General features: G+C 44.4%; 1 protein-coding gene across 2 annotated transcripts; it reads left to right on the forward strand.

Annotated features, from left to right (window-relative positions):
• The first annotated feature begins 7,070 nt into the window (after nucleotides 1-7,070).
• Nucleotides 7,071-82,038, forward strand: ADCK1 (aarF domain containing kinase 1). Of its 2 annotated transcripts, XM_088167416.1 has the most exons (12): nucleotides 7,293-7,368; nucleotides 8,992-9,111; nucleotides 10,220-10,357; nucleotides 14,677-14,760; nucleotides 36,533-36,736; nucleotides 58,736-58,894; nucleotides 62,622-62,780; nucleotides 65,912-66,028; nucleotides 75,319-75,468; nucleotides 75,697-75,894; nucleotides 79,494-79,687; nucleotides 81,068-82,038. In XM_088167416.1, exons 3-12 carry the CDS (start codon nucleotides 10,232-10,234, stop codon nucleotides 81,237-81,239), a joined length of 1,563 nt encoding a protein of 520 aa, XP_088023542.1. In that variant the 5' UTR covers nucleotides 7,293-7,368; nucleotides 8,992-9,111; nucleotides 10,220-10,231; the 3' UTR covers nucleotides 81,240-82,038. The 2 variants fall into 2 exon arrangements, with proteins under 2 accessions (XP_014725301.1, XP_088023542.1); XM_014869815.2 differs by lacking the exon at nucleotides 8,992-9,111 and having other exon boundaries at nucleotides 7,071-7,368.
• The last annotated feature ends 44,353 nt before the right edge of the window (nucleotides 82,039-126,391 follow it).

Here is a 126,391-nt window from a genome sequence, read left to right on the forward strand (position 1 = left end):
GTTCAGGGATACTGGGAAGAAAGTCATACAGTGTGAGCTAGATGACTTGGTAAGTAGAATCCATTTAAATGAGCTGTGTTTCAACATGCCATTGTGCAAACTTATAAATCTGCAAGTAAGAAATGTGGGGTTAAGTACAGGCTGTGCTGGGAACCAGTGACTCTGGAAAGGCCCCATGAGGGTTATGAGAGACAAGCAGCTTAGAACAAATTTCTTGTGCTATGAAGTAACAAAAAGTCTCATCCAGGCCATGGATGTAGAAGTAGAGGTATAGTGAACTCTAGAGGGACTTTTGTCCTGGTCTTCGATTGTCTAAAACAATGCTGGAAGGTAGAAGAGGATTAAAAGACTATAAAGGTATTAAAAGACTATAAAGATATTAAAAGGCTGTACTTGGAGATGTAGGGGAAATATAATAAGTAAATTTGTTTTGCAGTGAAGTTTAAGAGGCAAACATTACTATTGCCAGGTTAGAATGAGGTTAACTCCATTTATATGTCCTCTGACCATTATATTACAAGGAAAAATTACCTGAGTGAGCAAATGAAAACATTTAGTATATTTAGATAATCACAAAAAATTGAGAGATTTGACCATCTTGTATAGGTACCTGTACAAATTAGAAATGAAAGATACTAAGCCACGCCTTAATCTTAGAGAGAAAGGCAAAATAATAACCAGTGACTGGAAGTGGAAATTAGGGAAATTCAAATGAGAAATTAGGTTGGAATACATAACGAGAGTGATCGACCTTTGAAAAACTGTGGGAAATGCTCACTTTTCGATCCCTTGTTTTCTTCTAATCAAAGCTGAAATCTTCTGGAAAGAGACAGTTTCATGATTACCAGATCTGCTCTGGGCAAGCCTGAACAACCAGGACCCATACAGGAACAGTCAGATGAAACTTAATTTCCCACAATCACAGAGGGAGAAGAAAAGTTAATATTCCCTTCTGAATTGATGATCTCTGTGCATCTTCATGTATTTCCTAGGTCTGGACTTTTTCTGAACCAGACCTGGTAATTGTTCAAGTGGCAGAGCTATACTCTGTTCTGCTCTACACTGGTGCAGCCTCACCTCGAGTGTGTTTGGTTTTGGGCACCACAATGTAAGAAGGAATAAAGCTATTAAAAAATGTCCAAAGGAGGACTAAGAAGATGGTGAAGAGTCTTGAAGTGAAGCCTTCTGAGGAGTGGCTGAGGTCCCTTGGTCTGTTCAGCCTGGAGAAGAGAAGACTGAGGGGAGACCTCACTACAGTTACAGCTTCCTTGTGAGGGGAAGAGGAGGGGCAGGCACTGATCTCTGCTCTGTGCTGACCAGTGACAGGACCTGAGGGAATGGCCTGAGGTTGTGTTGGGGGAGGTTTAGGTTGGATATCAGAAAGAGGTTTTTCACCCAGAGGGTGGTTGGGCACTGGAATAGGCTCCCCAGGACAGTGGTCACAGCACCAAGGCTGACAGAGTTCAAGAAGCATCAGGACAATGCTCTCAGGCACATGGTGTGATTCTCGGGGTGTCCTGTGCAGGGCCAAGTGTTTGACTCAATGATCCTTGTGTGTCCCTTCCAATTTAGCTTATTCTGTGCCTCTCTCAAAAGAAACACAAGGCAAGGAATGGTTCTGAGAATCTGAAATGTATTTTCCCCAAATATAAATCTCTCTCTAAGACAAAAAGTATTAATTCCTTTCTGTTTTTATATGTTTTAGGATATTTTTCAGACAATATCTTTCTGGATAATAATGATATCAGATTTCCATATGAATCTCTATTCACAAAATGATCATGCCAAAATGATCCTTGGTACGGTGAGTAAGGCGTTCAGGCTCTGTGGAGGTCTTGGCATGGTTGGGAGCAGGGACATTTTTAGTTTAATGAGAATATCACAGCTGGTTTTAAGAACATATTTCTGATGCATTCTGAGGAGTCTTTTGGGGTAGATTTTGGCTGTTAAATCCTCTGTACCTTTTTTATCTACTTCAGCACTTTTCACATTTGCAAATCCAGAATTAAATGGTTCATGAAATATCTTGTAACAAATGAAGATGATGATACAAAGTAATGTAATAAGCTATTGTTAATATCAGATATCTGTATGCCTACCAGTTGCTGCACATAGTTGGATAAAAATGATCAAAGTAAACGACTCTTCTTAACTCAAGGGATAAATTATGGACAGGTAGGATGCTAAACAGTGAAAGAGAAGAAATTTAACTAGATAGAAAGATTCAACCACATCAACAACCCCTGTACTTCACATTCCTTTAGGTGCTATAGGCAGCATTTAGAAGGAATAATTATAGCTGAGGGAAAAAGATCATAAGGTTTATTAGTGCTTTTGTAAAAAAATCTTAAAATTCTTCAAGTCATGTCTGTGTTCTCTGGAATTACTGAAATGAAGGGTGGTTTAATTTCTGTTATTTGTTGCATACTGTAGAAAAGTAAACTTTCTCAGGCAAAAATGTTCTCATATACTTCTGTAAAAAACACAGATTCTGGGGGTGTTTTGCAAAGGTCTTGGAAACATTCCACTTCCAGGTGATAAGATCATTTCACACAGGACATGTTCGCCTACTGACCCTTCCCAATAACCTGCAAGAAGAAGTGGAGTGCCCCTTAGGCACCAAAAGCTTTAGCAAATAAAGTAAGGGGAATTTTTTTTGCCAACAGAAATTATGAGAGAGAGGTATGGAGGTGGCATGCAATTGTCTAAACTGATACCACACAACAAGGGTGAGCAAAGGCCTTAAAGGAACAAAATACAGGTAGAAGTGGAATTTGCTGCTCATGTAAAGCGCTGCTCTCCAAGGAGCACATCACTTTTTATTGTCACATTCAGACTTTGGTGACTACTGAGAGGGACTGAATGACTTTGGGGCAATGGGCATGTTTTTGTCAAGAGATGTTTTATCCAAATATTGTCTCTGTACAGTATGGTTGGTAAGAAGATGCTATTTTAAAATGTTATGGCTTCCAGAATCAGCTCTGAACTTTCTATTGCTGATATAAAGGCAAGACCTGCCAATATCCATTTAAGTTAGACCAAGAATGAGGTGAGTTTGACCTATCAGAAGACCTGTGTGAATATGTTATATTCTGGAATTACCTCCAGGTAGGAGGTTGCTGCATTTCCTATCTTCCATGTTGCTTTGCACATCTGTCAACCATTATACATAGATATTTGTAATATTTCATCTGGTGACTTGACCAAATCAGAAAAGAACCAGAAAATATGTGAGAAGTACAGATCTCTAGCAGTAGTGATCCCACTAGCCACATCTTTAACTTGTACTAATTGGCATTGCTACAGTGATTTTTAGAGTTGAACTTGTTTATAGCTGCAGAAGATGTATTTGCTTCAATATTTGTATTGCTGACCATCCACAGGATGGAGATCAGAAGAGTCAAGGGTCAAGGGGTTCTGATAGCAATTTCTCACCATACCTTTTCATATCTCCTCTAAGATTCTCCTCTGGGTCCACAAAATCATAGGATCATCTGCTTTCTGGGACTGTTTTGTCTTCTTTTCCCATGCCTCCTCTCCATGTACGAATATCTAGTATAAGTGAACCTTTGCAGATATCTTGTCATGTTCTTCATCAAAGTGAATCTAAAAAAGACATCGATTCTCAATAGGGAGGGCTGATGCTGACCTTTTGTCCTCTTCAGTCAGTCTGGCTGCTCTTGTTGCTCTCATTCTTGGGACAGAGCTGAGTCTTTGGGTTTGCATCTGCATTTAATGAGATTCACACCTGGGATGCAAATGTCTTCAACAGGAATGAAAAGGAAACTCTTTTCACAGTTTGTCTTTCACAGCAATTTGGGGTAAGCTGAGATTTAATTTATTCACCAGTTGAAAAGGGAAGGGAAATCAAGCCAGCATCTTTCTTTCAAGCCAAGGTTTTTCTTGCAGAGCCCCGTGCAGGCGCACACAAAAGAGCTCTGATCACTCTAACTAGGTGCTTGTTCTAATTATAGAAAGATTTAGCGTTGGTTACATAATTGCCCACTGCACATCAGCACACGGCATTGTTATGCTACAAAAGCCTCTTTTTTTATTCCCCTCTCTGCAGCGAACCCAATGTCAGCCTGTTTAACAGAAAGCTGCAAGGAACAAAATAATTCTGAAGAAACCTTCCATAGCTTTCCCAGGAGAGGCCAGCAAAAATCAGATGCTGACCTGCTCCCTGTGCTGGGAGCATTGCCAGCATGTGGGATCTAGCTGTTAAAGCAGGGCATTGATAGCCAGGGCAGCAGTCTTTGAAGCATCCTGGGTAGAAGCAGTGGCCTGTGGTCAGGAATCAGTGGTTGTGCCGAGATTAGAGGCGCTATTTTTGATTTTTATATGCAATAGCACAGTAGCCTTAAATGGACACCCAGTATAATGTCCACTATCAGCCTGAGCCATGAAGGTTGTGAATTTGCAAACACAGAATCTATTACAAAACTTACATATGCTTTATTAGACACAAGAACAGCAGACCTTTTCCCTGTATTTTCAAGCTTTTTAAATTATGCGATTCAGAGTTGTTACTTCACGTTCAATCTATATTTATTTCTCTCATTTCCTCAGCGGTACATCAGGTGCACATCTCCCTGACTTTTTATTTTCTTCCTCTTTTCCCTCCAAACTGTGAAGCTTCCTTCCAACAAATAGTCTTTCCTACATAATTTGTAATGGTCCAAGACTAAGCTGCGATGCTTCACTGCCCCCCATCAGTTCAAAAGCTCCCATCTGTCCTAGAAGGGAAAGAAACTTATGGGATTGCAGCCAGTTTAGCCATCATATGGCTGATGCAGCAACTGGCCATGTGGGCCCTGTATCCTCAGTGTGCTAGCAGGGTACTCACCCTTATCTCTGCCCTTCATAATTTGTATCTGCTTTGTTTCTTAGAGATAATATTTAGCAGGAAGCCCTCGCTGGGCAGGCATTGACATTAAGGGCTGCCACAGAGTACAAGTGAGGAAAACACAAATGAAGTGAAGCCAGATGGAAAGAAAAGGGGTACTGTGGCAGCTTGACTCTGTCTGGATGGCATGTGCCAACCAATGCTGCTCTGTCACTCCCCTCCTCAGCTGGACAGGGAGAGACAATAACAAAAGCCTCATGGGTTGAAATAAAGACAGGGAGCAAGCACTCACTAATTACTGTCAGGGGCAAAACATGAGGACTGGGGAAAATGAACCGAAATTATTTTAAATTTATTACCAATCAGAATGGAGTAGGATAGTGAGAAATAAACCCAAATTTTAAAAACACCCTTCCTCGACTCTCTCTTCTTCCTGGGCTCAACTTCACTCCCAATTTTCTCCATTTTCCCTCTACCAGAAAAGCGGGGTGAGAGGGAATAGAGATTGAAGTCAGTTCATCACATGTGAATGTATGTTGCTGCCCCTTCTATCACAGGGGTAGAACTCTTCACACTCTTCCCCGCTCTGTTGTGGGGTACCTCCCCTAGAGAGTTCTCCAGAAACTTCTCCAGTGTGAGCCCTTCCCATGACCTCCGGTTCCTCATGAATTTCTCTAGCATGGCCCCTCCACAGGGTCACAAGTCCTGCTAGCAAATGTACTCCAATGTGGGCTCCTCTTTTCACAGGTCCTGCCAGGTCCTGCTCTAGGGGGTCCAGAGTCGTAGCCTCCTTTGGGCATCCACTTGCTGCTGTGTGGGGTCCTGCACATGCTGCAGGTGGATACCTGATACACCATGTCCCTCCTTGGGCTGCAGGGGCACAGCTGCCTCATCGTGCTCTGTACCACAGGCTGCAGGGGAATCTCAGCTCTGGCACATGGAGTATTACGACCCTGAGTTTAGCTCAGCTGGTTAGAGAATGGTGCTAATAACACTGAGGTTGTGGGATTGATCCCAGTGTGGGCCATTCTCTGAAGAGTTGGACTTGATGTTCCTTCTGGGTGCCTCAGGATATCCTGTGATCTGAAAACAGCCATCTCCTGCCTCTCCTTCTCCACTGACCTCGGTGTCTGCAAGAGCCGTTTCTCCATGTATTTCCTCTCCTTTCTTCTCTGACTGCAATTACTTCTGCACAATAACTTTTTTTCTCTTCTGAACTGTGCTATTGCAGAGGTGCTGCCACTGTCACTGACAGGCTTAGCCTTGGCCAGCAGCAGGTCTGTCTTGGAGCCATCTGGTGTTGGCCCTGTCAGACATAGGGGACACTTTTCACAAAAGCCACCCTGTAGCCCCTCCCCAACAAAACCTCACCACACAAATCCAATACAGATATCCATCAAATGCTCCCAATATTATGTTGATCTTTTAGGAAAATATTTAACACACCATTGTCCTACAGCCAGGGAGAAGGTACTTAAATTACCTTTATAGCAGTTTTTCATAGGGGTTTGGATGAAAAACCACAGATGAAAATTCACCCAGAAAGAGAGACACTCAATTGATCAGACTCAGCCAGCATGGATTTTGGAGGGGCAGGCCTTGCCTGACCAACCTTATTTCCTTATAGGACCAAGGGACCTACTTGGTATATGAGGGGAAGGCTGTGGATGTTATCTGCCTGGACTAGTGAAGGCTTTGGAGCACAAGTCCTATGAGGAGTGGCTGAGGGAGATGGGGTTGTTTAGTCTGGGGAGGAGGAGGCTCAGGAGAAGCCTTATCACTCTCTACAACTACCTGAAAGGAGGGTGTAGCCAGGCGAGGGTTGGCACCTTCTCTCAGGCAACCAGCAATAGCACAAGACGACACAAGCTGTGGAAGGGGAGATTTAGGCTGGACATTGGGAAGAAGTTATTCACTGAAAGGGTGACTTAAACATTGGAACGGGCTGCCTGGGGAGGTGGTGGAGTCACTATCCCTGCAGGTGTTTAAGAAAAGACTATATGCGGCACACAGTGCCATGGCCTAATTGACAAGGTAGTGTTAGGTCATAGATTCGACTCAATGATCTTAAAGGTATTTTCCAACCCAGTTGATTCTGTGAAATAGAATATGAAATTTGATCTAAGTGTGAAATTATTTTAAGAGCGCAGAAGATGAGTTTTCTGGGAGCACCACTGACAAAGTGGGATTGCGTTACCCTGCAGTTACCAAACGGCAGGAGGTATCAATCCTACAATCCGGGGTGCGAGCTGCGCACTTCCTCGCACCAAGGGCGGAGACGTCAGCGCATCCCGAGAGCCGTCGAAGTGCAGCGCGCCCCCGCTACGCTCCCCTCGTTCGTCCCCCGTGGGCTCGTCCAAGGACCGCCCCTTGCAGTCCCACGGCGCCCCCACCCCTCCGAGCGGCCGTGCCCGCAGACTACATTTCCCGTCGTGCCGCCTGGGCCAGGGCCGTACCGTGTGCGAGGTGGAGGGGGGAGCGGCGTAGGGCGCGCGCGAGTTGAAGTGCCGGCGAGGCAGTCGGTAAGTGCCGCTCCGAGAGCCGGCCCAACACCCCGGCGCTCCCGCTCTCACGGCCTCCTCGGCCCGCGCCGGGGACTCCGGGCCGCGGTGGCGAATACTGCCCGCAGCCGCGGCCCCGGCGGCGGGCACCCGGTTGTCGCAGGGCTCGGCGAGGCCGGTGCTGTTCTTGGAGGCGGGAGCGGCGCGGGGCGCGGACGCTGCTCCGGAAAACCCGTCCCGGCCTGAAGGAGAACCAAGAGCAGGCGGCGCCGGCCCCTTGCGTCCTTCACGGGCTGATCTCGGGCGCGGCGGCGGACGCGGGCTTGGGGGCCAGAGCGGCCTGGCCGGGGCTTTGAGCGGCCCTGGGTCCCTGCTGTCCTCGGGGCGGTCAGCAGTCGCCGCCGCTCCCCGGGCCTGGGCAGGTGGCCGGGGGGTCACCTTCGGGGCTCCGACAGGGAACCGGCCCCGTCGCGGCTGCCCCTGGTGGGAAAAGGAGAAGCCTAGCTGTAACGCGAGGGACGCTTAGGTGCGCCAAGTTGCGTGAAAGTCAAAGAAGCCACCTCACCTAGGTGAAAAAACAGCTGGACGTGATCTGTCAACGCAGGGCTTAATAACGAGAGTCAGTGACATCCCAGGGCTTGTTTCACAGCTGACAGGGCCCTTAAGGTATCCCTAGGGGTGTCGTAATGGCTCATTTACATGAAAAGACTCCTCTATACCTTATGCAAAACTTTGAAATACAATTTACTTCAGAGAATTCTATTTCTGTACCTTATATTGGAGGGGTTTTAATTATTCCCTTTTTATTACTACAACACGTTAAGCATGAAAGCAGAAACTTTCTTGCTGAAGAATTCAGCTTCACTTCATGTTTATTTGCTGCCTAAAGTTAGCATCTTCTGTTCGTGACGTACAGCTGGCGGGTATGGCAGTAGATGTGATGTAACAAACTGCAGATTATAGCTTCAGGTAGGAATAAGATACAAGAACAGATGGACCTGCATCCTGCTTTCAATAAAAATGTTCTTTTAGTAATTGAGAAAGTGAAGGAAAAAAATAATGAAAAAGAGAAGTATCTTTTCTGTTAAGAAAATGTCACTGCACTTTTCACTTTTCTATAAGTGAATTTTACAGAAATGTACATGGAGCACAAATGGTTTAATTAAAACGCTTTGCAAAAAATGACTTTTGAAGGTGACAGGGGATACAAGAGATCTCTGTACAAAAAACATTGGTCCTGCTGAAAGAAACCCCGAAATTTCTAGAATTCCAGTGAGGCGGGGGATGGAGGGCAACTTTTGTATTTGTGAAGTGCATGTACATTTGACTGCAGTCAAGAGCCCAAGTTTATTTTTCTGTTGAGTTTGATCATAGGTTCAAAGGAGTCCTGGTCAGCCAGCTACCCATTCTGACAGGAGAAAGAGTTGGGTTGCTGCAGGCAGCTCTGACAGGCACTGACAAAATATGTCTCAGCTTTTCTGCCTCACAATTACCTAGGGTTTGTAAGGAAATAATAAAGTTTAGCTAAGGTTCACATACAAAGGTCTCTTGTGTTATATTAGCTTATTTTGTTGATTGTGTTCTTGTGAACTGTTTTTGAAAGACTTGACCTGTGTGTCACTGAATGTGTTTTTTGGTTACAAGGCTTCCGAGAGAAAAGGCACAAGCCAGACTGACCCTGCTAAAGCTTCACAATGAGAGAAGTAGGCAAGTTTCTCAGTCAAGCCTAGGAGTGGGAGGATTAGTAGACTCCATCTTGATGGGGTAAGAGCCTGCATTGTGTCAAGGGTGCTCTCGAGAGCTTGCAGAGAAGTGACAATACCTTTTGATTTGTAATAGAAGCAGAAGGAATGGTCATACTTTCTGCCCAATACCCCAGCCATAGGGAAAGCAAAGAAAAATGTACCTAATTTTTTTTTTTTTTGCATCTGAGTCCTCTATGGTTACATAAATAAATGGAAAATACATATATTAGCATGTAATGAGTTAAAGTATAAAGTAGCATATGTTTATGCTACTTTATATTCTACCAACAATGAATGTAGTGATCCAAAGTGCTTCGTGTGGGAAATGTGTTCATTCCCAACCCTTGTTTCACAGGAAAATGTTTGAGAAGTGTCTCACTCCAGGCCTATATTGGTCCTGTGACAGAGCTAGGAATAGGCTGTAGATTCCTGCAGATGACTGTTCTGCCAGTATAGTCCCTGTCTGGCACTTGAATGAGGTGCTGATAATGAGAAAACAAATCTCACTTGGTCACTCTGATCAGGTCCCCCATTCCCTGCATTTTCTGTGGTTGTCTGGCACCGACTGCTGGAGTGGCATACAACCTTCTGGGATGCCTTGCCTCTTCCTAGACCACTCATCATCAATGTGGAACTTTCAGAACTAGCCTGGCAGAGTTTCTAACAAGATTTGGGTGTTCTTGATCTTGCAAGAGCTCTTTTTAAACGTATTTTTTATATCTTCTGTTGTCCCCTTAAAATCTGCCTACAATTTGTGTTGAAGAAGTGCCTGTTGATAGGATCAGAATTGACTTTTGGTGGTCTCATGCTTCCTTCTCTCTGCGCCGGTTGTGTGTCCTTGAAAAACCTTTGGGATCCTGTACTAATGTTTTGTTGCAGATATGTAAGGTCTAGCAGTGAGTTACTTCTGGATTTGTGGCCCATCGACACTGTTGAGTTAGGAGTAGCAATCAGCAACACCCTCAGTTGCTGGGTGATTGCTTGAGCTCTTGGCTGGGGGCAGTGCTAGCTATGTGTCATTAGGAAAGGAACAATTAAAACTTGTATTGTCTGGTCCTCTGGGGCCGTAGGCATCAGATCACGATGTCCTTATCACATGTTACAGTTGCTGTTTTGTGTCTCGGCAGGGTTCATCAGTCATGGCACTAAGGGCCTTGAAATTTGCCTCATTGACAGCAGCTGCTTCTGGCATCTATCTGTATGGAAACAAGTTCCTGGATCCTAATGATTTTGGAGTTGTTCGTGTGGGCCGAGCCATTGCCACAGTAAGTTCTACTGTACAAATGTGCAGAAAGATTCCTAGATGGGTAAGGAAATTGAAATTCACAAGAACTTGGGATTTTCTGCATTCCCTGTCTGCATTGTCAGTTGGCAGCTAGTTTAGGAAATCAGATTGTCTGTAGGGAGCTCTTCAAGTTCTTCACACAGTGGAGAGAAAGGAGGTGAAAGCATGTAAGGAATACAGCTGTTGTTTGCACATTTTGAAAAGAGAAAAATGGAGATACTGAGCTGCAGAGAGCTGTCTCTGCTTCCCTGGATAGGGTGGAATCTTCAGAGCAAGGACTTACTTTGGGCCCACATTTTCATCAAACACCTTTCAAGGTCAGTCGCCCAGGTGTGGTGTCCTGCTGCCTTTTAAGAATGACTTAGTTCAAACCCTCTTCTCTGCATGTGCCATTTTTAACATTTTGTTATAAGTATCCTGGTTGTATTGATAAACTAGAGTAACTATTGCCCTATGACCCTTGGTATGAAACTTGGAGAGAGAAGGACTGGTGTTTTGAGGATTATTCTCAAAGCAAGAGTAAAGTGAGGATAGGTGATTACATAACATCTGAGATTGGAGTGGTTTCCAGATGTGTAAAATGAATGCTATATCTGCCTAGCATCACTGATATTTCTCAGAAAAGTGGGAATGGAGACTGCTGCCTTCTCCTTGAGGATGTTCATTGATGAATCCATGAGCAGCCAGGAACATGGAGAGCAGATACTCTGGAGGGGGTATCAGTCTCCCTGTACCTCACTTGCGCTGTACATCTGTCACTTCAGGCCACAATCTCCATCATTTACAGACCCCCAGTGGTAAGCAGCTGTCTGTCTGCATTTTCTGTGACTTTTAAGCACTTCGTTAATGAGTTTTACAAGGAGTCAGCTCCTGAGGGCAGATGCAATAAGAAAAAATCTCTGTGGGTTGGCTCAGGTGCCATGTGCGTGCACCATCATAAACTGCTGTGAAAAATGAATGTTTATTTTGAAAGTGTGAAGGAAGAAATGCAAACTGTAATCTTTCCTTCTTAGTTAACAAGTACTAAGCTTCATGCTCTGTCCCTGACAATAAGGTAATGCTGCCTGGTAGTAGGGAGCTCTTTCCCTTTTAAATCACAGGAAATTTTGGCATGGAGAGGGAATGCAGCTTCTTGTTGCTGGAGGAGAATCCGTTATTCAGGGTGTTTGAGTACTTCAATGTGTCCTTGAGTTCTGCCTGCTTTACTAGTGTTTCTCAGTCTTTCTTAAGCCACTGTTTTTGTGGTAATCTACTGTTTAAGACAAAAATAAGTGAGAAGTTCCAGGGATGAAGCTGTGCACTTGGTCTGTGTTTTGAGTGATGGTGAGAGATTGCTTTTCTGAAGAAGAGGAAGTAGGGGAAAGGAAATAGTTTTTGGTTTAGATGGTGGCAAATCACAGACATGCCTGACTTTCATGTTCTCTGCCTTCAGGGAGGTCACAAGTCATTGGCTGTAAAGCGCTTCACTGGTCCTGCTCTTAAATGCATTAGAGGGTTCTGCACCCATAGCTGCAAGCAGTGACCCCAAAACCAAGTTACCAGTGCTCAGTCTTCTGTAGGTGATTGCAGTATTTGTTTAAATCTGTGTGTACTTTTAAAAAAGAATGTTCTGTCTCCTTATGAATTCTCTGTTTCCTCTGGTATGTATGACTGCATGTGTTTGACTTGCTTCTGAGAGGTTCTTTAGTCTTGCTGCACCAGTGACCTCTGCCTTCCCTGCTCATTGTTGAACAGTTGGAAGTCAGCTCTCATCTGAGCACAGGCAGCCTGAATTGCTGTCATTCCTTAGCCATGGACCAAGTGAAGCCAATAGAGCAGAGATGTTTACTTCTAAGAAGCTCAGCTTTGGGATTATTTGTTTTGCAAATGAAAGATAAATCTCTGTAGCAAACAAGTGATTTTGGATATCGGATATTGGTGATATCTACATGGACCTAAAGTATCTGTCCTTCAATCCAGCCTTGCCCTGGTTTCTTACCTGGATGCTTGATTCTTTCATTGAACCATAACCAGGCTAAAGCAGACAGTAATGAAGAGACTGCAATTTTTAAGAGCTAGTAAGTTCAGCACCAGCAGACACAAAACTTTAAGACAAGTTAGAGTGGGGCAAACAAAACAAAAGAGAAGCCTGGAGAAAAGAACACGTGAGGATCAAGGAACCTGATGTACAGCTATGAGACTGGACAGATTTTGTCTGAGTTTGATTGGAGAAATTTGAGTCTAGTTGTATTTTAACATGTTGGTTCAGTAGTTCTTTGCAGACTCCATAAGAAACTTGATGAAGCTCACTAGCAGAACATTTCTTTTTAAGCCTGTGTTTAGGGAACTGGCTCTTACATAGGGGTAGACAGCTATTCAGGGGGAACATTGTGCTATGACTTGGTAAGATCTGAGGATAGATTTAGGAGCAGTGGAAGAGTGTACAGTGTTGAGAATTCATTGATACCAAGTGGGACGTTTAACACTGGGCAGGATGCAAGCTCAGTGAAAGTCATCTGGCATTTAGAAAGGGAGGGATTGGTTGATTTTGTATATCTTTTTATAACTTTGAGCTTCAGTCTCACACTGTAACATGAATGACAGCACTAGTCTTGGATGAGAATGAAGTCAGTGGTGTGGGCAGCATCACGCTGCAGAGCATTTCTGTATTCTGGTAAAATTAGAAACCTGGCAGAGCTGTTGTGCATTTGCCCTATCCGTTGAGAGTATACCAGTTGTTTTGGTTATATGGAAGGAACATTCTGTGCGGTAGCTAGACACTGGGAGGGATTTGGCAATGTCAGAGTTGCCTATCAGGATCATCATAATATTAATTTAGTGTTTAAGATTACAGTGTAATTAGCAACCGCTTAATTAATTCCCTCTTCCTCTGTAATACAGGCCAATCTGTTAGCTGCTTCTTTTTGAGTTGGAGGTGATAATTACCCTTATGGACCAGAGATAAAATAAGAACCAACTCAAGCCTTCATGCAAGACTGATTCGAACCTCCCTCCACTTCAAAGTTGTTCTTTGAGGTTGTGAAGATGCTTTGAAAAATTTTTCTTCTGAGTGGTCTCAGCTGTAGCTGTGCAGCTCCTGAGTTCACCAGGGGCAAGAGAGCCTGAAAAGCTAGAAAAAAATGTTTGCTGTGTTCAGTTTACAATTTGGAAAACAGGAAACGCTGAGAAACCTAACCTCCACAAGGAGGGACTGTGTCTGTTTGTTGCTGATTCCCGGCTTGGTCCACTCTTGGGTACATTTCTGAGCTTTTGACTCTTTCCCTCTTGTCAGTTCCGCTGGCTTTGTCTCAAACAAGGTTTGCTTCCCTTGCCTCCCTGGATTTCATGATACGTTGACTGTACTTTGTGCCCTTCCTGGGCATGTTTATGGTGAAAGAGGGGGCTAGTATCCTGTGCTAGAATGGAATGCTACCCCTTCAGTAGGGAAATTTGAGGAAAACTGACTTTCAATGGGAGTTATGCAAATGACAAGGATCTTGAAGTTCAAATGGCACATTAGTGGACAGGCTTCTCTAGGTGTACATTCCCTTCTGTCCCTCCAAACATGACCTGTATGTTTCTCTCCCATTCACTGATGTTCTGACTGTGGAAAGAGAGGAGCTTTAGAGATAGGAATTATGAAATACCCTAGATCTGTTTTCAGAAATCATTAAGGCACATCTGAATATAGTTCCGTTGTCTGTGGCAATGTCTAACTAACAGGCTTGAGCTGGATCCCGTATTGGTTTTGTAATTGGATATTTGACCCTTTGGCCCCATAGTCCTTCGTGCAGCTGAACATCTCCAAAAGTACTGCTGCTTGTGCTAATCTGAGGTTTTTTTCAGTCACTCTGTTTCCTGCTGAGCCTCTACCCAGAACAAGTTGGTTAGGCAGTTTGGAGCTGTGAAGTGTGGGATAACCGATGGGGCACAAACAGAATCTGGATGGCTTCTTTTACTAGCAGCAGACCTTACTGTGGAAGCCCCAGATGATTGGCTGAAGATGTGAGTCTGCTGTGCAAGGTGCTGTACAGAGATTAGGAAAACGCTTTGAGTATCTCAAATAGAAGGAAGTAGAGGAGTATCAAGTGTTGCTTACATATAGCTACATATCATTGATGCCCCTGCACTTCTTTTTATAAGTTAAAAGTTAAATTTATAAATTAAAGTATTTTCATTTAATTTATTAATAGGTCTGTTGCTATAGGCTTCACTGTGGAGCCTGAACTTTGAAGTCTAAGGTACATGCATTCTCTTAACAGAAGTCTTATTGTTTTGGTAAGTGTAGAGCTTGCTCAGCATTTCTGGTTTTGTTTGCAGACAGCGGTTATCACCTATGACTACCTCACCTCTCTTCGGAGTGTCCCATACGGATCAGAGGAGTATGAATTCCTCAAATCACAGGTAGGTAACAGCACTGAACTGCATTCCTTGGAAACTGCAAGGCACAGGTGTGTTGCTGTCAGCTTAATAATTCAATATGCTTCCTACCAGATTGTTAACAGCAGTATTAGATAACAGGCCCATATTAGAACAGCATCTTGCAGGACTTGCCTTGCCCAATGAAGAAGGTCCTTTGTCAAAAGTAGCCATATGCATCCCGTGCTCACTTAAGTCCAGTAGAGACTCAAGTACTTGGTGTATGTATTTGGGCTCTGCTGCCAGATCTCTGCTGCCCAGACTGGTTGTGTGATGGTCAGCTGCTGAGAGTGGCCTGCCAGTGCTTTCTTATTCTGCATATTGTTTGGTAATTGCCATAACATGAGGGCTGACTGATTTAAGTAAAAGAAGTGTGTTGAAAAGTAAATAATAGAGATGAATCAGACTTGCAGATCTCTGAGGAAATGAGAATTGTGCAAAGAAGTGTACACCTCATTGCAAAACACACTGTTGTGTTTTGATACCAGTAATTAACAATAATAGCAAAAGCATTTCTAGTGAGAAGGAAGACAAGCACCCCCACTGCTCCTTTCAAGTCTTGTGCTGCACCTTTCATTTCAGCCTATAGCCCTATAGTTTATTGAGCTGTGAATGACATCTGGTTTTAGTTGAGTGCTTGTGATATATGTTAGTCAGGGTTTCTCTGCAATTACAGTTCAAGGCCTCTTTGGAGTGGGAAGTAGAGCTTGTGCCAAATTAGGCCAGTCTGCATAGTGTGTTTGAAGTAAGGTCTTTAGCATCATTTTTCTTCTTGGTGCATGTAGGATTTAGGCCACTGATGTGGTTGGTTATAATTCATGGAGTGGTGCTCTCCAGGAATTCTCAGGCTGGAGGGCCTATAAAGCTGGAAATAGCCTTGAGTAAGGTAGAAATCAGTGACATTGGACTCACATAATCAATATGGTCTTAGTGTATCTGGGATGGTTTGCAGAATGGCTTCTTTGGGCTTGTTCTCATTCTCTGCTGTCTAAAGATGCTAAGCTGTTCTAATGTAGCTCCCCATCCCAAGTGGGTAGCACTGATTCCCTGGCATAAACTGGAGATAGGTGTGTTGGAGTCTGGAGCTTCACTGTCCATCTGCCAGGTCTCTGCCCTGAGCCTTTGAAACCTGGTTTGCAGAAGGGCTGCATGTAGCTTCCTTGAGCAACACCCAAGTTGTGGAGTTACCAGTACTGTGGACAGTTATCATTTGGCAGAATTTGCAGCAGCTGTTGCCAATTCCTCACCTTTTGCCATGTATCTCCGTGGTTTCATTAACCTCTGTTACACGGGTTTTGATGATTTGTCAATCCATGGCTCAAACAGCCAGAAGGGGCCTTGTTTGCTAGCATTGCACAGAGCTGTGGCCTCCCTGCTTGGCAGCCAGGACTAATCGGCCCCTGCATGTGGTAGAGCCACTGGCAAGCACAGCCAGCATGCTAGTGCATGGCCAGCACTAGCCTTCAGCTGCATAAAAGGGCATGAGCTAGGAGATAGGAAGTTTGCAGAGGCATAGCATGAGTTGGTGAAACTCGTTAACCAGTGGAAGCCAGTCCTGCTGTTGTCACGTGTTAGGGAGTGCCACCGCTGAGCCTGGCAGGAACAGCAGTTGTGAGTTCTTCAGCAACATGCCTGTAGAACTTGTGCTAGTGAAGCATCAGTTTGGCTTGGGATATGCTTTGGACCTGGGCAATTGCACACCAAACTGTTTATCTCAGTGCAGTTTTAAGTGGATGGCAACCAAGTCTTTGCCACCTTGCAGCTGATATTGTGGTCTTGTACTAGCTCAGAATGACTTGTAAGAAGTTACCCCATTGGAGTCGGTACTTAAGATTAGTCACTGGATAAGGCCAAGAGGGTGTGAATGCCCCACCCAAAAAAGTGTGTTTTGACTATACTTACCCAGATGTTGCTTCTACTAGCTTCTGTCCTGGATAAATCTCTAGTAATCTTAGCCCTTCATTGTAATCTCTTTGTTTCTGTCCTTCTAGTGAGGCCAGCTTAACCTGCTCTATATATACCGAGAGTTTGTGATTTTCTTTTAAGCATGTGTATGAATTAGCTGCTGATTTCCAGATGCAGTTTTGGTGCTGTGCCTAGAAGAGAGACCCTGTGAGGCAGGGTGTTTCTGTATGTGTGTGAGATTTGGTGACCATGGGACTGCCAAAAGGTCTGAATCCAGTTTTTGTGCCTCTGTCTCCAGTGTTGGGGTAGAGGTGCATATATGTGTGCTTGCATCTGGGAGTGGAAAACCACTTTTTTCTGTGGATCTCCTCCTGGTACTCAGCATACTGGTGATGCTACTCCAGTGCAAATAATGCTTTACTTATTCTCCATGGATTCCCAGTGAGACATTAAACTGGGGACTCTAAATTACTATGGCCTTGCATGAGAGTTGGGAAGGTTCAGTGGCAGCACCAGTCCCTGAGCCTACTGGGGCCAAACAGGGACATAGTCATTAAGAACAATTAAATGCAAAGCAGATTAAGAAGGAAATGGGTTCCCCAGGGACTTTTAGCCAGGTTTCTGCTTAGCTCCAAGGAATTATCTTCAATTTTACTATATATTTCTGTCCCTTGTGGACCACTTTTGATGCTAATACTCTAAGCCCCTCAGTTCCCAGCACTTTTTTATGGCCAACAGATGGGGAATGTTTTACTGCTTTCCATGAGGGGCAAGCAGTATATGGGAATTCACTGTGTGTCCTGAGGTTAGTTTGCCTCTCCCTGGATCTCCTGTCAACTAGGAGATACGAGAACCCACTTGCCAGATGGCACGTTTCTGTCCCTCAGCAGCAGCCATTTTTAATTCCTGCCCCTGCCTAAGGCAGAGATGAACCTGCTTATGTGCTTGGGCTTTATATCCTTCCTAATTGGTTGCTTCATTTCACAACTGATGGCTTAACCCCATTGGAAACTCAATCTTTCTCCTAAGTCAGTGGTCCTTTCCTGGCGTGTGGGCCCTTTTCCTGCATATGATGGTACTGCTAGTATACTGATGTCAAGGGCAGTGGTAGCCATGGTTGACTCCAAGACACCGTATGTCTGTAGGTCTAGTGTCAGGAGCGTTAGGGGAGGTATGACCTTTCTTCATTTCATGTCTGTTTCATTAAATGGTCTGAACATCTTTGCACATGTAAGCTTGGGCATTTATTTTCATTTCTACTCCTGTTTGCACTGGGCCAGATGAAGAAGGAGGGCAGCCTGCTCAGTGCCATTTCCTTACCTGTTGTTTTCTCAACAAAACATTTTATTCTATAGAAGGCTACATTCTCTGACATTCCTCTGCCTCAGTGATTGTTGGCCTTTCACTGTGTTTGTCTTCTCAGTACCAAGTCAGCCTACCATGTGACATTTCCAGTGGTGATCTTCTCAGTGTAGCATCTGGATGTCTTGGCTGACACTTCTTCATTGCTGGCATTAATTTCTGTAGATCTTGCTGTCAGTCAGGAGGTGTGTCACAACATGCAGTTTGTTTAAAGGCTGGTATCAATGGAATTCTGAGTTGTCAGTGTAGTAAGAGGGTTGCAATGGGTCAGTTGTCTTGCAGATTTTGGTGCAAGTGGTCACAGTTGAAAATCTTGAGCAGGACATTTTTTGCTGCTTTCCTCTGTAAGACAAAAGGTTACTGCTGTGTTTTGGTTTTTTGTAATGAAGAGGAGACAGCAACGAGAAAAAGGATCTGTGGTCAAGCTATCTCAGAAGACAGTGGAAATCCATTCTTGAATTAACTTCGTTGGCTACAAAATTGCTTTGTCAGGAACAAGCCATTTGGAAGGTTAATTAAATGTCCTCCTTTTGAGAGCAGAGTGAGGCTGTTCTCCTTATTCAGACTTAGGGTTATTGGTCTGTCAGTACCTAGGCAAATATTTGGAAAGCGTAACCTTGTGCTATCATTATAGAGAATACGATTTCTTGCTCCTTGGAGGGTCTTCCTGGCTTTGCTGTGTTTACTTCTCGCAGTGGAGTGAGTATTTTCAAAATTATTTTTCTCATAGTGAAGTTGCACAATTGAAAGATCTTGGAAAGAAGAGGAATGAATGTACATGTGTGTGTTTTCAAAAATAATCTACAATTTCTGAATAGTTCAGAGCAATGAAATAGCCTGTGTCTTTGTACTTCCCTTGTGATTCAGTAACACTACGTGATTTAAATATTAAATGATGTCCTAAAAGAGTTTCTTCCTGATGGAAGTGGACTGCATCTGCAGAGAGAAGTCGTCAGGAACTCTCCATGGCATTCCTTCAAAAAGGCAACTGTGAATGGGGACTATGGACTGTTCTCCACCACAGCCAGTGTGTGCAGTGGTGGATCTATTTGTGCTTCAGCCTCTGATGAACTGAGGTGAGAAACAAATGAACTTTCTTATGAGATACGAAATAGCCATTAGGTGGCAGTGACTTTCTGTCACCAAACTAAATGGGAACCAGTAATAGAGAAGTGAAGAGCTTCAGAGCCCATCCACAGTCCCTGAGCTGATCATGTTTGGTTGCCCTATTATGTGCTCCCCAGGATATCTCTTCATCTAAAAGGCATGGTCAACACTAATGCAGTCTAAAAAAGCTACGATCAGGGCCAGCTGGTGGCTTGATGACTCTACATTTGAGCACTGCTGTCTAGCAAGCTTCCTGCCAACATATAAAGCATGAAAGCTTTACACTGAAAACATAACAAGCTGTAAAATAAATCTTGTAATTATAAGACACTTCCTTTTCCTCCTTGTGCTTTGAGTGGTGTCAGCTGAATGCTCTGTCCATAGCATCTCTAAGTTTTAATTTTGTAGCATTAAAAAGGTCCATTTTTTGTGGGATCTGTGCCTATGAAACTAGATGTTCTAGATGCAGTGATTTATTTGGAGAGATGGCCCATCTACTGTGACATTTTTGAAGGAGGAATAAGGAGAGAAGTGAGGATAAGGAAGCAGTGCCTCATCGATTGCATTTTTTTTCCTGGCTGTGCACACTTGTCCCTCAGGTGCTTTGTTCCTGGAGCATAAGTGTGAATTGTCATGCACTCGGCTTGCCTGAGCCGTCTCTCAGCTTCCCAGCAGGAGTGACACAGTATGCCTGGGGAGCATTTAGCTGTCTCTCCTCCAGGTGGGGCTATCCTTTTTCATTTGAATCCCTGAGGGCGTCATCACATTGGTTCCTTAGAGCTGCTGAAGAGGTACATAGTAGCCAGAGTAGTATCTGAAGAACATTCATCTGATAGAGTGGGAAAACCATTAGGAAGGCCTGGGAGGATGCAGGCTGCGAGGGGCTTCCATCATAAGAAACATTATAAAAGGAATAAATGAGAAGTGGAGAAATAATCACGTTTTATTTAGTGCCTTGGGTCCAAGTGTGAAATGAACACTCAGCAGTGCAAAGTCAAGAGGTATGGCAAGAGATGGTATCTTCTCTGAAGAGCTCATGGTCATGGTTGATTTGCCTAGATTTTCACCCTAGATGTGAATGGTGCAAATACATGCGAACATGGGATTTCTCAGAGGCTGAAGGCCTGTGTAAAGAAGGGAAGGAGACAAAAAGCAGAAATTGCTTAGGGTGCCACTGTAAGTGACTTAACACTGATCCCATTGATATTGGATCAGGCTCTGATTAGGGATGTTTTCTTAATGAAGGGCTGTGTAGCCTTAAACTACTGACCAGTTTATATGGTTCACAGAACATAAGAACAGAATATTCTGAGTTGAAAGGGACCCACAAGGATAATTGAGTCCAACTTTTAGGGAGTGGCCCATATAGTTCTTGGAGGTCACGTGTAAAATCAGTAAAGCTGACAGGTAGCCAGTACTAAATCTATTCTAAGAACAGGAAGACAGCTGGCTTGCGAGCAAAAATAATCTTACCTGAGGCTAGAAAAAATAGATACCTTAAAGTTTAGTTTGGGGATAGAGACATATACTTGCAATGTCCAAGTGGACTTCTGAAGTGTTGTTTTGTTTGCCCTTTGAGTCCTTAGTATGACCCATATTGTGGATTCTATTCCCTTTTCTAAGGTTCTTGTAGTTTGCTTGCAGTGAAACACTATCTTGAAAGACTCCAAATTAGGAGTACAAATTAGTTGTAAAACCAGGGGTGAAGAGAATAGGTGGCATACAGAAGATATTTCATGTATCAGTCCAGGTTGGAGTTTCAGAGCAGGACTAAATATTGTAGATTTGCTCTGCTAAAGCAGTGACCTTATCACATTCTCCCCAAAGTGGATCTGATAAAAGAATATGCTGAAGGGCAGCTCACAATTACCTTACCTGTCGAGCAAGTGTCTTCATTTAGCCAGTTAAGTCTGTGGTGAGGGAATTGCTGTGGTGGGTGGTGTCTTGCAAACACTCCTCTGGATTTATTTGCAATGTGGGAGGCATCTTAGTGAGTTCCAGGCAAATCCTTTTAGCATATGTGGGGGCTACGTTGTTTGCATACTTGAGGGAAAGGTGTCTCTGAAAGGAACTTCTGTGTTCTTCCATCTCATGTTCCAGGGCCAGACAGGACTCTGTCAGGCCTGAGGAAACCCTGTGGACTAGGAAAAAAGGAAGCTATGTTTCTCTTGAACTGGAGTAGTTGATGATTTAGTTCTAGGAATGAACAAAAAAGTATTGTTCCATGTCAGGTTTTAAAGCTACCCATTGCTTTATTTACTAGTGTTCAGGTGCCCTGCCTAGAAATGTGCATTTTTGTACATCTGGACAGGCTTGTCTGTTTGCCTGTAGACACTTGCCAGTTTGTTCAGGTGGGAGTCCTTACAGTAAAGTAGCCATTTTTTGAACAGAGTCAAAAGTTCAAAGGGGCTGTGGAAGAGTTAATCCAAGATGGAAATCACCATTCACTGCTACACTAGTTAAGCCTACTTTTGGTCTTGTAGAACTGGCTTGGGGTGTCTTTAATTTTGTTGGGTTTTTTGTTTACTTGTTTCTTTTCTGGCTTAAGAGTTCTGTCTCAGTGGCTGTAAGTTCTGCTGATGGTGCACCATTCAGAGCAGCTTGCTGCTCCTTCCTCTGCAGTAGCATCATTTTGGCAGGTCTGACACCAGTAACAACTTGTTTTTGTCAGTGTATTGAGCTGACGTGACATGGAAGAGGGCCACAGCCAGCAGGTAAACAAGGGGCGTCTTTATAAGGCCTCCACTCTGTTCCGAGCTCCACTTTAACAAATAATTTGCATGTAAGCTTGCACATATATGAACCTCTCTGGTATTTTATGAAATGCCTTCTGCCAAGCCTGAATCCAATTATTATGTTGCTAGTTTTGCTGAATTTAGAGGTAAATTCACTGAAAAGGTCGCTAGCAGAATTGCTTTTCAAAAAACCCCATCTCTTAAAATGTCTTTACTGCCTGTGCAGTCTTTGTTTGAAAATGTACTCATTTTGAGTTGCCTGTGAACTCTGTAACTGTGCAGCCTGTTTGTTATTGTAGGGCTTTTCTGAACACAAGTTGTTTTTTACAGAACTGCTGAAGGGCAGCAGGCTTTGTTTATCATAGGACTGTTGTGTGAAGAGAAGTAGGGAAGATAAGCTTTTCTCCCTCGGGCCCTTTCCTTTGCATTCACAGTGAGGCAGCACAGCCGGGCATTTCCAGAGCTCAGCAGGAGCTGTTTCATCTCTGCAATGCCCTGCTATCACCTATTTTGTCTCTCTTCTTCCTCTCCAGGACAACATCCCTGCTTCTATTTCTTGCAGTAAGTTGAGGTTTTGCTGTGTCAGTCTGAATTGGGAGTTATTCCATGCCAATATACAGAATGGTGATCCTTGACTGGGGAATGTTAAATTGGGATGATGGCTCCTGAGCGATGGAGATTGAGAAACAGCAAGGCTGTTAGCTGGAGCTGCACTTTGTTCACTCTGAGCTCGTGCCAGTTCAGGACTGTGTGCTTGAAGACAAGAGGTGACTTCAATGTGATGCATGTGAGGGACTCCCAAGACAATACCAGTTCCTGCTGCCCTGACGGGCAGGGTTGTATCCTCTGTAATGTTCCTTGACTTCCACTCTTCTCAAAGCGGACTGAATCTGTACCAGAAGTGAGGGTGATGTTCGATTCTTTTAAACCTTTGTTTTGATTTTAGGGTAGCAAGTGTTTGGTAATGTGGTTAAGTACTGAGTAAAATGCATGCAGAAGCAGCTTCATGCATGCATCACTCCTGGAGTATCTCTACCTGAATGCATGCAGCTTCCCACACTGGCCCTACACAGCTGAGCTCTCTGTTCACTTATACTGCCATCCTGTACCAGACCTGAATCAGCTTCCTGCCTGCTCCAGCTCTGCCCTTACCTCTGCCCACTGATGCGTCAACCCTGGCTGCCACCTCCCTGGCCTCTGCCCTGCTGGCAGATTAGATATAGGTTTACCCCACCTGGCCTTTCATTCCTTGGTAACTCACATGGGAAAGATGTACCACAATCCTAATTTTCCGAAAACTGAGACCCAGGTTCTGGGAGGGAGGATACACAGCTCTCCCAGGCTGTGGCTTTGCACACTTGTGTCAATGGCAGCCAGACCAGCAGGTTTCCCCTTCCCAGTCCCTCTCTGGAGTAGGATTTCCAGCTTTGGCACAACCTGGTCCTCATCTGAGAAGATGAGCTCCACAGTGTGTGTGCCTTAGTTTCATTCCTGTAAATCTCACTCCAGGGACAGTCAGATGTCAGGTTCCACAATATGCTGAAATCCAATGAGCTCACTGCCTGAGGAACTCTTCCATTTACAAATAGCCTAGAAACCCACTATATTTCCTATTAGTATGGATGAAGTGACTAATGCAGACGTGAATTTTATTTGAAGGATACTAAATTTAAATAAAGTAACAATAAAGAGGTCAAGCTCTGTTCTTTTGCATAATCTTTGAAATGGTGGCATATATGTGTAGCTAATAAAGGAAAGTTCCTTTAAATAGTGTTCACTCCTTATAATTGTTGGACATACACGTAGTAAATTAAAGAAGCTATGTATTGGTAAGACTGTTTACCCACAGGACCCTCATCCCAGTGACAGACGCCCCTCCTTCCACCTGCATTGCTCAACAAATTTCTTCTCAAGAGGGGAAATGAATTCTCAATAGCAACATGCCTAGTAATTACCCACACTGTAATTCTGATGTGCAATGCTGTCACCCACCATCAGGTGGGAGTGGAAAAGGCACTGCATTTTGTTGATGGTTGAACATTTGTTTTCCTCATCATTTTGACACCAGAGATAATTGCCATTCCTGAAATATTCTCTTGCTACCATTACAAAGCAACAGTTAGGGACAAACTAATTATGAAGAATCTCGTTATGACAGATTAATTGTTCAACAGAGGGGATTTCTTTCTTTTTTTTTTCAGGCAACTGAGTAGTAAAGTCTAACAGCTCCCATATAACTGCTAGAAACACATGCTTCTCTGTTAGCTAACAGATTTTTTCTTAGTGATGGGAGATTTTAAAAACTAGGACTAGAGTATAGAATGGGTTTCCAAGCTTGCTTTTATTGAGCTTTCAGTTTCCCAACATTATGTGCCAAAATGGCTGGGGTGGAGGCATTGCCATATGGAGGGGAGGTCTTCGTGGTTGGTATTGGACCAACGTCTTCTATCTGGGTCGTGGTTGAGCAGCATCACGAAGGCTGGAAGTGAAGAATTCTGGATTTGTGAATTTTATGGATTTTAGAACAAGACACTAAGTCATTATCTGGACTGCTTTATTGCCGGTAAGGGTTTTCTGTGTCAGGGAGGCCAAACTAATGTGCTGGTTGAGTGCCAAGTGGCCAGTATGCCTGTGTCCCCCTGGAAGTTGCAGACTACCTGCTCCAAATTATTCTTATGGTATGCTCTCTGAGAGCTGTTGTGATGTGGCCCAAACATGTCTGCTTTCCTGTAGCAGAGGGGAATGAGGCACCTTGCCTCCCTGTGACTGAACCATTCTGTCAATGCTCAGAGGAGGAGGACTTTGAAGTACCTGTATTTCTCACTGCTGTGTTTAAAAGCTCACGCTTTTAATATGTGTATGAATAGTTTGGACAGCAATCCACGTAGATTTGGTAATTGTGCTTTCAAAGAGGCAGTTAGGTATGTATCTTGTGGCTGACTGTCTGCTATGGGGCGCTAGTGAATGCCAGGTGCTGATGAGCAAACCATTAAGAGGGAGCCAATTACAGACTTCAAAATAGAAATCATGTAGATTTAAAGAGGCTCCTGGATGAGGTCTGTTCATGTTCTCAGCTTTGCCTCGATGTCTCCCTCAAGTTGTCAGGCAACTACAGATAAAAGGATCAATCTCTGTAGTTGGAACTCTTACCATCTCCAGCCAAGTGTTTGTCCCTGCAGCACTCTGTCCAGAAAAGGAGCAAATTTTCAGAGGTAATCAATGCACAGCCCCCATTCATGCCATAATCTCCTTAATGAGAGAACAGGGAAGCTCCATTCTTTTCCAGAGACTGAATCAAGACTGTGTTTATGTCATTTTCTATCTTCTGCCTGCTGACATCAACTCCCAGTTTCATTGTAACTTCATTCTTCGTGGGATCTCTGTGTGGAGTATGTAAATATTTTAATATTAAATATTTGAGGCTAGAAGTCATAGATAGTATTAGTTTTGGATTACTAGCATGTGCTTTAATTGCTTCATGTCCATTTTGTGTTGTGCAAATGCTTTAATGTCCTTTTTTTGCCATGCAAATCTTGTCTTTGGGAACATACACAGTAATTCTACTTGGCCAGCAAGATCTGATTCTTTGGAGGATCTTTGTCAGTGTTATTGTTCTGTCAGGTTTTGCACCAATACCTTTTGTCTTGAGTTTACTATTTGCCTTCTAGCTAAGGTTAGACATTGGCTATCTTTGACTAGCCTGTTGATGGAGAAATGTTAAATATGTAGTTTATATAAAGATGATCTCAGTTTTATTCCCTGCACAAACTTGGTGAGCCACAGCCAAGTACAGGGGAGGCATGTACAATATTGTTCATTGTGATACCAGCTGCAGTAAAGCCAACTGCTTCTGGTACTGCTGGAGGTAATTCCTTCTGCTTTATGTGGGAGCAAAAATAATTACTCTGGATAACATGGCCTCACCTGTGCTCTCCTTTTGTTCATCTCAGTTTGGTGCCATGTCAGATATTTGTGTTTTGCTTAATTAAATTGCTATCTCATGCTATTTTAAAGTGGCACTATCATAGTCAAGATAGTCTCTTTTCCTTGTGTTCCTAGCAGCAATAAGGATTCAGTAGACCAAATACTACCTTCATTGGCACCCACATAAGCCAGTTTTATCCAAATACTCCTGCTGACACCTGCAGAAACCTATTGTTTTCAATGAGAAAGCACAGGAGTGGCTGCAAGAAAGGATTGGACCTTCTAATTGCAATTTAACAAGTCTATTGTGTATGAATCAGAAGAGACACCAGCTCAGTCTTCCATACTGGTGACATTGATGGGATGCTAATAAACACCAGCTGCCTTTCTTGGTGTGGAGCTGTGTTGTGTCAACTAGATGAAAAAGCTGGAGTTATTTATGTATTTTTTTTCACTGAAGTCAGCAACTCTGACGGATACTCAGCAGGGAACAGACCTGCTGAGTAACAAAGGGACATTCCTCGTGGTTTTTTTTAATTTTTTACATAGGCACTTTCTTGAATGTAGAACCGCACTTTGCCATTGGTGATGACTTATTGACACTGCAGCCACTGTCTCTGTTGGATGTGGTACTGTGACAGTCACTGCAATTTTTTGGAATTGACAGTGTAATCCCATTGTTGTTATCTTTCCTGACTTCCTCGTCAATCCAATTTAATCACTTGTAGGTATTTCTTGTGTTACTGTCTCTTTCCTCTTCAGGCATCTTGTTCCTGTGGGAAGAGGTCTGTATTTTAAGGGTCAGAGCTTCTCAGATTAAAGAAGAGGGAAGGAATCTGTCTCTGTCAGGTTGGTAAGGGGCTGTATTCTCTTTAGAGACTGCAATAAAAACCCTTCTTTCTGGAGTCTGTCACCAAGGTGAATGCTGGTGTGTGTCTGCATGGCTGTAAGAGAGGGAGCTGGCTTGCTCTGCTCCCCTGGTTGTTGGAGTGACCTGCCAGGAGAGAAGTTACATATGTACAAGGGGGAGAAGCTGCTGTTGCACGATTTAATCGCCTGATGTTGACTCAGATAGGTCCTGACTGGAGGTCAGCTGTGACGTGCAGCTGGTAGGGTGGGATTTGACTGTTGGGAAGAGAAAAATGCCAGCCCAGATTCTTCAGCGTTGACAAAGTGGAAGTGACGATTTCTCCCCTCCAGCTGCAGCAGCTGCCTCTGTGCCTCCTACTTTTCTGCACACCCACAGTAGGAGAGCAGACTGTGAAGCTACCCTGTCTGGACTCTAGCTGAGCTTTCTCAAGAGTGCTTGGGCCATCCATCCTCGTAAAACTTAACCTTTCAGTGTGCCTTTCAGTCTGTCTTCTGCATGTTGTGGCTTCCTGTGGAAGTCATGGCTTTTCCAGCTATATTTTATTGCAGGATGGAGTGTGGGAACTCAGGGGAGAGGCTGTCAGATCTCCATTCCTGCAGATCTAGGATTCTTCACTTAGCTTTGAAAGTGTAGCCAAATCTGTATGAGCTTCTGTGACAGCTAATTGCTACTGTGGCCTTGTTTAAGCTCTTCCCCCATCCTCCCCATGGCCCAAGAACAGCCCTCACTTCCCACGCTACTGCCTTTCCACAGTTTTCTTACGTGGAAATAGCTGTGTGGGGGGTGTTCTTCCTTCAGGTAATTTTTACTGCAAAACATCATCTCTTTGCTGTTCTGTCAATAGCATGCAGTTTCTGCATAGTGTGTCAGCAGCTCCTGTTTAGGGAACACTTCTGAGTATAATACATCTTGGTTGATACTGTTGCTTACAGTAACTGAAAACAGCAAATGAAACGGGACTTCCTAGGACTGATGGGAAGGTGTGAGAGCCCCGCCCCACAGCTAAACACAATGTTTAGTAACTAAGATGATGTCTTTACAGTACTCAGCTTGTTTTCACTGGCGTCCCACGTGGTTTGATCCAAACTGAAGTGAATTAATTTTGTTAGCCAGATTTTGAGAGGTGCTGTATCAAATTTATTATCATTTCACCTGCCTCCGTGGAGCTGCAGGCTCTGTGATCAGTGGATCAAGACATGTGCCTCATTTCATTGTGGGTTCTGTGAATGTCTCTGTGCCTTCTGTAGACATGCTCCTTGGGTTCTCTGCAATGAAGCACAGGACAGATCTATTTGTATATCAGCTATCAGGACAGCAAGGCACTGAATGCACTTTTATGAACCTGCTGTCTTTGCAAGTACTCTATGTTTGTGTAAACATGGTTCTGATCCTTCTGTCTTGGACAAATTTGATCTTATCTTCATGTGTAAGTAACCATTCACGATAATGTACATTCCTCACTAAAGAGCCTATGTGAAGGACCTCTTGAATAGTCACAGGGTAAAACAGCCTCAACAGCAGAATCTTGTTCACCAGAGGTAAAGTCTGCAGGTGTAGGGAACTCATCTTGATACTCTCAGATTCCTGCTATAGGCACAGAAATTCTACAGCCCAGTTATTCTAGCATGTTATTTTCCCTTTGTCTCTGACCAGCCCTTCCCTGTGCTCCTTGTTTTCCTGGCTCAGGAGACTTACACACACCAGTGCATTGTATCACAGAGGTGTCTAGAGGGGAAACAGCTGCTGTCTTCTGATTTTTATCCTGAACTGCCCCACAGATAACTAATTGCAGCTCAGTTGCTTCTATTAGCTATTTACCTAAAATTGAGCTGGCTAATGAAAATGTTTCTAATTAATACGAGGCAGATTAAAACTCATTACAGCAAGGTCGTCAGTAATGAGAGATAATCAGAGCACAAATGACCGAGCTTGGAGTAAAATGAAGATGGAACACAAGCAGGCGATCAGTGCTGGTTATGCGTGCACCAGCCAGCAAGGGCAGGGTTCAGCAAGGTGACTGCTGATGCTTTGCCCTGCAGTTCAGAAACGCTGCTTCCTGCTCTCCAGAGCAGCTTGGGGAGTGACTGGCCAAAGAGGTGGGCCTCAGCCTAGTGTAAAAATGTTTTCTGAACCAAGTGGCATCTCATACTAGTGGTTTGTTGCTAGGCCAGCCTTCAGTCACCTGTACAAACCAAGTTGTGAATAGGGGTTTTAGCAGGAAGACTTGGGAGTATGTGTGGCACAGGTGGGATGTCAGCATTTGTGTGCGCTTGTATGTGGAAATTCAGAGCCCTGATGGCTCTCAGGGTGTGAGCTGGCATATGTGTTCAGCGTAAAATGTGTTAGCCTAGGTTTGGAAGAGTCCATTATGATCGCCAGGGAAGTTTTACATGATTTATGAAATATGTTTGCTTTAATTTCAGCTACCTGTAGCACTACTGATACAAGGCCACAGCACCAACACTAGATTTCAGCTGTCTGTAGGCCTACTGTCTATATTCCATTAGTACTGAGTTTACTGACCGTCCTGCTAGTTGTGTGACTCCTTGTTTCTGTGTTTGTGAAACTGAGAAGTTGTCACTTTAGTCAGGAGGATCATCTCCATCCTTAATTCTTTCCAAACTATAAAGCTCTATTTCTTCCTTTCTGTCCCACTGGCAACCAACTTATGCCAGAATTTCTGAAGGATCTTATTAAGTTACACATAACTCACACAAATAACAAATTACTAGGTAGTGAGGTACATTGCACCAGGACTTATTCCAGTTCCAAAGGTGTAGTCTATTGTAGCTGCTGGCTTAAGGATTTAACCCTTTAGAAGCGGCAGAAATAAGAACACAACTGCACGGTCATCTTTCACGGCAGGAAAGAGACATTTATTGAGAGCACGATTCGTGCTTTTTATAGTATGTTCCACAGAGCTGAGACAAGACAGTAGCTCATTGGATAATTGAGAAAAACGCCCACGGGACAGTACTTCAGAACGAGTCCCACGGCCTGCACCAGGTGTTAATATTTATTATGAATTCCATTCTGTTTTGACCAGATTATCATCCTGGGAGAAAGTCTCCCTAACTGAAGCTGAACAAGCTATCAGCCTGGGAAAGAAACTGAGAGAGCAGGGGAATCTCTGGCCTGAGAATGATTTTCCAGGCTGTAATTTTCCTTGCTTTCTAACAGTGTGTCCACAGTCTATCCATCATTGGCAATATGATCAGTTAGTATTGGTATAAGAAAGCATTGAATGGCAAATATCTATTGTGCCTAGGAATGAGCTTTTGTAAAAGGTAAGTAGGAACGATAATACAAAAAACAGGCAATAACAATTCCGTTTAGAGTTGTGTGTCTTCCTGCAGCATCCTTGCTGCCAGTCAGTTTGATTACCAGGCTCCTAGCGGCAGTGAAGGCTGTAGTAGTTTATATTTACTGTATGCTTATTCAGATTAGTTGAAAGAGGAGATAACAGCCCCTTAGACAGAACTACACTGTCACTGAAATGAGTTCTATGTTTTGTATTGCTGTTTTTAAAGCACCCAAGTACCCTATTCACATCACCAGTAGCTGTATCCTTTCTAAGTATCTTTACAGATCTTTTGGCATGGCCACTGATTTCAGTTTGTCACTGCGTTAAATTGAAGTGAACATCTTATCATTTTACTCTGATTTGTGCTGTCTTTGTGGTCATCTAAAGCTGTTTCAACAGTTTTACTAGTCCTGTGTATATGGCCCTGGCATTACTGGGGGTGGAAGAGAAAAGGACTATGATCGGATTTCTTTCCTATATTCTCTGACATGTCTGTTCTCCCTACCCAACTGTGTTTTGGGGATACCCACCACAGAGGTGATGACATCCTCTTTTCCCTCTGTAGGGAGTCCAAACGACAGCCTGGCTCTTCCAGTCCAGTCTCCTACTGCAGGCATTTCTGGAAGAGTGTTCTTGTCCAGGATGGCTGACAGCATATATGCTTGGGATGCTTCCACCTGCTGTGTGCCACAGGTTTCTTCCCAGCATCCCAAAGGCTTAATATGAAAGACCATAAGCAGCAGTTCTTTTGTTCTGTGGAAAGAAAACAAGAGTTCATCACCAATGTCACAAGTCCTTCGAATGGCAGGTAATTTAGTGAATATGTAAGACTCTTGGAAACAGGTTGACCTCAGCAGAAGATTTAACCAGAATTTAGGACCTGGGTACACCAAATAGGTTCTCTAGAGGTTTTAATAATGTTTGCATCCTCTCATTGTGGCCAGACAGTAGGGTAATTTTTGTCCTGATGCTTTGAGCAATAGTGTTTAAAGCCCTTTAGACATTTTATTACCTGTAATGTTCTTATGAGTCTGTAAAATGGAGAACAGCGAACTTGAGTTTTGTAAAGAGCTTTGTAAAAGCACTTTTAGAGATGAAAAGCTCAATATGAAATCAGGTATGGTTGTTTTTTCATAAATATCTAAAACCTTTCTGAATTCCATTAAGCTCTTGGCTTCTTTTTCCACTGACAGTGAGTGCTGCTGGTTAATTCTATATTGTGCAAAATGGGATGTAAAAAAAAAACAACTTAAAAACTATATTTGTTTTGTGGAATTCCCTATTATTTGTGGGTTTTGATAGTTGGAAATGGGAATGGGAGCTTTTTTATTTTCATTATTGCATACAACTTTTCTCTCTTATGCACCAACTCTCTATAATCTAAACAGTCTCTTAACATTTCAAGTCTCTTTTTTAATAGACTTTTCTGTATGACATGGTTATATTTTCCCTGTCTTTCTCTGTCCTTTTTTATTTATCTACCTCTATTTTTGTGATAGGATGTCTAGAATCCAGGGTGGGGTTGTGCATTCAATTTATACAATAGTGTTTTGATATTTTTAATATTTTCATCTTTTGTATCACAGTCAAACAGGTTTTTTTTTAAATTTTCCTGACTCACTATGTGCATTGAGAAGGCTGAGCCGTCCCCAAAAATGTGATCCAAGTGTTGGATGGTTCCAGTTAATTGAGAGCCCAGCAGTGTGTGTGGGGAGGACAGACTGCATCTCCAAATATGTGTAACCTTGCAGCCATCTATGCTGAGGCTGAGATCTCCCACTGTATTGATTTTTCACCTCTTCTTGGTAGGGACTTGGTAGGGCTTATTTTTCCACAGTAGTGAATAATATCTCTTGTATCTCATGGAATTTTGTCACTGCACTATTCTCTCCTTTGCCAGATTACTAGCAGGAAAATTAAACTTTGGTGTAAGAACAGATATAATGGGACACTTTGCTGGTTGTTTTTGACAGTAATGAAAGTCAGTCCTTTTATAGCAGAGAGCTCCTTCTGCCTTCTGTGTATTACCTGGACCTCTTCCCCTTTTCGTCATGTTTTCAGTACTAGTTCATCCTCCCTGGCAGTAACAATGAACGCAGGTCCTAAGATAGACAAAGCAGGATCATCTGGTCTAAAAATGGTCAGAGCAGGTTGAAATGAAACTCTGGTGAAAACAGCACTAAATGTTGCAGCCTTTTCCTAATTGGAGTGTCTTCCATTGCTGCTATCTGTAGTGCTGGGTTTCTGAGCTGGGAATGGGATAAAATGAGCAAGTGGTGTTCTTGTATCTCCAATAATTACTGAGTTTTCCTTTCATTCTTTGTGAGGATATTTATTGAAAGTCACTCGAAAGTCTCAGTAAATACCTCTTTTTCTAATAGCTCTTTTCTATTGGCTATTGTATTAACAAGCTTACAGTATTTTGGTGGACTGGTGAAGAATGATTTTTTTTTTTTTCCCCTCAGAATCTCTGCTGGCTTTTTATCAGTCATATCACATTTAGCTAGATGATTTTTAGTATTCTCTGTAATTATTGTCTCAATTAATTTAGTTGATACAGAATTAAAGTTTGCAGGACTACAGTTTTCCAGATTAGCCTAGATTTTTCTTAAAAATAGGGCAACATTTATTCCCTTCCAGTCCTTTGCAAGTTAACAATTTTAATATGAGATTTCTTTTTATTATGGGTATTAGCATCTCAGCTACTTTTTGAATTAATCTCTAATTTTTATATGATCAAAGTTTTCCAGGTGTTTTCTGGAGACACCTTTCTTGAAATACTGTCTTGGAGAGTGTATCTCCATTGTAAGCAGTGATGGGCAGGCTGTTCTCTGTATTCCTAATCCTCATTTCACATTTTGCCAGCTGAGAGTGTACCCTGCAGAATTGGGATATATTTTCTGAGGGTTTTCATATGAGAAGTTCCTTCCACCACTTAATTACTGTCTTCAGTGGCCTTTCTGAGCACTTTTGCCACCAGATCTGTCACCAGATATGAAATACTGCTGGTAGATTTTAGTTTGAATGTTTATTTTATTCTAAATTAATTCCTTTATTTTTAAGACCAGATTAGCACCTGCCAGTTTATGACATCTGCACATCTGATGTTCTGACGAGCAATTCTTTGCCAGTCAAAAGCAATCAAATTACTTGAGAAGCTAGGTCTGCTTGTACATCAAACATAAATTAAAATATATCCCTTTGCAGCTCTGTTTGCTGAGTATGCGCTTCATCCCAGAGATGCCTCCTCTCCACACGTAAGAATTGTTGCTTTCACAGTTTTAATCATCAGTGTTAATCCCAGTCTTACCGGGGTTTAGGTAAAGCAGAGGAGCCTGATTGCCCTGTGGGCCAATGTAGAATTTGTCCTGCTAAAATTTGGAGAAGAAATTTGAGACAGAAAGAGATGCCTCTGTGGACTGAGGAAACAGCTGTCTACACAGCATTTGTGAACTGAAGGGCTTTCTGATGGAATCTTATTCTTGATATTCCTTGGTACATGAAATGCATCCTTTCTTTGTAGTGTGCTCCTACGGGTGATGCATACCTATGTAAAACTAGGTGTTGTTTCCAGCTCTTTCCTCTGATAAAAACAGTCTTCAAAGTATTTCTTGGACAACAAAGAGAATATTGAAGAAAAGTTCTGAGCCATTCTAGGGATTTCCATTAACCTTGCATTTTCTTCGAATTGGAATAGAAAAGTGGGCCACCACTACTGGACATTGTAGTAGGAATGTGACACTCTTACTTTGTCTGTTTTTAGGGGAATGTAGGCTGTCAGAGAAACAAGTTTTCTGCTAAGAAACCTGATCTGGTTGATATGAAGAGTCTTTGGAAGCTGTATTCACAGTCCTGCTTCATGCTCACAGTACTTCTGCCTCTAATACAGACTGGAGTTTTGTAAGATACAGGGATACAGATTTACTTTGAGACAAGTTGCATGGTCATCTTGTCTCTCTAGAAGTGCAGGAGCTGGAATTCCCTGGTCCAGCCAGCCAGGGCATCTGTCTCTTAGGAATTTAAGCCAAGCCACTTGTGAGAGCATTGTGGAAGATACACAGGGCTCCAGGAACAAAACAGAACAAAACTCCCTGCAAGGTAAGGATCCTCTTTTCCAGGACTGCTGCATCCATGAGGCCAACCAGCTTCTCAACAGTGTGGATAAATTTGTGAGAGCAAAACTTTCCTCTCACCTTGTGCTAGAGGAAAGAGGGGCCATTGCCACCTCCTTCTCAGCAGTAAGCCAGATGTGAAGATGCACCCTGTATGCAAATGTGTCTACAACCAATTGCATTTTTAGCTACATGAGTTTTCTAGCCTGTTTTTTTTCCAGCTCCCTTGAGAATTCATGTGGTATGGATAATGCACTGGAGCCAGCACCTCTACCCTGAGCTGGCTGCTTGGTCTGACACCCAGCATTGTACTACAGCCCTGGGTTGCTGCTGCTCTGCCCTGCTCATGCTGCAGCCTGGAGTCATTTGATGGGCTCCCGCTGTGCGTGGAAGATCGCAGGGCCCTGTGCTGGCCTGAGCTCAGTGCTGGGAGCTCAGTGGGTTTCTTGGAACATATCTGTAAAGAGCCTTGCCCCTCTTTCTTGCCAGTGCCTTTGGCACACCTTGAGGTGTGTGGCTGGCCGCCATTCTCCTTCACTGCTGGCAGGGGTTTTCCTCCGCAGCTGGAGGCAGTGGGTAGAGGGTGACTATTGAAGCTGCAAAAAAGCTGTTTTGCTGTGATGGGCTGCACTCCTGGTGCTGTGACAAACAACCCAGCTGCACTGGCTCCCTCTCTCCCCTTCTCTTTTATCCCATTACTCCCACCCTGGTTTTCTTGCTCTCTCATCTTTTGTTACAGCTTCCTTTCCTTGTTCCCTTTTGGTCTGCTTTTGTCCTTGCTGCACACAGGGAAGGAGAGCAGGGAAAGAGCCAGAGCAGAGGCTTGTTACAGCAGGACCTTCAAAGCTGTTGTGTAAAATGCAGGAGAATGATGTGGGAGACCTGAGGCATACTCATGGATGTTATTTGCAGCCTATATATATGCGAGTGTTTTTGAGCTGGCAATATGATGGAGGAAGCTCATTCACCTAGCATGAGTAACACTTGTCCGTATGTGCCCACCTAGGAAAATGCATGTGTATGTGCATGTGAGCACGTGTGCATCAAACTATCAAGCCTCACACTGAGGGCAAGATTTGCACATTTGGCTTTCTCCTCACACTCCCCTAGACCAGTGTTTCATGCACTTGCAGCTCAGCACTCAGTCTGCCCCAAACACATTCGCAAATGTGAGACACTCAGCCCTTCCCATGATGTGACACAGCACTGCTTTGCACAGAGAGCAAAGATAGCTACTGAATGGTGTGGGTGTATGTGGTGTTCATGAATGTTTGTGGAATTGCTCCGTTTTGTCATGTACTTCAAGGCGTTTGGTGGAGTCCATCACCACAGGATCTTGTGCAGATGAGGGCTGCAGACATAGGATTTGACCTTCAATGACTTATGACACAGAAGCCAGAGGAATGAGGAGACTTCATGCAGATTGGTGTCAGGCGTTAACAGGAGATGGGTGCACAGTTATTTTTTGTTATTGATCTGCTTAGGTTTTATTAATGTATCAGGGTAAACTTATATGAAGTTCATTAAATATTATTCAATATAGCTATGTCCTTGGCAGGAGGCTTTTCTAGTGACAGTAATAAAGTGAGAATAAATCATTGTCACTGAAGGATACGGTGGCTGGTGTATTCTTGAGGAGCAAAATGAACTGTTAAGAGCTGAAATACAGACCAAGCAAGTGGTTGGCAATAGATTTTGTCACTTGGTAGTTGCATTTTGGCCACTGTGAGCACAGCTGGAAAGTCTTCTAACACTTAGTTGCTCAAACGACTGTCACTGCAGACTGTTGGCAATGCAAGCAGTTAGACTCTCAAGACCTGACTGGACTGGAGGGATGTAATTTCCCCTTGTGCATGTCAAAGTGAGGTGAGAAAGATGAAGGACTGCCCACATACTGTCCTCTTCACTGCCAAGGAGAGATCTATAATTTTGATTTTTAACAGACTCTTCAGAGTTCCTGTAAGTTTCTGGGGTGGTATCTGTGGTTTTCTTCTCATTTTAATTCACTGCACTCATGCTAAGAATCTAACATAGTGGTTGTGGTCGTGGTTTTTGTCTTTTGACAAGGAGTTTCCAAACTGTGCATCATAGTGCAGAATCACAGTGACAAACAAATGCTGCCTTATGGCCAGACATTTTATTCTGTGCAAGGATGGACCAAAAACTAATGTACTGTTACTACTGTTACTGATCATGGTGCCTATACAAACAAGTGTTGAAGCTCTTTATGTTCTGGGCCATCTTGTCCTGGTCTGGTTCAGACCCTTTAAATCCAGCCAGAGTCCTAATAATGAACTGGTATGTTAGATGATGATGTCTAGAATCAAGAAAGGAAATTTTTGGTCTGCTTAAATATTGGACTAAAAAGATACGTATGTGAACATGTGCATACAACAGACAGCAAATGGGCTTGACTGATGTTCTGGTCTCTTTGCAGGTGCACCTGCGCTCTGCTGAGCGCCTCCGGGAGTTGTGCTGCTCCAACCGAGGAACCTTCATCAAGGTGGGACAGCACCTGGGAGCACTGGACTACCTCCTGCCTGAGGAGTACACCCGCACCCTCAAGGTGCTGCATAGCCAGGCCCCGCAGAGCACCAGGCAGGAGATTGAGCAAGTTATCCGTGAGGATCTGGGCAAAGAGGTAGGGGCAGCCATAGCCTGTGTTGGCTTCTCAGGCACAGCTAGAGGAAGGAAAACTGCAGGTAGAGGAAGGAAAACTGCTGTTTCTCAGTTATAAGAGATACCGAGGGGAGATACTCCTTCCTTGTTTGTGTGTGAAGGGCATGTGAGTTTTCCCTGTCCATCAATGGGCATTATTGGCAGGCTTTGGTGACGAGAAGATAACAGAGGAGTAAGGGTGTGAAAGGTGCCAGATGGAAGTGGCAGGACTCAGCAGAGCAGTGTACTGTGTATGCCAAGACGAACAGGGCTGCTGGAGGTCAGGATTCAGGGCTGTGCCACACTGAGGAGTGGGAGCTGGAGGTATTGATGTTCAGGACAGAGATATATTGGCAGAGATCTGTGAGGGATGACTGCTCTCCCCTGGCTGCACTAGACCAATTCCAGCTAGCACTGACAGCCCTTTACTTTCTCGAGCCCCTAATTAACCCCCAAAGAAAATAATAGCATAAATCACTTTTGGTGCTGCAGTCAGGTAACGCAGTAGCTCAGGAGTCAGTGCCATCATTAACCCTCAGCAGCCCACAGCACTAAGATCAGTAGGTCATCGGGCAGGTGACTGTGTTCATTAGATATAAGGGATGCAACCACAGTAAATTACAGAGAGTGTTCTGCTACTTTGCATCTTGCTCTTTACAAGAAGTCCTCTCACATTCTAGCCCAGGTTGAGGAGAGGCATTTCAAGGATTATAACTGACATGGTAAGGAGGGAGGCAGGAGGCAAGAGTGTGCAAAGGTGATGCTATAGAAAGTGTGTGTGAAGGGGAGGAAGACAGAATGTTGAAGAAGGGAAGCAGTGTGTACATCTGTTGTTTCTCATATATAGAGGTTTTGGGGGCTGTTTTGGTTCTGGGCTGTCTGACTGTGTGGTAAGGAGGTGCGGGGGAAACATGAGGTAAGTGAAGTATTTGCACCAAGAGGGTATATTATGGGCAGATTTGAACGGGATGAGTCTGCCTATGTGTAGTTTAAGGGTCTACATATTGTCTAGCCAGGAATGACCATTAATATTTCCCTTCGGTTTAATGGCAGGGTTAATGTCAGCCCCCAGTCTGCAACATGCTCCTTCTATTAGCATTCCATCCTTGTAGCGTGGCTGGTACCAGCTGTGTTTCATAGCTCAGTGGATAGGTGGAGCAGAGCAGGCTGGCTGCTCCCTGCAGGCCTCTGCCTCCATGGGCTTCCATGTGGCAATCTCCCTTCCACAGAAGCTGTAGAAAGCCACCCCAAAGTTAACCCACATTAAATTACCGCACTAGCCACCTCTGGCACAATTGTGTGGTGTGCCTTAAAGGCTGAAGTAGGTGCTTGGAGGTGGCACCTTTTCTCCAAGTGTATATTCAGCTGCCACTGATAATCCCTGGTTTCTTTGTGCTTCTTGGGAGCTAGACGAATGCTCCGTGCCTCATTGATTCTCAGTGAAGCAACTCGAACAGAGTCTCCACAGCAACCTTACCTCATACCATTCACTTCCTTCACATGGGCAGTGCTGGGCAATATTTAATTTTAAAGTTACAGAGGGAGGGTAAAGAAGGTAGAAGTGGGAAGAAGTGATGTAGAGGAAATGGTAACAAGAAAGGAATGATAAAAGAGATAAATGAAGAGAATAACATGTATAAAAATAAAGGACCTTGTAAAACAACTAACCAGTATTAAAAGCTGATGTAAATGCTGTATTAATAGTTACAAGGTACCAAATCAAGATATTTAAAACCAGAAAGGATTTGGGAATCTAATGCGCCAAAGCTGTCATTGCTGGAGTCTAGAGGGTTTAATAGGGCTGCTTCAGGAACAAATTTAATTCCAGTGTAGCTAGATCCTCAATGTATTTTAAATATTATATACTTAGCTGAAATATAGGTGGCAGAGCGGCAAGGTAAAGTATCAGGGCAGAGAAGAATGCAGAGATGGATCCTGAAATTTTCCCTCCTGGTGCCAGCATCACACCTGGGAACTTGAAGATGAATTCAAATAAAAGAAAAAATGGCAATGAGGGAACCTTTTCAGAGTGCCTAGGCCTAGTCCTGCTGCCCTTGAATTCAGTGGCAAGACTTCCAGGTCTCTGGTCATGCCCAAGAGCACGGCTCTTCAGATGAATCTTAAGTGTAGGCAAGAAGTAATTACATACAGCTTGGATCAGTGCAGAGCAAATGGGAGAAAGAGCAACTGGAAATACAAAGAGATACCTAGGGAGGAATGTGACAAGCTAACAAATTAGGCAAGAGCTTGCAAAAGGGCAAGAAGGTCAAAAAAAGCCAGTTTCATGTACAAAAGCATTATATTTTCAATCAATTAGAAATAGTCTGTCTTCTGATGTGACCTGCTCCCGTGAATCTTATCACAGGCTTGGCTATTTGACAAATGTTTTGTGGGAAAACTGGCTTAAATGGAGACCATGCCAATGGGACGGATGTTTGAGCAAAGACAGAGCACTTGTGAGGTGGATTTATGGCAGCATGACTCTGTTGTCCCCACACAAATGTACTTGATACCTTGCTGATGGAGGGTCTCCCATTTTAGGCCAGCATCATGGCTGGGGACTGGGAGCTGCAGCATGTAGCTCTGATGTAAAAGTGAATGGCATGTGTGCTGATGTGACACAGAAGCAGAAGCATCATATATGCTGACTAGTGGGTTGTCCTGTCCAAATTTATTTTAAGTCCAGCACCAGTTTTTGTACCTGTCAGGGATCATTGGGATAAAAATAATCAGTAGTAAGCAAATGCTGGCTTTCTAATTTCAGCAGCAGTGGTTTGGATGAGTGATGGTGGGAGGTGATCATTCTCTTGAGTGTTATATGCAAGAGGTGGAGGTGGATGGGGTGGGATTCAAAGGGTAACACAAGTAGTAGCAGTGGGAGAAGCTGCACAAAGAAATCTTTGCAAAAACTGCTGGCAACAATCAGTGAGATCACGGAACAAGAATTTTTTTGGGAGACAGTGGAAATACTGCAGGTTGGGCTTGTTCTGGGTGTATTCCTTGGAGCAGTTGGGAAAAGCTGTGTTCACAAGAATGGGTGTTAAGATATGAAGGAAAGAGTCTCTCCTACCTCTATTTTTATCTTCCTTGCTTGAACAAGGTTCTGAAAGTGAAAAGGTGTCAAGTGTGGAAAATGAAAGCAAGCTGAATATGTTCTTTCTCTGCAGACCTCTTAATGACTCAGGGAGAGAGCTGGTTCAGCTAAGTGCTCTAACTCAACGAAGTTGAAATATGGACACCACACATTTAGGGAGAAAGACTTAAAAGCACAAAATCTTTGTGCTTAGAAACTAGAAAAGGTGGAAGAGAAACTTTGACAGCACTGGGATTAGGAACATTTCCTCCCTCTGGTAGGTTTGTTGGAAAGGACTGTAATGTGGCTGTGGGATACAGGGATATTGAGGAGGTGATGCCACTCTGTTCTGATTAAGGGCATTTCACAGCATCTCTTGTCATAGGACAGAGTGGTTGCAGAAAGACTTGTCAGCTTTCACAACCCCGGTCTTCCAAATTTCCTTTGTGCCTTTCTATTGCCTGACTCCACTACTGTCCAGTGCATTCCCTAATACAGGTCTCACTTCTCTGCTGGTGCACAGTGTTGTCACAGTTTTGATACTGTGACATCTCCTTGCTCCACTGTGTACTCTTCTCTACACCAACTCACAATTTTACCTCTTTCTAGTCCCAAAAGACCTCCTTGTATTGCACATCCCAGTAGGCCATAGCCTAGCTCTACCCACTCAGAACCACTGTATTACTTCTCCTGTGTACAGCAAGATGTCACTTTTCACAGACTATTGCTCATCAGCTTCCAGCCCATCCTTACACATTGGCATTTTTTAATCAACTTATTGACCTTTTCCCTAAGACTTCTTATTCTCCCTCTTGATATGTTTGTGTACTCCATACTCTACGCAGGCCTTAATTCATGTTGGAGGTCATTTTCCTTGGTGGTTGACACTCCCTTCCTCCCCAGTGTCACTCTTCCAGAAATATCCCAGTTCCTGCTCCTTTCTGGCAGGTTCCTGTTGAGTAGGTTCTGTAGTCATTGCTCCTGCCTCTGATATGAGGTTGTTTGGTTGGGGATTAGGCCAAGGATAAAGTTAGCACCCCCCCAGCTGAAGGCAGTGAGGTACCACACAGGATCTTTCCCATGTTGATGGGGTGCTTGTGTAGTGTAGATGCTCTGTGTCCAGGCTGTCATTGCTTGGGGGGTGATAGGCTGGGGTTAGGCATGTGACTAGCCATGGGACTGAGTGTCTCTCCTTGTCTCTTGACTTATGTTCACATCTAACAGTTGCTGAAACTATTGCAGAGGACTAGAAATGCTTGAAGCTGGGCAGTCTCAGATGTTACCAAATGAGGGATCCTAAGAAGTCCTGACTGCAGGTATCCGTATCTGTATACATACTTAGGCCATTGCTGGTGAGTTTGCTGTGCTCCAGGAAGGCTGTGGCAAAACAGGCTCCATAGGAAGAGCACACCAGTGATTGAAAGTTCTGCTTACAATGTTTGCTTTGTTCAAGAATGGGAGAAAGGGGTGGGGAGAGCTCAGATGTCAAGGCTTCTCTGCTGAAGCCAAATCATACAAAGGGCTTAAAGAGACGGAAAGATAGTAATTTGGAAGGATGTCATTCTAGCTCTGCTTTGTGGAAATGCAGGTAATGTGAAGTAGTTTCTAATTGCTTGATTACCCAGCACCTCCAAGGAGACCATCCGTTTCATCCACAGTTAATTTCAGCTTTTACAGGTTGTTCAAGCACTGTTTTGCCTTTTGCAAGAAGCTTCCTGCAGCAGTACAGTAAAGGAGCTTGTTCACTGAGCAGGGCTGGATACTTCAGTGGTTTGACTGTGATTTATAAACAAAGCACATGGGGCAGAGGAGCCTCCTATGCTGTGATTTGTGAAGGAGAATGCATTTCCACAGTGATGTTTGGAGGATTCAGCCTTGGATTCCTGCTGTTGTACCTGGCACAGCCCAGTGCTATGCAAGTAAGAAACAGATATGTGTTGTCTGAGAACTCATTGTCCCTGCAGAAAAACCATGGCTAAGAAGAATACTGCCCTTTGTCAAATGTAAGTGGTAGAGACTAGACAATATAGAATTTTTGTCAAGTCTCTAAAGGGGAAAATAATGCCTAAAGATTTTTAGCTTTTTATATATTTTTCATAGATTTGTAGCCCTGTAGATTGCTAATAATTATATTGCTAATACTATTGACTGTAGCTTCTAGTACTTTTCCTACCCTTTCCCCCTATAAGCTAACCTTCTAACACATTCCTGAAATACTTTTAGTCTTACTTAAGAAGAGGACTCCCAACAGGACTTTTTTTTTCCAACCAGAATCAGGAGATACAACAAGAAGTGGGATAGAGAAGTTCCTCTCTATCCAATGGGACAAATTCCAGTGGGGCAGTACCCAGGGAAAAATTACCTAACCAACTGCACTTCTAATTGGACAATATTTATTAGATATACTAATCAACTAACCTTATAAAAATTGTAGAATTATTGTATGTGGTACATATTGTGTACCTGAAGGTTTTCAAGTAAAGGTTTGCTATTATATTATCATTCTAACATTATTTGGGAAGGTTTGTTCTATTTCCAGGCAACACTTTAAATTGCTCTTCATCTTGGCTTAGGAGTAGTATTCTCCATTTTAGTACTCCAGCTAAAACCAAGTGGAGGCATAAAAAGCAAAGATCACAGCTTGAAATAAGAACAATTTCCTGGAAACAGCAATGAGATAAGAAAACAAATAACAGCAATAGAATTAATAATGAAAGGTATAAGACAGAGAAACTATTTATGTGAAAAGCTCCTGACAATAAACAATACCTGACTGTTCTGTCCACCACTTTAACTCATTGGAAGGAACCCCTTCTTGGAAGAGAGAGTCCCTTTCTCTTGCCCATGGCAATGGCATGAGGTGGTATCAAGTAACTTTAGGGTCCTGGCCACACCCCTCCTGGCTACTGCAAAAAATTAACCCTGTCCTGATGGAACTAGGGCACTAGTTCCCAAAGTTCCCAAAGTGTTTTTTTTAGATTGGGAACATGAAATATTATTCATCTGTTGTCGAAACATACCCATATACACCTGGGAATATGGTGACTGCAGTGATCTGCAGTGATGCTGCACGGCCATTTGACAGGGAGGGACAAAAATTGTATGCCCATGTGTGCTGCCATGGGAAAGACAGAGAATGACACCATAGCAAGGTGCTAATCCCCAGTGCAAGAGACTTCCCTGTCCTCATAGTGTTATGAGAGTATGAGAAATAGCAGGAATAGAAACAATTGTTTTTATTCCTATTTCTATATGAATTCTTGGTGTAGTATGGCAGCCTTTGCTGTGCCAATGACAGGGAGGAGGAGGGACTTGATTCCCTATCTTCTGGAATTGTTGATGAGCATTTTAAGCTCTGGTGAGACATATGCTTATTTCTGATTTGCAGAATTATTTAAGTAATGCTCAGCCCTGTGGGAGAGGAACTAGGCCTTCAGTAGGCTGTCAGGTATTAATAGTGCATGTCCTATGCATCCAAGTTATTCCCAAGGTGGTATGAGCCACTTTCTGTAGCTGGCTCCATGTGGTGCTCTAGAGAAGATTCATTTACTGTGCTAGATCACAAGGTCTTCCTGTCATAATGAAGGTTGCTGCAGGTTCTGTTATGGCTCCACAAAGCCTTTTCCCAGGCGGGCAGTGTTGTCTAACCCATCCAGGATGCCAGGACACATGCCTGCTTCCTCCAGTGTTGCACAGTCTTGTGGTTGAGTGCTCCAAATGTGTTGGTGTATGGCACAGTGCACAGTCCCTTGTGTGGTTGCTTGTGGACTGATGCAGAATGGCTTTGCTGAACACCCAGGTCTCCTGTAGCTTGTGAACCTGGTTCTGTCCTAAAACACCATCTCCAGCAATGCTGTGCTGGGCTGGTTTGTGACGTCCATCACTGTGCATTACATCACTAATGGACTCAGGGCAACCAGATATTGGTCAGTAAGAGCCTCTTGCCTGCCATGGTTGTTGTTGGTCACAGGAAATGTCCTCATTCTACATTACCCTCCATTACCACCAATGTGGAAGCTGAGCTGTGGTGGCCATTACTCTGACAGTTTGAGGGGCTAGAAAGTGGCACAGCAAAGTCCCACCACTCTGAGTCTCTTGCAGTACACCCGGCAGGGCTTCCAAGCAAACATCAATAAAAAACACATTTTTATTAAAACTGTAATGACGAATAAAAAGCCTTCACATTTCTTTCAATAACTTGGGATGTAAAAAAGAGATTTTTATCTATTATGAAAAGGATTTTGGCCATAAAAAGATAATTTAAAGAGTCTGAGATGGATGGCGAATAGCATTAATGTCAGCCAGAACAAATGGTCCTGCATTACTCAGCTGAAAGGCACAAGTGGCTGTCTGTGCAGGTCCCGCTGCTGCTGCAGCCTCTGCTGTGCTTGCCCTGCCTTGTCTCTGGTAAGAGGCCCCAGTCACTGGCAGATCCCAGTGTGGCTGCCTCTACACCAAGCTCTTGTGTGGGTAGCAGCTGTCTAGAACTCCTGCTCAGAGGGCAGATGAGAAAGCAGACAGAGAGCTGTATGTGGCTCAGGTAGTGAACCTTGCTTTGTTTCTTGTGTCCCTGCTCACTCTCTGTCCAGGCTCCAGTGTTACTGACCCTTACTGTCATGCCACTGACAGCCTGGTGTCCTTACTGCCAGGGGAGCTTTCAAAGAGGTTACTGCCTCTTTCCATGGGTTTTCTCTCCATTCAGAGCTCTTGGGAGAGTTTGGCTGGGTCCTGCTCATGGCAGCCTCTTCCTGAGTGCTCTAGGCCCCATAGTCTAAGAGAGGGAAGGTTTTGAGTGTAGACTAGAGGAAAATCTCCTTCGACTTCTTTCAAATTAGTAAGATTTACAATATAGGAAGTTGGAAAGTATATTTTTCTGAAGAATTGTTTGGAGGGCTTTCTGTGAGGAAGAGAAAACTTCAGATCAGAAAGTGCAATGGGAAATGACCTGGTAAGGAATAGTTTTGAAGTGGCTGCTTAGTGAAATTTTTTGCCTTCAATTTACAAATTTTTTAGGTGCCTGGGGGTTGGTGTATCACATATCCACATGGAATTTGTTGGCTCAGTGTCTGTGCAGGTGGTAAGCTATGTTCAGTACAGTTTTCTCAGCGTTTTGATTACACCTGAAGTGTTGCACTGAAGCAAATACATCTTGGCTGACAGTACACACAACAGCTGTGTCAGGCTGTATTCAGTGTCACATCCTGCAAAGGTGGTGGATGTCCTGCACAGCAATGCTCAAGCCATTGACAGAAAACACTTCTCAGCATGTGGGTTACCCTTCCAATTCCAAACAATTACTGGAAATCGCAGTCTGTAACTGGGATTAATAGTCTTTATTCTTGCATATGGAAATTTTCTTTTTTCAAATGTGTATTTCCTTTGCTTAGCAATCTCCAGGCATTTCTGACACAGCAGGATCTGTGTAGGGGCAGAAGCATTGAGCTGCTATGTGGAGGGACTGGCTTCTGTTTCAAAGTCCACTGCTGATATCCTCTGAAATATTTTTGATGCTCTGATCTTGACACAGGCTGGGTTTACTATGCCTGATTCTTCTCTGAGGGAGTGAAGAATCCTGTCATCTGCCTGCCTACTGATCTTTTAATATCCTACTTGAAGCTGCCTAGTTATTATCTCCCAATTTCTTTCAGAATTTTACATCTGCACAGTTACTTGCCTCTTGACCCATCAGAAACATGAAAACATGATGCAGTGAGTCAGGCACCTTTTGGCAGTAGGTTATTTGTAGATGAAACAAATGACATAAGATGAAATAAGGAGTTACAGGGCCTGACCTTGACATATCTTTATTTTTCTAACACATAGAATAGTCACATAGAATTTTTACGAATTTATAAGCTGTATGATGATCTAATAAGTTCTGTTTTATGATACTTCTGCAATCTGTCTGACAGGCAGCTCTTGATTTTATGGAAGGATGCTGAGCCATAAAAAACACTTCAACTCTGCTTTCAAGTTTTCTTCCGTGTGAAAAAACTGCTAGGAGCATTGGAAGTTCTCCTTATGAGATGCCACGTGCTCAACATGCTTTTATGTTTTGAGGATTGAGGCAAAAATTGGGATCTAAGAAGTCTCAACCTTCTTTACACCACTAGTGAGAAAAGTGTGTTTGTTCCTTACAGGCAGACCAGCCTGAGGAAGTTTTCTCATGTTATGTTTGTGGACATAAGGCACATTTTGCACTTGTTTTCTGTAAGCTTTGCAGTATTTAGTTTTACAGGATGTGTAGTTCAGAGCCAAACCTCTGAAGCTGTCTGTGACAACTGAAGAAGTAAACTCACATGACCTATATCTTGTATCAGGAGAGCTCAGCTGAAGCAAACCTACACGTTTCTCCCTTACAAAGCTCACATAACCACTGCATCTCAAATTGACAAGTTCTTGGAAAAGGCTCTTCAGCACCAATCCTTCCAAATTTCAAATTATTAGTAGAAAATTTACATTAGTTAGCTCATTTTGGATAATGAATGAAACTGGTGGTATCAGTTGTGCATGGAGAACAAAGCCAATTTTCTCAAGCACCTTATTGGATGTAGCTGATTGGTTCAGGTCTATTAACTGCTATTCCCATTTATCAAGAAGGCTAGAAGGAGGCTAGAGCAATTAAAATTACCAGGGCTTGTTAAGAGGGGTATAGTAAAGAAGTCTCTCCATGTAACTCTGTAAACTGCTAATGTCTTTGCCCTCGCTGCCAAGAAAACCTATAAGCCAATGCCTCCTCTCCCAGTCCATCTTCTGTCCTTTGGACCATAACCTAATCTCTTCCTTTTCTCTCTTTTTTTTTTTTTTTTTCTGTTTTGTTTGAAAGAGGTGTGAGGCTTGTTCTTAATGGGATATCCTGGCCAAGGCCTTTGCCAGTCCCTTGCAGTCATTAAAACCAGCTCAGGAATTACAGATTTGCTGCTCCAAGATAAACATTTGAGACAGTGGGTGGTTCTCAGTGAGTGACTAGGAAAGAATGGAAAAATATGGAGCAGACTGTTTCTATGGGCCTTATCTCTCTAATGACTACCCAGCCATAGCACACTGATCACAATGTGTTGGACTGAGTGTCTCCAGTGACTTAGTATCTTGTACCTGATGAGGGAGAAAGTGCAGCCTCATCATCTGGGATACTCTCTCCTTGCTTTGCTCTCCACAGGACACGTTTGAAGTGGATCTCAGTACTTGGCTCCTTTTTGGTGAGGTGAATCCTGGGTTGTAATGAGGTTCATTTTGAGATGTTACAATAGATGGAATCCACCAAACTGTTTATCTGCATCCACAGAAGCCCAAATATTTTGAGCTATAGGAAACAGAGCTACATTCCAGTTAGTATTTAGAGGCTTCCTGTCCTGCTCCTATTCCAGAGGCTGACTTTGTTGCTCCATTTTTGAGCTGCATCAGCCTGAGGGAAGGTGGAAAGGCAGTTGGATTCTGGCTTTAGAATAATGGGTTGCTAGATTGTTTGGAAATGCATGTGAATTAATCAAAATTACTCCCCTAGCTTTGTTTTCGTAGCCCACTTTTGTCCAGGTAACAACCTCTAGCAGTACACACTGGGGCTGACAGAGGAGAACTTATATTGAAGCTGTTTCCTACTGTACCCTGGACTGTCAGCCCTTCCCTTTGCAGTACTTGTCACCTCGCAGTGGCAGCAGCAATGCTAGCTAGGCCTGTAAGTGTAGTTGATTTATGTTAACTGTTGAAACAATAATGTTTAATCTGTAAAGTGCTAATCTATTTTTTATGTTGATTATGAATAGACCAGCTGTGCCTACTTTCCTATTCATAGAGTTTAGTGAACAAGCCCGTTTCAAAAGGCTGGGTTTGGAGAGTAATTTACATGAGAGCAGACACTGCTTTAAGGAAAGTAAATCAGCCGGGTTACACCAGTGAAGCAGGGATTTGGCAGCCCTGCATGAAGATCTGTGAGCAAGGAAAAAAATATGGGGGGAAGGGGAGAAAGATAACAAATGAACTGCAGAAGGAGCTGACAGATCAGAGCAGACATGTGAAAGTAGGGGAAATGTGGTCAGGAGAAGAAAGGAAAAATTGATATTCAGAAGAGAGATTTATAAGAAGGAAACAGGACAGGATGTGGCTGGTTTAGCATAGGACTTTTCTCTTTGCATCAGTGCGGAGAGCTCAGGGCTCCATGGTTTATATGACTGGTCATTAGGGATGACCTAATGCATGGTGCTAGTGACACTATTGGCAAAGTCAGTTGTGGATTTAATTTGTCGTATAGTTGTCTCTCTTGAGGGACTTTTATTGATGTCTATACATTTTTTTATGAGAGTTGGCTGCAAAGGATACAAACTCCAGGGCCCCATCTAGACTTCTTTGTAAGTTATTCTACCTCAGCTTCTGCTTAGTCCCTGGACCTTGGTTTCCGTGGTGTGGACTGCTGAGTAGCTGTGTCTTTCATATTGACTTACCTGTCGTGTGCTGGTGTTTCAATATCCCATCAAGGCACAGTTAACACCAGTAACTGGCTTATGAGCTTTACATCTTTGGCAGAGCTTTACTACCTTTTAAGTGTAATTCTTCTAAAGTAGTGACCTTATTATATCCCTTTCTTGATACCAGTTCAGGCAGAGCTGCCCACATCTGCAAGACTGCATGTGCTTCCAGGTCCACCTCAGAGCCCTACTCTTACTTCCCTGTTCTATTAATCTGGGGCAGTGTTGTGCTTCAGTAAGGCTTCAGGCCTGCTTGTATCTATGTAATTATAACCAAAGCCAGAGGAAAGGGCAGAATCTGTCTGGGACTGGACTTTTCCCTCTGCATGTCATCATTGTACTCTGCCTCTGTCCGCCCTGGTGAAAAGCTGCTGGATTGTCCAATGCTGCTTCTGTCATTCCTGCTCTTTGTCCTAGGTGATGAAGATCATCAGAAGGCTGGAACACCTCACCGGTGAACACAGGATAAGAGATTTGAGGTTGTTTAGCCTGGAGGAGGGCTGGGGGAGACATCATAGCACCTTCCAGTACCTAAAGGGGACCTACAGGAGAGCTGGAGAGGGACTTTTACAAGAGTGTGGTAGTGATAGGACAAAGGGGAATGACTTAAAATTGAAAGATAGTAGGTTTAGGATAGCTATTAGGAAAAAATTCTTTTCTGTGAAGGTGGTGAGGTACTGGAACAGACTGCCCAGAGAAATTGTGTCTGCCCCATTCCTAGAAGTGTTTAAAGCCAGGCTGGATGGGGCTTTGACCAACCTGGTTTAGTGGAAGGTGTCCCTGCCCATGGCAGGGATGTTGGAACTAAGTGATCTTTAACGTCCCTTCCAACACAAACCGTTCTATGATACTATAGAATAAAATGCAGTCCTGTTCTGCACACACACTGCAGGAACCCTCCATTCCTCTTGCACACCCTGCCTCTGCACACACACAAACAGGGTCCTGGTCCTGTTCTTCATTTGCCTCTCTGTGGATGGATTTTGCCTACCATTCTCCATACAAGCTGTGTGCACAAATGCCCTGCTCCACGCTTCCTTATTAACTCTGTGCTCCAGTCTTGGTACAGCTTCACTTCCCGACCAAATCTTGTACCCGACCTCTTCCAAACATCCTCCTCATCACACTCTGTATAGTCACATAAGACTGCCTGCAGGGGTGGGAGAGACTTACCCCTAGTTCAAGACTTGCTCAGATGCTAGGAAAAAGCCTCTGTTCCCCTGCACGGACATGGGTAAAAGATAACAAAAGAGGCTCTTTCCCCCCTGGGGAGAATCTGAGGTTTATTTCTTGTGAGCTTCCAGGAGAAAAAGAGAGTGAGGTCAGGGGACATAGGTCTTTTCTAGGGTCTGGAAGGGGGTGGGAGGAAACTGGATCTCGGCCAACTAAGCACAGCCAGAGGGGAGAGGGACCAGACCACAGGACATTACAGAACCTATCATTTTCAATACATCTAGTGAGTTACAACAACTGCCCATACACGTTCCCCCCCAGCCCTGCTTCCTTGTCTTATACCCTTCTTGGAGCCCCTAGACTTTCAAAGCTGAATCAGAGGCATTTAAGATGAGGCACAGGTGATGTGTGTTCCTGAAGGTCCCCATTTATCCTCAGGCTCTGGCAGCTGGTTATTTCTCACAGGACTGCTGCTGTTGTGCAGGCTTACTGCTGACAGGGCCCTTGGGGCATCTCTGCAGTCCTCTCTGAGCCTCCCTCTTCCTGGCTGTGACTAACATGGAGCTTGTTTGTTGTGGCTCCTTTCCTACACAGGTTTCAAACAGTGCATGATGGGGATGTATTTATATCTGGAGTCAAAATGATCTTGGAAGTTCATTTGCTTCTGGGTGTTTTCTTAAATCTAACCTTCTTGCTTATGTGCCAACTGACCCCATCTCTATGGCATTTCGAGTCAGGCTTCATTTGGTATGGGTAAGAAATCTTTTATGTTGAGAACTACCCGTCATGGCAACAACTTCCCCAGGGATGTGATAGAGACCTTATCACTGGAGATTTTCAAGATATTACAATCTCTTCTAGGCTTCCTTTCCCATGAAAAGTTAAACAAGACCATCTTTTGATGGTCTTCCAACCAGAGCTATTCTATGATTTGATGATTATTTACAAATATTCTGTCTTTGCACCAGGCTGCTGGCATTTGTAGGGGTGATATATCATCATTTGGGAATGTGTCTTCAGGAATTCAGTCAAGGGGTTCTGTGTGTTGGGGGCCTCCACATATCTTACTACATGTGTGGCTCAAGAGAAACGGGAACTTTGAGGGGATGGGGGACAATTGACTTGTTTTCACCTGTCATTTATGAGCATTAGCATTTGATGTTTAGTACTAGATTAGGACCTCAAAATGAGGTCAATGTTGATGACAAGGTCAAAGCTGCAGGCATGCTTGATAGAAAGGTGACATTCTCTGTTGTGATGAGAAAGGAGATAGAAAGGATGGTTTGACTGAGAAGATTAGGAACTGTGCTTTAGCTTTGTTGAATGTGAACAGAGAATTGACTGAGAAACAGGCTGAAACTGTAGTTTGGCTAGAAGCAGGCTGATGTAGAGTACAGAGCCAGAACTACAAGTCAGCAGAAAGGAAGTGGGAATTTTATGTGAGCTATTATCCAGATGCAGTGGTGGGGGTAGAGGTTGTGAGCAGAGCTTTGTGTAACATCTCCAGAAAGCTGGGAAAGGGATAAGCCAGCTGCTCAGATATACTAAAAGAGCCATTAAAGGAGCAGAAGGCTGAGGAGACTCTTCCCTTTCTTAGGAGCTACTGGGATGTTCTTGCTATGTTAGCACTTTCAGCTCTATTGCTTGGGAGCTGAAGAGCTGCAAAGAAGACAGAAAACCTTGAAGATCTTAATAGAACAGGATTGCTACTGCTCTACCTCAGCCATGGAATAAGAATCCCTTTGGGCAGATGGGATGCAGCAGAGTTGTCTTCTCCTGTGTTTCCACTGTGCACTGGTGTAACAAATGAGACTCTCCTTTGTTAGCAGGGGGGAAGAAAGAAAGAACATTTTCAATTAAAATACAAAAGGTGGCTGGGAGTGGAATTGTCATGTGCTCTTGAAGGACTGTGATTCCAGTCTGTCTGAACAACTGATGGGTCTGGCTCCATCCTGATAGACATGAGAGATGCAGAGGAAGTAGTATTTCCCCCAAAAAGCCAGAGAGAAAAGAGTGGATTTAATGAGCATTGCTCAACTGGGAGAAAGAAAAAAGAGCAAATTAAATGGAGCATTTGTATGTGCAAGGGAAGAGCAGGGAAGCATCTGCCCCATAGCCTGCACTGTTGGAGTGAATAAGTAGCTCCCAAGTCACAATTTTCTTTTTCAGCATGATGGAATGGAAAGCAAAGGTGCTTATATATATACACATATCTTGGCTTTACTTTGCTTTGGTCTGTGCATTTTGCATAGGCTATAAGATACTTACATCATGCAAAATAGAGTGCACAGTGACATTGTTTACTGTGTACATAGACTGTAGTTTTACATCTTCCCTTTCTATACAAGCATAGTTGTTGGTGGACTCTTGCTTGACCATTAGGATAAGGAAGCACAGGCTGCTCTTGGAGGCCAGTTACAGACAGGCTGGGGTGCAGAAATGGTTTAGGGTATCAGGAAGATGCCTAGCTGCACAAGATGTTATATTCTGACACGGAAAGAAGGGGGTACTGAACAGGTCACAGGTCATTGTGCTAATCAACTGCATCTGGAGACAGAAAATAAGCATTTTCTCAATGTACATGTCAATGTTAGAGGGACGATTAACCCCTTTGTCATCACTTGGGGATTCTGAGGAAATAGCTGATTCAGTCTTGCAAGGTTCTTCCACCTTCCATCTTCTCCACAGCGATGTGAACTGTACTTGCAGCTTAACGTTACAATGTAGCTTCCAACAGCAAAACCTTTCCCTTGGTAATGGACATTTTTGAGAAATAGAATTTCTTGGAATGTAATTCTGTGTATGAGATAATAGACATAGGGGAAAGCTACCTATATGGAGTACTTTGACCAGGAATAATGTTCACACACACGTGGACGGATTAGAAACTTGTTTGGAGACATCCCAGCTTTGCTGTTCCCTTTCTCTGGTTTAATCTATATGCTTGTGCTATCAAAGACGTTGTGCTAGCCCTGCAGATGATGTCTGGACTCTGCTTTCTTACAATTTAGCTTGATATCTGCCTTACATCAGAAGTCTATTGTACAGTTTCGCTGCTTTGAGTGCTTTGTGAAACCAGCACCTGGACAAAGAACAACCGAATGAAATTACATATAGAGGCTGTGGTGAAATGCTATTGGAAAACCTGTAGAATTCCCAACTGTTGAAAGCATCTCTGGGTGCTGAGCTAATCTGTTAGTCTTGGCATCCTGTGTCTCTGGAAGGTAGTAGGACATCCAGTAGCTTAATTGGTGCAAAACATTTATCTCCTTGTGCCAGTCAGGAGGATGTTCCTGAGCCAGTCTAGCCATGACAATTCTTGCTTTTGTTAGGCTGAATGTTGTTTGTTCATGGGAGCCATGGATAAGTGGCTCACCTTCTAGAGAGATGAGAGATGAGGTTCACTTCATACACAGTGTCTCAGGAGACCCTGCTCTGTCTGCTCATTGCTCTTACTGCCTGTTTTAGCTGTTACCACTGAGATCCTGGTTTTGATCTGGGATGAGTGATAGTCTCTCCCTTGTCTTAAGGATTTGACTTACTAAGGAAAACAAATGAAGCTACCATGAGTGTGTCTGGGCACAGACTATTACGCGGACTTTTATTCCATCAGGGATGGAATAAAAGGTGCTTTTCCTCAAGGTATAGCTCTGTAATAAATTAAAGGTACTATAGCAAGTAAAGTAGACTGATACTATTGCTGCATAGCTCAATGGGTGGATGTGATGAATAAAAGAGTGACTTCATGTTGGCTTTTCCACTGCTTGTCTAGCCAAGAGACTACAGAAAAAGGATCCTAGGTGAGCAGATCAGGAAGTAGTCAGGATCCCAGGTACCAGACAATGAATGAGTGAGCAAACGTTGATCTCAGGCTGAGGGGGGTCAACAACTCTTCCTTTTGCAGAGTTCATTTTCTGTAACACTAATGGCTTTGTAACTAAGACATGCTGTTAGTAGGATCACAGAGAAGATTCTCAGGGTTTTGGCAGGTAGTGGCCTGCAGAGGTCCATAGTGTTGTGAGGCAGAAATAACATGAAAAAGTGAACTTCACACCCCACCTGAGTCACAGCCCTTTTTCTAGAAGAAATGCGAATGGTTGATGGACAGCCCCACTTTTGTGCAATTGTTGTGAGTTAGCAGTGATTAACAAAGTTAGCAGTGATTGGCATGCCAGGAGCAAATGTGTACCATTGGCATGTGAAGTGACATATTTGTGGCTGTGTGTAATGACTGTTGTATGTGGATTATACAAATAGGTTTCTAAAAGCAAAGCTAAAAATTTGGTCGTTATAAATTAGGCAAGGACAGATTTCTAGCTGTGTTGGCAGCCCTAATTCTGCTCATTGAAGTGTGAGCACTGTGACATGGTGTGGCCCAGCATCACATGGGATATCAAGGAGAAAAAATGTTAGACCTCAGCTCTTCCAAATTCTAGGCAGGCACCTTATTGCATATCTCCCCCTGAAAAGAACCACCTTACTTTTCCATTCTGTGCACTGAAAGATGCAGAGATTTTCTGTAATAAGCCATAGGTAATTGTTTCAATGCATGAGAACACACACATACCTTTACCTACATTCATTTGGATGCAGCATATACCTCTTTGTATATGTGTTTGTATGTGTAAATGTAATATGAACACCAGTGAATCCATTGAAAACAATACCACTTCTGTATACCTCCACAGTATTATTAAAAATACTGAATTAATACATACATGTTCTTGACAGATGAATTTAGGAACCATCAATTAAGCTTGGCATTCATTAAGTAGGGAGAAGTCCAATCAGATTTCACTGACTCAGCAAAGCTGCCTATAAATTGTGGGCTTTTTGTTCTGATGCTTGATGAATTATTCTTCATAATCCACTGTCTACTGTGATAAATCTAATCTTTCAGTTTTTGCTGTCTTAATAATTCTCAGAGCAACACTGTGACATTTTGTTTTCATAGAGGGGATAGAAAGACTGGGGCAATGGAAAAAATCCCTCACTTGCTGTCTGAGAAGTGTATTGCTCTACACCAAGTAACATTTTTCTCACATCTAGAACTCTGGTCTTGCAGACTTGCAGGGATCAGTGAGTCCTTGGCAATGAGCCATTATGTGTATCTTATTGAAAAGATGACCAGCCTAGGATGAGGTTCACATTCCTTAAACCAGGAATGGCATTCAGATTTCTGAGAGCAATAGCGTCCTAGTGTTGGTAAAGTGAATTCCAAAACTCCTGATGTCTTCTGTTGTTAGTGATCCTGCATCTCACTGCTCCCTAAATTTGTGTTGAACAAACTGCTGACCCATGGCCAACATTCATTACAGTGGCAGAGCAGAGCCACCACATCTCATGTAGAACAATGTTGCATAGTATTGGGCTGGGGAAGGGCTCCATGACTTAGACTCCTGCAGCAGAGTACTGTGCTAGCAGCCTTTCTGGAGAGGGAAGAGAACATACCTCTCAGTGGTCAAGTTGAACCCAGGCAGTAATACTCCATCATTTGCTGCAGCACATGGATATAAAAAGGTTGGGATTAAGAGGCAATATATTTCAAAAGAAATTAGCTAGCCAGACATGCACATTTAATTTTATGGTTTAGAGATTAAGATATCAGGCTGGAACTTGGGATATCTGCGTTAAATCCCAGCTCTGTCAAAGACTTCTCAGAACATGCTAGGCAGGTCGTGTAAAAGACTCAGGATTTGGGAGCTCAAATCCAATTGATTTCCAGTATCTTCCTAAGTGTTTAAAGACAGGATTCACAAAAAATACTGAGGCATCCTGATGTCCAACATTGTGGCATCAGATGGTATGTGCTGCAGACCTTGGAAAGAGCAGCTGTGCTTTGGGAAAGCACTTCAGCATGTGAGGAAACCTGTAGCTGACATCTGGGAACTCCTGGAAAGCATGAGTTTGTGCAGGGCCCATGGTGGCTCTGCATCTCATACCATTGCACTCTGGGCTTAATGTGATCTCTAGGTGCAACCTAGAGATGAATACATACTAGTAAGTGTCTAAGTAAAAAGATTCTGTTAGAGCTTTTATATCAGTTCCTTGAGGGGTGAATATTAATGCCAACAATCATGCATATTTAAAATTAAATGAGCTTCATTCTTTAGAATTAAACAGTCAGGGTTGTGTTTTCAGCAAGTGAAGTACAGTGCACATTTATTTGCTGGTGGAGTGTATGCCCGATGGGGACCTGGCTGTGCAGAAGGAGCAAGGAAACCACTGTGTGCAGGGACACTGCTCACCTGTACGGCTGTAAACCTGCAGCTGGCTGTCCTATTCCTTTGGAAGAGCAGTCCTAAAGTTCCTTTTAAACCTTTATTAAACCTGTTGGGAAACTATGCTTACTTCATCTCCTGCGAGGACTACAGATGGTAACAGCGAGTTTGAGGCCATTTGAGACCAGCTGTAGCCTGGAAAACACTTGAGAGTTCCTTAAGTCAGGTGGGCTCCAAGACTGTCCCAGACCTTTGCTTACTAATTATCTACTCTGGAAATGACAGTTTTATTAAGGGTGCTTGTGAGCAGTAAGAGCCTGCAGCCCGTTCCAAGAACTCCCTGCTTGCATGAAATGCACGCAGCCACCTTCCTTTGGGAAGACCCCACTCCCAGGCATGCAGTGTGGGAACCAGGCTCACCTCTTCTCTGCTTCCATGTCATACTGCCTCTTGCTCCCTTTTGCCTGTCTGGGACACACAGCTTGCAGCAGAGGCTAATAATAGATAATGAACGAGGGTCATTTGCTAAGTGGGGGGTCCTGGAGCCCAGCCATAATTGTGCTTCGCTTTATCTCAGCCTCACACCTGCTCATGTAATGGCTTGGCTGGGATCTGCTCCCTCCCCCTGTGCATGCTCTACTCTTCTCCTCCTGGGGTATCCATCAATTCTCTGGCCCTGTTGTAGTCCCTCGCTTTGCTGTCCTTGTCTGCAGCCTGTGAAACTGTGCCTGAGCACAAATTTGCCCTGGAATTGTGGGAGGGCCACTGGGCTGGCTCTGCCGGGCATGACTGCTAACCTGACTGCCATGTCCTAAGTAGCAAGTTTTAAAATTAAACTCTTCTGTGCAAAATACTCCTGGATGCAGCTTTTTTCAATTATGTTTCTTTAGAAAACTTAGTCACACGATAATGAGGTATATATTATTCCTGCCAGAGGGAACATGTGCAGCTTTTTTTTCCTCCTGCATGCATTCTGTACTGGTGAAAATGGCTGGATTGACAGTGTAGGCAATTAAGAGGTTTTGAAATCCAGAGCAGATGGAATTTTATCCAATTTATATATGATCTTACTATAAATGTACCTTAAAATACTATAAATGTACCTTATAACTGTACTATAAATGTACTGGATTCAAGCCAGTGAACTCCCAATTCTGTGTTTTAACTTTTGGGTGCTGTTACCCAGTCTTATGAGACTTCGACTAGTAACCACTTTGTACTTTTTGTACATGCCTCTGATACAAGGATGAAGGGTAGTCGGGGAGTTGAAGGAAGTCCTACCTCGACTGCTTGTGGCAAGTTCTGTTTGCATTTTTTTTCTTCCTTGTGGGATCTTACAGCCCAGCAGGCTCTTGGCCGCCTTAAATCTTTACCCTTAACAGATCGTGTCTTCAGGCAATATATAAACCTCACATAAAGGTAAAAGTCTTGAACACATTTTCTCTTGAGACACAAATGTCAATAGGTTTGAATTATGGACCTGCTGTAATTAAAAACCACATAACTCGTTGTTTTTAAATGCAGTTGTTTTACTTAATTGATTTTGCCGCCAGTACCAAAGAATTAATTAAATAAATAAAATGCACCTTCCTAATGAATTACTGGAGGCAGGTGAGTCTGTGTTGGTATCTAATTACTGAAAATGCTCCAGTTTGTTGCTAGCAGTAGTTTTCTGTGGAAGGGACTGGGAGAGAAAGGGTAGAGTGGGAGGGGGCTCATTCCTTGGCAGCTGCAGGAGGGAACAGGCTGCTCCTTGTAGTATTTTTCTTCCTTTTCAGCAAAAAGAGTATTCGTTTAAGGATTTGCATGAAGACTTTGCTTAGAAGGTCTTTATTCATATTAAATTGCTAGGTTGCTGCAGCTTCCATCTTTAATTACCTTTTAAAAAGCAGGTTATAAAAATGCACTGACATTCTTTCTTTTTTGTTACTGCATAAATTACAGGCTTCTCAACTGCTCACTTGAAATCAGTTGAGCCCACGAGAAGGGTAGGACAGGTTCCCTTTGCTGACTTCTGGAAACCTCAGAGCTTATGTTCACCTTGCCCTACAGAGCAGGACAAGAATCCTCAACTAGCATTACATGAACTATGCCTGAAGCCACATATCTATGTTGGCCCTTTCTGTGAGCTGACTGACTGTGTGGTGGGGCCTGGCTCATCAGCCAGACCAAAATTGCACTACCATGGTCTTAGTGTTTGCGGAGCCTGTGCTGCCTGGTGCTGCAGAGAGACTCTAGCAGGGTGCTGTGTTATGCAGGGCAAATGGGCCTTTGCCCTCTCCCATTGTCTCACCTGTATTTACCTTGGATTTTGCTTCCTAGACCTGCTCCAGGTAAATCTATTTCATCTTCAACTCACCCTGTAGTCTAGTCCTGAATTTCTCAGCCAGAGCTTCTAATAATTTCCTGTCTTGCTTGCCAAGTGCTTTGGTGTCCCTGATTGGTGCTTTTTCTGAGTTGAGAGGACTGGTTACTTTTACAGAAGGTGTGATAAAGTCCATCACATTAAACCTGCTGTTTTCAGGCCAAGTCGTCAAGGTTGAAACAGCAATTTTTGTCCCCTTGCCCTCAATGCAGCCCTTAACCACTGCTCCCAGTCATGTGCTGGTTTTCACCAAGTAAGCTAGCTGCTGCTGCTGTAATGCACAGGAATACGTACTGTCAGGTTTCAGGGGTGATGGTGGGTGGTATTAAATACCTGCAAAAGAAATACATGCAAAGGATCAGCTGTTGGCTTCTGCGCTCAAGATGCTGACCATAATCACTCCATTTTCAGGACAGCCTGAAGAAGTGTCTCACATAGTGCCTGGCAACTACAAGTCCAAGATGAAACGTGCTGCTGGGACTCTGTCACAGGTTTCTGTAAGCAGAGTATCTCCAGGGCATTCACTCAGAGGCCGAACATTGACCAGGCTAAGAGAGGAGACAGAAGAAGGGTGAAGGGGCTGAGTCTTCCCAACTTTGGCACATGAACTTTCTGGCCTGTGGGTAGGGCTTTCCTGAGAATAGCTTCTCTTATCCCAAGCTGATGCTTCTTTCTCTTTTCTTGGCAGATAAAAGAGCTCTTTATGAGTTTTGAGGACACTCCCTTGGGAGCAGCATCACTAGCCCAGGTACACAAAGCAGTGCTGCAGGATGGGAGAACGGTGGCAGTGAAAATCCAGCATCCCAAGGTCCAAGCTCAGAGCTCCAAGGATATTTTGCTCATGGAGGTAAAACTACCTGTTGACTTCAATTACAGAACAATTGCCATTGAAACGTATAGGGACCACATTCACCCATGGTGTAAGCAGGTAAAACAACTCCAACCTGTGGCTTTGAAACCTCCACAGAGATCAATGCTGTCTTGCAGGAATAATACAGAAAATGAGTGAGGATTGCAATGCTGGTGATTGTGTGGACGGAGAGACTGAACAATAGGGTAAGAGGGAAGGAGGGCAGAAGGAGAAGACAGGTAAAGATGAATGACATCATTGTTAGTCCATATAAAATTTAAGAAGTAGAGAGTGAGTCCTGAAGTCTCTTTTCAGCCTGTGTGCCCATTAATTGGTCTCAGTTCTCCTGTAGTCAGGGCTGTGAGTCCAAGGAAAATCATTGTCCATGGTTAGCATGTTTTTTTCAATTACATTCTAGTGTGGATTCAACAGTGGACAAGGTTGCTATGATTCAGTTTTGTTTCTAGATCAGCTCTTTAGTGCTGAACTGATTCATGGTAGAAACAAAAACACTGAAATGCAGAGAGGGTTGCCTAGGAGGGGCAAATACACAAATGAGGGATTCAGCTAGGAAAGAAGTTTCAATGCCTAGCTCCTGCTCCTCTCATGAATGGTGGGTACCACTCTTATATCCCAGTGCAGTGCTGTAGCTTTTCCCAAACTTCTGAGTCTAGCCATGGAAAGGAGGAAATGGAGGAAAAACTACTGTACCGCATTGCAACAGACAAAGATGCCAGCGATAAGGTATAGAACATGAAATGGACACAGGGCTGAGGTAGAGGAGATGGAAAGGATTAGGTCTGTAAGTGGTAACACTAAAGCTTTTTGCTCTCTTAATAAAGCATATGTGTGTATATATACATATGCCTGTATCTACAGTAAGTGCACATTAATTGGCAGATACGTAGGTCCATGGTACTACAGAGGGGAAGCTTAACCTGAGAAGTTCCGATGAGTGCTTGGAGGGTATTGCTGATGCAGTAAAGCAGTTCTCCATCACAGAAGATCAGAAATCAAAGATTCTGGCATCAGCCTCTCAGAGTACCACATAACTAAAGCTTCTCTAGGCAATTAAAATACCCTGCTTTGAGCAATCCTGGCTAGTCTGCATAGAAGCACAGCTGTTTCCAGCTGGGGCACATTAGTTTACAGCTGGGTATTAATTTGAACTCATAGCGAAAGAAATTTTTGGGTTCCAAAGAGATGTCCCAGTAAGATAGGATCTGTTTTAGTGCTGGTTTGAGAACACCCAACTGTTTGAACTGGTTTTGGGTCCAGCTGTAGATTTGAATTTGATTCAGATCTTCTCCATCACTCACTGCAGTGGTCTGCCCAATGAATGTGTTCCTGTGAGTCATCACATGCACAGCACTTCTCAGTGGGCTTATGACATCCTTCACTCCCTCCCAAAACCAAGTGGCAGATGAGCAGTCAAGGATTAAGGATGAGCAGGTAATGAAAGAGTATGGGATCAGGGCAATAAGAGGATTCTGTGTGAATGACCCAAAACCTGTGTTTACCTTGGGACATTTACCCTTCTAATAAAACATACCTCCTCATACCATGTTGCTGTGATTGCTGATTATGCTGGTAAGAGACATTTAAACAAATTATTTTACAATGATTCCTGTCTTTTCTGGCTTTAAACTATTGCTTCTGGAAAACTTGAAACTAAATCAGTGTATTTTCTTTTGGTACTTTAGTACTGTACCTCTTGTACAGAAAGTCTACTTTACCATGTGCATGTTGTATATATATACACAGATATGGGAAAATAGCTCAGAACGTGACACATAGTTTGTTTTTAAAAGGTCTCTCTTGTGGAGTCTTGGCTTACATGCGTGATTGTATCCTTGTATGGAACTGTTTTGGTGTAGACTGCATAGAAAGCCAGATAACATGCACTAATGTTCTGGTCCTTTAAGAACCAGACAGGCATTTCAGCTAGGTAAAGAAATTAATTTAAATATTGATGGAGATGGTCTTATTTAGAGACTGATGGGAAGGAATCTGAACAAGAAAAGGTAGCTGGAAAATTCCTAAATCCATTTGAGGTTTCATAGCATCAATGCTGACTCTTTAAAAGTCAGTACAGCGTCTGATAAACCCAGAGAGAGATACCTTACTGCTCTCTATATAATCAATAATTATTTCAAGACAACATGTTAGACAGATGTCAGAAAAGGGGTAGGCAAAATACTTATTAGGATGTCCCTGCTGATGGTCAAGTTGGCAAATTGATTGAAGAGAGCATTTGAAGAAAGTGAAAAAAATGCATGAATTTTCTCACATCAAGTACCAGTGAAATAATCTTGGAGACCCTATGAAGTTTGTGTTCATGTTCATGAAGATCAGTGGTTATATTTCATTTGGGTGACATAAATTTGAAAGGATTTATGCCTCTAGATATAACAGTAAAAAATACAATTCAGTAGTGTCTGGAACCTGGTGATTACATTTTTAAAGGAACATTGAGTTTGCAACTGACATTTAGATAAGAGAAGTTGAGACAGGGTGGAGAACAAATGTTGTCACACAACTGAACAGGAGCAGTGATGGTTCATAAATTTATTTTTGCCATGCATTTCAATGATAGCAGCTTCCTGTGTGTACTTTAAATGTTCCTCCTGCAGTGCAAGGGTTCCCACCTCAGTGGTGGAGATCGAGAAAAGGAAACTGTACTATAACACACACTTAAAAGCCTGCCAGATGAATGTGCAGAACAGGTGAAATAAAGACTGCAAAAATGCATTCTATTTTTTATGTTTTTTTCACTTGTTTTATGACAGAGTTAGTTAAAAATAGCCAAATAAATTATTTTCCTTAAGGTATGGTCCAAATTGTCAGCTTGTGTACATTTGTGGCTCTGGTGGAGAAGCTGTCCCTTTGTTTGAACAGAAAGCATTCTTGGCTGCTGTGCAGCTTTGATTATGCCGTCCAATTGTGTAATGTTGATTCACTCACCCCTTAAATGTTGCTTCAATCAAATGTTTGAAGAAGCTTTTTGCCTGGGATTTTCAAGGTGCTGTGTTGCTGAATATCTAATCCCTTTAAGAAGAAGAGCATTCTATATGGTGGATATATGATACTTGTGAAATACCTTCTCAGCCTTGTAAGGATGGGTTTGCCTGAAGCTGAAGAGCAGCTTGCCCTCTGACCCCGGCCAGAAGTGTTATTTAAATAAAGATCTGTAGCCTACTAACTGTATCCAAACTCCACTGTCTTCTTTGAGCTGCCCAGAGGACTTTCTGTGCTCAGCAATGGAAGAAGTAACATAGAGGTGACAAGTCCTACTTTAAATCCTCCTTGTCTACATTATCTGAGAGCTGTTCAAATGAAGCCAAAGAATGACTTGTAGAATTATAGGACTCAGAAGATAATTGCTCCAGGGCAACACCCTTGGTGAGATCTGGCCATGTGGCCTCTTCTCCAGAGCTTTGTTCTCTTACTTCTAGGCAGCAGCCAACTGGCCTCTCCTTGACGTGTGTGCTATCATTTAACTCCTAGATGTACCTTTTTCTGTGGAAGTGTAGGCCAGAATTTGTGTTACATGACCAAGGCATGACACTGTGTTGTGTGTGATACTGCAAGAACCCTAAAAGCACGTTTTTTTTTTTTTTTTAATCTGTAAGTTATATGGAATGATCCTATCGAAACAGCACTGTGTGTAGCTGTGTGGCTTTGGAGCCAAGATTCAACTGATTGTCTTTTTCCTTGTTCTCAGGTTCTCCTTTTGGTTGTGAAGCAGATTTTTCCAGATTTTGAGTTCATGTGGCTGGTGGAAGAAGCTAAGAAGAATCTGCCCTTGGAGCTAGATTTCCTTAATGAAGGCAGAAATGCTGAGAAGGTTGCTCATATGCTCAAAAACTTTGACTTTCTGAAGGTAAGGAAACACATGTTTCTCTCTATATGTGTGCATTAATAGTCTCCCTTACTGTGTCTTATTCCCCTCATTCACCAAGTGGAGGAACCATAAGGAGGAAAAATGGAGTTCAGCCCCTCTCAGTTGTTCGTCCTAGACTGCTCTGCTAATACAGACCAGAAAATGCTCTGAGACATGCTTTCTCTTTGTTTGTTCCCTACTGTATGCTCTCTTTTGGGTCAGGAGTGGTGGCTTGGAACCAGCAGTCTCTGAAGCCTGCTACTCATTTTTCCAAGTTTTCTTTCTGAATTTCATTTTCATTTTCTTTTTGAACTTCAGAGACTGTGAATTTGCCGTTTTTTGCTGAGCTATCTGATGATACCTTTCCTTGGGCTCTATCTCAATTGAGAGCAAGAAATGGACATAGAACAGAAAAGCTAGATTGATACTGATGATGTCAAGTAGTATTGAGGATGCCTTGTATCTCAGGAAGAAGCATATTTGCACAAGTCCTTCCTACTGCAAAAAAGCACACTCACTCTAGAATCTATCCTTCATACACATCTGTGGCCAATGCATTCATGTTCCTTCAGACAGAAACCGAATTGCACCCATGTGGTCTTCTGATACTTTTACTCTCCATCCCCTGCCACACATTTAGGCCACTGATAAATGTCTCAAGTACAACCAGACATGTACACATCTCATTCTTGCAAAGACATAAGGTCACATCTTCAAAGTCTCATGTTCCGAAATCTTTTGCTGACGTACAAGAGACACAAGCCTCCAGTGTGTGCTTTCTGGAAACACACAGTGTCATGGTTGCAGTCACTGATGTGACTGTGCCCATGGCACATACAAAAAGGTAGCAAAAAACGCACCCTGCTGTGCACCTTTCTGTGTGCACACTTCTAAATGAGCTTGTTGTTTATGCAGAAGTTCCAAGACAGAAGTGACAGAGGTCTGAAATAAGGTGAGTTTTTGTTAGGGTTTACAGGCTGATATATCCATTTTTCCTTGCTTCTTCCATGTAAGGGCTGTAATTCCATGTTGTCTAATGCCAGCTTTGGAGCTCCTTTTGGAGCCCAGTGGCAGCAGTGGCTTTCCCATAGACACAGATAGCTAAAAGCCACCACATGGAAGGCCGAGGCCAATGGTTTTGATGACTGGGTGCTTATCAAAAGTGTGTCCCTTGCAGCTGTAAGTAGCATACTAGGAAGGAAATCCCCATGGAGATGGCCAATCACCTCCTTGCTGAGGTAAGGAGCTATCGTGATATCAATATGTGTAACAATAACAGATTACTTGAGTTGGCTGAATAATGGATCCTCCCGTCTGACCTGCCAATTCAGAGACTTGTTCATCACCTAAAAGCAGCAGAAGAATTGGGCTCCTGTATCATAAATTTTCCTAAAAACGCTAGAAAGCTGAGAAGTAGATTTTTGTGCTGTGAACCTGTTTGAGCTTTTAAAGCCAGAGATAAATTATTTCCACACACAAGCATTAGAGCCAAACATCTGTGAGTAATTAAAAAAAAATCACTGAAGAATTTGGCTGTGATTGAGAGAGGCATCTCCGACAGCATGAATATCACTTTGCAAGCCCACTGACTTGCCTGTGTAAATCCTGAGACAAGAATGAGTGTCATCAGAAGTGATCTAAGGCATCAGTGAGCTAGATAGGATGGGGAACTGTTAGTTTTGGAGTTAGCAGGCTTTTTCACCAATCTAGCTGCAAAGAATGGGCATCCAGATAAGCTAGGGAGGCTGTGAGTATCTGAATCTGCCTTGCTCATAGTGGATCTATGGCATCAAAGTCTAAGCAAGGTTCACATGCAAAGTATACCAGGAGTGTTGAATGGTGGGACTGAGGGACATTGAAATTGTTCAGCAAAGGAGCCTTTGATCTAAAGTGGCACACACGTTGTAAAGTAGAAGTGGTCTCTCTAGGATAGAAACAGGAGGGAAGCAGATAGTTTGTAAGGAACTGGGATATTGTCAATAGTTAAAAGCAACAAATTCTGCTTGTTCAGGAGCTATGATAAGCTACAGTGGTCTGGCTGGTCATCCTGTGGTTTTGGTCAGTTGGTGGACAACACCTCTTACTTCTTCCTTTCCTGTCCCAAGGTGCTGGTCCTGAGTCCATGGCTGAGTCAAGAGGGTGAGGAGAGGAGACTGCACAGCTGGCTTACTATTTGCAGGATCCAAAACAGTAATGGGAGTGGGCAGAGCTCCCTTATGTCTTTGCTAAAATGTACATGTGTGCCTTCACCCATGTGCAAAAGCACATTTGGGCAGATTGAGGGTTTGGTCAGCACAGTAACATGAGGAATTTCAAAAGGGAATTCAGCAAAATTGCTGTTGACAATAGGGACTTCAGCATGGGAGAATTTTGGGAGTAGAGGCTGGAAAAAGGGAAGCCAGCCTGAGTGACGCTTTTGTCACCGCCTCCCTGGATGACACCAGATCTCTTCTGGTACCTCACTCAGCTTGATCTACCACAGCTTGAATGAAAGGGGCTTTGACATTTTACACTCGTTACTGTGCTGTTGGCAATAAGATAGTTAAGGATCTCCCAGGGTTTCTGTGACAAGTCCCTTATTTGTGACACTCGGTTTTTCTCCCAGTTCAATTGCAGATGGCCTAAGTATGCAGGGTTTGTCAGCTCAAAGGTGTTCGTGTTCCAAGGGGCACTGCGGAGATACAATTTATGGCGATGGCTTATAATTTTTAAAGCTGCCTAAGTGGACCCTGTGCATAGCAAACAAGATGCAGTTCCTGTCTAAAGGGGCTGAGTGGATGATTCAGAAACTTGCTATAGGTACTAGTTAAACAGCCCAGCTAGAGGAGCTGCAGAGCAGGTAAGAAAGGTATCTCAGACATCACTGGGAATGGGAGGTGGTCAGGATCCTGTAGAGCGTGATCAAAACTGTTGCATGAGATCAGATCCTACTGTAGTTGAATTGGTGTATTATCCTTGTTCACATTACTGCTGTCCTATGGAAGAGGCTGATAGATGGATTGTGCTTATCAAAAAAGCCAAGTCCTTGCTTCAGCTGCTTATATTTTTACTCCTTTTCTGGGACTTGTGTGATATATTCTCCTTCCTTTCATAAGCTGTTGCCATACCTAACCTATCTGTTTCTGTTTCAGGTCCCCAGGATCTACTGGGAGCTCTCAACAAGTCGTGTCCTTCTCATGGAGTTTATGGAAGGAGGACAAGTGAATGACAGGGCCTATATGGAGAGGAATGGCATCAACGTCAATGAGGTAGTTTCTCAGCCATCTTTTAATTGGGCATGCTGAGCAATGCAAAACTGATTTTGACCTTGATGGTGAAATGGAGGCTGACAGGACAGGGACGGGGAAGAAGAGTAAGCACACACAGATGTGGACAGAGCAATCAATCTGAGAGATCTCTGTTGTTGTGCTCTTCGGAAAAGTGCATAATCCCCTTCGAGGAACACTGTCCCATAGGCTGCAGAGCTAGGGAGATCTTCAAGGAGATAAAGTGAAAGACAACCGTGTTCTTACGTTAAAGACACCCATAGTTTGTTCCAACGTAGAAGTTCCTGTTACCCTAAAGGAACAACTTCAGTTTCTGATTTTTTTTATCTCATGGACATTGATATTAAGAGAGATTTGAAAAGTTCTGTCTGTAGCAAAACACGGTCAGCTCCATTCATCTGGACAAGTCAACTAGTCCAAAGTGAGAGTTGTTCTGTTGAGTTTATCCTAAACTTCTGCTATAGGCAGAGGTGAAATCTAGCCCACACACTCAGATAGAAGAGTGAATATTCCTCATGTCTTGAGATAGTCAGAAGGGCTTATTTTGATGCACTAAGGGAAGGGCTCTTGAGCAATATGTACATTTATATTTTGAGGTGGGCTTCCTCATAGATCTCAAGACAGCAGATCTATTTTGAGATTGAGGTAGTTAGCATAGTGTAGCTCCCTGTGATTTTCTTTGAATTTTCTCAGACTGCTGGACATAGCAAAGTTGTAGAGAAACAGCTAATTTCAGTTTTTCTAACTTACAGAGGCTTTTGCTTGTGATATGAGCAATGTAGGGTGAACATTTCTGCTAATTTTTTTTTTATCCATGCCTTTTGTTTATTCATGTTTTGTGATGACTTAGCACAATACGTTCTATGCAGCATTGAAATCACATACTTTTCTGAGTATGAACTGGTCTCTAAATAATAGCTACAACGTAATTTTTAAAAAGTTGTCTACAGACTTCTACTACTGCAAAGTATAAGCCTTAGAGAGTTCCAGCCATCTGTCAGGTAGAGGATGTTGCTCAGCTCAGTGGTAGGACTGAATTTTCTTTCTTCCTATTCTCTTCCCACTGCCTGAAATTAATGATTAATTTTTACTGATTGCCAACAAAGCAAGGTAGAAAGGAGGGAATACTGAGCCTGTCAGAATGATGTGATGGGAAAAGAGGTCTGTTATTATGGCCACAGTAAGATGAGGTCGGGGCAGTGCACACCCCAGGCTTCTCCTGCAGCAAGTTGCAGCAGATAGGGACAAATATTGCCGAGGTTAATTATTGGGCTGCTGCTGTTGTTGCCCTGAGTAAAGGAGTGCATGGAATGGTGGGGAGGTGAGCAAAAGGCAGCAGACACTGAAAGGAGCATGAGGAGGGGGTGGCAACCCAGGTTTCAAAACTGTGACCTGGCTTATAATATGACAGCAATCTTGGCTTTCAAGAGATGCATTAGGTCCCTATAAATCACCAGAATATATTTATTTTATCAATCTCTCTATCATTTTACTCCATTTTGTTTTATGGTGTGGAGAAAGAGGAGTCTTCACTAAGCAAGATTTCTCTTTTGTGACAATGCAGCCTTGAAAAGCAAGCTGAGCCTCTCTCCTCTAAATGGAAAGGATCCCTGAGGTGAAAGCTCCCTTCAAACCAGGTTACTGACATTTACTTAATACCGTCTGTAGCAGGATTATCATTAAAGCTGCCCAAAAGCACATTAATCTCTCTGGATCCGTCCAAGTGCTGGATTGTAATGGCATTTAATCAGAGAAGGCTTTGATTTCTAAAGACAAGTGCAAACACTGAAATATCTGCCTGTGGAACAGTTACTTATTCATGTTCAAGTGTACTTGTACACTGTAGTGTCGCTGAGGAGGAACATGCAACTAGGATATTGACAGTGAAAGGGAAATTTGGAGAGGGGAGTTATCAAGAATAAGCTGGCAGGAATTTTAAGAGGAGATGAACTTGGCAGGGCTAAGTAGGGGACATCTGGAAATTGGGCTCTTCCTATTTTAAAACACAATAACTTTTGCAGTCTTGGTTGGGAAGGTGTATTTGGAAGAAGTGGATAGACCGGGGAAGAGAGAAAAATTAGACTGAGGGGCTCTCAGGGGTTTTGTAGCATACTGTATACAGGAGGAAAGGAAGGGCAGCAAGGCTACTTAGAGCATGGATTTTTAAAGAAGATCCTAAATGGCACAAATATTCTTTTTGCATCCATTCTGATCATACCTGATTCATTTACAGAGATCTTATTTGTTTACAAATCTTAACATTATCTTTGGTCTGCTGCATGGATTCTCTGTGTCCTTCCCTGTGAGTTCTCTGCCTGTCTCTGCAGAGGCTGCTTATCAGCAGGCTCTAGGACCTGTGGAGCTTCCAGATGTGCTCATGGCATGTGCTGTATTGCCTCAAATAAACCAGCCAGCTCAGGTAGCCAAGTGAAGAGTCCCCATGATCAGCCTGACTTGGATTTGAGTCAAGGAAAGGAAATGATGCCATGTACTTCAGCTCGCTGAGAGCCTGGTAACGAGCCATGGTTGATTCAGAAGTCAGAAAAGTGTTTTGTCCAGCTGAGAATTGAAAGCAAACAACTAAGGTACTTAAGATGAGCTACTGTGTGCAATTATTGCCATCTGTTACTCCATCCTACGGTGGCTTTTTGCTTCTTTCTGTTACTAAATGGGTTCTGCACTGAAACGGTATCTCTTAGCTCGATAAAGAGCCCAGTACCTCCCTGTAGCTGACAGCTTTGCAACTTGAAATACGCTTTCAGTGTGGGATTTACTCTTCTGCCAAGAGTCAGGAGCTGTAGCTCTGTAGCTGCTAAAATTTAAGTGGGATTTCCCAGGGTGGGATCCTTTTGTCGGCAGTGGAAACCTCTCATGTCTCAAGTATTTGTGCTTATAACTCTCAAGTGTTAGATGAAGCGGAGCATGAAGAACACTGTTTCTGAGGAAAATGGCTATTCTTGCTCTTTGCACTTACTGAGTTAGTCTGAGAAGAGATTTCTTTGCAGATTCTCCTACATTTCATCTTGTCCGAAGCTTAGTGAAATTCACAAGGCAATGATAAGCAAGAATAGTGACCTCCAGTATTTTCAGCTTTTGAGCTGTGCACAGACACCAGGTAAAAGAGTTAAATTACACACAGACCTGTTTCTTACTGAAAGTTGGTATTGAGCATCAATGTCAATCAATCGCTTAAGTCTCAACAAGATGTTTTACATTAAATCCAAGGAAATAAAACTGCATTTAAAGGCAAGGGGAATGGTCCCCATGATCATTTTGGGTCTGACAGATATGCAAGAAACAATTAAAAAAACAATGACTAGTCTTCTCTAGCTGTGTCCTTTTGAGAATCTGTGCAAACTTGACGAGTTAGTCCCTTAGTTCCCTGGGTGGATGAGTCAGTGTTTCTCCCCACTTACATGCCATGGAAGATGGAGCATTGAGCATGAAAATAATTTCCTAAGTCCCCAACAGTGAGTACAGGGCATGCTAGGACTGCACTCCAGGAGTCCTAAAAACTATCCCTGTATCTTAATAACATCAAGTGTGTTCAGACATCATCTTGCTGTGATGCTAGATCACTGCATAGTAATAGTACTGCCTAAGAGAGCACTTTTGATTCTCACAACTGGATCACAGAGGACAGAGTGTGAAATCAGATCTCTTGTGTGACCACCCTAATCTACTGTGGATAAGAGCCATTTCAGAGCTGAGGCAGAGAAGGCTTCAAATTGTGGCTATTCTCCATCCACACCCATTGCTAATTTGACACTAGTTTAATTGGGCAGAATTGCCCTAGCAGGATTAAGCAAAACCTTAGACAATGGCTGTAATAACAACAACGAAAGCAAGCAAAAACCCAATACAGTCTTCAATCCAATTAACCTTCGATTAAGGTTCCAAAATCAATGTTATTATTTTGGCCGGAGGAGGTAATATTGAGCCCTGAGAAATGAGCTGCACAACGACCTTTACTTTTAATGAGATCAATAAAAGTTAGTGTCGCCATCTCTTAAAATAATTGGCAAATATTACAGCCAAATTAAGGCCAGAGACTAGTATCTGCTCCTGATCTAAAGAGACAGTCACAGATGGAGGTGGGATGGGAAGGGATGATGCCCTATCAGGCAGTTTCATCTAGGACTTATCAGGGACAGGCAGTGAGATCATCTCTACAGGACCATGACACAGTATTTTTCTCTTTGCTCTTCTTCTTCATGTCAGTTAGAGGTATGGAGCCAGAACCACTCCAGATTGCTTACAAGTCCAGGAGAGTATCAGTGACTTTCCCCAGATAACCCAGGCTGGTTTGTTACATTGCATTATATCATGCTACCCATGAGGATGATATATGTGCTTTTTACTGTAGGAATACTCATAAGCTCAAATTTGCATGCATTCTTTCTTTTCTGAGAGATTTCTTGCTAACTCTTGTGTATTGGTGTTTTTAAAGATACTTGTGATGAACTCTCTAGAGTTTTGTTACTATCATGTTGCTCTGACAGTGGGTGTGCTGATTTATTGAGGGGAGAGCTGCATACAGGGGCAAGAGTGACAGGTTGTCTAGGCAGTAACACATTGTGGCTATGTACATATACAAGAAGAAATCTATTGCTGCAGGTACCTGCACTGCAACTTGGGAGTTAAGTGACAGAAATACAGTAGGTGTACCTGTTAAAATATTTGGTACACTGGATATGACTCTGTTAACTAGAGAAAGTGGGGATTAGTAGGGAAATTGCAAAGTAGGTAAGAAACTCATAGAGGCAATGGTGGAAAGAAGTTAGCATAGCGGAGTTTTGTGGGATCTCGTTTGAGAAACTGGTGATGACCTCAACACAAACAGAACTGTATCAAGGAGATTGCTGATGACACCAAGCTGAAAGGTCTGACATTGTAGAGGAGGATCAGAGTAGCAATAACACTTGTTGGCTTTGAGGACTGAAGTGGTAGAAAGGGATAAAAAGGAGCAATGTCAAGTGAAAAGTCATGTGCTTGAAAACTAATGAGAAGAGTTTCTTAAATATACTGAGAGATAGTCAGAGGGAAGTGCCATATTAGAATTAACTTTAGGATATTAGTCGCAGGATGTGTGTCTTTCCTGTGCAGTGCAACTGCAAAAGGCACGTGGACTCCTAGGACACACGAGGTAAAGGGGAATCTTGTAGAAAATGGGGCATATTTCTGCTGTTTTTTATGCTGATTCCTATCTGACTGGTGGACACATTGGGGTAGTAAATACTGGGGAGGAACAGAACTAGTTAAACTCTAGGATTATGCTAGCTACGGAAAAGATTTAAAGTGAACGTCATTAAAGTTAGGCTGGGATTTAGGGGAAACATTCTGACCATCTGAAGGGTAAATCTTTGGGACAGCTGCCAAAGTCATACTTTCTGCCTTACATATTTCTGGTGAACTTGACCAGTTTATAGAAGGACTGTGTGATGCTGTACAATAACAGCCCTCAATGTCTGCACTGCATACTTATTTTCTTCTGTATTTGTTTTTAACTCACATAGCACAGTTTGTGATATGTAACATCCTTCCCAGATTGCATAAGTAAAAAGCACTTCATGTGCTTGGGTTGGTGAAGAGTTACTCCCAAGTCCAGCTGTTATACATGTATCTGTCACTCCATTGTTTGTTGTCAGCAATCTGTTTATTCCTCAGGTCTGGGGTTTTTTTTCAAAATTAAAACATTGGGCTGAAAATATGTGGTTTGCTGACATGGTGTCGTGGTCACATCACATAATTTGGCAATGGCAGGTTGGTATTTGCATTGACTGGTAAGGCCACAGGCTCACTTGGTGACTGTAGTCATCATGTTCTGCTGCAGCACAGACAGGCAAATTTAACTTCTTTTAGGCATTAACACACCTTTGGGCAATAGGCAGGGACATGCCTCTGTCCAGACCCAGAGTCTGATGTCATCCTGATATATCAAGCTAAGCTCTGCTTGCTGATCAGCATAGTTTTTGTTCTTATGTGTTATGCCTAAATTATGCCATTCATTATTACACCCGCTTTTGCCTGGTTGTATTTCTTGTAGCACATACAGAACTACAGGTGCTTCTGCTTCCTTGCTATTCAAACCTCCTAACTCGTAGACTGTTCCTCCTCTGCCATTCCTTAGCCACCTTTGGAATCTTCAGCTCTTTTAATCTTTTTTCCAAGTAAATGTCTCCTGCATCCTGCTCATTTATTTCCTTTCTCTGAACTCCCTCTGTGCAGTCTGCATCTCTTGAGTTAATGATGTGTCTGGAAGTGAATGCAGAATTCCAAGACTGATTATTATTTTTTTACAGTGTGCAGCAGAACAATGCTGAGGGACACTGGTAATGATAAAGACCTTGTTTTGTTGGATGATAAACAGGGAAAGGACTGATGACCTCTTTGTGTCATAACAAAAAGCCTGTGTGTTAACTGTGGTCTTTGCTTCTGTAAATTATTGCAACCTTTTTTCTAATTTGTGATGCACCTTCACCCTGAGGTCTTGCATAGCCTAAATGTGTGCTGAATTCCTCCCTTCTCCTGAGCAGAGGTGTTCATAAGTCTGTTTCCTCATTTCACCTAGCCGTGTTCTTCCAAAGTGAATTCTGTAGGTATTATTTATCCAGTGGCCTTCTCAATAAGGGTGGAATAAGGGCCCGAAGTGACAAGGCACAATACTGAAGAATTAATGTATATAAAGGTTTCATGTTTTTTTCCTAAACTTTTTCTCAAAAAACATGAGCTCTTTTTGTCTGAGTTATAATGATAGGTCAATATTCATATACTGCACTTTAAGACCTAGAGTGTAAAGCTTCCTATTTTGTTTAGAATTTGACAGTATTGTTTTCTATCTTAATTTATTTTGTATCCTATTTTAGAGGTATGACAACAGACAGAATTATGTGAAAATACTTTGGTGTGCACCAGAGTTCCATGTTAAATTTTTTCCAAAAGTGAAGACTGTTTATATGCTTGCATCATAAATCCGTGTAACATATCTTCTGTACGCTAATGAAATTGTACAGAATACATTCATATGTCTTAAATAAGTCATAAAATTTAGTTAAAGATTCTGGAGATACTCAAGGCTGCATGTTGGGGAATAGGTAAATGTAAGTACAGAGGGAAGAGAGAGGATGGAGATCTTGCAGTGAATATTGTCTTTTACCCATGACACAGCCTGTGAGTCTGAGCAGGGCTATGACCCCTCTATTTTCATGGGAGGCTGGGAAGATGGATCTCAAGCTGCTTTTGTGTTGCATTATGGGCTGCAAGAGGCTATGACCATAGATTTATTTAGTCACCTTTCTGCTGATGGTGACTCAGGAGGGGGGACATTCTCTGCATCTGGAGCTTGCAGCCATATCATAAGATGCTATTAATGAGGGTGGCATGGATAACCTGGTGAGAGGCATTTTTGTAGGATATTTGGGCTTGGAAGGGAACCTCAGGAAGGCTTCTGTCAAATCTCCTTCTAAGGCAGGGTCAGTTATGAGGTCAGACCAGCTTACTCAGGGTGTTAGCCAGTCTGGTCTGTAAAACCTCTTAAGGATGGAGATTGCACAGCCATTCCAGCCATGACCAATCAATAGGTAATGAGTATGAGGCATCATCTTGGGCCCCAGATTGTCCCCAAGTCCTCATCTTCAATAATTCTATGCTTCTTCATGCCCTTGGAGGACAAGTAGCTGAGATAGTGAGGGCCGAGTGTGTGCACCAGTGTCAGGGTTGTTGCTGTGATCAGTCATAATATCTGAGTCCATTCCTTCTAGTGTATGGGCCCCTGGGAGGCTTTGTGAATGAGTGACGTGATGGGATTAAAACAGACTATTTGGCATGTCCTTGGACTGTCAGCAAGGGCTACTCAGCTCTTATATGAGGTCACAGCACCTGGTACTTTGTAGCTATCTAATTTTAGAGCTTGCCAATCAAGAAGACTTGTAAGGGTCACGTCATGGCTCTAGTGATCTCTGCTGGTGATTCAGAAGGGAAAACATCACTCCCCTCAGTCAGTACTTAAAATAACACCTGCATGGTGTTAGGGAAGCTGCACTACAGGAGATCACAGGGCTGTGCTGTTCTGTCTGTGTGGGTGATGGGGTGGGCCAGCATTCACATGATTCAGCAGTGGTTCCACTTGAGGGACAGAGGATTGTTTCGCCTGATCTTACCACTGTCCCTGTTGGTGCTGCAGGAAGGGTTCTTGTTCTTTCTCCTCATTTGTAGTTACTTGGCCACTATTCATAGTGAATGCTCTCAGAGGTGGCTACATTTCAGAGGTGGGTAAAGCAAACCCTTTCTTGTCTGTCTGGTTTTCTGCAGGATGAGCTGTCATTACTATCCGTGTTACCTTTTCTACAACCTCTGCTTATGGGGACAGCTGCCAGTTTGCTGCTTACAGACTGTGTCTGGAGATATGTTTGGAATAGTTTATCATGACTGTCCTTCAATTGCTGGTTCAGCACTCTGCTGTGGAGCACTGTGCCTCTCTGGGATGGCAGGGAGGGCTGGTGGTGGGATGGCAGGGCAAGGCTGCTGTGTTGGTGCATGGTAAGGGATTGATCCCATGCCCTGGGGATGTTTGGTTTCTCCTAGGAGGTTTTTTACCTTAATAACATCTCCTGGTGATAAGGAACAGTAGTATGGAGGGACACAGCAGTGACAAGATGTTTTTCACAGTTTTTCTGTGCTTCTTCATCTTCACAGACATTGCAAATCAGATTAGCATGGGTCTGAGGAAAGGAAGAGGGAAAGTGGGAGAAAGTGTGATGGAGAGAGGGGAGAGGGAACCCATGCTCACTCTGGTGGGCAGACTGACCAGCTGAGTCTCTCCCCACCCCTTCTCCACCGTGTCCTGTTGCCATCCATGGATGGAAACACTTGAGTCTTCCTCAAGCAGTCTAACCCACCTCAGCAACAATTTCCTTGCCTTCCCTGTGAATTCCTGTCTGCCACTATCTGCTGTCCCACTTTCCTCCTCATTACCAGAAACCCCATTCCTACCCACAGGTACTATCTCTTTTTAGACAAGTGTCTTTAAATAATACATGATCCCACAAATACTGTCATAGTGCTCCCTGAATGCCCATGACCACTCTGCTACCTGTAGATGTCAGCAGCCACCCTGTGCCTCCATCAATGTGAGGAGCTGCAGGAGCTCTGCATGGAGATATCAGTATATACAGACCCTTGCTTCCTGGGTTGTCACACAGAGACTGCCTCCCCTCCCCAGCAGACATCCTACTGTGGGTGGCAGTGTGTGACCATCTCTTATCTCTTCACAGATCTCTCGCAACTTGGGGAAGCTCTACAGTGAAATGATCTTTGTGAATGGCTTTGTGCACTGTGACCCACACCCAGGCAACGTGCTAGTGAAGAAGTGCCCAGCCTCTGGCAAGGCTCACATTATCCTCCTAGATCATGGGCTCTACCAGGTATGTAGGTATGAGGGGCTTCCAGGGCCTTGTGAGGCTGCCTTTGGGCATCAGGCTGCAGCCTTGCCCCTCTAAATACACATGAATACATTTTTCCTATTACTTCTATAACCCTCCAATGATATTTTTTGACTCTGAAATGGAGGATAGGGCACAGGTAAGGGGTGCAAGACTTTCCCCCGTTTCCTGTCCTCCATGGGCTTCTGGGGATCATGTCTCCCTTCCCAGGTGCTGAGCGAGTCATTCCGCATGGACTACTGCCACCTTTGGCAGGCCCTCATCAAGGCTGATATGAAGAGGGTGCAGAAGTACAGCCGACGGCTTGGGGCAGGGGATTTATATCCTCTCTTTGCCTGCATGCTGACTGCCAGATCTTGGGAATCTGTCAACAGGGGCATTGACCAGTCACCAGTCTCTGCCAGTGAGGTAGGTCTTGTGTGTTGTTCCCTAACATGTGTCCTTGCTTTTCCTCGGTACCTTTGTTTGTTGAAATCATTTGCACCATTGATAGTGCAGGAGTGCTGGGCAACCTCTGGCAGCTCTGTAGCAATTTCTGCACTGATAGCTGAGCTAGAAAAAGCCAGGACTCCTTCTGCGATGTGTTTTATAGTGGCTGAATTTAATTTCCCCAGATTCACTTGTCATGGGCTGCTTAAATTTTGTGTATTATTTTAATACCTAAATGTTCACTGTTTCTGGCTGGGGAAACATTTGTAGATCGTCCTTTTCTTAAAAAATGTTGAGTGCAGCTGTGCAAGAAACCATCAAGGAGGCTAGGATAAAGTACAGGAGACATAAAGGTTTAGTGGGAAGACATGAGAAGGATAATGCATTATCACTATTCATGTAAATGACTATCAGCACTGATATAAACTCCTAAAACCCCTGGAAATTACCTCCCAATCAAAAACCCTATTAACTTGGAGTCAAGGTTGCTTAACTGCAGATCTTGTCAACTCAATCACTACAAATCTGGGAAATTGCCACTTACATTGTCCACCCTTTCATATCCACACATGCTGGGATCCTTCTCATGCCTCCTTGCCGACCTGATACACACAATACCCCACCTTAAGAATAGTAGCACCCCTGCCCACTGTGCTGTTTCTAGAGAAGAAGATAAAGTGATGTGATTCAGCCAATGGACAAGTAGACACTTGTAAGTAGAAGTGTGTTGTATCCTATGGTTTGCTTTTATCTGCACACATCTGTAGTAGAGAGGATGAAATTAATTTAAGTTGCATTATAATATTGTCCTACGAAAATCTCTTTTAGAAGTTCATTCATTTTGATGGATGTGGCAGAATTTGCTGTACTGGCTTGCCATTATCCATAGCAATGAGTAAGTCAGATACCTTGGGTAATGGACCCCCTCCCAATTATCTGAGTTAATTTCCTGCACATCAGAAATAATATAATGACTGTCTAACAGATCTGTGCTTGATCTGGTGAGTTCTGGAGCTGGTAGCTCCAGAAAAAAAATCAGAGGTGCCAAAGCAAATTGGCACAGTGCTGACTCCAGTAGTACAAGGCCAGTGTTGAATCTGAGTTAGTGAGCAATGTTTATTCCCAACTTGCTTGTGAAGGTTACGCCAGAGGTGTAGCTGCAGCACCCTGTGTGTGCTAATGAACTTTGTCATTGAGTTGAATTGCGTATATGGAACCAGCTCTGTTGTCTTTGTGTACATGACACAATTAATGCTGAAACTAGATAATCCTGCAGCAGATAATGGGGAGCTGAGCAGATTTGCTGTGGCATTAGGAAATGAGCTGCTGCTTGCCCTTACTTTAGAGGTGAATTTGAAAGATTTTATCAGCAGCAAAAGCTGAGCGCTGTGTAGGCAGGTACCATCAGTGCAGAGCTCCAGAGAGTGTGTCTGAGGATGTATCAACATGACAGTAGCCTGCAAGACAAGGAAGCAACCTTCCTGAAACAAAATCTTATCTGTAGTGCTGTACTCAGTCTGGGACACTGCATCTCGAGAAAGGTTTGATGGAACTGGGGCAAGTCCAGTAGGAATCTACAAAGACTAGTGGCCAAGCAGATGCAACCCATGAGGTAAGTCTGAGCAAGTTCGGTCAGAAAAAAATCTAGAAAAGGCAGGTCAGGAAGAGTTGCAGAAGTGATTTTTGAGATTTTTAAAGACTGCTGCAAGCAGGAAAAGCAGTCATAGGTTTAAATTCAACTAAACATGAGAAAAGCCATGTCTAGTGGCAAAGTAGTGAGATACCGGTGCAGATGGTCTGGGGAGGTTTTGATTCATGTTACTGGAGAGTTTTAGGTGCAGGCTGGGCAAATGTAAGAGGATTGCCATAGGTATAGTTGTTCCTGCCTTAAGCCAGAGCCAGGCAGCCTCATCTCATCTGATTTTATGATGTCTTTTGCTGCATCCTGCAGCAGCCTCAGCAGCTGCAGCCAAGAGGCTTTTCTCAGGTCCTGTGGCATAGCTTATTTCTTCCTCTGCACACAGGCTTTGCCCTTGACAGCAAATGACAGTTCTGATGACAGATCATGTGGTTGTTTTGTGATGTGGACAAGCAGCTGGAGCTAAAAATAAAATAAATAGAAAACAAAACCTATGTCTGGAAAATAATGTAGGCTCTGCAATGATGCTGGTTGGGAAAAGGGATAAGAGATAATCAGGGAGGAATTTTCTGCCAACAAATAATGGAACAAAATAACATTTAGGATAGCTAAGCATCTTCTTGCTGAAGCCTTGTGTATCTGGATGGAAGCAGGATACAAAGATTTGTTTGTCAGCAGTAAAGCAACAATGGTGGTGTGTGAATTGTGTACATCCCTGATCATCATGACCTGCATACTCAGTTTGTGCAGGTCTGTTCCTTTATAATAACTTCAAAGTTCACAAAGAGTGAGTGTGAGATCCCACATCATGAAATATAGGCCATCCCTCACTCCAGAGGAGAGAAGTCTTTACGAGCTGTCATTTCCCATAAAGAAATGACACGTTTCCCACTTCCTGTACAAAGTTATTTACTGCCCCCCTGCATGTGTCCTCCTGGATTTTGTAGATTTCAGATGTTCATAATTTCTTTGGATTTCATGTCATGATTCATGTCGCAGCCTCCTGTAGGAAGAGGTAGGGACATGCATGTAGGATCAGCTCCCAGCTATACTGTGCTACATTTACTGGGATGGTGAGGGAACTCTCAGATCTAAAAATGGGAAGAGTCAGGGCTGACTGTCTTGCATGCTCTGGTGGCTTGTCTTTGAAGAGGAGCTCATCTTAAGTGGCTCAGGCTGTAGCCCCTAAGTTATCACTGGGTTCTTACAGTAGGCAATATGTTTGTTGGAGTCTGGAGAACCAGAGAAAATGAAGGATTGCCTTGGACTTACACTCTTTCCTTAATTATCTGCTACTGGCTGCTGTCATACAGGATATAAGTCTAGATCTGACAGATGAAAATTTGACGGTTTTTGATATTTTGGGTTAACATGATGCTTAACTGCATAATTCTCACCTCTGCTGAATTGTGTTGAGGATAGAGGATTAAACTAGGCCTTGGAAACGGCTTCATCAGTATAGCATAGAGCCATCTGTTGCATGGGGCAGCAAAGAGCAAGAAGCCTGGTTGTCTTTGCAGCATGCCTCCACCTTCCTGAGCAATTCTGCTACCTGCAACTCTTCCAGTTTGGAGCTGGTGAGGTGAGAAGTCTCCAAGGGCAGTAATGAGATCTGGTTGCTGCAGGCTGCCTAGGACTAAGAACCAAGATAGCAGTGAATAGCTGTTCTCCTGAGAGGCTATTAATCCTGCCAGTGAGGGGATACGTCATTATCTCACCAAGGGGCAGATGGGATATGACAAGAGTGATCTGTGCTGTGAATGCTGTGCCCAGTGTCTCCAGGAAAAGCAGGACAGAGCTCTGTAGCTTCTGGCCTAGTGTCATGGTCTGGTAAAACACTGTCTCTTCCTGGCAAATCTCAGCTGCATCTGGACCTGGATTTCCCATGTACTCTCACCTTCTCTCTCCTTTCTTCCTGACATGACCTGGCTGGCCACAGGACATGGAGATCCGGTCCAACGCTGCTGCTTACTTGCCCCAGATCACCCAGCTCCTCAACAATGTTCCCCGCCAGATGCTGCTTCTGCTGAAGACCAATGACTTGTTAAGGGGGATTGAGTCAGCCCTGCACACACGGGCCAGTGCCAGCTCCTTCCTCAACATGTCTCGCTGCTGCATCAGAGCTGTTTCTACGTGAGTCTCTTATCCAGGCATCAGAGGCCAGACAGGAAGCAGCAGGAGCTCACTGTCCCTGTGGTCTGGGAGATCAGGGGGATCCCAGGTACAGCAGGCCTGTCAGGGTCCAGTCCCACTGCAGCTGAGCAAGGCAAGCAGGATAGACCTGGAGATGGTGGTCAGAACCAATCAAAAATCCACATGATAAGACAGCATCCTGGTGATAGGGCAGGTCTAAGAACAAACCAGAAAGTCAATATGTAGATTATATCCAGTAGTTCAGGTCCATGGTGATAAGACAGGGCTGAGGGCAAGCAAGGAGGTCAACGTGCGAGTTGGGGTCTAGGCCATGGAGCTTCACAGCAGGGCATGAGCTGGGGACCATTACTCTTCCAATGTAGCTTTGGCAGGAGCTGAAGGTACAGATCTGAGATTACCTGAGGTTCCTGGACCTATGAGCAGAGGGCTGGGGGTGGTTCCAAGCTAGTCAGGGCCATTAAGGTTTATTAGGGCCCCACTCAAGGGGCCTGAAAAGGCTCTTACTTGAGCTCTTGACCTGTTACTATTAGCTGTGGATCTCTTCCCTCATTGTGGTCTTACCCCTTCTCAGTTGCATGTCTCAGCCTCTCTCTGTTGTTCTTATATCCATCACCCTCTCCAGAGGACAAACCTGTCACCCTGGAGCTGAGGACAGGTATAGAGTTGGAGGCCTTAGGTTAAGGGTTTAGGATTTGTCCCCCCAGAGGAGGGGAAGGGGCTTCTTTCCCATTACAGCCATTACCACTGGGCAGTATTTGTTAGTAGCAGAGATCTTAAAGTTCACAGCAGCCTGCTGTTTAAAAGTCAGGAACAGGAGTTGTGCAAGTGATTTCCTTCTGTGAGTTTTATGAATCAATGCACTTCTGCCTCAGATTCCTCATCCTTGTAGATGAAATAACAGTTATTTCTTGGGCTGATGAGGGATCTATGAATCCCAATTAGCCCCTGCTAAAGAAAGGTGGAGAAATACTTTTCCTGGAATGTGTGTGTTAGGATTGCTAGTCTTAAAAGTGTGCTACTGGGAAAAGCAATAGGAGTGTGCACCTGTCCTTGTCAGCTGAGGTGAAGCTGGGCATAGAAGCAGAGGAATGCCATAACACAGGATCACTACACACAGTGGGAAGAGAACTGAGTTCTCAAGGGAGCAGGCTGTCTCTTCTGCCAGATTCATTCTAAGAAAGGTGGTCCCCAGCTCCTCAGAAGCGCTGCTTAGAGAAAATCCTTGCTTCCTGGGGATTCTCCAGATCGGGATATTGCCCAGTCCTGGGGAGGGTCAGTTGTGTGGAAGATGTAGGACAGGCCTCCTTCCTCCTGGACTGTTTCCTGCTGGATCTAATGCAGCTGTTTCTCTCATTCTAGGTACCAGAGGAGCAAGAGCCACTCGCTTTACAGGAGGGCCCAGATCTCACTCACAGAAGCCCTAAGCCTGTGGCAGATCAACTTATATGAATTTTTTCTGTGGCTGAAGGGGTCCCAGCTGGGGAACTGGGTCATTGCTCTCCTGAGACGGATGCACCATTTCACATACTGACATGAACTGGTGGGAGAAGCCTGGGTGCTCCCTTCCTCCCTTCTGTTCTCCATGGCACATTTGCCGTTCTGACTATTTCTGTCTGTATTTGGGTCTTACTCCACGTTACACACTGCACTGTCTTTTTACAGCATTAGCTTCCTCTGTGGCACAGAGAGGTTTGAGTTGTTACCAGAGCCCTAATAAAGTAAGTGCATGATACATTGTGCCGGGAAAGACAGGAAAGGATACCTTCTTTCCTTACTTGTGCAGGTTAAGTTCCACTCAGATTCTAGTGAGATTGTGCTGGAAGCAAATGCCTCTTTGACTCTTTGTTAAACAATCTTAAAGAATTTAAGAGAATTCCAGCCCTACCTAGAATGCCCCAAAACATTTCACAGACCCTCAGAGAGAGGTGATAAGTCCCATTAAAATGCAATAGGGTGTGTATTAGTTTGTGCAATCTCCTTAGTCTGATTTCTGTTTGTGTGCAGAAGGTTTCTCAGAGGAGTGAGACCTTATGGAAAGCTGTCACTAGGGTTTTCTCTTCCAGCACCAGGGAAAGAGGACTCAAATGGTGAGAGTGATGGACTGGGAGTCTGACTTTCTAAGGTTAATCTCCAGTCCTGTCAGCAAGTGCCTCTGTTTTTGGACTTCTCCTGGCCTGTTTCCTTTCAGGTAAAATGAGGGAAGAGGACAGTGGTCTTGCCACTCTTCTGAAATTCAGGGAAGGAATGACAACTCAGGGCTCTGAAACTGCTTGTAATGTATGTGTATTGTACAGTATTTCCACATAACAAAATAAATGTGTTGTATTGAAGACCTCTGGGGAAGGGATGCTTGGCTGTGCACTAGAGTTATGCTTGAGCCTCTAACCCATGTCCTGTTTCCATTTCTCCACAAGGGAATGATGCCAAGCAGTGGCATTCCTTGTAAGCAAAATGTCCACTTGGTCTTTTCTCTGTCCAAGAGGTTTGCACCACATCTTAGTCCTCTGGTACTGCATCAGATGTGGGATGGGATGGGATGGGATGGGATGGGATGGGATGGGATGGGATGGGATGGGATGGGATGGGATAGAGGAGCAGGCATCTTTCTGCTGGGAGGACACCTCACACCCTTCTGCCCAGCTCCATGCTGAGCCTGCCTCCTCCCTGCCTGTGGGAGTGCGCTGCAGCACATCTGTGAGATGCCACCACTCCTATGCCACAGCGAGCATTTCACCTCATCACTGCCTGTGATGTTTTACTGCTCTGGCCTCAGATGAAAACCTGCCATTTGCTCAGTGGTGCAAGTGACAGGTCTGATGGCTTTGACTCTGCAGTTGTGGGACAGCTACCAGGAAGTCTTACCTAGAGGCCTGCTTTATGTGAGACATATTTGAGATACTGGGAGACATCTCTGCTGCTTGTAAGAACTCCTTTAGCCAGGAAGGGTGGATGGAGGTGACTGCTCACATAATCTCAGCTTTTCTCATAAACTATCTTGGTGAAAGAGGACATGAAGGACAGGATGGGAATGCCCATCTATTGTCAGAAAGCTTGCTAAGCTGAGAGTTATTCAGGCACCAAACTGTGCCTGAGAGCAAGCCATAAGAAGGCCATTAACTCTCCCAATTTCCATATGATTTCCCAACTTGCACAGGTGTGAGATCTCACCTTGGACTGAGTTCGTTTACTTGGGAAGGGAAGCAGGGGGCAGAGTGCAGGTAAGTGTGTGTGAGAGTCCCTGGCAAATCAATCAATGCTGGCTATGTGGGAAAGGGAAGGAGTGTAATCCAGAAAAGGTACCTGGCTTGGGTGGGTTTGGGCATGATGATTTAGGGACTGCAGGTGTGCAGACAGTGGCTGTGTACATGCACAAGCGTGTAGGCAAAACTGGGCTGGCTCAGGACTGCCAAGAAGTGGTGTGTGATTGGCAGAGTTCTGGACAGGGTATTACTGACTATGAGTTTTAGGTCTCTTCATGTAGTCGATCACCTGATTCTGGCATTAGCTCTCTGAGCCCTTCCTACTTTGGGGGCAGCAGCAGGAGTGATGTGCTCTCTGATCTTTGCTAAGAACAAAAAAGAAACCATGGTAAGACTGAACATCCTTGCAAATCTTGTCCCCAGTCCATGCAATGACAGGTCAGAGATTCCCTTGACTTCTGGGTTGTATGATGGCATCTGGGAATGGAGTGGTGTAATTGCAGGATGAGACTTCTGAGTCGACAAAGAGTCACTGGGGCCCTGGAATATTGGTGCTGCAGCCTCTACATGACTAATCTTTGCTCATGTGAGCAGTCTGGCTGAATCAGTGCCTTGCTCAGGCACTCAGAGCTGGTAGGCTGGCCAGCATGGGTGGGTCTGACTTGTTCTCGTCACAATTAGAGCTCCTCTCAGAAAGCTGGCCTGGTGTGACTTGCTTAAGTCCCAGACACCTTCTAGTAATGGTCACCAACTGTACATCCTCACCTTTGTAGCTGCCTCTGAAAATGTCTTTGCCTGTTCATGGCTGATATACTGACCAGAGCGCTGTTTGGGTTTCTCATGTGTGAGTGAAAGCTCATCCAATGTTTAGGCCCTCATTTCTAGAGGATCCCATGTTGTGGAGAGGCTCCCTGTAGCTGTCACTTGGATTGGATGTCAAGCTCACAGTGTGCTCTCAGCCATGCATGTTCTTTCACTCCTTCAAAATCCCACCACATGACTGCTAGTTCTGTTACCTGAGGAAGGTCCTGACTCTAAAAGTGGTAGGGAAACAGCAGCCCCTCAGACTGGTTTCTGGCAGTTTGCAGAAGGCAGAGAACAGGGAATATTTGGCAGAGCTTTGTCTGTTGTCATTAGTCTCTGCTGGGAGGCTATGTGTTGCAGTGCTAGCAGAGGGAATCCTCCATCACTTGTGCTCAGCTCTCACCCTTCCCACAGTCAATCAATGAAGGTTTGTCTTAAGAAAGAGCAAGCAAACACATGGAGTTTGACCCTGTAACATTCCTACCTTGTCTTTTTGCTGAAAGCTCTCAAAGGTGAATGTGTTAACAGAGTTTTGAAAAGACACTTTCTCATCCCAATTTGTAGTTGTCAAACACGGGTAACATAGATCAGGTCTGTGCACTTTGCCTCCTTTTCCAACCTGCATTTAGTGGTGTTTTCACCACCAGCAAACACAGCTTCTGCTGCTTTGCTTGCAGGCAGCACATGGGCTGCTGTCTGCCCAGCTTCAGCTGTGAGTGAACTGAAGTTTGGTGCAGATACTAAATGTTGGCCTTGCAGCCCACCAGATGTTTCTCAGGACTAACGTGGGGGTTAGACCTGTAGCCAGAGGTGCAAAACTGATGGGCATCTTTCAGCTCCTGTAATACAAAGTACTTTGTTGTAGCCTTATGGCATCACCAATCCTAGTGCTCTTAGTGCTCTCAGACATGTTGGGAAACCAGTGGACATTTCATCTAGCATTTATATGTACCATCATTACATCAGCTGGAGGTGCAAAATGGGGCAGTCAGGGAAAAGGAAGTTGCTGTGCAAAACTTCAAGAATCTTGGGTATGAAGTGCACATGCTTTTGCACACCCAGCTGAAGAAAAGGCAGAGAGAGCATTAGTCCAGACTGAACAATATAGCCTTTGCCTAGCCCATCTAGTGAATGCTAATGATGACAAGTGGGTGGTGTTTAGATTTGCAGATCAAGGCTGCATGATGCTGTCTGCCATCTTGCAGGGGTGTACAAACCTCATGCAATTGCAGTGTAGAAGCTTTGGAATGAATCACACACTGCTTCCCACGGCATATGTCTTATGAACTGTGACTTGCGTGCAGCTTGGTCATTGTCAAAGTCATTCCCCTCACAATGACCCCCCCCTTCCAGTGCATCACTTGGCAGGGCTCTTCCCCCACCTCCACTGTGCATCCCTGTGTCCCCCTGTACTATTCCCTCCACCCCCATACCCTGTGTCCAAAGGGGTATGGGCAGCTTGCTGGGTCCTGGAGCATGAAAGAAGCTGTCACACAGTGGGCTGTACCGAGATGCCCAGCATTCAGATGGGAGCAGAGAGAGGGATGCCTGGAGTGATACAGCTCTCAGGGCAGTCAATGCCTTATTCCTTTCATCCCCTGACAACTGAATGGCTACAAAGAGGGGATGGATGTTTCTTTCTCCTTGGCTCCTCTCTAGAAGTGAGAAGCTGGCGATGCCTTTTGCCTCTGCAGCCTGAGCTCTGAGTCCATGTCCATCTCACCCAGGGTTTTGCTTGTCTGGATGATGGCAAGAAATCTGTATTGCAGCTTTCAAATGGCCCAGATCAAACAAACGGCACTGAGATAAGAGGGGGCGGGCTGGGGGCGTGCACTGTACGGGGAGGGGGAATTTGCTTGTGCTGCTGAGCTGAAAGGTCGGAGGAATGCTTCAAGGCTCCCAGTCCTCAGGATAAATCCAGGTCTGGTTGAGGCTGCAGGTTCTCAGGTAACTTGGAGAGACGTGCCCTAAGGTGAAGCAGGGTGTGTAGAGAAGAAGGAGTTGGGAATCTTTGGATTTGCTCATGACTTCCTTCTTGGTCTCCTCCAAAAGGCAGTAGAAGAGCTGCTCTCAGCACCAAAGAGCAATCTCCTGCCTGCAGGCTGACATGAAGATCTTGTTTGCTGTAGGAACGTGGTAGCTCACAAGGAATCTTGCTTTCCCCTGCTGCCCCTGCTTTGGGCTTCTAAGCCACATAACTGCAGCTTTGCACTTTGGGCAGGGCTACAAGCAGTGCTGGGAGCCAAGACCTCCAAAGTTTCCAAGAGGCCACCCTGGGCAGCGAGGTGCCAGCAGCTGACATTTTCTGGGGGCAAGCTGCTGCCACCACTCCATGTTTACTGCCATGTTGTGTGAAGAGAGCCTGTAAGACCCAAAGGCTTTCTGCTCCTTCCCCTTGGCAATCCTCAGTTTTGCCGCTGGGGGGGTGATTGCTGTTCTGCCCCTGTTGATGTGAGAGGACTTGGCCTCAGCTGCTTTGCCACAGTGTGGCAGTGGTCAGTGGCTAGCACAGTGTTGGCGCTCCGGCCAGGTAGCAAACTGCTCTTCATAGAGCAGTGGGGATGCACATGATTCTGAGTGTTTGCAGCAATTAATTTTGCTAGTGAGTCTTGGGAGTTTGGAGATGGGAGGGAAGGAGAGATGGGGAAGGAGAAGGGAAAGGGAAGGAAAGGAAAGGAAAAAGGAAAGGGAAGAGCTGGCCCTCTATCAGCCCCAGTGACGTGCCTGTAGGATGTGGGTCATTCTCCATCTCCTTCCTTCAGCATCTGCTCAGATGCTGGCCAGGACTGTAAAAGAGCTGAACAGTAAGAGACCGACATTTAATTCATTAATTATCTGCCTGAGAAAAATTACCCTTTCCAAGAATCATACAGATGATGGTGACATCACCTCATACCTTACTCTGTGAGGTATCACTAGGACTGGGAAAACCTACCAGTGGACCAGCAGCCCTGCAGAAAGGGGTTATGGGGGACCCAGGTAAACATTAACTTAGAGTGGAAATCATATCCAGGGCTACTTGTTTTCCTCCTCTGCTTGGTGCTACAGAGTCCACACCTGAAACTATGTTGTCTTTCAGTTCTCTTGGTTGAAGATGGATGTTGGTAAACTGTATTGGGTTTGGTGGAGGGCACATGACATGGTCAGGACCTATTCCTATAGCTTGTAAGGGAGATGGACTTGTTTAGTCCTGGAAGGAAGACGTGAAGGGATGAGTTGATAATGGCTGGGGGCTCTGAAAGAGGATTAGAGCCAATCTCCTTCTGGCAGTACCAGATGAGTCAGAAAGGGTTGATGGCCACGATCAGAGTTGGCAAAGTTAGGAATGAACTTCACCAGGAGGGTGGTGCAAAGCTAGGACATGTCACCCAGAAAGGGTCTTCATCCTGGAGGCCAGCAGAATGGTTCAGTTGTGGAGCTGGGTGTGAGTCTGTGTGTGCTGGCAAATGCCAGCCTGGGTAGCTTGCCTTGCAGTTTTTATCAGCCAGCTGCATCTTGTGTCCCTCTTTCTTGGAACAAAACCTGCATGTCACAGTGCCTTCTGAAGAAGTGGCAGGGGCTGCCTTTTCAGGACCCTAACACGCTTTAAATAGGTCTTATACTGGGAGTACATTGTATGCACATCCAGTTGAAGGCTTCCTGAGTGGGCTGGATGAATGCTCGATGATCTCTGTGTGATGGTGCCATCGAGACAGTTTGAAGTTTCCCTGACAGGGCATTTGGTGCTACACCTGTCCAGGGTAGTGATCAGTGCCTGTATCCCCTGCAGGGAACCTGGCTGTGTGTCCATCCACAGCAGTGCCTGAGGGAGCCCTGGGCAGGACGTTCACCTTACTCTTACCCACACACCTTCTGCCGACCCTGTGCAGCTCTTGGTGACCTTGTCAAATGCTAACAACCTTTTTGGGCTGACTTGTGTGACCCGAAGAGCATCATTCTGCACCATCCTCTGTGTCACTCCAGATCAGCCACTCTGTCAGAACTCAGGATGCTCTGTGCACAGCTTCCCCCTTGAGCTGCTTGTTGTAACTGGGCACTCGTGACTTCTGGTGGTCTAATAAATACTCTTCACCTAGACTGCATGAACAGTGGAATAGGGAGAAGCCTTGGCATTTTACTATCATTTTATTTTGTTTTACTTTGTTTTTATTTCTGTTTGATTCAGCATCTTTTTTGCTGAGGCTACTTGTCTATACTCTCATACACACGAGCATAAAAAACACTCATAAAGTCTTTTCCTGTAACGGAAGCTCTGTTAAGAAGGTTACAGGACCTGGGTCTGACCTAGCAGGACAAGTCTGCATGTAAAATGCACATTAGCTGCTGGTGGTTTGCAGGTTTGCAGCTTCAGGCTCAGCATTGAGGTATAAAGGCAAGCATCTCCCCACGGTGGCTGCCCCATGAGCCTTTGCTCTCCTCTCAACCCTCGTCCTAACAGTACATCTAGCTTTAATAAAGCAAAGATAGAAGAGGTTACTAAGTGATAGCTAATAAACAATGTGACATGCATGAAGCCTGGTAATACCATATTGCTCTTAAAGAAAATGTGGGAAAAAAAATCACGGGCATTGTTATTGTTGTCTTGTACTTCACCAAGGCTAACCTATCCATCATGCCGATAAGGCTGAAAGGAAAACTTGACAATAGAAGATGCATATATCACAGGGCAGTGAGTCCATGGCCGCCTGCACTGCACCCAGTCTGCGCTGGGACTGCAGTAGCTTCTCTGCATCATCAGATAAACTGGAGCAGGGCGAGCCTGTCACTGTAGTCTCTGTGAGCAAAAGGTCAGTAGGCAAATAGCTGTTCTGTAACAGCTGGTTTGGAGACCTAAATAATGAGATGATGCAGACTGAGGATTTACTTTTGGGTATCAGTGGGTCTAAAACACTTTGGTGTGAACTAGAGAGAGCACCAGAGGAAGGCAAAGGGAAGAAAGCAGACTGACGTGGTGTGGGAGTCAGCTAAGTGCGGAACCACTGATAATTTTGCACACCAGGGTGAACAATCAATTTTATGGGAGAAGAGTCTTACCCTGGAGAAGCCATACTTGGCTGTTCAATTGTATTCCCAGGGAATGAGAGTTCCTGAAGCCAGTGAATGTGATGGAGAGCTGTGCAGGCTGTGTAATGTTGCCCTTGCAGACCTTGCTTGCTGAGGGCTGTTCTCTGCAGTTGGCTCTTCAGTCTTCATCCTGCCCAGATTATGTGGTTGATGGAACTTCTTCATTTTTGAGACTGCTTCGTGGTCTTACTCGAAGGAGTTGTGTCCAAGGTCTTCTTCCCATGGTTTCCTTTAGTTGCTGCATTTGCTGTCTCTGCCAAGCAGTGGCTGCACAAAAAACGGACCCTGTACAGGTCTCCATGGGAGGGTGCGGGTTTGCAAAGCTGCTTGGGTGCTCCTGTGCCATATGCGCTGTCCTTGGCAGCACCCAAATTTTGCTATGGGAGCAGGTGCTCCTATGGCTCCTACCCTGGAGCCTTCTGTAAATTCTGGGCTGGGGAGTCCTACCCTGATGACATGGACACCTCTGGGTGCACTGCATAAGCTCTCTCCACAGCCTGTCTTCTGCTGGGAGTGGGGAAGGATTATTTGCCGCATTGTCCTATGGTGGAAAAAAATCACAACTGCAAGTGTACCGGGTAGGTGACAGAGCACAGAACTGGCCATTATCATTGGCACTTACCTTCTTCACTTGCTCTGGGGCCTGCAGATGTTGAAGCATGGCTGCTGAAATGAAATGCTCTTAAACCTGGGACATAAATCATGGGCTGCATGAAGGCTGCCCCTGGCATTTAGCTTGGCCTTGTCACATCAGCACCATAGCAGGGATGGTCTTCTGCACAGAGATCTTGCTGGGCTGGGTCATGATCTGTGTCCATGCAAATGCATCCTATGGCAGTGGCAGCTCAGCAGAGCCAGACATGGCTCTCTGTCTCTTTCCTTTCCTTATTGCTTTCCCTCTGGGCTGCCTTGCCTTAGCTGCAGCCAGCCCCATCTCTGGCCCCATCTCTGGTTTCAGGAGAAGATGGAGCACCCCCGGGGAGAGAGGTGCTTTGTACTGCAGTGGCACACCTTGGTAGAGCACAGGAAAGATGTAAAGAAAAGCCTTGGGAAAAGCCCAAAGCAAGCTGCTCTCAGACAGCGGTACAGTGGTGTTATGTGATGCCCGTGATGCCAGGGTCATCCCCAACTTACACCAGGATGATTACCAGGCCCTTCCAGGACATTGCCAGGGCACGAGTGTTGGCAGGAGCACAATATTACCAAGTTGCCTTTTGACCTCTCAATTGAGGCATGGGGATGGCGTGGCAGAGGTATGGGAATAGGGAGAAAGGCTGGCCAAACTGCCCAGCTCTGCAAATCAGCAATACTTTTGTCTCCTTCAGGGCTGTTGGTCATGAAAACTAATGATGTGACAAATGCCAAGGGTTGGGGCTATCCCTGGACAGCTCAGGCCATGCTGTTTACTCACACTCCCCACCCCTCACACAACCCTATATGCCCCTTTTTGTCTTGCTCCTATTCTTACAAGCTCCCATCAGGCCAGTGAGCCAAGGCTGCAGCAGACATAGGGACCCCACAGCCATCCACACAGCCTTGGGCCCCTCACAGGTACCTGCCAGGATGGGACACACAGTGATCCACTGGAGCCTGCCTCATGGAGGTAGATCCCCACCCGCTGCCATCAGCTAGTCCAGGACATGCCCCTCTTCCACATGCAGCAGGGCTTTGGCACTGGTTGCCACTGGGGACACCCAGCTGCTCCCTCTCAGGTAGTGACAAAGGCAATTACCTCACTGCTGAGCTCCCTGGCTAGCTGCTGAGACACTTACCTGAAATTAGCTGTGGCCAGTGCGTCGCAGAGGTGAATGCGGTTGTGATTATGAATGCACTTCTTGTTTGTCTTTTCAGTGCCGAAATCCTGTCAGCGAGGAGAAGCGATAATAACATGCTATTAAGTTCTTTCTGGATAATGTAATTCAGGAGTCAGGAGGCAGTTTGGTCATTTATGCCTTTGAAAAGCTCAGAATAATTTTCGGTGTCATTATCTTCCATTTTAAAGAGACCGTTTCAAACATCAATACCAAGAGCTCCTCTCCTCACCACCTCCCCCCTGCTTTTATGGTTTTCTTCCACTTTTTGTTCCTATTTTCTCTGAGCTTTCAGAGATCTGGGTTTTGTTTCCAGTCATTCATTCCCCTTGAAACAGACCACACCCAACCCTCTCTTTCACCCTTTCTCTTTTGTAGAGGGTTTTGGAACTCGCTGGTATTTTATTCAGCATCTTTAAGTTGTGGTTGGTGAAACATCCCTTTGTGAGGCGGGGGAGCCCTGCTCAGGCCTCACTGCCTGTGGCAGTGAGAGGAGGGTAGATGTGGTGTGGATTCAGGTCTGCAGGACTGCAAGGGTTTGAAGCAGTGTGTGTCCCCCCAGGACCAGTGAGCAGGTGGGCAGAGCTGCCATGAGAGTCTGCCCTTGGGAATGGTGGCTGTCTGGAGGCACTGCACATGCTGGAGGTTTTGGTTGCATTGGGATGCCCAGGAGCAAGTCCTGCTGCCAAGGCCATGGCACAGGCCTGGTGCTGGGGAGCCCATGTATCCTCGCCACCCTCCTCCTGACCATCTCACCATCTCTCAAGGCACGGCTGTACCCAATGACTTATATGCAGAGTTTGAGCCTTATGTTTTTTGCTCATGCTTTTGTTAAATGTATGCTTCAGAGTAAGCAGTTAATGGATACTTTTGCCCTGAAATATCCCCCAGGATAGGGAGCTGAGAGGTTTCTTAGCAGATGCAACTTCAACACCAGCTTACACTGCAGGCATGAAAACAGACAGATGTCTCTGAGTGAATGCAGCAAAAATTATCCAGAACTGGGGCAGGAAAACAATCTAGCTCCTCTCCAGCATGTGCAGAGCTGAAGAGAATTTTATTCATTAAGTTAACTGGCAAAGATCCCTGAAATGTCAGCCTTGGCCTTAAGTTTATCTCTAGGCTTGGAAAGCATCCTAGCCCTTCTGTTTTTAAAAGAGGAAAGTATATGGCTCCTTCCATTTTTTATATGCTGGATCTGCCAAAGTTTCAGTGCAAATAGGAGGGATAATGCCCTTCCATTTGCTGCCTACTTCCTTCAGAGGGGAAATGGGATCTCCCAAGCAGAGTACAGAAAATCTGCAGGGAGCATACAAGAGTCGCATCCGTCATTAAGCCTAGTTCATATTGTTCAGCAACTTCTGAAGGAACTGTTGGGCACTCATGTGCCAGCAAAGTCAGCGGTGGAATCAGACTGTGACCTGGCATGAGCTTATTTGTAGAGAGCTTGTGGGAAGACTTGCACAGACAGCAGGCTCATTGGCCTCGCTCTGCCTAGAGGATGTGGGAGCATTAGTGGCACAGTGTGGCTTCATTACAAAGCTGGCCCAGCATCGTTAGCATAGAGGATGCAGTCTCCTTGGGACAGATGTAAAGAGAGACGAGAATGCTCTTTCCTTTGTGAGAGATGGAGAGGCCTTTTAAACACTTTTGGCAGTCCCAGACATGAATGCACAGTTCAGGGCTGGCCAATGATGCCAGGAAGGGAACCACATGATAGACTGGGTGCAGTGGATGCATCTGCTCCTGGATGCTGTGTCTACTGTCTGCAGAGAGGCCACAGAAACCACCTGCTGCTGATCCAACCATTATGGGCTGTGCCTGCCTTCATTGCCTGCTGACTCCCTGCTCCATGTCCAACTACAAGTGCCATTCTGAGTGCAGAGGCAAATTAAATATTTCCTGTGGCCTGCGGTAGTTACGGGATTTCTCTCACGAAGATTTGCTGGTACTTGGTATTTTAGCTCGCACTGCAGTCTCTCGCAGTGGGGGTGCTCAGAGAGTCCTCTCTCCCCTCTCCATCTACCTCTTCTCAATACATCTAGAAGACTTTATTTCTGGAATATGTATGCCTCTCTTGGCTGAAACTGGAGAAGGATTTGAATAGATGCTTGTCAAAAATGTGGTAGAGGTTCAGGCAGCCCAGTCCCTCCTCTCAGAGCAGCTTGATGGGATAAGCTGTCTGCCCTTAAAAAAATAATTAATAAGGGCAATGGACACAAAGGAAAAAAGAGAAAGAAAAAATGGTGAAAAGTAGAGGGAAATAGATTTCTTAAATGGCTTGTTATATCAGCCAGATGCCCATTCACTCTGCCAGGAGTCTGGTTATCTTAGCCGCACTCCCATCAAGAAGCTTGTGTCTTGCACTTTGCCTCTCTTCTTGCATTTGTTCCACTTGCAACTGGTTTTCTGAGCCAGATTTCTCCCCAGTTTCTGCTATACTGAAAGCCTGTGTCCCATCACTTCATGGCACTGGTGGCTTGTGCTATGGGCACAGTAAACAAGGCACAGGGAGGGACTGACAGCACGGGGCACAGCTTCTTCTCTTCAGTCGCTGCTTTAGCCACAAGGCAGATGTTGCCCCATCTTGGCTGCACGAAGCTGGTAGGACTGTGCCTACCTTCCCAAATCAGTCTGCATGGTAGACCCATTGCCAAGTCGTTTCTCTGTTACTTTTCTTGCTGCACCTTTCCTTCTTAGCCCACTCTGCAGTGATGTTTCTCTCCTGCTTGGTTTGCCTCTCTAGGCTGAAAAAGATCTGGCTTTGGTGTGGGCTATTTTGTAAAGATGCAGATGTTGCTTATCAATTGTCCTTGTTGTGGAGGGATGATGGGTGTGGTTAGATCACTTCAAAGCCAATAGTTTAGTCTTTAATAGTGGTATAACTCAGATCTCTGCTCAGCCTGGGCAGTTGAGACAGGCACAGCAGTCAGGCTGAAGGCATTTTGAGAAGGCTATGAGGAAAGCCAGGTCTGCAATGGCATCACCAGGCCAAGAGTTTGTCAACTATCCTGTAGAAGCACCAGCTTTGTCAGGGAAGTCTTAGAGCGTTGCAGGAACAGAGCTCAGGGAACCCTGTTTGCTCACAGGATGTGAGCTGAGCATGGGCATGATGTTCATCTGCTTTAGATAATAACCCTATTCAGGTTCCATAAGTCACCTGAAAACTCTACCTGGCTCTTAGCAAGGAGAGTTTCCCCTCCTGATGTCATGGAAGTCACTGTAGTGTGAGAGCAGTTAAGTTGTCTCCTGACAGCTAATTCATTCCTGTGCTCCTCTTCAGCCATCTCCTGGGATTTGAGGCTGTGGAGCTGCTAGTATGAGTGTGTATGTGTGTGCTGATTTTTATCTGTGTACATGCTGGCTGGAACACTGAACTCTAGCCTGTTCTGGTGTTGCTCCCAGTGTCTGCCTTCTGCACACTCTGCTGGTTGTGCAGTCAGAGATCTTCTAGCACTAGTGCCAAAGGACTGCTACAGGCCCCTGGGTGGCAGCAGGCCATTTGGTTGATGGATTATCCACTCCGAGCATGAGACAGTAATCTTCAGAGAAACAGGCCCTTAATCACTTTGAGCATGGACAACAGTTGGAGAAGGAGGGGGTGAGCAGTTCTAAGAGAAAACCATCGTTTGGAGGGGAAGAGGAAGCAAAAGGGAAATTAAAAGCATACAGCAAAAAATCAAGGGCTTTTGCTTGGTCAGGAGAGACGGAAGATGACTGGGTTTATTACAGCTGGATGGGACTCAGCCTCCACCAGCACCCTCATTTTGTCACTGATTTCACATGTTCAGTGGAAAACATCTTCCCACTGATCTCTCCACAGTGGGACACTGCAGCCTCTGCCCATAAATACACGCATGCTGCACAGTTACAAATGGGAGAGGTTGGGGAGCAGAGTGCTGTTTAATCTCTGACCTCATTGCCTGTATTGGGATGTCAATGAGAAGTGCTCAGGCAGGTATATTATGCCATATGGATTCAAACAACAGGTTCTGCTTGAGACTATATTAAGAAATGGGGAATTCAGATTACAAAGGCAACTCTATGTTACTACAATATTCACATAAAGCTGTTTTTAACTCCATACTACATTACTCCAAGGAAGCCATTTTGGCTTCACACCAAGCCAGCTGTATATTGGGCAGAGGGTTTTTTCACTTTTCTGATTGGCAGCTGGTTAGTGAGTATATTTGCCATTCTTTCCAAATCTTAATGAGTTATCTCTAGGCTTCTAGCAGCCTATACAGCAACTCTCATTTCACAGAAGGGCTTTGATATATAGGGGTTGAAAGCATTAATGCCTGAGTTAAGAAATGACTAACCAGTATCAAGAGACAGGATAAGTTTATATAGTGATGGCATATGCCAGTGGATGATCCCACTACACACAGTCTTTCAATTTATTTTTCTTTTCTTTGGCCATGGAAGGATGTGATATGGCACAGAGATTTTGCAAGGTTTGGGACAGACTCAAGAGACCTAAAGTGAGAGCCTTGTAAGCACCACTGTTCTGTTGTGGGTTTTCATCGATGTCAGTTCAAAGGGAAATCCACACCAGTTCTGGACTGAGGACCCCGAGGGCACTTGCAGGCTCTTCACCACCTCTGCTCCAGGGCTGCATATATAAAGCAAATGTGTACACTGTTCCCAGGTACAAATCTTCTAGTTATCTTTTGCTGGAAGGACAAACCACATGCTCTAAACATCTGGCATTACACAGACTAAAGGACAATGGATGGGAAAAAGTAGTTAAAAATATTAGCACTAGTTACAATTAAAAACCACAATTTGTAACATAAGACTGGAATCTTAGTGGCCAGATTAGACCAATGCTCCATCTAGTCCAGCCTGCAGCCTCTAAAAGTAGTTCTTTTTGGTTGGTGAGAGGGTGGTTGGAAAAGGCATGCAAATGGACAACACTTAAAACTTGCCAAGTGAAGCAGTTTGTTCCTACTTTATACTTCTGTTTATAACAGGTCTAAACTTTTAACAAGAAAGTTTGTATCTCTTAACATTTATGAATATATATGTATGTATTTACATATATTGCAGCTGTGCCTGAGTGCCTTTGAAACTGTTATAACCAATGCAGGGAACAATGACAAACCAACTAACTGCGTCTTTCTGGGCCCAGCCATTCCTTGGATACAACGGTAGCAAAGACTGAGTCACAGTGGTCACCAAGGTGTACTATCCAAGCCTTCCTAGTCATATGAATCACTTGGCTCCAACACATCACCAGATCATCTTAGGCACTTAAGTTTTGTGGGCTGGAGTTGAATCACCAAGACTATATGAGGCATGTCAGTTCCAAAGATCAGTTCACTTGCTCTAGTCAACTGCATGTAAATTCCAGAGTGTCTTCAAAAATACAGTAAAGGTATTGTAGAAGCCCAGAAGATATGGAGCTAATATGCCTGTCTTAAACACCAACAGCCACATAGTCATGAAGCCAACCACTGCTGTGCAAATGAGCAAGAAAGGGCACTATGTGGGTGGAGAAAGGGGCCATATGGAGGTAGGACAGTGCTTTTCTGGGATAAATATCCTTGTTCTGGCTCTTTGAGATAAGCACAACACAGTACACTGCAAGTGCAGATATGAGGTCAAGAAGTAGTCATGGACTATTGAGCCAAGGCCAGTCCTGTAGGGGAAGATCAAGACCACCAAAGACTCCCAAAAACTTCTGACCCATTTTCAGCAAGAAATGAACTGTGCGTTGTAACTAATTTGCATATAAAGAGAAACTTAGCTCCAGGGTGGGGAGAACTTACCTATACACAGGTACCCCCACAAAGCCCATGTATATGCCCCCAGGACCCTGAACACTCTATCAGCTGGATCAATGCTGAAGCCTTCCTCTCTCATCCTACCTCTTTTTCAAAATCTACCTCTGTATTTACAAGGGACTAACTTAAACCGATTTCCATGCCAAGTGCATCAGTTGTGTTATAAAGTAATTTGGGCTTGGAGAACCTCTCCTGTCCCCTCCCACTCATTGGCCTGCTGTTTGGGATGTTGGGGAGCCAGAGAAAAGATGGTGCTGGTCCCTGGGGAAGAAGGAATCACTTGATGAGAAGAACTGCTGTCTGTCGTGGCTTTTGGAAAGTCAAGAGCGCAGGCTGCAAGGGTTTTGTCTGAAGAATATGAAGGAGGAGGAGTTGAGGCCCTTGAATTGGAGACAATGGACAGGAAATGAAGGTGGAGGACTCTTCATATATAAGTCCCAGACTTTATATGTGGGGTGGAGGGGGGCTGGCCTCTATTGGTTGCCACTACTTGGTGGGCCTGCGTGCGGAGGAAATGTGGAGGCTGTGGAGGGACAAGGTCTTGTGGGTATATCTGTAGCTCCAAGCTGAGAGAAGACAAGAAAACTCTTGATGTGTTTCAGAGAACAGCCTTGCAGATGCACCACAGCCCACCTTGCAGGGATCCCCCTTAGGATGATGGAACATTTGCTGTCATTGCCTCTCTGACTCCTCCTAAATGTGCCAGCAAGGAGGATATCTGGAGAAAGTGTGGTAGCTCCTGAGATGCATTTCAGCCTTGGGAGTCCCCAGCCCTGTGGTTACCATGCAGTACTGAGTGCATTCTTTTTGTAAATACCTATTTTGCAGTTTTCCTCTGCAAGTGGGATTACTCAATAGTACTCATTGCTTCAGCCAAACAATTTTTAACAGGTACAATACAAGGGAAAAAGAGCATCTTGGTACCAAGTACTTTTTAAAGGGTCTTAACACCCCCAGCCACAGCACGTTCTCTGGTGCAACATAACTCAGTGCCTTTGGCTGACGTCTGTGGTGACATTGCTGATGACTAAAGGTTTTTCCCAAGCAGCAGAAAGTTTAACCCTGATTTACAGCAAGGACTGATATATTAACACCAACAGTATCAATGCATTGCATTACACAGACAAAAGACATTGCTGCCTGTTGGTTCACCAGCACCTCTGCTTTCCTCCCTGGTCTTCTAAAGAATTTGGCCATGTGAGGAGAAGCTTGCAGTAGAAATGTCTCTGGGAAACTCAATATATAAACCATATTTTATTAAGCAGTGTCTGACACTTTTGCTGAGGCAAGTACTAGGTCTTATTGACGGACCAAAGCTGCCAAACCCACTGACCGAGAGGCTGCTCTTAAATATGGAGATCTGTGGCAGGTTGTGTTTGTTATGAAGATAACCCATATTCTTGTTAAACCCCCTTGTGTCAGCTACTCAATAACATACCTCACGGATTGCTCTGTACCTGTGAGTCTGCTGATACAAACATCCTCCTCTCCTACCATCAGTGGCAAAGGTCATCAAGGTGGAAACAAAGTGCTTCTGTGAAGTGATAGAAATCTGTGGCAAAATAGGTTTTGGATATATAGTTCTGTAAATTCACCACCTACTTTGATGTCAAGATGCTAAATAACAACTTCTAGCTTTGCAGACCCTACAAAGCAATCTTGACTTTTAAATCTTTTTATCTTAGCCACAAGGACTCTTTAGAAACTTGAGGAATGAACAATGTCAGAGGAGCAATATCCAATATGGAAGGAATATGAGCAAGGGTCTGAGGCTGCTATCGAAGAAGAGTTTGTAAATAGATAGGAATTTATGAGGATAAGCTGGAAATGCACCTTTGAGCTCTATGGCTGGCTCTCCCTTCTTGCAGAGTCAGGAAATGAACCTAAGAAGCATCTATTGGATGCTGTTAACATGTTATGGTGCATCTCTTTGGGCTCTGTTACCCTCCCAATAGCTTTTGTTGAAGGGTGGATAGCTATATCTAATTGACAGACTTGACTGAAGGCCCATTCTTTACCTGTTACCTAATTTAATGTCTTTACAACATGACGACAAAAGCCACATAGGAATTAAAATTATACTATTCCTCCTGTGGTATCTAGGTGCTGGTTAGTAGCAAAAGCTCTCAAGGAAAAAAATGCTTGGCGTCTGTGGAGGGCATTAAATTAGATTTACTTTAATTTGGACAGAAGAATATTAAGTACAAAAATTAAAACACACAAATAATTAGCATCTGAGGTTGCAGGAAGCAATTCATTTAGTAATTCCACCGTGAGCTTGCTGAGTGTAAGGTTCTGGGGTGCATTCTTAGTTTTTTGCTTCTGGCAGTCTTTCAGCTGCTATCTCTATGGTACATTACTTCACACCTGGACTGACCTGCCTTTATAATGTGTCCTTGACATCCAGTCTAGGTGGCTTTGAAGCAGAAACAATCCTATTAAAATGCTGGTGAGAAATCTGAGGCTCTTTTTCTAGTGCTATTAATAGAGGGTTTGTATCCCCCTCTAATATGGCTGTGCTTTCATGCTCCCATCTGAGCCCCTCCAAGGATTCCTGAATGTGTCTGCCAGAGATCCTTGTTCATAGTACTGGGTGTATGTGTTGGAGTGAATGCAGGGAAGGGCTACTAACAGGGCTGCTGTCCAGTCTGAATGTGTTGAAGTACCTGAAGTCTAAGGACCAAACCAGACTTTGTGGTAGTGCTCCTGCTGCTTGCCCTCTTTCTCTGGCTAGAGATCTCTGTGAATGGTGCCATATCTCCACAAGAGTACAAGGAAGCAGCAAGCTTGGTGTGGTGACTATGAAGGCCTCATACACATGATGGGATTTAATCAGGAAACTTTTAGGTACTTGTGTGAATTCCTCTCTACCTGATCCAGATGGTATCCAGGGAGTGTTGCGGCCAAGCTGTGCTGAAGTGGCTACAGAACACAGCAATTGACAATTGAATCCCTTGGGAGTCTGTACTGGGACCAGTGTCATTTAATATCTTTATGAATTACACAGATGAAGGAATCAAGTGTACCCTCAGCAAATTTGCAGGTGACAGCAAGCTGAGTGTGGTTGGCACACCTGAAGGATGGGATGGCTTCCAGAAGGATCTGGACAAGCTTGAAAAGTGAGGCCATGGGAACTTCATGAGGTTTAACGAGGTCAAGTACAAGGTACTGTACCCAGGTTTGGGCAACCTCTGATATCAACACATGTTGGGGATGAACAGAATGGGAGCAGCCCTGCTGGGAAGCACTTGGGTGTGCTGGTGGATGAGAGGCTGGGCATGACCCAGGTCTTGGACCCCAGAGAGCCAGTTTGTATCCTGGGCTGCATCCAAAGCAGCATGGAAAGCAGGAATTCTGCCCCTCTGCTCTGCTCTGCTCTGCTCTGCTCTGCTCTGCTCTGCTCTGCTCTGCTCTGCTCTGCTCTGGTGACACCTCACCTGCAGTGCTGTGTACAGCTCTGGGGTCTGCAACACAGAAGAACATGGACCTGTTGGAGTACATCCAGTGAAGGGCCAAGTTCTTTATAGGGATGGAGCACCTTCCCTATGAGGAAAGGCTGAGAGAACTGGATTTTTTCAGTCTGGAGAGGAAAAGGCATCGGGGTGACCTAATTGCAGCTTTCCAGTACCTAAAGGGAACCTACAAGACAGATGGGGAGAGACTTTTGACAAGATCATGCAGTAATAGGACAAGGGGGAATGACTTCAAACTGAAAGAGAGTAGGTTTAGATATGAAGAAAAAATGCATTACTGTGAGGGTGGTGATCCACTGGAATAGGTTGCCCAGAGAAGTAGTGGATGCCCTATCCCTGGAAGTGTTCAAGGCCAGGTTGGGTGAGGCTCTGAGCGACCTGGTCTAGTGGAAGGTGTCCTTGTCCATGAGAGTTGGAGCTAGGTAATCTTTAGGGTCCTTCCCAGCCCAAACCATTCTGTGATTCTATGAATTCCAGCAGGCAGCCCGTGGAGGCTGTGGAAAGGAGCATGATGAGTAATTATGCACTGTGTTGCAACACAGCTACACAGGGAGGTTTAAATGCCTTTCTCCAGCTATTGCCTGATTGCTGCTGTGTTAAAAGGAACAAGGATCCTCTCTCTTTTGGCATTCAAATACTGCATGTACAGTACATTTGTAGCATGGATTTCAGCTTTCAGCTAATTTTGCTGCTACTTTTGCAATCTTCTACCTTCACTGTCATCTCTATCCTTCTTTTCTAAAACTCTATCATGCCTCCTATCCATCCATCTATCACAGCCCCTTGCCACTTGCTTCAGGATTTTAATACCCATTGGGGTGTTAAAAAGCAAACACATTGCTTGGCATGTACAGTTTTTGTAGTAATGGATACAGCAAGTGAAAGCCTTAGAAAAGGCATATTGGCTAAGTTTTATTAGTGCACTTGACTTTAGGAAAGACAAGACCTACCTTGAAGCAAAGGGCCTTATTCAAATATTTCAAATACATACTTCAAATACATAAAGATCTTCAGACTCAGACCTCTGGAACAGCTACTACTGCAGGTTTGGTGTTTTTAATTTTTTTTTTTGGGGGGGGGGGGGGGGGGTTAAGTTTGTTTTTGTTGTTTTGAGTTTTGGGGGTTTTTTTCTGTATGTTTTAGGATGCTAACCAAAAGAGACTTGAAGAAAAAAGTAGGGTTTCACTTTGGACTATAACCTTCTCCCACAAATACGCCTTAGTGTTTCCTTTTGCTTCTGTATCAGTTGGGAGTAGTGGAGCAAGTTGGTAATACAGCTAACCTGGCTTGGTTTCTCCTTCAAGATCTTCTGTTTCCTAATGTATTACAGTTACCTCTTCTGGCATAAGTCACTGACTGAGGGTAATGCATATCTCCCAAATAAGCTGTGAATGGCTGCCCATCTCAGTGTCCTTGCCCATCAGATGAGCCACCTGTCCAGCCTTTGCTTCAGATGTAGATTCTGTGGAGGGGACTAGTAACCTTGACTTGACCTGCTTACTGGGTTCTAAGGCCCAGATCTGGAAAGAAATACCAGATTAATATTAGAAAAAATGAAAGAACAGCCACTGAACAGTTAGCATAGAGCCTGGAGTTTGGCACTGGGCTGGGATGATGGAGGCAGGGAAGAACTGGTGCAGTTTTGAACATGGTCAATCCATCTTAACACAAGTTAAGAAAGTGAAATTGGGTTGGGATTTTTTTCTTGTGAACTAATGGAGAATGCTAAGCCTTACAGAGGGCCAAGGTTGTATGGTGCAGAAGTAAACACCTATTTTTGTTACAAAAAGTTTGAACTGTTCATCCTAGCCTTCTAGTCTCCTGGCAACAGTGAAGAACAGACCATGCTGGGACCACTATTTTAATCAACCTAATTGTAGGTCCTCTCTCTCCTCCCCCAGCAATCAGCCTCCTGGGAGATAGAAAACCCTTTTGACACGTCACCTAAAGGACTTGGAGACCCTTTAGTTTGCCATGCAGCAGTTACAGGCTTTGCAGTGCAGTATTCATTTCATGTTTCTTGCCTGGAAATAAGGCATTGCTTTGGGGGGGGTTTGCATTTTCCCATCCATTACATTAAAATGCATTTGTTGCTTTCACTTCACCAAAAATATTCCAGTTGGATATTAACTGCAAATAGAACTGCTTTACAGTTCCGGCATGTTTCCCTGACTACCTCTCTTCGTGCTCATGATGTTCAGAAGGCCTTTCTACCTCCTGCTCCTGTCCAGAGAAGTGCTCTCTTGCCTGTGTAGATATGCAAAACAATAAATATTTTGTGTATAAAGCATACGGTGATAAGAAACATTTACTCTGCTAATGAGAAACATCAACTCTTTTCAGCCTTCTTAAATACTTCTAGTACTTTATCAGGGAATTGGTTTATCCTAACCTTCTCAGCCTCCTTGACTTCTGCAGCCCCTGGGCTGCTTTTCCAGCATGGTCAATGAAAAAGGCCCTGGTACTGAAGTGTCATCACACCCTGGGAAATTCTGGCATCTGGGATGATACTGTGAACAAGCTCAGAAGTGTGTGGCTACACAGAACAACTGGGGTAATGGCTGGTGTGAAAATGCTTCAGTGCAGTATAATTAAATTGCTGCACTTAGTGCAAAGGAACCAGGCTGTCCCTTTGCCTCTCACTCTCTTTCACTGTTGTATCTATTGGCAGTAAAAGGCAAAAATAACAGTTTTGTATTTTTCTCCTCAAAACTGTATACACAGTACTGGGTTACAAAACCCATCTGCTCTCCTTTGCTGCCTGGCAGCAATATAACATTGGTCCCAGTGTCAGCTGGCAGGGCACATCACAGCTTCCTCTTCTTGCTTTCGCTTCTTCTTCAGAGCACCTGCAAACAATTAGGAAGCCATTTCTGCCCATTTTTTTTCTGGTTACACTTTTCCCCCTCTGTGTTCAAAGGATTGACCTCAAATCTATCCCTATCAGACAGGTGACCTGAAGTGCATGCTTTTAGCCACTGCTCTTCCAGGATCACTGCTGGAAAGCCTCCCAGGCATGAAAAGAGATTTCTGTTTCCACAGCTGGTCCTGCACCACCCCTTGTACATGTAAAACTTGCCTAAGAAATGGGTAGGGCCCACACCAAGCTGCTCACTGGTGCCTCAATTTCTGTTGTATTGTTGTTGCAGGAATCATACTTTCTTTTTTCATTTGTATCCTTGCTCTCCCTACCCCTTTTTCTTTTGGAAAAATACACGGAGTGATTAGATTTGCAAATGAATGGGCAGAGAAGTGACAACAGAAGTGAGCTGGAGCTGAGGAGCACAGGTATAATTACTGTAATTAACTCAAGCAGCAGGGGCACAGCCAGTGTTGGGAGCATCGCTGGGAGTTGCCGTGGGCGAGAGATGGGAGAGGAAGAATGGCCAGCTGCAGAAAGAGTCTGCCCCAGGGCTCCCTGTTCCCCCCTTGAGTGCATTGATAAGAAAAGTGTAGTTGTGCCCTGTCCCTGTGGCATGTCCATTTAGGCTGCAGAGACCCACATCTCTCCAGATGAGGTGCAGAGGAGCTCATTCTGTCTTGTACTCAATGTCCTGCTTGGACGCCTTCAGGAGATGCCCTCGTTCCTCTAAGTCCCCAGGAGGAGGGGATACCTGGTGTGCAACAGCAGTGGCCACCTGCCAGACAGACAGAGTGGCAGGGAAGCAAAACCCCTCAGCTGCATCTGAACCCTTGCAGGAGGACCTGGGACAACTGAAGAGCTTTCTCAGTAGCTCTTCAGCATCAAAATATATTACTCATTGACTTTGCTAGGTGCTGGTCTGTGACTTTATGGTTCATCTAAGAAATGGCCTTACTGATCTTCATTGCTGGCTGACTGAATAGGAAACATGAACTTCTCAGTTTGGAGAGAATCACCATGGGACTGTATGGAGACACCATATACGGCATGAGAGATGGTGTTTCATACACTCCTGATCATAACACCAGAAGAGTTTTATGATCACTAAAGAAGGAAGCAGTATGTCTTTGTGTGCCATAATTCCACTAGTTACAGTCCTGTGGTCACTTTTCTCCTCTTGGTGGTAAACACTTCCACAACGTGTGTCATGTTCCTCCAGGAGCACTGCAGGCCATGATGCTCCCAGCACACGCTCCCTACTGATTTCCATGAGCACACACTGCCCTCCAGCAGAACACTGTGACACGTCTGCCGGCACGACAGCTTCTGCAACAGCTCTAGCTCTTGGCAGAAGGACTACTCTTTTTGTAAAGAAATGGGGGGTTGACTTCAAATGCCGGTGTTAAAAACATTAGTTGCCATTGGTCCTATTCTTGCAGTCTGAGACTGACACTGGTTTCAGGGTTTTATAATCTTTCTAGGATGTGACCACAATTTGTTGGGTGGGTGCATTAGATTTAGGGTGTGAGAAGTTCACACAGGAAGACATAAACAAAACAACCCACCCAAATCCTGTATTTTTGGAATATGCACAGACCAGCAAGCCTGGGATGTAAAGAGTTTTCCTAGCTGGGGCTATGGGGTGAGGGAGACGTGTGCAGGAAACTGCAGAGGTCTGAGGCTCTATAGTCACCCCCTAGGAACAATTACATAGGCTTGTTGGGAGAGGACTGTGGTTCTGTTGCTGAAAGATTAATGTTCCAGGCTCTGCTCCACATAGTGTTGACAGCACATAAATATGTGTCTGGAGTATTTAGAAAAGAGATTTGCTGAAGCTGGGTAGGGAATGGTGTGTGTGTGTTTTGCTGTACTGTAAAAACTTCAAAATTCTCCCTTTTCATTGTGGAAAATATCTGATGTGAGGGTCGGGGAATGCAGAGTTCTGTGAACAGCTTTGGTTTAAACTTGCTGCTACTGATCAAAAAAGCTATAGGAAATAGGATTGGAAGGGGCTTTGAGAGATCATCTAGTCTGTCTCCTTGCCCATGGCATATCCAGCTGCACCTCCTTTGCCTTTGTCAATATTTTGACTGAGCTGTGAGCAATTTATTCCAGTGCTTCCCTATTCTTAACAGATTAGCCCAAATCTTCCATGCTGAAGTTGAATTTATTGCCTCTTATCCACCATGGGCATGGAAAACTGATTACCTTTTTTTCCTTGTAGCAGCTGCTCAGATATTTGAAAACTGTTATGGTGTGCTTCCCCAGTCATCATTTCTTTATCTGGACATCCTCTATCTGTTCTGTCTACTCTTGTTGGCCGTGGATCCTAAACATTTGACCATTCCCCTTCTCTCCTGGGCTCTCTCCAATTAGCCTCTCTCTCAGAGTGGGACGCCTAAAACCGGACACAATCCTTCAGGGAAAAATCTACATCACAGGTCTGTCAGACTGACATTAGAGTCCCAATTTGATAGTTTGTCCTGTGGTGGTGACAGAAGTTTTTTACAGCTTTCCAGACTGTGGTGTGCCGTAACTTCCAGACTTCTTTTTGTAGAATTGCCACCTAGACAGCTGTTCCTTTTTCTGTATTAATGAAGTTGATTATTCCTACTTAAGTCTAATTACATGAATATGTCCTGGTTGAATTTTATCTTGTGTTCTCAGATCATTTGTCCAATTTGGTGTGATTGTCTTGTATTCTATTTCTGTCCCCTAGTGTATTGAGTCCCATTCAGCTTGAAGTCTTCTGCAGATTTAATAAGTATACTCTTTTTTGCATTATCCAAGTTCATTAATGGAAACTAGTGCTGGACCCTCCAATGAATACCTGTAGGATCCACTCAATACACCTTTCATTTGGCAATGTAATAATGATAACTATTTTAAAGAAATGTTTTTCTAAACAAATGTTATTATCCCATAATATGTTCGCCTAGACAATCTTCTCTTGAATATCTTGAGTCACGTGTCCAAATGTTAAGACACTGCACTTGCTGCCTCCCAAGCCCTGTTACTCTGTTGGAAGGGGAGACTAGATCACTGTGACTCGAGATGCTCTTGTAAATCCTTATTGCTTGTTTTGCTGCTTCTTTAGGAATAATTTCTACTTTAGGTTCAAGGCACTCCTGTTTAAAGGATACAACTCAGCACTTTAAACCAATGGCTCTCAGCAGCTTCATAAAGTACTCATAAAATCCACTTCGTGCTTGGAGGTAGTTACTTACTACTAGTGGTATTTATACTGAAGGAAAGGCTGAGTCCCAGGAAACTGATGACGGGTCACGTAAAGAAAGTTGAAACTAAGAACTGACTCAAGGAAACTTGCCCCTAGATCCTGGTCCAAAAACGTAACTCAAGTAAGCCAGGGTACAATGGGCAGCACAATTCTGCAGCAGAATCCGTAGCTTTCCTCAGAGATGCAGGCACCAAGCAGGGCTGGCTATGACAGCCCAGCCCCCTCAGGATGTGGATGCTCCCAGCTTGGGTCTTCAGCTGCGCTGGGCACTGCGCTGCCTAACAGGCACCATGCTGGGGCAGTGCTTAAAAGAATCAGAGTAAGAATAGTCCCACATTCTCAAAAGAAATAACTTGCATCCTAATCCAGGAATGAGGATAGATTGTGTATCCCAGTTGCTCAGATGTGTCCTGGGATGAGAGTTTGGGCAGGCACCTTGCTCCAGGCATGTCCCCTCTCCTTGTGCTGCTCTTTGATGGCTTGTGGTCCCATTCACTGTGTGTTGCCCAAGGGGAATGAGGGCACTATCTCCCAGCCTCAGGTGAGGAATGGCACCGATATCCTGCCTGCTGGCTCTCTGGGCTGAGCCTTGACACAGCTGGGTGTGCTGCCAAGCACCTCAGCCACACACTAACTGGACTCTGTTCCTCAGCATGTTCTGCAAAGGGGCATTTAAATCCTCTGTGTTTAGCAGACAACTGTCAGGGAATATCAAATTGCAATTGTCTGGCTCTCTTGTTGCTTGGGTAATTGGATGGTAAAAAGCAGAATACCAATTCCCCCACCACACCAATAGATAATACCATTTAGGTATTTTTAGCAAGCAAATGCGACAAAATTTAGAAGCCACTAAATATAGAAAGTCTCTGTGAGTTTTTTTCCTTTTTTTTAATGTCTTTTCTAGAAATCTTATTGACAAGAAATCTCTCTCATGTACTTCAGAAAGAAATGAAGCAATCAACAGCAATATATATATTTTCCAGAATGGGGAAATTTTTTTGTCCTGACCCCTTATTCCCAGCTGTATTCCAACACCACACTGAGTGGTGTTAGCATGACTGAAGGGACTCTTTCTAAAGTTCTAAAATTAAGGTTTATAGTTTCTCAGCTCTGCCAAGGAAAGACTTACCTGTCACTGCACTGTGCTGTGAATGGGTGAGAACTGATGAAAAACTCAGGAGAAAGGGAAGAAAAACAGTAAAAATCACAGCAACCAACATTTTGAATGCTCTCTTAGTCATTCTGGGGTTTGCCCCCTTTCTGCCTGTTCCTTGTCCATTTTCGTATCTAAAGCCCTGATGCTAAAGTCAAGTCTATGTGTATATGTGTAGAGTCAAGGGGCACAGACTGGAGCCTTTTAAGGCATTAACCCTTAATTATCTGCTTGAAAAACTCATATTACACTTTTAGAAATAATTTTTAAAATAAGGGCTGATCCAAATTTGTAATAAAATTGTATGACTCATCAAAATGTCATCAAATTATATTAAAAATGCTTCTTAAAGTGACTTCAAGCCCAGTAAATATACTGTAAGTTGTAGATGCTACTGGAACATGTAAGAGTGTCAGCAGAATTGGGATGTATGTTTGCTGGTACAGTAGGTCAGGTGACCAGAGGGGATCTAGTTTTCTTGTGGCTTATACTATTAGAAATTGAGAGTGCTTGTGAAGTAGAAAGCAGGTGTTCTGCTATAAAAAGGAGAGCATCTGGCCCTCTATACCAAAGACCTGCTTCCACATGACTTACACTTTTTTTCTCAGATGTTTCTGATGTTTGCATGTTGCTTACTTTACCTAGAGCCCTTAAGGCAAGGCTGGGGAATGGTATTTGAGAAGCATAAAGGCTGCTTGTAGTAAAGGAATGTCTAGAGATGCTTAAACATGCTTTCTCAACTTGCTAGAGAAGTGGGAGATGGATCGAGCCTTGTTTCCCTGTTATGCTGAAAACCTCTTCCCAGATGAACATAGGCCTAGCAGCAGAAATCATGTGATTGCACTGGGAAAAGTGGGAAGCAGTGGAGCCTTCTCTTCCCTCTCTGGTGTGCAGTGCTCTGACCACACACCACCTCTTGGGCCATACCTCTGCCACAGTTTCTCGGTGCAGTCCAAGTCAGTGCAGTGAAGGCCCTGCTGCTTGGGAAGATCTGCACAGCACTCTGTAGAGACCCTGTGTAGGATGTAGCCATCCTCTGGCAGTGTGTTGGGGGGCTCAGACTTGCAGGACAGGGCGAGTTTCTTTAAAGATGATTGCTGAGCACTTGGGTTTACACTTGTTCTTAGCAGATTCAGCTCTCTGCCATCTCTGATGTACACCTCAGAGAAAGGCACATCTCTAGGGCATGGGCTCAAACAAAATTAGAAGGTGAGCAGGTATCAGCATAGTGCAAAGCAAGGGGATCCAGCTTACTCAAAAGATATTTTTCAGAGAGTTAGAGTTTGAACTTCATGACACATTCATCGAAGTACTCTTCTGTATGGCTTCTCTGCTGGTGTTGAATTCACATTTCACATCTCTTCATAGAAATTTGGTTTCTCTTCTGTTGTTGGTTTTCCTGTTTCCATGAATCTTCTCAGATAGAGATGTACCTGTGTCGGAGATTAGCTGAAATTTGTCACAAATTAAAAAGCACTGGGGAGGTGGGGGAGGCAGGAGAAATGGCATGCTGCTGCAAGTGCACACGTTATGTACATGTAAGCCAGCCTCCCTACAAGCAGGCTGGTGCATTTAGCAGCGAGTCCCAAGCAGGCTCTTCCTCAATCTTCTGTTAGTACCCAGGGGGTTTTTACAACTTGCCTGCTTGGAAGGCCTTGGAGATGGAATCTTCTTCCTTTCATGCAACTCTTGCAGGAATTCCTGTCTTGACATACTTCCACAACCTTTACATACCCCTTTCCGAAGTCAGGGTCCCCTGCCCTTCCCTGCATTGCTTTCATCTCTCTTTTTTTCTTCTTTCCCTCTCTGCCCTCTCTTGCCACTCTTCCACCCCTCTTACAAAAAGCTGCCTTGGGGAGCAGCAAAGGGGGTTAAACTTGCAAGGTCTCGTGGCTGGAGAAGCATTGGTGGCCTCACGCACGGTAAAGTGCCTTTTTGGCATGCAGAGCTGTGAGCAACCACCCTCTCCCTATTCCCCTCCTCGGGCTCTGTGACAGTGGGCAAGCATTTGCAAAGCAAAATTACAGAGCTCTCTGGGTAATGATCTGCCCATTTGTTCTATACAGCAGGTGGCTGGAGGCCGAATCCACGCCACTCCCTCTCATCTCTGTTCCCATCACATTGGGAAGAGATGGCTATTTCTCCCTTACAGCTGCTCCCAGGGAAGAGAGGCCAGGGGAGTTACTCTTCCAGCAGAAGGATGCCGTGGGGGTGAATCTCTTTCTGCAAGAGGCCACAGTGGGCTCTGACCAGAAAGGCCAGATTCAAATGCCAGGCACGTGCATAGGCAGAGAGGAGATGGCATCTTCACTCAGATCATCCAACGTGGCTGTGCAAGAGAGCAGCACCATTTCCCAACCTGCCAGTTCTCCTCAGGGCATCAGGGTCAGAGAGTTGGTATGCATCAGGCATGTCCCTATGTCCCTTCTAAAACGTCTGTTCCTCTGTCTAAAACCTCTGATCTTGTGGGTTGTAGATTGGCTGCAGGGACCCACCAAAATGCTGCCATTACTGGGGAGGAGTTGAGAGGCTGTTTCAACTTTCCTGCAAAGCTCCAGGATAGCCCACAGTGCTCGCTTCTGATCCCAACTGCTTACCCTCTTGCATTAAGTCAGGTCTAGTGGGAGGCATCCCTGACCCATGGCAGGAGGATGTTGGGACTAGATTATGTTTAAGGTCTATTTCATCCCCTTAACATTCTATGGTTTATCTGTATTTCTCCTCTGCCATTTGCTTACTCAAAGAAAGGCTAAGCAGGTGTGTACAGAGTTTGCAAGGCTACCAGTGAATAGGCTAATCCTGGATGTGATACATCCATGTGATTTTTTCCTCTTCCCTTCCCTTCATACTGCTGCTGAAGGCCTCCTATACCAGTGCCATCCTGATTTCCCCTCCTGCCCTGCAAAATCCTTCTTGGAGCAATCAGCCTGTAGGATTCCCTTTCACAGTGTTGGGAAGCACAGTCTTTTTACATCAAAAGGAGGGAAGGAGTGATAGGCCACAGACAAAGATGAGCAAAAGACCCCTAAGTATGTCATCTCCTTTCTTTTGGTTGCTGTGAAATAAACTCTGAGAATTAGGAAGTTGAAACTTTTAATCTTTTACACTGTTAAAAAGGATGAGTGATGTATCCTGTTCTGGATAAGAACTCAACCTGTATCTTTGTACCCATTTGATCCTCTGTGACTCTCTCCTTCCAGAAGGAATCCTGTTAGGAGTCCCTTATCCGCGTTTATCTTGCAAAACAAATATTTAATAAACAAAGACAAATACTGTTAAAGGGCATTCTGAGACATTAATTTATTCCCCTAAGCAATAGAACAAACAAAGCAACTTCATTAGCAGTAATATAGCATAATGCCCAAGTGTCTTGCTTTGAGTGGAAGAGCTGGGCTTGCTCAGGTAAACCAGGATCTCTGGGGACTAGGATGGGCCAAATTACATGCACAAGGATGGAAGCTCTTCCATGACACAAAAGTGAAGCTCTCCTTCTTGGGGAGTTCAGCTTGGTCCGGCAGTAAAGCCTGTGTGGTCACAGAAGTGACATATAAAGCTGGGAGAGTCACAGATTCCTATTCCTGTTGCAACTCCTGAAGGCAGTCAGAGCATCCAGAGGAAAAGATGCAAATGCTGCTGTCCCGGTGTGGCTGCCTCTGGGGCCCCATGTTATTCTTACGCTTTTTGGCTTCTGTGTGAAAACAAAACCCAGTGAGCAATAACTTCACAAGAGCAAACAGAGGAAGACAGGGTGAAATGGGGGATAACAGAAATGTGGATTGTAGTGAAAGAGGAAGTGAGGGGAAAAAAAGACCTTATGGAGGTGATGAGTCCAAGGGACAGAAATCTGAATTACGACCTCTTCCCAGCCCTCCAGAACTTTAGTTCTCTTCAGTGCAGTGTGGATCCTGTAAGAAATGATCTGTGATAAAGCACATCTTTATATATAAAGATTTATAGATAAAATACTTTAAAATTGGTTATAATCTGATAAAAGGCTACATGCATTGCAGTATTTTTCCTGTCTCTTGTATCTTCTCCTCTGTGATCTTAAAGCACATTACAAGCTTTCCATTCATTTAGTTTCCCAGCATCTTTTTAGGGCAGGCTTATTCTGGACTACAGATAGCAAAATTTAAACTAGAAGTTCAAAATGCTAAACTGAGAAAATGACCCAGCATCCCAGGCCCCAGCAATGCTGGTTAGTTTGAAGCCTGTACATCAACACAGTCACCCATACAGCTGCAGAGGAAGGGCAAGGTTCTGCTACCTTGTATTTTTGCTGGCACCTTATGGGAAAGCTCCATGCACTGGCATGGGGCTGACTACAGCACAGATGCAGCCGTGTGAGTAGTCCCCAGAGGGAATTGTTAAGTGCTTAGGACACGGCCACTTTGGGCTTTGAAATCTGTGGCTGTGCTCAGGGCAGGTCCCTTATCACCAGGGCCGCCCAAACTAGCTCTGGCTCCTCCAGCCCTTCTCCAGTCCATTTCTTCCTATCATCTCTGCATCACTCAGCCCAAAAATAAATGCTGCTGCCAGGGATGCTGCCTACATGTGCTGCCTTGTTGGTGGCAGCCTTGGCCAGTGCTCATTTTGCTCTTAGCACTATCACCCTGTGGAGAAAATACTGCAGCACTGGTGTAGAGAGGTCTGTCTCCCTTGACACGTGGTGTACCTCCAGCAGATGAAAATTTGGTGTTTTCAACACAAGAAAAAGCAAAGCTGGGGATGGGCAATTCAGTCTCTTTAGATCTCTCCCCTATCTGTATTTCTTTTTCAAGAGTGGTGGTTTCTCTGCCTCTCTTTGCTGCTGGACAGGCCTGTCACAGCCTGTTAAGTCAGCAGCATCTCTCAGCACTACCCTGGTGCTCCCTTCTGTCAGCAGCCTGTGTGTGTGTATTCTGGGAAAGGACTGAGGGTACTATGACTGTCCTGGGCATGAGTACCCTCCTGACTAGTTTGGCCAGGCTGGGCCAGCAGTGGTGGTTTGGTGGTGACCCCTGTGGGCATTGAGTGGGTTGTTTGCAGTCTTGTTCCTGGGACACTTAATCTCAGATATTGCCACCTACAGGAATGTGCCCTCTTGCCTGAACTATTCCCTTCATTGCTAAGCTATTAGGAGAGAGCAACAAAGTGGGCCTTGCTACAGTATTACTCCAAGACACAAGAGCTTCCTCCTCCCAGGCAGGTCCTAGTGCTGACTCGGGGCTTGGATCATTTCTGTGCCCAAAGAGAGAAGACAGGATTGGATTTAGATCTTGGATGCAGCTGCACTAAGTCAGAAACATTGGTCTGGTAAAACAGAGCTGGCACAGGCCCTTATGGCTATTAAAGCGATGCAATTTTACCAATATCAAATCCTCCTGAAAACTAAACATGTTCCCACCCCCTGGGAGGATCCACTGTGGAGCCAAGTAAGTCTGGCTCAGAAATGTGTACTCAGTTTGGATCTCGGTTCTCTCCTCTGACTGCTCTGCAGCACACACTCCTGAAAGTGATTCTTCTCAATCCCTTGCACTTGTGTCACTGAATAAGGAACAGGAGATGCTGCCAAAGTTCACACTGAGTGCCACAGGGATCTAAAATAAATACTGCCATGTAATAGATTTTTATCCACTGCCTTGCTGTAATCCCCATCTGAATCCCTTCCAAATTGCAGTCAGGCAGCTGTTTGTACAAGTCAAACATTGATTCAGCTGCTCTCAAAAGGGATTCAGGAGGTACAGGCTGGAAGGAGTGCTAGCCAGGATGCTGGAACAATGGGATTTATTTGTTATGAGCTGAAGGGTTAAACTCTTCCCACTGCACTCAGCACCAGAGTATCTCCTCTTTTCACACATGGGGAGGACATACCCACACAGGGAGGAGGTACCCACAGAAAGGATATTGCTGAAGCAGTGAGCCTGGCACCTTGAGCAGCTCTCCTGTCTTGCTTGGCAGGGCTTCAGAGGGCAGGATCACAGTTGCCCGTGGCTGGCTTGTAGGGCCTACAGGCTGGGAGACTCCTTGCAGTGTTAGGTAATCATCTGCTCCTCTGGGGTTGGAGCAAACCACAGTTTCCTCAGCATCCCAGATAGTGTGTGTGTTGGGCTTTGCTTCCTGGGCTGTATCTGAAATTTCAAATGGTTTCTGTTGAAACCCTTGGGAAGGATTGCTCTTCTTCTTAGGGGTGCTTGGCATCAGGGGCATGGCCTGGTGTCCAGCACATGGGGTGCCTCACAGGTTTCTTTAGCCCATCTCAGCACCTGTGTGAAGGGAAGGATTCCAGAAAAAGTCCTGGTATCCTGGGCAGTAGCTACCAGCACCACTCCGCTCACACTTTCTGGCTTTTCTAATGTATGCAATGTTTTTTTAGAGACAGACTTTTCAAGTCCTCACTGTTCTATTTCTACTTAATGTCATGCCCCTCAATGGGCTTCAGCATTGTGCTTTTCTCCTTGCCCATCTCTTCCCTGGCATCTGGTGGGGTTAAAGCACAGGGCTGTCAAAGACGTGAAAAACCTTGGTCCTTGGTATTCCTAAAGTTTCAGGCTCATACAGGGGAACATTTGCTCTGGTTCAGGCCAGCTCCTCACACCAGCCTTCCAGCTTCTAGAACGTGACATTAATGCCTACCAGTCAGGATTAGGACTGTTTTGCTATACCAGTGGTGACTTCTGCAGCATTCAGCCTCTTGCAGACTTCTATCCTTATGCCACACTAGAGAGCATGGGAGAAAATCCAGCAGAGCCAGTTGCAGGTTGAGTAAGTATAGCTCACTTCCAGAGATGGGGAGAGGCTGGAAAGAAGTGTTGTGGTGATTGCAGGTTATAGAAGGTCATTGCAGTACAGGCCAGTTATTTGCCTGTGCTTTGTATAGCACTGAGTCCAGAACTGAGTCTTCAGTGAGTACTTTTACAAATCCTCTGTCCTTTCTGCTTGATCTTACAAGGGTTCTGCTGGTGCTGGATTAGCTGTGCAGCCTCTCTAGCAGGTTAAGAGCTTGCTGGAGGCATTCCCCATAGTTCTCATGGTTCATGCATTATTTGTGATCACAAAGATCTTGGGAACCATGCTGAACCGTGCTGAACCATGCTGAACCATGCTGAACCATGCTGTCTTAGGCACTAGTTTTAGATACTCCATCCTCTGGTCATCAGCCATTACTGCTGCCTGCAGCAGGGCAAAATGAACAAGAGGAAGCAGGAGGAAAGGATGCAAAGTCCATGAGTGACTGCTGAGAGTTGTTTTAGAGATGGGGGATAGGCAACTGGCAATGATGGTCTGCTGGAGCAGGGGAAAGATACTCCCCTGGCAGTTGGTCACCAACAGATGAATCAGAGTTCAGTCTAACCAAAACAGATCTGAGCAAAATCTCGAGTTTAGCCTAGGAGGAGTGTTAAACTGTCAGTGAAATGGCTTAAGAGTTTCTGTGTGGGGTATTTAGGCTCATTTCCACAACTGCAGCAAACAAGCAGGATTATGGTGTGAGCCAGAGTGGCTGCAGCTTAGGGGCTGGGGCAACCATGTGTAAGGGAACAAGGATATTGCTGGCAGCATTTGTCTCCTACTTGACTTGGAAATTTGCAGATCAAGTAAAAATTCACTGAGGAGAGGAAACAATTTAATCACCTGATTCACGGAGAATCCTACTGCAACCACACTGGCCACAGACTCAGGTCATCTCAGGTTGGGGAGGGAGAAGAATGGAGCTGCCCACTCTCCAGGAGAGTGAGAGCAAGAGGCTTAAGGCTCAGTGCTAGAGAAAGTAACGGAGTGCCCTGCAGCTCACAGCCCTGCTTGAAAATGATGGAGGCTGACAGATCTGGGATTAATCTAAAGGTTTCAGCTCTCTGAGCACTGAGTGGAAATTCGCCTGGAAACCACAGCACAGGAGCTCAACATGATGAAAGCACTAACTGGAAGGGGGGAGGCAGAGGCAAGTGTGGGTCAGATAGCTCGCCCCACCTGATTATGCACAAAGGCTAAAGCCTCGTCTCTTCCTCTCTCTGCCATGTGTCTGGATAGAGAGGGAAGGTATTTAGTGCTAATAAGAGCATTAAGAAATAGGCCACTTTTATTTTGTACGTTAGGCAGGCTCTGCTGTGGGTGCAACTTTGCATTGCTAATTAGATTCCAAGGCAAAGCTACACTCTCAGTGCTCAGCACTCCTGATTGTACCTGCTCATGCTCTCAGAGGAGCCAGGTTGAGTAGCCTGCACAAGGACTGCAAGCTATGGTTTTCCCTATGCAGGTATTTGTAGGTGCTATGCTGCTTGTGTGGGATGAAAAGGCAGAGTGGGAGGCTGACTAAGAGCTGGAGCCAAGGTGTGCTCTGCTGATGCAAACATGGACTTCTCTTGCTCATCTTGTCTAGCAGCATATGGGAAAGGCTACATCCTGCTCTGTCAGTAGCTTTCCTGTGAGACTAGGACACTGACCTAGTCCTGAATGTGGAAGGCCAGGATTTATCTGATTTGGCATCCACTAAAACTGCTGCTTTAGCCCATAAAGTTATGGGGACATACCAACTTTTTTCCTACTGCACCCAGGTGTAGTTTGCAAGGAAGGATGCATATGTCCCCCCTTGCCCTCAGAGACCAATAACCTTTAGCTGAGGCTGATGAAAGTCTTTTCTCAGTGCAAGAAAATCACAAATTCTGTACATTCTGTACTACGTGAGTCTCCAAGTATTAGCACAGCTGTCACACTTAGCCATGTCTGCACGTTCATGCCTTCATATCCAATTCCGATACAACACTGCCATCACCCCTGTTGCTCACATCAAAGGACTGAATGCATCACAGTGCACAGTTTTAACTCCTTTCAGTTTAGCTTGCTCTATAAATACATAACCCACAGTGAGTGGGCATGTGTAATATATCCCCGTGCATAGTTCTGTTTAGTGCTGTGAATGGGGCTGCTGATCTGATTATTTTAAAGTCACTGGGTTACATTTGCTGTAGGTATAAATTGGTACAGCACAGTGGTGTTGCCGGTTTATTCTAGGTGAAGATCTAGCCTATAATGTGAATCTATAATAGAAACTTGCTTGTGTTCCTGAAAAGAGGAGATATTTTGAGTGTATATCCAAATTGACATTCTTACCCAGGCTTCTACGTGGTATAATTGTAATTCCAAAATTATAAGTGTTATTAAATTATTAAATAATGTAGCAGTGGAAGGTTAGTTTAAGGTTGGGCTTTTTATCTATTTGAAGTTATATGGTTGAACTGAAATCAATATAGTGATATGTCCCAGCACACAAACTGGATATGTACCAGAGATGAATGAACACAGGCACAGTTTCAGACCAACCAGCCAAATCTGAACACATGTCCTCTTCTAAGAAACAAGTTTAGGAGAAATAATTTTCAGCTCCATGATCCACACACCCAGTCATTATCACAGACATTATGATGGTCTCTCCCTGCTTATATTTTAGAAGTGCTCAAAGCCTGAATTGCAATACAGTAGTTGCTAATTCAGAGTAAGTGGGTTACTCTGCAGCTGCTATCTGTTTGCCCATCTGATGTATGAATAGCAATCAATTTGGATTTTTTCTCTAAGCATGGTGTGATAGTGAGTATGAGATCATTGCCAAATCTCCATGAGGAATTTATGCTTGGTTTGGCTAGAAGACTGATGCAGATTGGCCACCCCATTAATGGGTGAAGCACACAGTCCTCTCCAGCCTGGGGAGTTGTTTTTCCATGGGCATCTTCCTCTGTATTTAGTGTTAGAAACTCTAACAACTTATAGCAAATAGAGGAAATAAGTGCTGCTGTTCTGAGTCCTATACTAGATGAATTTCCAATAAATGTATGCTAGTACTCATGCTGGGTTTTCTTTATTGCCTTCTTTTTGTTCTTTTCTGTTAGATTTGCCCTCCTACAGCACCTTACCTCTTCTTCAGAGAGATTGTCAATATTTGGAGATTGTCTTTTTATTCTGCTATTGTATGATTATTATGTATAATAATAGAATCATAGAATATCCTGAGTTAGAAGAAGCCCATAGGGACTGACAAAGTCCAACTCCTGGTCCTGTACAGGACAGCCCCAAGAATAATACATGTACTGAGAGTGTTGTCCAAAAGCTCCTTGCACTCTGGTAGCCTTGGTGTCATCACCACTTGCCTGGGGAGCCTGTTCCAGTGCTCAACCACCCTCTGGGTGAAGAACTTCTCCTAATATCCAACCTAAACCTCCCCTGGCACAACTTCATGTCAATCCCTTGGGTCCTGTCACTGGTCACCAGAGATCAGAGATCAGTGCCTGCATCTCTTCTTTCCCTCATGAGGAAGCTGTAACTGCAATGAGGTCTTCCCTCAGTCTCCTCTTTCCCGGGCTAAGCAGACCAAGTGACCTCAAGTACTCCTCAGACAGGTTCCCCTCCAGACCCTTCACCATCTTCTTAGCCCTCCTTTAGATACTCTCTAATAGCTTTATGTCCTTCTTATATCTGATGCCCAAAACTGCACACAGCACTCGAGGTGAGGCCACACCAGTGCAGAGCAGAGCAGTTACTTAATGGTAATATTGTTAATTGCTATCATAAACATAGATACACCCAAGAGGGCTTTACAGCTATTTCAAGCTCTTTTTAGCTTTTCTGAAGTCTGTTCTAGAATCTCATTCTAGGACTGAGGAGTGGAGAGAAGCCCTTTTCCCAATCAAGTTGACAGCAAACCTGCTGCTTTGAGATCTTAGGAGACAAAGTACCAGGTAAGCTCTAGAGACTGTTTGGAACATCAGAGAAGTAACTCTGTGAAACAGCACTGCAGTTTGTGTTTATTCTCCCTGGGTGATATCTGCATTAAGGCACTTCGTTTACAAGTGATGACAAAGTTGTTCTCTGCTGCAAGCTGAGCCTGAAGGCAGGAGGCCAGTGTGTGATGGAAAAGATGGAGTTTTTAAGAACGATACATTGCCTTTGCTTTCTCCCAGCACAGTTTTGAGGAGGAAATTGTTTGGCTTGGTGTGTAAGTACCAGAGACAGAATCAGTGACGCTGGGAAGAATTCAGAGGTAGGAGGGAGGTAAATGGGCTTGGATGAATCAATAACAAACTTGAATCTTTGATCAAAACGTGAAGTGACATGCCTGCCTCCTTCCGCTCCCTGCTGCTGTTTGTTCTTGACTTGGATAAAGCTCAGGGAAGTTGGGGAGTTAACAAATCTTTTTTAGTAAGTGACTTTGCATCTCTACACAAACTCCACATATGGGGATATATTGTGCCAGTCCCTAGGACGATGTGACATGACAAGTGAAAAGACAAAAGATATATGAACCTCATGCAAAAGACCATGTGCAATTTCTGTCTTTGTGGAGTGAGTTGTACTGCAGACAGGCTCTCAAGCAGGGGAATGTTAGAGCTCAGTTTGTCTGGGTTCTGTTTTCTTCTGTTGAACATTAGGTTGGAAAAAAGCTAAGCTGCTGAGACTTGAGTTTTGGTGCTTTCCCTCACCCCACTGCTGTTGTTTCAATACTGGCCTTCCTTGCTTAGCTTCTTCTGTGTGTCTCACCATGGGTGGCTGGAGCACACTGCTGCTTCCCTGCCCTCTGCCAAGCCTGATGCTCCATTGCACGACTTCTGGTGCTGCCACTTCCAGGTGGATATGGAGATAAGCAGCAATGTGTTGGCTCTTTCCCAGACAGTTCCTGCCAGGGAGACTTAGCAGCACTTAGAACAAACATTATCTTTTGCAGTACATGAAGCTGTGATAAGTTGGGATGGTACTCATGAGAAAAAAGCAATGTGTGTTCAAAGCAAAAAGGAGTGTCACCTCAGACCCTGGCCAGCTGAATGTCTGCTTGCTGTCATGAGATCACTGCTGAATTTTGAAGACATGTTTTTCCACCCAGATTTGAGAGCTGCTAATGCCATGATATTGCATCACAAGTGTGGCAGAAATTAATCTGTGACATTGCAATGAAATTAAAACAGAGGAGAAAGCGGTGGAACCTAGCCCAGTATCCCCAACTTTTGAAAGCAGTCTTCAGTTCCTGCAAGGACCTGCTTCCAGTGGAAACTCCCCTAAGCTTATGCCTTTCTCTGAGGCAAAATTTGGAAAATATTCCACTGAGACACTTTAATACAGAGATGCTGCTTACTTAAGTGGTTCACTCCAACATGTATTATGTTGGCATGATTTTGGTCACTCTGTATGCTACAGTCTCTGCACAGTCTACAGTACAGAAGCTTGTGGTCTTGTGTTAAAGGTGACAGTTCTGGTTTATGGTCCATTTTATACCACTGTGTGCTGCCCTGGGCCAGGGCTGCAGCCCTGCAATGGTGTAAGTATAGTTGGTCATGCCTTGGGGCAGGGACATGTATTCTATAACCCTGGAAGTCTCCCTTCCAGACCTATTTTCTGTGATTGCAATGCACATGAACCTTGGAGGAAAAACTAACCTGCAGTGCCATGGCACTTTTTCCACCAACTCTTCATGTGATGGCTCCTTTCTAAATACAAATTCTTCACCCATTCTTTCCCCTTGTTTGCAGCTCTCTAATTCTCCATAAGTGACTCCGTAAGTGCCAAATCACTTCCATGGGAATAACTGATGCCTTTTCCCCTAGCATCAGTTTACTGTGTCCCCTGCCCCATGGTGGGGCACCCTGCAGCCAGAAGAAGATGCTCCAGAAGCAGTATCAGCTTTTTTCTGCCACTGAGTTGTTTGTTCCAGCCCCTCTTCCCCAGCTGCTGCCGACAAGGCAGCAATTATGCTCCCATCGATCCCTCCTCTTCAGGAATCACCCTGTGCACACTGGCACACTGTCACAATCAATAGCCCAGCCCATGTGCAGAGACAGCAAGGGGGCCAAAGAGGCAATTTGCTCACTGGACAGGTTATGATGAAATAATATTGTGTCAGGAGGTGAAGTGGCAGAGTGGCTGGCACTAAATATTTCTCTCTATATTGCCACAGGGAAAGCTAGGGCTTGACGAGATTTAAAGTCAGGCTCAATACCTGCTGCTTAGATCCTGTTGAAGATAAAGTGTAACTGAAAGAATGTAGGGAAACGATTGTTTAGGAGACAAAATTGATGTGGGCCCTTAAACCTATCACTTCAAAATCATTCCTACTAGGACTGAGAGGAGGAGATTAAATACCTTTCATTTTTGACCTCTAGCTGATAGGTATTAAACACATACAGGGTTCATTGTGGATAAAACTCATGGCTTCCAACAGCCAAGCTCAAACAATTAGCTTATTGGTAAAAGACAAATATTGCAGGTAAAAAAAGGAATTTCATGCCTTGACAATCATTGCTGTCATCCCATCTTAGAGACATATTACAAATAAGGCAATCAAAGGTATCACTTTCAGCCAATTATTAAGAAATTGCAAAGTAGGGGGAATTTCAAGACTTCTCTGAAATATTTCTATTTTGTTTTCAGTAGCCCCTTGATGTTGTATCTCAAATGAAATAAGTAAAGAGCTATATGCCAGTTGCTCCCTGGTTCAAAGCTCATGCCTGATACATGCTAACCATCTCTCCTGAGTGAAGTATATTACAATCGTCAGCTTTGCTGGGCATAAGCAGAGAAGACTGTGGGTGCTGCTTAGCTCAAGGGCCTTGGTGACCACACTACCCATTTGCACCCACTGATCTCCTCCCAGCACAGATCAAATACTTAGAAATACATACAATTACTTAGAAACACAACACTGATTTCTGTCATGGAATCTGTGTTAATTTCCACAGGGTAACTGTGGCGCACTATTAATCTGCAAGCTGCAGAGCCAGCACGAGTCATCCAGGGGCCCTGTGAGCAGCCTGCATTTAGGTTGCTTTTCAACACACCTTATCGATGCCATCTCTGTGTTGTGCTGTGCTTGAGAGCTTTGCCCCAGAGAAACCATGGCATGGCATGAAGATGCAGGAAACCCCAAGGGCTTAAAACTCTCAAAACAGAGGTTAGTGTATGCATGGAAGCCAGTGATAACAAGGTATTCAGTCAAATGTGGGTTCTTAGGAAAAGAAGGCTTAGTGTTTAGACCTGGGAAACTGCTGCTGCTCCCAGCTATGCCTCACACACACTTTGCCACCCCAGATGCATCGTTTAAGCCAGATTTTTCAGAAGTGCCCAGTCATTTGGAGTGCTTCATTAGTGATAACCCAAGTGTGGAGCACCTGCAGATGCCCCTCCATCAGCAGGACCTAGCATGCCTCTGTACATCTGTTCATCAAGTCAGCCAGCATTTAGGCATCTTGCAGTAATAACAGAGGCTTTCTGCTTTTAGCATCTCTCAGTTCCCACCTTTGTAAAATGGAGGCAGTGCTGCAGGAGATAAAAAGCTCAGTGGGAAGCCCACAGGCCAAAATAGCCTTTACACACTACATGGCAGCAGGTAAACTTTGGGTAACTTGGCACTCCTAAGAAAACCTGGGTCTTAAGTGCCATCTCAGGCTGCTCACCCCAGCTAAGCCCTTGGAGTTTCCTGCAGCCTCCAGCCGTCGCATGGTTTATCTGGGGCAGTGCTCTGAGGCACAGCACACTACAGAGATGGATCCCAGTACTGCCATTGAGAAGCTCCCCGTGTGTTGAAAAGCAGTCTGTGGCCAGGCCTAAATGCAGGCTGCTCACAGGGCCCCTGGATGACTCGTGCTGACTCTGCAGTTTGCAGATTAATAGTGCTCCACAGTTATCCTGTGCAAATGCAATACAGGCCCCTTTGTGAATAAATGGGGGCAGCAATGTCTGAGCCAGGTCTGGCAAGGTAAGGAGCAATTCCCTGGCAAGCAGAGAGCATCTGGCTTTCCCCAGTCTTGCAGAGGCAAAGGGCAAGGCATGACCCACCCTCTCCATGCTGTACAGTTCCCATCTCTGCCAGATGAATGGTGCTTATTTGTCACCACAGAAAGGAAAACCCAGCCATGTGCAAGCACAACATCTGCTCGGCGGGGCTGCTGCTGCTTGGCACTTGCCAGCATGAGGCTCAGCAGTGTTCCTGGAGCCCACACCACACTCCCTGGGGGCTTTGTAATGGCGCTGGCTGCAGTGCAAGAAGGGTCAGGGGTGCATGTATCTCCTGCCAGCAGGCTCAGAACTGCTGCATCAGAGCCTAAAGTGAAGGTTTCGTGGCTGTATAGGGATGTGAGCAGGGACTGGCAAGCTGAGGCCAGTGGGCTCTGCCAGGGCACATCACCTCCCCATCCCTAGGGATTAGGAGGAGCTGGGAATAGTGGGCTGGTAGCTTATAAGTGTTTGGCTACATTTCCAAGGGTTTGCCATGAGAATTTGGATGATGCCTCCCTCTTTCTGTGGGGTTTTCTACCTGGAAATGCATTTAACGTGACATTTGAAGATGTCTTTATTTTTATCTGTTGCAGTGCAAATGGATCTGACTCAAATCCTTAAATGCCAACACTTCTTTGGTACTGATTTATCTCTGAGTATGACACTAATGTCTTTGCCCTCCAAGATACTGTGGTTAAGTCAAGCCATGGCATAGGCCTGCCTGAGGCCAAAGGGCACCTGTGCAAATCAGGAAAGCTCTGCCCCAGCAATAGGGCAGCATCTGCCCCCAAGATGCAGGGATGCTGTGGGGCACAGGTCTCCCCTTCTTGAACTGACAAGTCCATGCCTCTTATCTCTATTTGTGTAGTGATGAGGGCTTTCCACTAGAGAGAGACATGAGTACACACAGAGAACCTGTTTGCTATTTGTATCACACAGTTCACCTGGCCAACGTGGTGCAAAAGGGAATGGCTGGAGCTGATCATCATGAAATGAGCTTTTTTGCCCTGCTGAAACTTTTTACATATCTTTTCTGACTAACACTTGTCTTCAAGATGGGGTTTGGCAAAGAAAATACCTTTTTTTTCCTTTGCATTCTTGCTTTAAAAAACCCCAGTTTTATCCTTTGTAATTCTTACAGAAGTGGCCAGAATATATTGAAATACTGGACAGTCTTACAATAAAAAAATAAAGGAACTTGCTAAAAATATTTATATTTGAAATACTTTTTTTTTTTTTTTTTTAGAAAGTGTTCAGTTGGTTGCTGTTTATCTGCCAAGAAACTGGATATTACCCAGGTAAAATTTGGTAACTCTCATGTACCCTTTTTTCCTTCTATACACAAAAAGCCAACTCAGTGACCTGTAAAATATGCACGTCTAGTGGAAGGACCATGATAATATTGAACACAATACATTTAAGAGCAGAACTTTCTTAGCTGAAAATCCTAGGACAATAGAAATGTGGCCAAGGACAGTGGTGGTAATACTTCTTTATTTATGTGTCACGCTGTAATCTGTGTAGGCAGCCAAGCCTGTGCTTTGCACACCAGAAAAAGCTGGTCCTTTCACCAAAGATCCACACAGCCAGGAGAACCAAACCCTCTGACTGTGGTTTTGGAACAGTACCCATGTGAAGGGAAGAGCACTGCTGAGTGAGGTGTATACATCACATACTGTTATATGCACACAGTCTTGGTTTTCCTCTGGGGGCACCTGCAGCTCTGAGTGCAGAGAGTGCATAGCACCTAAAGCTGCTTTGCTTGGGATTTGTGCTGAGCATACAACTCAGGGTGGCAGTGCTGTGAGTCACACAATTTCTTCTATTTTTGGAGCCTGTTTTTGAATGCTTTCCCCCGTGGTATATGGGTGGTTGGAGGAAACACACACATGCAGGCTTCACACACTGCAAATAGAAAGTCTGAATTTAAAGGCCTCCTATTGCTTACTTGCAGAGCCTGCCAAACTTCAACCTGCTAGTCTTGATAAACACACTCTCCTGGGGTGTTGCTCACTGGGAACAGATGGTCCCATGGGAAACAGATGGCCTCAGAGCTGGGAACTTCCAGGAGCTTTTGTGGGAGATGGGATCCCATCCTTTATCTCAGAGGCCCATCCTAAAGGCACAGTGAGAGCATTCTCCTCTAGCGTGTTTCTCATCCCATGAGAAATCTCCTTTCATTGCCAGCAGGTGTGAGTGGGTACTTGAAGCAGGGGGTTCCAATGAACAGGCAGTGTCCACCTTTCTGAAAGACACAGAAAAAATTTGAAGACTGAAGAGGGAAATAGGTAAAACATATAGACTCAAAGACTATGAAGTAATGGCCTTATTCTTCAAGGAGCATCCCAAATGGCTCCTTCCCTGCAGAGAAGGTGTCTTGCACTACCTAGGGCGAGATCATCACACCCCTCCATCATGACTGGAGACTGGAGTGTAAATCCATTGCATTAGGTCTCTTGTGAGTTAACATGGACCTGAACAAGTCACTTTACAATTTTCACTCTTGAATTATAGTCCCTGCTTTGCTCTATCTTATAATCTTGGGAAGCAGAAGTACTGGATTTAACTGATCCCTTCACCATCAACAGCCATTCCTGGAAATGAATCACTGCCTCTCAGATTGTTTCCCTGATGTTTTCGAAAGAACATCTGATATCTTTAAGAGATGTCTTTTCCTTTTGTGTTTCTCTAACCTGGAGCTATTATGACTGCAGTAGCTGCTGGATTTATAACACTAGGGGCAGAAAGCCTTTCTGCATCCTGCCCAAGGCAACCCTCTCCTAGTTTTCTGTAGCATTTCTTGAGGGATATGGCCTAGACCCAAGAAAATTGTTAAGTTCACAGTCCATATTTGTTCTTAATTTTCACTTTGAAAAAAGGCCCTCAGCTAGTGCAGTTTTCTCAAAACCTGCAAACCTTCGTTATACCAAGTTTTTGTTTGCTCCAGTGTGAAGCCCAGTCTTTCTGTGGGAGATCCCACACATAGGGGAATAACTGTAAAGAGATATTATAGTTGAGAAATTCTACCTCAGAACCATGTTTTGTTGTATACCACTTCCTCTCTCTGTAACACCACTCTGGGCCTCCTAACAAATGCCTCCCTCCACTTTATGGACTTTCATTCTATTTCAGAAATTTGGTAAATGCAGAACCTTTAGATAGAAAATGTAGACTAAAAGCTGTTCTAACCCAATGTTTCTTGCCTCTTATTTGAAAGCCCAGTGCACATTAAATGAAACTTATATGCTTCTTGAAGCTGCCTGTGTTATTATTGGAACTGATGCACATTCACTCCAACCAATCTATTTTTGTTTGAACCACTTGCTCTGTATGAAACCAAGCATAATAACTACAGTCAATATAGATATATTTGTTTTTATTTAAACGCCTAAGTGTGCTAAAAGCAAAAAATGCTTTTCTCCTTGAAAACCAATATATATGTATAATAGGCATAAAATGTATGTATCAGTCAAAGCAGGACTAGTGAGTGGTGCAGGAGCCACTCCTGACATTGCTGGGCTGGGGCAGCAGCTGCAGTCACAGGAGGCAAAGGCACTGACCCCATTCTCCTGCACTGTTCTTGCATAGTAATTATGTCCAGACAGGCTGGACTGGCATCATCACCAGTCCTTTATTGAAAACTTTACATGCCTTCTTTCAGTGAACTTCTCTCAAGCAACGCTGACTCCTTTCCTCACAGGCAGCTCCACACAGCACTGACTCCTTTCCTCATTAGCTGCTTCACACAGCACTGACTCCTTCTCTTACAGGCAGCTCCACACAGCACTGACTCCTTCTCTCTGCAAGTTTCCTTTTTCCTCCTACATGACTGGCTAGCTCCCAGTCTTTTCCTTACCTAGCCACCTAACCCTACCTGTCCTTCACACAGCATCTTCTTACCTTATCTGTCCCTTTCGCTACTGCATGACCTTTCCTCCTTACAACACAACCAGCAGACTCCATCCTGCTCTGCAGCAGACTCCCAAACTCCAACACACTCTGGACTAGCTAACCCACTCTTTTATAACCCCCATCCTCATAGAGCAGGCAACACTGGCTCTACTTCCCAGTAATCAGTGCAGCTGTAATTCATTGGGAAAGATTGCCTTCTGCACTATCCCTACAAGCCTATCTATCTTCCCACATTCTTGCACCAAAGGGTAGTCAGAGGGGTGGCATATAACGTGTGGGGAGGGGACTGGGGAGAAGAGAGTCTTGGCATAGGCAAGATTTCCGTGTTTTACAGCTCCTCCTACTGCTCACAGACCATCACCTGTGTTTTCCTCTGTTCACACCCGTCTTTTCTGTTAGAGGGGTCACCTCTTCTTGTGACAGCTTTAAGACGACTCTTCCACAAATTTTCAAAATCTTCAGTTTAGTTATTCTGTTCCCATGCTCCTAGGCAGTCAGTGCTCATTACCAGAACCTCATTAAACACACTGAATTTTGAACTGCTTGTTTCCAATCACATGAAGTTATATCCAGCATGGACCTGTTCTGAACTCCACAAACAAAAAATCTCAGACCATTAGGGGAATGTAGACCATTAGTTGGTATG

The sequence above is a fragment of the Sturnus vulgaris genome, chromosome 6, assembly GCF_052056855.1.
Source record: "Sturnus vulgaris isolate bStuVul1 chromosome 6, bStuVul1.hap1, whole genome shotgun sequence".
NCBI classification, from domain to species: Eukaryota; Metazoa; Chordata; class Aves; order Passeriformes; family Sturnidae; genus Sturnus; species Sturnus vulgaris.

Bases quoted from the DNA above. Each gene is read 5' to 3' on its own strand.
- ADCK1 (XM_014869815.2), top strand. From the start codon at position 10,232: ATGGCACTAAGGGCCTTGAAATTTGCCTCATTGACAGCAGCTGCTTCT. The intron at 62,781-65,911 runs GTAAGGAAACAC...TTTCTGTTTCAG, and splicing joins AAAACTTTGACTTTCTGAAG to GTCCCCAGGATCTACTGGGA. The intron at 79,688-81,067 runs GTGAGTCTCTTA...CTCTCATTCTAG, and splicing joins TGCATCAGAGCTGTTTCTAC to GTACCAGAGGAGCAAGAGCC.